This window comes from Megascapheus bottae, chromosome 14, assembly GCF_031878675.1.
Source record: "Megascapheus bottae isolate mThoBot1 chromosome 14, mThoBot2.hap1, whole genome shotgun sequence".
In the NCBI taxonomy this organism is placed as follows: domain Eukaryota; kingdom Metazoa; phylum Chordata; class Mammalia; order Rodentia; family Geomyidae; genus Megascapheus; species Megascapheus bottae.
In genome coordinates this window covers 25,777,370-25,916,530 of record NC_143522.1, presented here as the reverse complement: position 1 = coordinate 25,916,530, position 139,161 = coordinate 25,777,370, and the positions used below count along the sequence as shown (strand labels likewise).

General features: G+C 49.7%; 7 protein-coding genes and 2 long non-coding RNA genes across 10 annotated transcripts; 4 read left to right on the top strand and 5 right to left on the bottom strand.

The window, feature by feature from the left end:
* The first annotated feature begins 1,832 nt into the window (after nt 1-1,832).
* Nucleotides 1,833-3,622, top strand: Gsc (goosecoid homeobox). Its single transcript, XM_090345417.1, has 3 exons — nt 1,833-2,187; nt 2,550-2,809; nt 3,154-3,622. Exons 1-3 carry the CDS (start codon nt 1,833-1,835, stop codon nt 3,307-3,309), a joined length of 771 nt encoding a protein of 256 aa, XP_090201543.1. The 3' UTR covers nt 3,310-3,622.
* Nucleotides 3,623-32,147: 28,525 nt separating this feature from the next.
* Nucleotides 32,148-33,860, bottom strand: LOC150054868 (uncharacterized). Its single transcript, XR_016537667.1, has 3 exons — nt 33,791-33,860; nt 33,447-33,586; nt 32,148-32,273 (listed from the first exon to the last, which is right to left on the bottom strand). It is a non-coding gene; the product is annotated as an uncharacterized LOC150054868 (long non-coding RNA).
* Nucleotides 33,861-43,768: 9,908 nt separating this feature from the next.
* Nucleotides 43,769-51,876, bottom strand: Serpina3 (serpin family A member 3). The gene is made up of 5 exons (XM_090344766.1): nt 51,804-51,876; nt 49,496-50,121; nt 47,695-47,968; nt 45,107-45,257; nt 43,769-44,147 (listed from the first exon to the last, which is right to left on the bottom strand). The coding sequence occupies exons 1-5, from the start codon at nt 51,848-51,850 to the stop codon at nt 43,944-43,946; spliced, it is 1,302 nt and encodes a 433-aa protein (XP_090200892.1). The 5' UTR covers nt 51,851-51,876; the 3' UTR covers nt 43,769-43,943.
* A 7,825-nt stretch (nt 51,877-59,701) lies between these two features.
* Serpina5 (serpin family A member 5) lies at nt 59,702-68,291 on the bottom strand. Of its 2 annotated transcripts, none has more exons than XM_090344767.1 (5): nt 68,181-68,291; nt 63,778-64,400; nt 62,504-62,774; nt 61,318-61,465; nt 59,702-60,734 (listed from the first exon to the last, which is right to left on the bottom strand). In XM_090344767.1, exons 2-5 carry the CDS (start codon nt 64,388-64,390, stop codon nt 60,549-60,551), a joined length of 1,218 nt encoding a protein of 405 aa, XP_090200893.1. In that variant the 5' UTR covers nt 64,391-64,400; nt 68,181-68,291; the 3' UTR covers nt 59,702-60,548. The 2 variants fall into 2 exon arrangements, with proteins under 2 accessions (XP_090200893.1, XP_090200894.1); XM_090344768.1 differs by lacking the exon at nt 68,181-68,291 and adding an exon at nt 67,188-67,198.
* LOC150054865 (uncharacterized) lies at nt 61,461-69,973 on the top strand. The gene is made up of 3 exons (XR_016537600.1): nt 61,461-61,911; nt 63,490-64,525; nt 69,834-69,973. It is a non-coding gene; the product is annotated as an uncharacterized LOC150054865 (long non-coding RNA).
* Nucleotides 69,974-72,181: 2,208 nt separating this feature from the next.
* On the bottom strand, nt 72,182-78,250 carry LOC150054864 (kallistatin-like). The gene is made up of 5 exons (XM_090345415.1): nt 78,174-78,250; nt 75,265-75,925; nt 73,845-74,115; nt 72,888-73,047; nt 72,182-72,577 (listed from the first exon to the last, which is right to left on the bottom strand). Exons 2-5 carry the CDS (start codon nt 75,908-75,910, stop codon nt 72,380-72,382), a joined length of 1,275 nt encoding a protein of 424 aa, XP_090201541.1. The 5' UTR covers nt 75,911-75,925; nt 78,174-78,250; the 3' UTR covers nt 72,182-72,379.
* A 3,995-nt stretch (nt 78,251-82,245) lies between these two features.
* LOC150054863 (alpha-1-antitrypsin-like protein GS55-MS) lies at nt 82,246-85,735 on the bottom strand. The gene is made up of 4 exons (XM_090344148.1): nt 85,000-85,735; nt 84,460-84,632; nt 83,217-83,364; nt 82,246-82,434 (listed from the first exon to the last, which is right to left on the bottom strand). The coding sequence occupies exons 1-4, from the start codon at nt 85,708-85,710 to the stop codon at nt 82,246-82,248; spliced, it is 1,221 nt and encodes a 406-aa protein (XP_090200274.1). The 5' UTR covers nt 85,711-85,735.
* Nucleotides 85,736-114,207: 28,472 nt separating this feature from the next.
* Nucleotides 114,208-120,794, top strand: Serpina12 (serpin family A member 12). Its single transcript, XM_090345414.1, has 4 exons — nt 114,208-114,841; nt 116,481-116,751; nt 119,625-119,772; nt 120,606-120,794. Exons 1-4 carry the CDS (start codon nt 114,208-114,210, stop codon nt 120,792-120,794), a joined length of 1,242 nt encoding a protein of 413 aa, XP_090201540.1.
* Nucleotides 120,795-126,304: 5,510 nt separating this feature from the next.
* On the top strand, nt 126,305-134,275 carry Serpina11 (serpin family A member 11). The gene is made up of 5 exons (XM_090345413.1): nt 126,305-126,380; nt 129,516-130,161; nt 131,460-131,724; nt 132,400-132,547; nt 133,938-134,275. The coding sequence occupies exons 2-5, from the start codon at nt 129,519-129,521 to the stop codon at nt 134,139-134,141; spliced, it is 1,260 nt and encodes a 419-aa protein (XP_090201539.1). The 5' UTR covers nt 126,305-126,380; nt 129,516-129,518; the 3' UTR covers nt 134,142-134,275.
* Nucleotides 134,276-139,161: the final 4,886 nt, after the last annotated feature.

Sequence of the window (139,161 nt, the reverse complement as noted above, 5' to 3'; positions counted from 1 at the left end):
CCGATCCCTGCCCGCCGTCGTCGCCTACCTGCTCTGGCGGGCGCCCGGCCGCGGGCGCGCAGTGGTGGCGGAGCCTCCGGCGGGCTGGCCCGGAATCCCGCGTCTCCGCGGCCGCCTGCAGCTAGCAGAGCCCGGCTTGGTCCAGGCCCCTGGGGCCCGGGAAGCGCAGGCCCGGCCAGGCCGAAGAAAAAAAGCAAGCTGGTGGAAGACGGGGGGGGGGGGGGGGGGGAGGGAGGGAGAGAGGGAGAGAGAAGGAGACAGAGAGAGAGAGAGACAGAGAGAGAGACAGAGAGAGAGACAGAGAGAGACAGAGAGAGACAGAGAGAGAGACAGAGAGAGACGAGACAGAGAGAGACAGAGAGAGACAGAGAGAGAGACAGAGAGAGAGACAGAGAGAGAGACAGAGAGAGAGAGAGACAGAGAGAGAGAGAGAGAGAGAGAGAGAGAGAGAGAGAGAGAGAGAGAGAGAGAGAGAGAGAGAGAGAGAGAGAAAGAGAGAATCAACTTCAACTCATTTGGAAAAGCTAAGAGTAGAGTTCCACAAATATCCACCTGGATCGGAAACAACGCAAAAAGGGTCGGGGCGATGGCACCCCATTGCCAGACAATAATCTAAAAGAAGCGCCGAGCCTACCGCCCCCAGGTCGCCGCGCTCCTCCGCCCCAGAGCCCTCAGCACCCGGGCCAGGGCTAAATAGAGGCGGAATTTACTCTTTCGCTGCTGTGTTAAGGATCCAAGGCTGCCACGGATATTTTCAGACCTAAAGTGGCAGGGCGTGGAGTGGGGAGAGAAAGAAAAGAGAAAAAGAAATACACACACACACACACACACACACACACACACAGAAATCCGATGCACCCCTTCTTTCGCTGCTTTTTGCCTTTGCAGAATTAAACTTTTCGCAAAACCCAGAGTTTGTTGGGAGGGGTAGCGAGCTCCACTGGAGGGGAGAGTCTCAACATTTGGGGTGGGGAGGGAGGAAGGAGAAATTAGGCGGTGAGTACGCAGGGGTGGGAGCAGCGAGGGGAATTTTCGATTCCCCTGAAAGGGAGGACGCAACCACCCACATTTTCTGAAACAAAACCAATTCCAAAAGGAGACACAAAACAAAACAAAAGTAGCCCCAAAGTAAAACGGGTCACCATGCATTTGAGTCTCCGGCGAGGAAATCGCACCCAATAATGGGACCCAATGTGAGAAAGCCAGGGTGGGGGGCGGCGAGGTCGGGTTCTGGAGTTGTTAACTGCGCCCGCACAAAGGAATTAATGAGATTAACCAGGGCAATTAGGCCGCCCGCCCAGCTCGTTGGGCCTCGCGGCGGGGTTGCCGAATGGAAAAGATTAGGTTAATTTCATTAATTCTGAATCCACAATCTCTTTGCAGGCCTTGTAACCCCGCTTTTCCTTTGGCACCTCTTCCCCCTCCCCTCCAGGGCCTCCCCCCCACCCCTCCCGAGGAAAAGAAAGGACCAAATCTGGTTCTGTTTGTCATCTGCATATTACCCAGGAACTAAATCCAGGATGACGTCGACTCGGTATAAAACCAACAAGAGGTTCAGCTGGCCGGAGCTCCGTCCTACCCGCGACTGGAGAGGAGCGCGCGGCGCAGCGCGGGCGGGGAGGGGCGGGCGGGCGGAGGGCGCGCGGACGCAGAGGGCGGGCGGGCGGGGAGGGGCGCGGGGCTGCGCGCTCGCCGCGCTCGCTTTCGCTTTGCTCGGCGGCTGGGCAGCGGCGGACGGACCCCCGCCCCCGTGCCGCCGCACACACTTTCCGGCTTTCTCCTCGGCGCGTCCCCGCCGCCCCCCCCCCCCGGTCCAGGCGCGGGGCTCGGGGATGCCCGCCGGCATGTTCACCATCGACAACATCCTGGCCGCCCGGCCGCGCTGCAAGGACTCAGTGCTGCCGGTGGCACCCAGTGCCACGGCTCCGGTCGTCTTCCCGGCCCTGCACGGGGACTCGCTCTACGCCGCCGGCGGCGGTGCCTCCTCGGACTACGGCGCCTTCTACCCGCGTCCCGTGGCCCCCGGCGGCGCGGGCCTCCCCGCTGCGGTCGGCGGCTCCCGCCTGGGCTACAACAACTACTTCTACGGGCAGCTCCACGTGCAGGCGGCGCCGGTGGGCCCGGCCTGCTGCGGGGCTGTGCCGCCGCTGGGCTCCCAGCAGTGCGCCTGCGTCCCCGCGGCTCCAGGTAAGGGCCGATCGCGCCCGCGCGAGGCCCGGGGACCTGGGTGGGCCACGAACTTTCTCCCTCGGCATTCTTCCCCTTCCCCCGTCCTCTGGGGAGGATTTGGTGCGCTGGTGTGCCGGGAGCCTTAGAGGAGAGTTAGCGAACTTCTGCCCCACGGCCAAGTGCAGCCCCTCGCCAGGCTGTAATAAAATGCCTGCCAGGGGACACTAGGGTTTTAGAATGCGCAAACTTTGGATGTGTGCGAGTGGATGCTTCCCCTCCCCCCCCGCACCTCAAATTCCCAGCACCCCCTTTGCGGATGGGTTTTAAGTGGGAACCGGGGCCAGGAAGCGATCTGACGGCGCGCGCCTCTGTCGTCGCAGGCTACGAGGGCCCGGGGTCCGTGCTGGTGTCCCCCGTGCCGCACCAGATGCTGCCCTACATGAACGTGGGCACGCTGTCCCGCACCGAGCTGCAGCTCCTCAATCAGCTGCACTGCCGGCGGAAGCGGCGGCACCGCACCATCTTCACCGATGAGCAGCTCGAAGCGCTGGAGAGCCTCTTCCAGGAGACCAAGTACCCGGACGTGGGCACGCGCGAGCAGCTGGCACGGAAGGTGCACCTTCGCGAGGAGAAGGTGGAGGTAGGCGCCGGGCCCGGCCCGAGGGTGGAGGTGCGCCCGGCGAGCTGGGCCGCGGCGGGCCTGGGCTCCCCCGGGCCTCGCTACCCTTGAACCAGCCTCCCCGCGGCGGCCCGGGCAGCGGGACGGCGGCGCGCGTTAGGCCCAGGAAGTGGAGCGAAATGCGGAAGAGGCTCTCCCTCTTTTGCGGGGGTGGGTGGTCGTGCCAGGATACTGGGCTACGATTCCACCGCGTCCTGGCCATCTCGGGGCCTCCGGGCGCTCCGGGGGGCCCCCCCGGCCCTGCGGCCTGGGGGAGAGGCCGCTCCCCTGACGGCCCCGTTGTTTTGTGTTTTCTTGCGTCACAGGTCTGGTTTAAAAACCGCAGAGCCAAATGGAGACGGCAGAAGCGATCCTCTTCGGAGGAGTCGGAAAACGCGGAGAAGTGGAACAAGGCGTCCTCGAAAACCTCGCCCGAGAAGAGGGAAGAAGAAGGTAAAAGCGATTTGGACTCGGACAGCTGACGGCCGCGGGCCGGCCCGGGCGCTTAGCGTCGCCCGACTCACGGACTTGCACAGACAGACGATGCTTCTTGCACACGCGCTGCCTTGCGGGAGGGGGTCGAGGAAGGATCGAGGAGCTGTAAATTCTGTACATAGCCCAGAGGGTCGGCGTCCTGGCCGCCGGCGCCCGATCCCGCCGTCCGGGGCGCCCAAGCCTCGCTCCCCAGCGTAGTATTTATAGTTAAGTTAACGGTGACACTCTAATAAAATGATGGCAACGTGGACGGCCACGTTCTGGACTTCCTACCCTCCTCCCCCACATTAGATCCTCACTCCCCTCACAATCTTCTATTTATTTGTAGACGTGGAAGATAATTAAAAAGTAGCAACTCTGGTCTGTCGTAGAAAAAAATATATATAACAAGCGTAAAGAAAGTCTGAGTGTAAATCGAATCGATCGAGGATGGGCGTTCCTGGGTCTCCAAGGGGCGCAGAGTGGCACTACGGGTGCCAGGGGCAGGCGGTGCGCCTGCCTGCCCGCTGATCTCGCTGGGGAAGGGAAGCGCGGGACAGGAAGCCCCCGAGCTTCTAGAATCGCCCTACACCAGGCTGCGCTTTTGCGAGCCGCCCCAGTTCTAAGGGCGATGGAGCCGGCCGCGGGAACCTCTCCAGAGATTGGTCCTTCGGGGCTGTTTCTGCTGCCCATTTTCTGGGGGCGCTAACCACTGTCTTGGGGAGCCATTACATCCCTTGTCTGGCACCATATGGGATCCCCCCCCACCCCGCACAGAACTGCTCTGTCCCGGGGTGCCTGATTTATGTGGGAAGAAGGCTCTTCTCCCAGGTGTGAAGTGGTCAAGAAACTCACTGCCAGAGGGGTCCCACTCCCTAAGCCGACCAGCTCCCTACCGCACCTCTCAGCATGGGGCAGTGGCCAAGGCCCTCTCGGATGGATGGTTTTGTTTGCTGGTTTGTTGGTACTGGCGTTTGAAATAGGCCTCTTAGCTGGCGAGGCTAGCCCTTTACTGCTTGAGCCGCATCTCCAGCCTAGGTTTTGTATTTGTATTTGTTTTGTTTTATTTTCTGGTCATTTTGGAGATGAAATTTAGTGAATTTTTTTTCTGTGGGAGCTGGCTTTGAATTTCAATACCTGGATCAGAGTCTATTGAATGGCCAGTTGCTCAGCTAGGACTGGTATTCTTTTTTTTTTTTCATGTAGTAAGAACAAAACAAATGCTTTTATTTTCATATACAGAATCTTCCAATTCCAGTCTGTTACCATTGTGCCACTGCCTATAATAAGGAATTAGATAGGTTTCCTCCATGTTTGTCTCTTGGCTTATTGCTCTTTCACGGAATTCTAGTTCTATATTGACGAAGAGTGGAGAGAGCGGGCATCCTTGCCTTGTTCTTGATTTTAGAGGAAATGCTTTCAACTTTTCACCAGTAAGTAGAATGCTGGCTGTGGGTTCATCATATTCAGCCTTTTATACATTGAGGAATGTTCCATGGATTCCAGGTAGGACTGGTTTTCATATGTTAAACTTGATTGGTTTTTGCTCTAAGTCACTTACTGATGAGGAAAGTAGAGGTTCCAAAAACTGGGCTGGCCTGGCAGAGTCCAGATGGATGCTGTGGGAGCTGGCTGGAGGCTCTTCCCGGCTTTGTTTTGAGTGTTTGGGGAAGGGAGAAGAGTGTGATGCCGCTCTGACCAGGAGTCAGAAGAGAAAACAAATCGAGGTTTACAGGAAGCCCAGGGTTTTCCATACTTTTTAGGCTTGCAAGGCAAAATACCAAATGTGGATGAATCCCTAGTCCTGCTTTTTATTTTTGTTTTTAAGGAGACAGATTTTCTGGAGCAGCCTAGGGTTGACTTCCTCTCCTCCTGCCTCAGCCCAAGTGCTGGGATTACAGGTGTGTGTGTCACCACAGCGCCTGCCAACGCTTTGTTGTTGCCACAGTGGCCTGGAGGCCAGGTATATGTCAGGATTGTCTGAGTTCATACCCAGGCTCCATCAATCTGTGATTCTGCAAGTTTCTTAATAGGTCTGATGTTCTTCTGTCACTGGAAAATGGATACAGTGGTAAAACCTGATGCCCTGGGGTTTGGTGGACATTGAGGACTCCAAACTTGTGCCATTGGCATTAAGGACTCCTTTGACACAGCAGCTGTGTGTGTGTGTGTGTGTGTGTGTGTGTGTGTGTGTGTGTGTGTGCGCGCGCGCGCGCGCGCGCGCGCGCGCGCTCATGGACTTGGCTTTCAATTCAGGTCCTCAGTCAGGCTTAACTTTTTCACTGACCTGGCACTTTACCACTCCAGCCAATTCTGCCTGTGTACTGCTTCATTGGAGGAGATAGTTTCTCAGATTGCTCTGCCCAGGTTAGCTTTGAATGAGGATCCTCAGATCTCAGTCTTCTGAGTAGCCGACATGAGGCACTAGCAAAGCTGCTTAATTTTGAAAGTTAGTAGAATCATTCTAATACTGTAGAAGTCACTCACTTTATCTCATTTTACCTTTCAAGACCTCTCAGATGGGGGAAATGGTCACCACATTCTGGGTGAGGAGGTAAAGGTTTAACAGCTTGCAGCTCCGGAGACATCAAGGGCTCAGAGTGGTCTTTGCCCAAATGTGCCTTTCATTGTAATTGGAGATATTTCAGTAATAACAGTTCTCATCAAAATGTTCAAGGAGGCTGTCTTATGTATTTATTTATCTGTTTATTTTGTTGCTCCAGGCCAGTGTTTTTGTTACAGTTCCACTTCTAGCTATTTTGATGGTTACTTGGAGATAGGAATTTAAAGGACATTCTGCCTGCGCTGCCTTCCATCTGGGACCATCAGATCTGAGCCTCCTGAGTAGCTGGGATTACAGGCATGAGCCACCAGTGTCTGGTGGTTGTCATTTTCTTGACATGCCCTCCTCAGATGCAGGACTCCCAGCGTGAGCAGTACTGTTGGCTGTGCCTCCTGCCTTCTCTCCAGGAATAGCAGCTCTTCCTGCACTGGAGGCCTTGGCACCACTGGAGAGGGATGAGCTTGCAGGGGCATCTGGAACAGTCTAACGTAAGGATGGAAGTGGGCAGTGTCATTCTTCCCTGAGAGACTGACCACTGCAGGTCTATTTATAAACCCCTATGTATTTGCTCCCATGTAACTCAATCTCTAGTTCACCAGAAAAGGGAATCTTTCATTTTTAAGGCAAATCTCTGTACCTACCTGGGGCCACCTGGGAGGTAAGAGCTGCCCCCCTCTCAGGAAATCAGCATAATAAATGTCTGGATTGTGAAGGAAATGTCATCATGGCCTGTCTAATTATAGTCCACCCCCCTCTTGTGTGCCCCAGGCCTTGTGGGGTACAAGCCTCTTTCTTAGCTGCTCTAAGTGTCAGGCAGGGCCAGAGCGAGTCACACAGCAGGAGGCATGTGGGTGGGCCTGGTAATTATCTTTCAGGGAGTGGTTTAGAATACTATGCTGGCTGTTGGAATGGGAGTGTGCATGTGTATATATGTGGACAAAGTGTAAGCCAGGTGACTTTGAGTGGTTTCTAGTTCTTATGTCCCTTGCTTCTGGCCTCTGCAAATGTTCTGTTCATTTCACAGTTAAATAAACAGAGCCACAAATCAAACAAGGGCCAGCACAGGAACTGTGATGTGCTAGGCACCAAGTCCAGTGAGTGCCATGATGCCTTAGAGAATCCAAATGAGCCAGTCCCAGCCCCTGGTGGTTCCTGCCTGCTATCCCAGCTACTCAGGGGACTGAGATCTGAGGATTTGGGGTTGAAGTCTGCAAAACACTTTCCCTCTCCCTCAGGCATGGACTTTCTTGCCCCTGCTGGCTTTACCATGAGATCCTCAGCTCTCAGCCTTCTGAGTAGCTAGGATTACGGGAGTGAGCCACCAGTACCTGCTCTAATATCAGTGTATAATGAAGAAGTAGGCAGATACTTCTGCCTTTTCTGGTTTGGTTGTTGTGGGCAGCACTTGAAGATGAGTTAGGGCTCTTATCTGTAGTTGTAACGGGTTTACAGTCACTCAGAATAGTTTAACTGTTAGTCAGGCACTGGTGGCTTACACCTATAATCCCAGCTACTTAGGGGGCTGAAATCTGAGGACTGAAGTTCAAAGCCAACCTGGGCAAAAAAGTCTGAGATTCTTTTCTATAATTAACCAGTAAAAAAGCTGGAAGCGGTGGTGTGGCTCTAGTGATTGAGTGCATGCTTTGAGCAGAAAAAGCTAAGGGACAAGCACCTAGGCCTCGAGTTCAAACTCTAGTCCTGTCCCACTCCAATTCAGATATTAGCCCACTCCATTACCACCCAAGGAGCCTTTCCTGGATAGCTTGTGACCCTGAGGTTTTGACTTAGGTCTTTCAAGTTCACTCAGCTTTGTTCAGTGCATACTTAAGCAAAACAAAGGCTGGAAAATGCTAACTTCCACTTTCCTGAATTTCAGATGAGATTCTACCCAGGGCTAAGAAAGACAGGGCGATAGATTATGGGTGGTGGGCACTGGTTGGTGGGTCTTTAACACCACACTACTCTAAGCTTGGGGATAAGGGGTCTTTGGGCCACAGCCTCACCTTCAGGAACCCGTGACAGGTTTAGCTCTCTAGGTGTCTGTCAGGTTCTTCCTCACTTGCAAGTGGGCAGGGCTGGAGGATTAGAGATGCTGGGAGGAACCCAGCAGAGTGTCTGACACGTTTATTGTCTGAGCTTTGAAAACAAGCCCCATTAGCTGGCTATCACTGCCCTGAATATGTAAATTGGAATGCAGGGTTAAGGTTGCTCCTAGTTTTTCTGTTTGGTGCCTGTCCTGGGGTTTGAACTTAGGGCCTGGCTGCTATCCTTTGGCTTTTGTTGATAAAGGCTGGTACTCTATCACCTGAGCCACAGCTCCACTTCTGGCACTTCACTCATTAAGCAGAGGTAAGAGTCTCTTGAAGTGATCTGTCTCCTGGATGGCTAGGATTACAGATGAGAGCCATGACGCGCTGCTCATTTCCGATTGTTTCTGGGCTAAGAACCTCGAGTATGAAGTCTGCAGTACAATTAAATGTGCCTCGGAGTGCATTCCTGAGCACCACCCGAGACAGCTACCTTCCCCCATCCCCAGACCCAAGGACAGTGGGGTTTAGAACAGAACAGGGAGAATGATGTGGTTTTGAACTCCAAAATTTGAGAAACAACCTTGAACCTTTTCACAAGTAAAATCAAAACACACCAAGCCGGCCCAGCCCCTTGAAATTCCTGGCAGAAATGAAACTGCCTGGTGTTCTGGCAGTGAGGACTCTATTTTCCTGAGGCCACAGGCCATGTCCAGGGGTCATGTGCAATATACTGACCTGCACATCACTCAAGGCCCCACTCCCTGACCGAAGCTGGTTAGCCAGGCATTGGTGGCTCACGCCTGTAATCGTCCCTGCTCAGGAGGCTAAGAACTGAGATCTTAGTTCAAAGTCAGACAGGGTAGAAAAGCTGGTGAAATTCTCCAATTAACCAGCAAAAAGCCAGAAGTGGGGCTGTGGCTGCAGTGGTAGAATAACCTAAGAGACAATGCCTGGGCCCGGAGTTCAACTGGCTGTATCTGCATGTGTGCATATGCACACACACACACATTGTGATTGGTGAAGTCACTTTAGCCATGATTTAGTTTCAGGGTGTATGTGTCACTTTGTTTTTATTGTGGTGGCCTAGGATTGCTTTAAAGCTTAAAGTATTGTCAGTGAAAACTTGTGTCACAGTGCGGCCACACACAGCAGAGGGGTCGTGCAACCAGGAATGGGCCTATTCCGCGGGTCAGAATCTCAGAGCTGAGCCGTACTGGCCTGGCGGTGACAATAATGTCCCTTTTAATCCTGTTTCAAACAAGGTATTGTCATCACCCCATAAGGCCAAGAGAAGAAACATTTCCTTCCACATGGAGTAGGGTGAAAACTCTTTTGAAAGTTCTCAACTTGGGAACTATGGGACCAAGCAGGGAGGCCACGTCCCCCTCCCCTGCCCCATGAAGCTGGAATTCCAGCTGTTGCTTTCATCCAAAGATGTGTCCCCAAGACCAGATGGCTGGGACAAAAGGAGACATGACACGCATGTTCAACATTGTTTTGTGTTTGAGGAATAAATATTTAATCCTGAAACCCCGTGAATCACTTTCGACTAGAGTGGGCAGGGCTGGAAAGTTGTGTGGGGTGTTGATTCCTCCTGCCCTGTCCTTAGGCAAAGCCAGCCTGCTCCAATTCTGTTGTACTCAGAGCCATCAAAGCCCCTCCCCCCCATTCCCTTCTTCCCCCAACCATGGGTGCAAGGAATTAGGACTTTGGTGATGACACATCTATTTTAGGGTTGCCTCTTGGATTTCCAGTTACCTTTTTCATATTTATTCCCCCCAGTGCCGAGCATAGAACCTAGAGATGGTGCATGGTAGGCGAGCATGCTACCATGAAGCCATCCCCAGCCCTCCAGCCTGCCTCCATCCCATCTGGCTGGAACAGACCTCCGTATTTCCTCATCTTTGTCCAAGGAGTACCCGACTGCAGTCACATGTGTGAATACAAAAAACCTCGCTGTCTTCTGGATTTTTGTGAAAGTCTTGGAAAGATCTTAGGTCTTCATGGTTTATTTTGGTCCAAGTGTAATTTTTCTTTTGAACTAATCTCACTATGTAGCTCAGGTGGACTTTGAACTTGTGATCTTCAATTATTATTATTTTTTTGTCAGTCATGGGCCTGGGCTCTGTCCCTGAACTCATCAGCTCAAGGCTAGTCCTCTACTGCTTTGAGCCACAGTACCACTTCCGGTTTTCTGATGGTTAATTGGAAATAAGAGTCTTATGATCTTTAGTACCCAAGCTGGCTTTGAAACATGACCCTCAGATCTCAGCCTCCTGAGCTGATAGGATTATACGTATGAGCCACTGATGCCCATTTTTGTTTTGTTTTGTTTTTTGATACCCCTAATGGTACTTGAACTCAGGGCTTTGCGCTTTCACTTGGGTCTTTTGCTCAAGCTGATGCTCTACTGCCTGGCATGGTTCCACATTTTGCTTTTTACTGGTTGATTGGAGATACTCTTGTGGACTTTTCCACCTGGGTTGACTTTGGACTGAGATCTTCAGATCTCAGCCTCTTCAGTAGAGTATAGGTGTGAGCCATGAGTGCTGTCGGATCCTGGAACTTGTGACCCTACTGCTTCCACCTCCCATGTGCTGGGATTATACACAGTCACTAAACTGGTAGCCGGGCTGTAAGCAAGCTAAAAGGTGAGACTGTGTGAGATAAAAAGCAAGAAACACTCTGATCTACTTCTCCCCATTGTTTTCATGCAAAGTCTCACTATGTAGCTCAGGCTAGCTGCAAATTCTCAATCTTCCTGTCTCAGTATCCTGAGTCCTGAGATCACAGGTGTGAATACATCTACATGGTCGTTGCTGATGGTTGCAAAGTTTTGTTATTTCCCTCTAGAAAACCTAGAGGTGGACTGAGAACATGCATGAAGCCCTAGTTCAATTCCTCAGTATACAGAAAAAGCCAGCAGTGGCACTGTGGCTCAAGAGGTAGAGTACTAAACTTTGAGCAAAGAGAAGCTAAGGGACAGTGCCCAGACCCTGAGTTCATCAAGCCCCAGGACTGGAGGAGGAGGAGAAGGGAGATGAAGATGACAATGGCGAAGACCTAGAGGCAGCAAATGACAGACAGGACACCAGACTCCTCATATATCAGTCTTGTTGCAACTATTGCCTGGGTGGCCTAAACAGCAGAAATATATTTTCTGTTGCAGTTCTGCAGGCTAGAGATGTGAGTTCAAGGTGCCAGTGGGTTTGCTGTCTTGGCTTGCATGCAGGTGGTCACTTCGTTGCCTGTCCCTTTATGACCTCAACTCTGCGTAGCATTTTGAGGTCTCTTGTTCTGGTTATGAGGACATCAGTCCTTGATGAGTATGTGGCTTCATCTAGTTCCAGAATTTATGGAAATGGACATGGGAGGATCGTGAGTTCAAGGCCAACTTGTCTCAAAACAATAAGAGGGGCAGGCTGGATGCTAGTGACTCATGTCTGCAATCCTAGCTAGCTTCAGGAGGCTGAGAGCTGAGGCTTGTAGTTCCAGCCCTGGGCAGGAAAAGTCACTGAAGTCACTGAAACTCTTATCTCTTATCTTCATTGGAGATAAGAAGAAAACCAGAAGTTGAACTGTGGCTCAAAGTGGAAGAGTGCTAGCCTTGAGCTGAAGAGTGCAGGGACAGTGCCCAGGCTGTGAATTCAAGTTCCATGACTGACAAAAATACATACATACATACATACATACATACATACATACATACATACCAGGGGCTAGGGATAGAGCTCAGTAGTTAGAAGAGGGCTTGCCTGGCATGCACAAGGCCCGAGTTCCATCCCCAGGGGGGGAAAAAATCTTAATTTCCCTTTATAGCTTCCATTTCCAAACATAGCCACATAAGAACTTAAGGCTTTCACATGTGCATTTGGGTAGTGGGCCAGAATCCAGTCTTCAACACCCCTTTGATTAGCTTTGCCAATAGAGCTGGCATTTTTTGCATATTTGCCCCACTAGGTGACAGATTTCCTGCCACATTGGATTTTTTCCAGTATTATTAATCAACTCTGCCCACTAGAGCTAGAGCCTGCCAACTCACTGCACACTGGAAGTTTTCTGTCTCAGAGACAGATACTCTATGCATGATGTGTCTGAGCTTTACCAGACCCTTGTTTTTTTTTTGTTGTTGTTGTTTTGTTGTTGTTTTTTAGCTTAAGGCTGTTGCTTTCCCACTCGAGCCACAGCTCCACTTCTGACATACATACATTTATTTATTTATTTATTTATTTATTTATTTATTTATTTATTTTTGGTTAGAAGTAGTGCTTACATTTGGGATCTGGGTGCTGTCCTTAAGCTTTGTGCTCAAGCTGGCATTCTACCACTGTGAGCCAGGACACCACTTCTGGTTTTCTGGTAGTTAGTTGGAGGTAAGAGTCTCATGGTCTTTTCTGCCTGGGCTGGCTTTGAACCACAATCCTCAGATCCCAGTCTCCTGGGTAGCTAGGATTGTAGTCATGAATCATCAGTGCCTGGCTCCCTTCTTACTTTTTGGAGCTGGGCTTGGGGAAGAACTTTTTTTTTTTTTTTGCCAGTCGTGGGCTTGAGCTCAGGGCCTGAGCACTGTCCTTGGACTTTCTCAAGGCTAGAACTCTACCACTTGAGCCTCAACACCACTTCCAGCTTTTTGCTATGTATGTGGGGTACTGAGGAATCGAACCCGGGTCTTCGTGCATGCTAGGCAAGCACTCTACCACTAGGCCAAACTCCCAGCCCCGGGGGGGGGGGGGAGAACTCTTATTGCTGTCATTACTCCAGCAAGCCCTTAGGAGCTCCTTTTAGGAAAATTGACAGGTAAGTGGGTCTGGCATGTCACGGCCGCTGGTACATGCTTTCTCCCATGTGTGCTCCAACGATGGACTGCTCTGGGCTGGCTTCTATGCTGGTTTGGCTCCTCATCGGAAATCAGCAAGCTTCAGTCATTCCCACCCTGTCAGTTAAATCAGGGAGGCTGTCTCTATTCGCTGTCCTGAGGGGTTGCTCTGCATTTGGTCCGAGTTAAGTGGCTGTCAACAGACCACGTACTTTTGCAGCAGCATGGGGTGATAGGAAGAGTTGGTGTCAGGAGACAGACGGCTTGCCTCCACTTCCCAGACTGCTCCAGCCGGGATGTGGGTAAGCCATTTAATCTCTTTGAGACATGGAGTATAAAACAGAGATAATCATTCATGCTCCTTTGTTCTCTCTAGAGCAAATCACAGCGGAAGGCTGATAGTGACTTGTTCCCTCAGAGTGAGAGGAATGAGCAGGGCCCGGGATGAAGGGTAGAATGTGATGTCCGTAGCAGTTCATATTTTTGCCTGTGGAATACTGCACTGAAGAGTGTGTGTGTGTGTGTGTGTGTGTGTGTGTGTGTGTGCGTGTACACACACAAGCGTGCCAGTCCTAGGACTTGAGCTTTTGTGCTCAAGATTAGCACTATTTGAACCATAGCTTCACTACTTAAGGCTTTTTAATAGTTCATTGGAGATAAGAGGCTCAAGGATTTTCCTGCTGAAGCTGAATTTGAACCACAGTTTTCAGATCTCAGCCTTCTGAGTAGCTAGGGTTACAGGCGTGAGCCACCAATTTGCCCTATCAGAATTCTTTTTTATAGAGCCATGATGGAATACCTGAAGGACAAAGGCAAGCTATATGAAAATGGCCTGCATTCCTGGAACAAAGGACCAAACAAAAGCAAAGCAGCCGCTGGGGCTCGGTGCTCCTGACTTTTCCCTGTCAGCTGAGACAGTGGGAGCAGGATTGTTCCAGAGACCCTGGGAGGAGGAAGGACGGGTTCTGGTCCAGGTCCAGAGGTGGAATCCGTGTGCTGTGGACAGTGGGTGAGGGCTCCTGGGGGATACGGAGGTGGCTGAGGGGATCCCCTCCCAGGGCAGGAGGGTGAGGAGGGCTGGGGCGGGGACCAGTGCCTCCATGCAGGCCCACATTGCAGGGAGAGCAGTAGAGGTGGGGTGTGGGAAGTGTCAGGACTGGCTAGGGACACTGTGAGCCTGGTGAGGGGGTCAGGAGCCTGGACTGACTTCCCAGCAACCAGTCAGCCGTCAAGGGAGAGACACTCTCCCGATAGAAGGTTCTGGAACCAGGGGGCACTTGGCAGCCACGTGGGGTACCTGTACTGGCTTTCTGACTCCAGTGCTTGATGCGGTGTGGACAGAGGCCCAGGGGAACAATGCCACGTTTAGCCAACACTGAGAAATGTTAACCCTTGGTTTCTGCTGTCCGCAAGGGCACCTTTCCCTGTCTGCCTTCCAGATCATTCTCAGAACCGCCTCAGTTTCTGCATCTGGGTACAGGTCCTCTGAGGCCAGCTGCTCTGAGGAGCACCTCAGGGTGACATGGATGGGGCATTGTACGTGGGCTCTGCACCGCCAGGGTTACCACCCTGCCTGCGGATGAGACAATGGAGGTCAGAGTGGATTTCAGAGCTAAAGAAGGTGGTGAAGGGGTTTTCTGGGCGGTGTATTAAAAGTTTGGGGGGAAGCTGTGATGTGTGCAGTATTGGGGCTGAGTCCCAGGGCTGGCTCAGCCGGGCTTCTGATGCCTGGCTTTTCTTCCCGTACATAAGGAGACAAAGATGTCACCAGACTGGGTAAGGAAGTACTGTCCCCTTCAAGTGGTGATGTCATCCCATTCACTCAGATCTCATCTCCATCCCAGGCAGTTTTTGGGTATGTGCTGGTTCTGGGCTTGAACTCATTGAACTCAGGGCATGAGCACTGCCTCTGAGCTTTTTTTTTTTTTTTGCCAGTCCTGGGCTTGAGCTCAGGGCCTGAGCACTGTCCTTGGACTTTCTCAAGGCTAGAGCTCTACCACTTGAGCCTCAGCACCACTTCCCACTTTTTCCTATGTATGTGGTACCGAGGAATCGAACCCGGGTCTTCATGCATGCTAGGCAGGCACTCTACCACTAGGCCAAACTCCCAGCCCCTATCTCTGATCTTTTTCTCAAGGCTATCCTTTGACCACTTGAGTTATAGCTCCTAGCTCCTCTTCCAGGTTTTTTGTTGTTGTCGTTTGTTTGTTTTATAGTAAATTAGAGATAAGTGTCTCATCTACTTTCCTGCCAGGCCTGATTTCAAACTGTGGTCCTCAGATCTAAGCCTCCTAAGTGGTTAGGGTTACAGGCGTGAGCCACTGGTATCTGGCTGTGGAGAGGGGTAGCCCCAGACGATGATTTTTACAACGAAAGGGGGCCCTAGTGGTTCATGCCTACATCCTAGTTACTCGGGAGGATGACGTCTGAAGCTCATGGGTCAAAGTCAGCATGGACAGCAAAGTCTCAAAAGCTATGGGAGGATGCACAGGCCCTGAGTTCAGGCCACACTGCTGGCGCGCACACACACACACACACACACACACACACACACACACACACAGAAATGAGTGACTTGAGGGGTTAAAATATTTTTCTATTTATAGCTCTGCCCACATCTCTTCTATACTAAACACAGGACTTGACTCAAGTCTATGTTTATTTTCCTTTCTGATTTTAGGCTTACATAAGTTGCACAGGCCTACGTAAGATTTTTCAGGCCCTCCAGAAGTGTGGAGGGAGAGGTGACAATGTGTCTTCGTCCACCAGCGTCATTTCCGGGGTGGCCGCTGGTGGGAGCGAGGAGCCCCGGGCCTCCTCCCTCTTGTTCTCTGGGTGGGGTGTCATCAGGAAATAATCCATCACAAACAATGGCTGTAAGAGTCCCTGCCTGTCAGCAGCTGTCCATCAGTCCCTGTTCTGGGACTTGCAGAACATCTGGAGCATGGTGCATGATGGGAAAGACCTAGATGCCTCTCGCTGGCTGACCGTGGCACAGCCCTCGAGTGATGTCACAACCATCCCAGAGGTCCCCTACCTTGCTGTGGGCCCTCAGGATTCTGTGGTACAGGTGAACAGCAGCTTATGTAACTGCTTGCATGCCCTGATTCTGGGCCCTGAGTCCAGGTCCTGAGCTCTGTCCTTCAGTCCTTTATGGGCAAGGCTGGCATTCTGCCTCTTGATTGACAGCTCCACTTCTTGCTTTGTGCTAGTTAATTGGAGATAAATCTCATGACTTTCCTGCCTGGGCTGGCTTTGAACCAAGATCCTCAGCTCTTAGCTTCCAGAGTAGCTAGGATTATAGGCTTTATAGGCCTGAGCTCCAGTGCTCAGACTGTGTGTATTTGTGATTTGCTCATTTGACATATCTTGGCTCTTGTGTGTTTCTCTTCCGGGTTCCTGTGAGACAGATGGTCCTTTTCCTTCTGTAACAGCATTGAGCAAGGCAGGCTAATGAATGCTTGGGGCCTTGGTGTGTCACACCTGTGTTCTCTGAACTGTCATTGGCTCTTTAACTTCGCTAACAGATTTTTCCTATAGAGTGCACTTTTTATCTGTAGCAAAAAATGTGTGTGTGTGTGTGTGTGTGTGTGTGTGTGTGTCTCATTCAGTGTGTCTCTATCATCTATCTCTATTTTATCTATCTATCGATCTATCGATCTATCTCTATCTACCTTTCGGTCTGTCTATCTATCTATCTATCTTATCTGTCTGTCTGTCTGTCTATCTTTCGGTCTGTCTGTCTGTCTGTCTTTCAGTCTATCTGTCTACCTACCTACCTAGCTATCTAATCTATCTGCCTACTTACCTACATACCTATGTCTTTCAGCCAATCTATATTTACCATCTAGAGCTATCATGTATTAATATCTATTCTCTATCATGTCTGTCTGTCCTCTCTCCATGTATCCATACTCACCTGGAGCACTGAGCTGAGTGCCGATTGCTGGTGTTTACTCATGTAGGCAAGCAGTACTGGTGTGTGGGCTGCACCCACGGTGCCAGCCATGCCAGGGAGTTAAGCAGGGTGAGCAGGGCAGGAGGGGCAGGAGCACATTGCTGCATATAGAAAGCATTTTCCAACATGTATGGCGAATCCATACATTATTACTTTTTTTTTCTCTCTGAGACTGGGGCTTAGAAAAAGCCCTAGAAGAGAGGCTTTCCAGACACTTGCCAAATGGTTTTCAGTTTAACAGTGGGGGGCACCAGGCAACAGCTGTACCCTGGGCCCTGGGCCTGGGTGGGGAGAGCCCTGCTGACTTCTCCAGGCCTCTCCCCATGTGATGTGCCCTGTCATCTGCCCTAGAGATCAGCTTTCCATGGCTGCCCTGGGGTTAGGTTTGCAGGTTTGACTCTGCATTGCTCAGGAACCTGGGAAGCTCATGAGCACAGCAAGTCAGTCCCCCAGCCCCCGCCCCAATTCCATCCTGCTGTCTAGAAAACCAGTCAGAAGGCCAAAAGCTGCCAGAATCAATTATGAAGCCAGGGCACCACTGCTTGAAAACCTAGAAAACAAAAACCAAAAAAACAAGACAAACAAAAAAAAAAACGAGCTAGGTACCGGTGGCTCATACCTATAATCCTAACTACTCAGGAGGCTGAGATCTGAGGATCACGGTTCTAAGCCAGCTTGGGCAGGAAGGTTTGTGAGACTGTTATCCCCACTTAACCAGTAAAAATCCAGAAGTGGAGTGTGGCTAAAATGGTAGCGCGCTAGCCTCAAGCACAGAAGCTCAGGACCTGAGTGCAAAATTCAGAACTGGCAAAATAAGATAATAACCCACCGAAAATGTAGATGTAAAGGTATTCTGCTGTTGTCTCAAGGTGCACACTTACATCGCTGGGCTGCAGTCAATGCTTGTGATGCTACCTGTGCTTCGGCCAAGGACTCTCCTTGGCTAGAGAAGAGGCTTGCTGGTCAGTCCATGCTACACCTCTGTCATGCCCCGTGGGCAGCAGCTGCACCCAGGCTGGTCCCCTGTCTGGATGGCATGGAGAGGTCTTGTCTGGTGACTGACCTGGACCAACATCTGCTAGACATTCTCACAGCAACATATTGCTCTGAAAAGATCTCGTTAAATGGCATATGATTGCATCTGTGTGATCATGTGTGCATAACACACATGTACAAATCTACACACATGCAACACGTGCACACAACACCCACCTATATACATGCCCACATGCACATACAGGGACACAGAGATGCACACATGTGCTCACACCTGCTCACACACATGCACATATGGGTGTGTGCATACATGAGCACCTGTTCACACAGAAACACACACATGTACACCCCCAGAGATGCACATAGACACATACATGTGCACACACAGAAATGCACATGCATGCAAGCAAATATACAGGTATGCACACACTTACACGTGCAACACTTATCACACAATGCACACTCTTACACAGATCATGCACACGCGAGTACACTGACAACACACTATACAGTCACACAGAGATGTGCGCTCCGTTCACACATGCATGCACATGCACACACAATATACACATGTACACCATAGATCCTGTTCATGTAGAGACCCTTGATGAACAGCTCCAACGCTCTGTGACCCCAGGCCTCTCAACAGAATCAACCTTGAACCAGAGCAGGACGTGTGGGCGTCCAGCCTCAGTGGTCCCAGACTGTTTCACAAGGCACAGCTCCGTTTCCTGCTAATGAGAAGCTGACCGGGCGGCAGGCGGCCTCGTGGGCGCCCCACATTGAGTAATGAGGTGTCGCCCGCCGCCTGCACAGCTGCCTAGGAGTGAAGTGGTGTTCCGTGCTCCACCCACCATTTGGAGAAGTGGGAAAGGCACTTGGGTTTTATGGACGCTCATCGACTGCTTGCCTGTGCTAAAGCCCTGCTAAACGCCCCCATTACATCCAGGCCGGCCCCCCGTGCCCCACTGGGCTCAGCCCTGCTTCCAGCCCTCACGGTCTGGAGCATTCCTCGGCAGCCCCATAGACCTTTTACATTTTTACTTTTATTTTTTTTTTTGGCCAGTATCGGAATATGATTTTAGGGCCTCATGCGTGCTAAGGCTTGTGCGCTACCATTCGCACCATGCCACCAGCCTTTCATGTTGCTAGTTATTCTGGAGATGGGATCTTGTGAGCATTTCTGCCCGGGTTTGGTCTCAAATCGTGTTTCTCCAGATCTCAGCCTCCTGAGAAGCGAGGGTTGCCGGTGAGAGCTGCAGGCACGACTCCTACAGACCTTCTAAGGGAGCTTGTCCTGTGTGCTCTATGTCTGTCCTGGAAGGTACTACCTCAGCCCTGGGATAGTTCATGGGCCGCCCAGAAGTATTTTCATTTACCTTCATACTCAGAAGTTAAAAGAAAAAGAATATAATTAGGAGTCTTTCATAATGATTCAGCCGAGGTGGTGTTTTCCTTCACAGCAATTCAGACTTGAATGTTCATTTTCTTTCGTTCCCTTTTCATGGAGGATGGAGTTCACACAAGAACACGGAAGCCTCATGGAAGTTGTATTCATGTCCTGTCCTTCCCAGTAGATGCCAACTATGAAGAGGTAAAACACCTTCGGCCATGGGAGGGTGTGGCCCGGAATGAGCATTTGATCTGCTGGTTGAGAACCATTGCTTTATATCCATGAGAAAGATGATCACGATTCAGACAACCACTGTTCACGAGGCATCTCTGGGGCTGGCTTGTTTAAGTGGATGATGAGAAAAAGGAAATAGAATGTTGTTTCCCCTGTGCTTGGGATTTGGGGAGGTGGGAAAGGGACCAGATGAGGGCAAAGCAAGGCCAAGGATGTGCTAGAACACATCTGATCCTGGCCACTAAGAAGACCCTGGTACTTGATTCTGGGACCTGGGCAGATTCTCTGAAGAAGGTTTTGTAGGTAAATGGGAGTTTTTAAGGTTGAGATGTTAGAATGGGATCCGTGGTCTGCAAATAAACCCTTTGGACGGGTAAGGGGGTCCTTTGGGATCTGTCTTTGTGGTTTCTGGAACGCTCTGAGGGCAGGACAGAGGCCCCCTTTGTAGTGAGTAAGATAGGCAGGTATTCAGTTCCCCGGATATATGGAAATACTCACTTGTCTTGAACCTCTTGAAAGATTCATTTCTTCTGTGGGCACCAACAATAACACAACACACGACGTGAAACGCCACCGGCTCTGGAACCATGTCCTGCCCGTGAAGACCAATTAGGAGCGAGCGTTGATTTCAGATTTATCAGATTCGAGTTTTGACTCGTGTCCAGCGGAGAACAGGGGCACAGTGTTCCTGCGGGCTTGGGTTTCAGTGTCTCCAGGTCGGGCAGGAAAGACACCATGGTGTTGACGGAATCCAGAGCCTGGCCCAGAGCGAGGCGCTGTATTTCATCACCGAGCCCAGCCGTCTTGTGCAGCCCTGCCCTATTGGGTGCTGGTTAGACTCGGGGTCCGTCGTGCCTGGAATGGGAAGTAAAATGGTGTGTCATTCTGAGATGGAGGAGCTGAGGAGTGTTGGCCTGGGGTGTGTTTCTTCACCTGCCCCCCAGGGCTGGAAGGAAACTCTGAGATCACCCCCAGTTTGCTCTGTGACCTGGAGAGGCGCAGGGCAGCCGGGGGGGGAGCAGGCACGGGTGTTCTCCCCTCTGCCCCTTCCCTTCCTCAGCTGCTCCCCCTCCAACCGCCACCACAGTGCCCTGGAAAGGAGGGCCCCTGCCTGGAGACGGGGTCTCGCCACCACCCTGTCACTTCTGAGGGTCTGCGAGGGCACTTGGTGACCAGTTCAGTGGCTGTCGGGGCTGGATGCTCAGCCATTCTGTAGCCTGGACCGAGAAGGAGGAAGTGATTTTGGTCATTTTTTAAAAAATAGATATTGGACAATGACCTGGGTCACTGTCAAAGGGTTGGGGGGGGGTCCGTGAAGGTACCAGGAATCCAGCCTCAAGGAAGTGGAGTGAGTCTGAGCAGGCCTGTGACACCCCAAGGTCACACGGCTGGCTCCCCCTGTGGACTTGATGATTCAGTGAACCAGTGCTTCTGTTTTAGGGCTCAGTGGCAGTGATCTTAGGGAGTAATTTAAGTAAGAAACAAAGATGCAGAGAATAGCAAGAGTGGGTGCTGTCTTCAGTTGTTGGAGGATGAGATCACGAAGGGCTGCCACCCCAATACCCAGTAAAATATACCTGGTACTTCAAACCTTGCCGTCTACGTTTAGTGCCTTGGATTGAAATCCAAGTTTGAAAAAAAACTCCAAAAGCAAGAAACACCACACACAACAGCAACATGAGACATTCAATTTTTATAAAGTGTTTATAATACATGTATTTATGTATTTCTTTGGTAGGCATAGATGGGTCTGGAAGCACATGTCAGAATTGTTTACAGTTTTATCTCTGTAAGATCAGTATATGGAGAATGCGATGCATAAAAATACGAAAAAAACTTTTCAAAATGTAGCTCAGAGCAAAAGGCATTACAGGATTACAGGTTGGAAAAAATGACACCCAACAACAATAAAACCGAACGGCTCAGGACCAGAATAGCCACAGCACAGCAAATGGTGCATAGTAGGTGTTCAGGAAATGGGGCTCTGCTCTTAGGGCTTTGTAACCACTTATCTGAACACCTGTCTGGTCCTGGAAGACCACAGGTTCAGGTCAGCATGGAAAGGGGGAGAAAAGGCAAGAAATGTGACCAGACCTATGTGTGAAATCCACCTTCTAGCCTTTGAGGCTGGAGGTCGTGAATGGGAGGTGTGAGGCCGTCCTGGATTGACCCAATCTGTTTTTCACACACTGACCTGGCAATGGACAGTCTTCTGAGGCCCTGGGGGATGAAGGTAAGTGGGCATGCGACCCCGGGGAGGGGTGGGCGTCTGCCTGCTACCCTCACACTGTTGGGTGGACTTGTAGCCGCTTCCTACAAGGCAAAGACGTTAAAAACAAACTCACCCAGCACCGACCTTTCTCCAGTCCCACAAGGCAAATGTCAAACAGATGTCCTCAAAGAGTGGAAAAATGGAATGAAAGGCGCATTTAGGATTTATAGAGCTGAAAACCAAAAACCAGTGGAAATTAGTACTCTGATGAGCACAGAGCCTGCCGTTAATGCAGTTTTTTTTTTTTCCACCACATCACTTGCAAATTGGCAGATCCCTAAGGAGCCATCCAGAGAGCTTCAGGGGCAGGAGAGGAGAGAGCTGGGAGTCTGATAAAGACTGCTGGGTGAGGGTGGCTCACGCCTGTAATCCTAGCTACTGAGGAGGCTGAGATCAGAGGATCACAGTTCAAAGCCAGTTTGGGTAGGAAAGTCTGTGAGGCTTTTATCTCCAATTAACCACTAAAAAACTGGAAGTAGAGCTGTGGCTCAAGTGACAAAGCATCAGTGTTGAGTAAAGAAGCTAAAGGACAGAGTCCAAGTCCTGAGTTCAAGCCCTAGCAGCAACAACTCCCCCCCCCCACACGAGACAGACAGACTGAGATAGAGAGATAGAAGGGCATCTTAGATACTTTGCAGATCCAGCAGAATGATGGATGCCAGTCTCTGGGTACCAGTCTGAATTCTGCGACCCCCAGTGTTCTAATATTCTCATCCACACCACCCCAGCATTATTTAGGGCCATGCATGGTGCTTCTACACAGGCAGCCTTCTATACCTGGAGCTTTACTGCCTTAACTATGCCACCACAAACCAAGGCTGTGGTCTGGATGATTCCTCCCTCCCCTCCCTCGTCAATGGGCAGCATCCGTGCTGTGGTCAGTCAATACTGCGTGTGAGTGGATAGGGTTCCGTTTCTGGAGTGCTGGTTGTGCAGCCTGCTGGGTGTCTGAGGAATTACAGAGGAGGCGACAGGAGCCCTGGTTGCTCAATCCTGTGGATCTGTGCGTCTCAGGGCATGATGGAATTCAGGTGAGCCCTGACCTTGCTGCCTGTCCCTAGCTGGGTCCCAATGTCCACTTGTGTCCCTGTCACAGGGTGGGGGGAGCACACAGTTGTTGTGACCTTTCAGAGAAGGTCATGAGATCTGTGGTGTTCTCTGGATGATGCGCTCTGTCCAGCATTGTCTCATGGTGTCAGGCGATCTGGGTCTTCTGTAGGCTGGCTTGGTGGTCTGCAGGAACTTGATCCATATGCTTTTCTTTTCTCTCCCCACACTGGAATTTAAGAGACTTTCTACCCAGCTCTGCCATCCTGGGAGCTGAGGGTCCAGTGGGCAGAGGGAAGAGCACTGGAGGGCGCCGTGCCCCAGCGGTGCCAGCCTACCCATGTCACAGAACCTGAACACACACAGAAGCTGCCTCTGCTTTATCCCTATCTACCAGTGAGGAAACTGACGTTAAAAACCTGCCTGAGGTCACACAGCTCAATAACATAGCCAAGGGACTGCTGGTTGCTTTTTTCCCCCCCAGTACCAAGAATGTGACCCAGGGGAGGCCTCTGGCACGTACTGCACCTCAAACCTCACTGAATTCTTTTCATACATCAGTTACAAGCTTATCCATTTCCGAGCCTTACATCACTTCCATCCTCCCCAGGCTTGAGGGAGGTTGTGTCTATTGGGTGTTATTATACAATGTGGACCAGGAGGCCGAACAGGCTGGTGTTGGTCCCACAGCTGGTGAGCAGCGAGGCCCTGAGCCCCGTCTTTAATCCATCAGCTGTGCAGAAATATGGCACCTCCTAGCACCTGCTGTTGTAGGGTGAGGATCCCCCACCCCCATCCCGGTCAGACCCGTAGCAGTGAGTGGCTCAGCTAATAATACCAAGGCCATGGACTCTGCCCCCCCATCAATGCCCTCTGCGGGCCTACGTCAGAGCCAAGGCTGAACAGGTGCTTAGAGATGTGTAGAGAAATGCAACGAGGGGTGCACTCCAGTAACGAAGCCCAAAGCATGTGGTCACAGTCCCTGGGGCTTGATTAGCTGAGACTTACACCTTGCTACAGAACTGAATGGAGGAAGGGCGCCTGCAGCCCAGGCAGACGCAGCTGCAATGCTCCGGATGACGTGGCTAGAAATAGCAAGCCTGTACCCACTGGGCCATGGCCCCGCTGGAGTCTGGGGAAGTAGGGGTCATGGAATAGGGGGAGATGAAGATGGAGGTTCCAGTTTTGCCTGCATGATGCTTCACTACGACTCTTGGACTGTGCATGATTCCTCGTTTCATTTTCAAGGGGGGAGATGTCTCTGGTTCTGTCTCCCAAAGGAATAAAGGAACTTCTTGTTATGCCTTGTGTCTGGGTAACTAGATCCTTTATGAAGAACTGAGGTTGGGCCAAGCCCTTGTGGCTCAAGCCTGTTATCCTAGCTACTTAGGAGGTTGAGATCCACACGATTGTAGTTTGAAACCAGCCTGGGCAGGAAAGTTTGTGAGACCCCATTTCCCAAATAACCAGCAAAAATAAAAGCCAAGCCAGAGGCATAGCTCAAGTGGTAGAACAGTAGTTAAACATACATGTATGTGATGTTGGCTCTGCAGATCAGGTAGGCCCAGGAGACTTCAACACGTGGAGGCTGTGTGTCTGCTGCCTCCTTGCGGCTAGTTCTGCCTAGATGAGAGAGCCGAGATGCATTCTGCAGGGCCATAGACCTCAGCAGTCTGCAGGCTGGGCCCTGGAAGTTCCAGGGACACAGGTTTGTACTCAGCCTTCATCTATCTATCTATCTATCTATCTATCTATCTATCTATCTATCTATCTATCTCTATGGAATCTTTCATTTATCTATCTGTTCATCTACCTACTGTCTATCTATCTGTCTTCTATCTATCCCCCTGGACATGAAAGTAAAGTAAAGTACATCGTAAAAGGATGTAAAAGGAAGCTAAGGCTCATTACTCTCCCTGGACCCCGTGGAAGGATTTAGACCCTGCGATGCCCTTCTCTCAGTTGAAAACCAGGGAGGTGTCAGACCACGAGCATCGAGCTGAGCCTTCTTCCCCTCACCAGGACCAGCAAGATCTCAAGTGACCTTGTGAAGACAAATTCCCTAGGAGTGACACTGCCCTTGAAGTGGTGGCAGTCCCCCAGGCCGGCTGGCACCATTCATTTGCAGAAAGACCAGTTTCACAGAAGACTGGGTGCCCTCCGTATCAGTGAACTGGTTCTGGCCCAGGCTGGCTCTAGTCTCTGACTTCAGCTCTTCTTCCTGACAAGCCTCCGGGCCCCTCCTGGCTCAGCAGCAGTTGGAGGCCCAGATTTAGACTGAGAGATCTGACCTGATCCCTGCCCTATTTCTCACGGGCTACGCGTCTCTGTCAACTTGAGTCAAACTCTTTGGACCTCATTTTTTCAAGTGGAAGTAACCACAGCTATTCCAGAACCGTTTGTGGGATCCAGTGGGATCCATTACCTTGGCCCTGAACACCCAGAAGACAAGTAGTAAATGCATGTCAAGGTCAGGCACTGTGTCTTTGTATGGCACCATTCTGCTTCTGGTATTGCAGGGCACTGTACGTGGTTTCTGGATTTTATGGCCCAGGCCTTGTATTTTCCTTTGCAGCCTATGGGGAAACCTTGGGCTTTCCTCTGCCTTAGGAGCCTTAATTACCGCATAAACTGGAGAAGAACGGAGGCTTTGAATGGGGTACATAAAACACACAGGCCTGGGGCTGGGAATGTGGTTTAGTGGTAGAGTGCTTGCCTAGCATGCAAGAAGCCTTGGGTTCAATTCCTCACTACCCATAAATTTGGCACTGTAGCTAAAGTGGTAGAGCTGTAGCCTTGAGACAAAAGAAACTCAGGGACAGTGCCCAGGCTCAAGCTCTGAGTAGAAGATTGGCAAACACACACACACACACACACACACACACACACACACACACACACACACACACACACACACACACAGCAGCCCAGCTTTGATTCAGCTCCTGATCAGGGCATGAATACTAACTAACCCTGAACCCTTTGAACTTCAAGGGGTCCAGGGGCCCTCATAGAGCCCTGCTCACCTTGCCGGGCTCAGCCCCAGTGGGGCCATTCCTGCTTACTTTGAGGCCTGAAGTACCAACTGAAGAGGGAGTTGAAGGCCTCAGGCACAAAACAGTGCAGAAATGCCCGAGCATGGAAGGGACGGTCTGTCTCTCATTTGTCAGCTGACAGCTGCTCCCACTTTATGCGAGACAGCAAAGAAACCCACAGCCTAGTAGTAGCACCATCCTGTGCAGTGGGCTGTACCTGTGCACAGGAGGAGCTGGGGACACAGAGCTCAGCTAGGACAACTTCCATGGCCCAGACTGCAGAGGGGAGAGGGAACTAGTGAGTGAGCTTTCTCCTAGAGGATTCCCGAGGCTCACTCTTCCTGGCCCTCCCTCAGGGGTGTAGGAAATGTGTGTGGATGCTACAGCTCACGTGAGTGTGCCATGATGAGCCTATTAGATAGCACCGGAAGGTGTGGAGGGGAGGCACAGGTAACACCTACAGTTTAAACTGGTTTGGTTGTTATTTAGTAGCCTTTTTTGGACCTCATAGTTAGACATTTGTGGGAATGGCTGGGAGGGAGAAAAGGGAAGAATATCTATTCTGGAACTCTACTAGTAGAAAATCACTTCAGATCTGTTATCCATGCATCCATGCATTATGCATGCATCCATCTGTCCATCCATATCCACTCATCTACCATCTACCTATCCAGCCAATAAAACATCATCCATCTATCCATCCAAGTATCCATCATCCATCCACTCAACTATCTGCCATTTTTCTATCCTTTGTCTACGTATCTAGTTAACCAAACATACACCTATTCATCTATCATCCATCATCTGCTCATCTACCATCTACCTATCCAGTCAACAAAACATCATCCATCCATCCATCCATCCATCCATCCATCTGTCCATCCAACAACACATCATCTATCCATTCAACTACCCATGATCTGTAATCATATCCATTTATCATCCATCAATTCATCCATCTAACTACCCATCCATCCAACCAAGTATCTATGTCTCTATTAATCCCTCCATCCCACTAACCATCCACCCCACCATTCACCTATCCAGCCAACCAAACATCATCCATCCATCCAATTGTCCATCTTCTCTCTATCCATCATCTACCCATCTGGCCAACCAAATATCTAGCCATCTCTCCATTTATCCATCTAATCACCATTTATCCAGCCAACGAATCATCCAACCATCATCCACCCATGTGTCCATCCATCACCCATCCATCCATCCATCCATCCACCCAACTAACCATCTAATCATCCACCCATCATTTATCTATCCAACCATCTAGCTGTTCTATACCCATGCATCTAACCAACGGTTCAACCAACCACCTATTATGAAAGTCCTTCCTTGTCTGCGATGGCAGAAGCCCCAGGGCCTTGGCAAGTCATGGGGCTGTGACCCCACCCCGCCCCCTTATGAGGAAATGTGTCCAAAAAGGGCAGGGAATCATTGTGGCAAATTTGGGGTTCAGAGGCCCCATAAATGTTACTTTGTGCCAAAGGTGTAAGAGTTCAAAGTCACAGCCTCCCTTTATGACATGGAGTGAACCAGCCCTGGCCCACCCAGGAAGCAGCATGGCCTTGCGAACAGGTGGGTCAGGCATCTGTGGCCGGTGAGGTGAGCACCCCCTTCCTTGGTCTTCCCACCCTCCTGTGCTCTCTCCCAGACCCACGGCTCAGCAGGCTCAAATACCAGCAAGCCCATGCAGGTCTACCCTGTGGGGTTTCCAAGCGCCCCAGCAGACGTGAACGTCGGTGCTGCTGTGATGTAAAAAGAAGCAGAGCCTTCTGGCTTGTTTGGTTTCCCTGTGTCCTCTGTTAAAGCAGGCTTTTAAGCCCTGGCCTTGGGCGCGCCATCACCCTTCCTGTTCTACATGCTAATTAACAGTCTATGAATTTTAACTCCCACCCAGGGCCCGCTGGCATAGGCCTGTGTTTGCTATCGGGAGTCTGGGGCGTGTTTTCTCGTTCCTTCTCACCCACAGGCACAGGGGGGACCTTGGGGGATGTGTAGGGGCTCAAGCACACAGAACCCAAGGCCAGAAGACCAGGCACTGGTTGCTCCACTCCAATCCACCTGGCCACTCTGGACCCCTGCAGAATCCACACACAGAGTCAAAGAGGCATCACGCTGAAGCTTCCCTGAGGGGTCCTACAGAGCGAGGGGGGCCAGGGGAGCCGATGCCCTGCTCTGAACCAGGTGGGTCTGCCAAGCCCCTGGTGCCAGATCTGTCCTCTGCAGCAGCGAGTGACAGTGAATACGCCTGTGACCCCATCGGAGACCAGGTCCAGCCTCTCATGGGGCCTACATGTCAAGGAGTGTCCACTGCTATCCTGTGGTAAAGTCCTGGGGGCCCTGGGCAGGCCTCATAGGAGAGGGGGTGGCCTCCCGGGAGGGGTAAGACCCCTCTTTTGGTCTTAATGGAGGACCAGGAAGGGGGTGCAGTGGGCGTCTGGGCTCTGCTGCTCCTCTACCCGGCTCCCCAAGAGACAGACAGACAGACTGGAAGGCTGTGTGAGCCTCTAGGCCTCCCCAAGCTCCCTGCAAAGGCGGGGAGCGGGGACAGGGCCAGGGCTGGGTCTGCAGCAGTCCCTGCCTCACTCCCCGGATCTCCGCAGAGGCCTGGTGTGTCTCCAGATCCCACTCTGCAGCTGCAGGCCGGCGGGCGGCCCGCGGTGTCGTGGCCCGGGCTCTGGCACCGCCTCGTGGCGGACAGCGGGAGAGCGCCTGGATCACTGCACCCGCGGAGCTCGTGCGTCCTTCCTTCTTCCTTCCTTCCTTCCTTCCTTCCTTCCTTCCTTCCTTCCTTCCTTCCTTTCCTTCCTTCCTTCTTTCCTGCTGATCCTGGGGATTGAATTCCATGCCTGGGCACTGTTCCTGAGCTTGTTTGTTTGTTTGTTTGCTTATTTTCAAGGCTAACACTCTACCACTTGAGCCACACAGATCCACTTCTGGACTTTTGGTGGTTAATTGGAGATAAAGAGTCTCATGGGCTTTCCTGCCTAGGCCCAGAAACAAACAAAAATACATGCAGAAGAAATAAATACTTTCAAGTTGCAATCAGAGTCATGCAGAGAGAAGCTTCCCTTTCTGTCTCTAGCTCGTGTGCTTTCTGGTGTTCTTTGGCTTTTAAATTCCTTGTGAGCATGGCTGCTGGTGGCTCGTGCCTGCAGTCCTAGCTACTCAAGAGGCTGAGATCTGAGGATTACAGTTCTAAGCCAGCCCCCACAGAAAAGTCCGTGGGACTCTTATCTCCAGTTAACCACCAGAAAGCCAGAAGTAGAGCCGTGGCTCAAAGTGGTAGAACATTAGCCTTGTGCAAAAGAGCTCAAAGACAGCACCAGGCCCTGAGTTCAAGCCTCAGGACTGGCACACAGACACACAGATACACACACAGACACACACACACAATTCCTTGTGAGGACAGGGTAAGGAGACTCTTTTCAAGTTTTTCCCTTGGTTAGGGCCTCTGCACAGTAGTGACACAGTGGGTCCACTCAGGTTCAAGACAAGGCATGTCTGAGTGTGTAATGGAGGCCTGGAGAGTGCATCAAGGGGCTGCCTGGCCTTCTGTCTACTGAAGCCTGTCTGGTGCTCGAGAGCCACACGGTGGAATGGCTTCGGCAGGCCACGACCCCAGTGGAGCACAGAGGTCTGTAGGCCATGTCCCCAGCATCTCAGCCTTGACCTAAGCACACAGCCACCACCACTTCTGATAGCCAGTGAGCTCAGGGAGTAAGGGGTTCTGAAGGAGAAAGACACTGGGGGGCGGAAGAGGTATACTTCTCCATCAGCAGAGCCCCAGCAGAGCTGGGAGCCAGGAGCTGCAAGGTGGCCGCTGGTTGCAGTGTACTGTGAGCAGCAGTGGTGGTGATGATGCTGATGGTGATGATGATGCCACCGCCTCCCAGCATTCCTTGCTGTATGGTCACACATCTGCACTGATTGTGGACAGGGCCCTTAGACAGGTATGGCTCAGCCAGGGCACCAAACATCCGAGGCCAGGTCCCTCTCTGATCTGAGTGTTCTGAGCCCCTGTCCCATCCCACTTCTCTTGGCATCCTAGCTCCTAACTCCACTGGGGTCCCCAGCCAGAGTGTGACAGAGCCAGCTCCTCCTCCAAGGTGTCCACTCAGCAGAACTTTCGAGAACTTTCTCTCAAAATGCAACTTCTGCAGCGTCAGGCCTCAGGGACATTTCTATGAGAGGCAGTCTATAGTCTGTGAAGGGTGACTGCTTTAGGCCTTTGGGGGGTTGACTAACTCAGACACTGCAGGGTAAAACCACATACCTATCTACCTCCCACCCCAACATACAGGAAGAGACCTGGCTGTTCACCTAAAATCTTGACTTGAAAATGACCAGGGCTGGCTGCCCCCAGCCCCTGGACCTGAGCGTGTGCTCTGCTGTCCTCCCGCCCCTCTCCTGGTGACCGGGTCAGGAGTGGGGACCTGACCCAGTGGGTGCAAGAAGAGTTGAGAGCCTCGCCCAGCACTCTGGGTCAGAGATCCTCTGGAACTCTCAATTCCAGAGGGGGTGATGCCCTTGGACTTCTTGAAGGGGCAAGCCTGGAGCTGCCTGTGGGCCACTGCCTGGAGCCTGAGGCAAAGGCTGAGAAAAGACAACAATCAAGCCTCTGGGTCAAGCCTCACCTGAAGACTGAACAATCTTTGCACAGTTCACTTAAGTGAACCAATACATTCCCATTATGGCTTAACCAAGTGACATATCTCCCTTTACTGGGGTTGGGGCAGAGCTTCACAGAGGGGCTTTTGTAGGGTGGAATACACTCTGGACGGGTGTTCTCCACTTTTCAGGGCAGCCTGAAGCAGGCTGTCTGGACTCCAGGACCACAAGCCAAAGCTCTGGCTTTTGCCTCCAGCCAGGGCTGGGCTTTGCCGTAAGTGCCGGGAAGTGCAGCCTGTCCAGGCTCTAAACTCAGCAATGCTGTAACGGAAACATCTGGACCTTCTTCTGGCCTGGTATGCACCCGGCGCAGTCTGCCCTGAGTCATGACAGCACAGCGAGGGTTTTATTGCAGTTATGAATTATGGAGATGGCCCAGGCTGTGCACTTCTCATTATTTTTTTTTCCTGCTGCAATTAAGCCACAAATCATGCTTGAGAAATGGGAGGGTGACTGAATTAGCCAGGATTCATTCTTAATATGCTGACCCTGGAGAAGCCATCCAGGAGGGGTGAGATGTTGGCCAGGTCCCCGGAGCCACTTCACCCAGGGATCCGGGATAATAGGCTCTGTGCATCCCAGATGCCCCCTCTGCCTGTCCATGCTTAACCCACTTGATGCCTGCTCCAGCCTCAGCCAACGACTGGGTGAGGATGGAGGCTGGATTGGTCCCTGCCTCATTGACTGACAGCTGTCAGTCATCACTTGTTGATCTCATGAGCAAAGGGGGTTGAAGAGTATAAGTGGGAAGCCATTCATTCGTACATCTTTCAGGCTCTGGGATTTGAGGGGTTTTTATCTTCTGGTAGCATCGGTCTCTTCTCATCCCAAGATTCAGTTTCCATGGTGTCAATTACCCATAATCACCTTCATTCTGAAAGCACTACATGGAAAATTCCAGGAACGAGAGAGAGACAGAGATAGAGACAGAGAGACAGGGACAGGGACAGAGACAGGAAGACACAGAGAGGCAGAGAGAGAGAGAGACTATATCCCATTGCTTTTGAGATTATGGTATATTGTTACAATTGTTCTATTTGATTAGCAGGCATTGATAATCTCACTGTCTCATTGACAAATTAGGTATCATAAGTTTTTCTAAGAATAAAGTAGACTACATAGGCAGAGTTGGATTCTATCTGAGGTTTTGGAATGTGTCCCCTTCGGATACTGGGGGAACATAATACACTAGTATAAGAGGGTGTCCTATTACTATAGAAAGGCCAGGACCCCGGGGAATCGCAGTCAGCCAGAGAAAAGGAGATCTTAAAAGGACATTAGAATCACTTAGCACTTGGTGAGACCCAAGGCGCAGGTTAGAGGTGGGTGAGCTGATGCAATGGCTGCCTTCTGCCCCAGTGGTAGGTCCAGTGCCAACACCAGTGTGCATGCAGTAAGCCCTCCTGGCCATGTGGGATGCTGTCACCACCGGGATTACAGGATGGCTTCTGTAGGGTGAGCCTACAAGCGACTGCGGTGTCTGATTGGTAGATTTGGTAGCTGCAAGGGAGGCTGAGAACAGAGAAGTGCTGGTGTCTAGGTGGGAAGGCTAGCATTTCCAAAGGAAATTCTAAAATAAAGGTGTTCACAAGGGCTCTGGGGAATTAACAAGCATCATACATCAAGATGGCTCTGAGTCCCTTTCCAGTCCTGTGACATTTCTAATGGTTCTGCATTGCCCCAGCTCCTTCTCATGGCTGCTGCCTGTCCTTTCCCCTCTAGTCAAGTCCCCTCCTCAGAGCTCTTCCTGCCCTTCCTTTTGCCCCTCTGCTGGGCCATGGGGTAGAAACTCACATGCATGGCAGCAAGCTGGCTCAGATGTAAGCAGGGTTGAAGCCTGGCATCTGTTTCCTGAAAGTCCTGCTGGGTTTGGGGAGTTCTCTTGGTCTAGGATCTGAGGCTTGTCAATCATCTCTCATTCACGATGCTGAGTTTCTCCCTAGTCCCCAAAGAAAACACTATTCAAGGAGGGCTTTCCACCCAGAGTAATTCCCAAGGAAGTAACCTAGCAGGAAATAGGAGATGAAGGCTGGTTCTTGTTCAACAGTGGCCTCTTGGAGGAGGCTGGCCACGCTCCTCCATGTCCCCCAGGGTCACCGTGACCTTGCCTGGGGTGGGCCATGAGATTGCTGGACTATGTGGAAGTCAGGAGCTCAGTGGATAATTAAAAGTGAGACCTTGGATATTTTCATAACGAGCTGAGAGCACTTTTGGTGAAGCTGTTGTGCTGTTTCTCTAATCAATATCATCTTTACACTTAATGGCAAATGACAGTGTTTATAGAAAAGAAGGGAGCAGAAGGAAACACCTGCCTCTCACCCACCTAAATTGCCCCATTCAACTCCCCCTGTTCCCAGCATCCTCCTCATATCTACTGTGGAGGTGGACAGTGGCAGGACAGAATTGGACCAGTGGTGGCTAATTGGTGCGTGCGGAGGCCAGTGACACCTGTCTGTGGGGGTTAGGGTCTGTGAAAGAAGGCTGATAGTAAAGGAGGAATGTGTTATATGTGTGTGTATACATATGTGCAGGGGTATGCATGCATGCATGTATATGCACAGGTGCATGTATATGCACAAGTACATATGTTCATTTATATATTTGCATGTATTTATGTACTTTGTGTTTGTGTGTGCATTTATATGCATGCATGCATTGTGCATCTGTGTATATGTGTGTACATGCATGTATGGGTGTAAATGTAGCTGTAGCCTATTTTGTTATTGCCCAAGTGATACTTTACACATACACTTCAAAAGCTGTGCCCCAATACAAGGGCATGGCTAACAAAAGCTTTAGTGACCTCGTGTCCCCTGTTGCCATTCCCTGGGGGCTGCTTGGGACATGATTGCTGGACAAGTCCTGCAAGTGTGAACTTTGTACATGTCTCCATGCTACCTAGAGCAGCTCTGACTCCTGATGCTTCTCTTCTAATGTCTCTGGTCTCTCATCACCTGCTCTGTCCTGTGCCTTGAGTAGGGCGATTGGAGGGCTAGGATGGTTCAACCCCACACAACATTCAATTCAGTGGCTTCTCACTGGAAGAGCCTGGGCCACACCTCTGGTCTCTGTGAGAAGACAGTGGTGGCATCACTACAGTGACAGTGCTTACCAGCAGACAGCCACAGGATGCCTTCTCCAGCTCTGGGTGGACACACACACATTCTTCTGCCTTCTGGGGCTAGAGCTGACCAGTTGCATCCTTTTCATGTCTCTCCTCCCTCAAATGGGCTCCTTGTTCCTTCCTTTCAACTACAATGTTGGAGTTGTGAAAACATGAGGGACCAAACTGATTTTTATAGTGAATCAAGGTACCCAGGAGACAAATCTTTCTGGTGGTCTCAGTGGGGCTCCTTTAGGCCATCCCATCCCTGAGGGGTATTCCCTTCATAAAGTTTTTCTGATGTCACCCTGCCCTGCCCATGTCGCTAGGAATCTAGAGATCACATGTCTCACCTAATCCAGCCCTAGCACTGCAGTTCTATCAATGAAAACAGAAGTACTGCCAGAATGTGGCATCTGCCCCATTTCTCTGGGAAAGTCATAGAGAACTCCATTTGTCATGGAGTTCATTGTCTGGTGATGTTACATGCATAAGATCACAGAACTGGAGAATTCAGGAACATGTACACTTTGATGACCCTCAGTAAAGTGGTTATGGTTGTGGTTGTTATGCCAGGCCTGGGGCTTGAACTCAGTCTCAGCACTGTCCCTGAACTTTTTTGCTCAAGGTTGTCATTCTCCACTTGAGCCATAACTCTCTTTCTGGCTTTTTGCTGTTCAACTGGAGATGAGAGTCTCAAAGATGTTCCTATTCCAGTTGGATTTGAACCACAGGCCTCAGAACTCAGCCTCTGGAGTAGCTGAGATTATAGGTGTGATCCACCACTGCCAACTTCAGTAAAGTTTTATATTTTATTTACATTTTAAATTTAATTAGCTTTTGAACTTTAAAAGGTTGTACAAAGGAAAGTTTTGTGCTTTAATTTGTAAGGATTGTTCCATTTTCTTTTCTTAGACATCCTTAGAGATAGTATGTGTTTATTAGCATAAGTAAGGAAACTCTTTTTTCCCCGCCTCCTAGAACTTATCTGTTTTTGTTAATATGCTAGAAAATAACAATGAAATATTGGCATTGGTAGAATTAGCACTGTATCTGTTCTACTACTGGACTCACAGTGTTTTGAATTACACAGTACTCTCTGGTGACTTTCTGACCAATCATATTGTCTGATAGTACTACACTACCCTCTCTCCTCCCAGAAATTATTGACTGCTGTCTTTGCTATTTATGGAATTGTGTTAGACAAGAATTCAAACACAATGGGGTGAACACAGTCCCTAGTACTCCTTTCTTGCCTTAATTTAAAGATAGTATCAGTGACACATCCCCACGAAGTGTGAAATGAAGCTTGATGATTTGTTTTTCCTAGTTTTCAAAAAAAAAATTGGAAATCTAAATTCAGAGTAAATACCAACCGCCTTTGTGATATTTGTTGAGACCATTTGTGTATTAGGTTAACAAATTAGCTACTATTAAAGTATTCACCTACTTGATCTTGGTGAATGCAGCCATAAGAAAATTTGAGTCCTAATATTTGTTTGTTTTCCCATTCATATTATGCAGTGAATGAAGCTATAAACAGAGGCCCTGGGAGACAAATGTAGGTAGAAGTCCATGTTTCATGGGCCTAAATATTGAAAGCTGTTAGCCAAATAAATGAACCACACATTATATGTGTGTGCATGTCTTCATCCTGCCTTCATAAGTATACTCGTCCAGTGACAAATGGAATCATTCATAAACGTACGATATTTTTAAATGGCAAAGTTGGAAGAATTAGAAATATTGGAATGTTGTCATTGCAGAGGACACCTGGCTGGCCTGATGATAGTGGGTCGACATTCTGGCGCATAACACAGTCGCTATATATTTAGAAAAGGCCCTTCATTCCAGTAAAACCTCTAATCACCTCTAGTCACATTGCCTTAATCAATACCATCACACATTTTCTCCTGATAGTAATGAGCTAAAGGATTAAAAATAAGATATGAGCTGGGTGCATCACAAATAATGATGAACCTTAAAGTCAGAATTGCTAATGGGAAGCCAAGCTTCGTTATGCATGAGTTTTGATCATGATGTGTCAGCTGCAATGGCAGCTCATGTGAGAGAAAAATCACCTTCTCCTTCCCATGTGGATTACACAAATTAAGGCTTGAGGTGAATGGTTAGCTCAGAGCTTCAGAGGAGAGGGTGCTCATTTGTGAATTCCTTCAGAGCACTCAGAGCAGGTGGAACAAAGCAGGAGAGGGGTTGGTGTCTGCCGAGGGTGCCATTGTGCCAGATCTGTCTTCTGCTATCTGAGGGCAGGCTTTGGCCAGCCAGTTCATTTGCAATTGTCTTTTCCCTTAGGAAAGCCCTCAGCTTTTCCTAGACATGGAAGCAGAGTCTGGCTTCAAACCCAGCAGAACTACAGCCTGATTCTCTCCCAGCACCTGGACTCGCATTTCTTTTGCTCCAGTGGCATGGACAGGATGCCCACATGGTTGTAACAGGATGCTCCTTGGGGTCCAGCTGGCTCTCTGCTGCCTGTTTCCATGCTGTGGGGAGGTACTCTCACCCTACCCTCGCTTTTGTAAATCCATGCCTCTCATCACTCACGTGCTCTTTTGCTCGGTTCTTTGTTCATGACATCAAGACTGGAACAACACCTAGCTGAGGATGGAGGAGACATGTCTGCTCAGGCTCCAGTGGGAGACTAGAGCACGGGGCTACCAACACAGAAGATGTGGTTGGAGGATGTGATAGCCAGTCCTCACAGAGGGTCATTGGACTGTTTTCACTGATTGATCAGTGATGACAAAACTCTAGAGGACAGCCATGAGAAAAGGTGATCCTGTGGAGTTAGAAGCTCCATTGCTAAGTAGCAGGTGCTCCAGCGCATTGGGTGAAGATGCCACAGCTGTCATTAGCAGTTGAATGTGGAAACATTTTTCCCCTAGCCAAAGACAGGTCCTTTTCCCCATCTAAGCCTCAGTTTCCCCATTTGTAAAACAGAGCTCCCAGCCTCACCCCCAAAGTGTCATGGGAGCAATATCAAGTGTGGTGTGTGGTACACGGCAAAGCCACACTGAATAGAACCTGAAACTGCCGGTGTGGCAGTCTCATAGAATTCTAATATTGTATTTCATTGGTCCCAAGAATGGTCATGGATTATATTTCCAATGCAATATCATTTAATATGCAGAGCTGTATAATTTCCTAATCTGGGGGCTATAAAACATGTTTATTCAGACTTCGCAGGCCTTGCCAGTTGACAGACATTGCTTTCAGCAGAGCTTCTGCTCAGGGTTGGGGGCACAAATGGATGTCTCTGTTTGGAAGTAGGCTAGCCTCAGGGTTGGGCCCCCTAAGGCCAAGACCAGGGTGATTTTAAAGGTGGGGGGGGCCAAGAGCTGGGTGGGGGCCTGTGGGGCAGAAACTTCCGAGGGTTGGCAGAGGCCTAGAGGGTGGTGTCTGGTTGGGCTGAAGGTTCTGAGTCCTGGGAACCTCTGAGCAAGGATGTATCTGACTGTGCTAGAGAATGTCTTTCAAAATGGGACTGAGGTCGGCCTAAGATGTTTTGTCCTTGGCTTGGCAACTTTTTATTTCTTGTTCTACTTTCAGTTGGATTTCTGTCAAGACTCAGTATCAAAGAAAAATCTAGAAAGGAGATTTTGAGCTCACATAGAGGCACTGACCCACCATGCAGGCCTGGAGGAGAAATGTGGTGACTTTGGATTTTGTGTGCGCGCGTGCGCGTGCGTGCATGCGTGTGTGTGTGTGTGTGTGTGTGTGTGTGTGTGTGTGTGTGTGTGTGTGTGTGAATCCTGGAACCTGAGCTCAGGGCCTTGGCACTGTACTTGAGCATTTTCACTCAAGGCTAGCACTCTACCACTTGGCCACAGCTAAATTTCTGGCTTTGTGTGGGCAGGGGGCGGTGGCTAATTGGAAAGAGTCTCACAGACTTTTTGCCTATGCTGGCTTCAAACCTTGATCCTTAGATCCTGAATAGCTAGGATTACAGGCATGAGCTCTGGTGTCTGTCTATCTTGATTCTTAAAACATTGTCTGTCTGAGTAAGGGCACAACTTTGCTGCAATGGGCAACTCTCAACCCTCTACAAACATCACAAGATCCCGTGTGTAGCTTCTCTCCTTCCCAAGTCAGTGTTTATCACCATGAAACAAATGGCCTAGGAGCATAGAAAATCCCCTGTTTGGGCAAACTATTTTTGACTTTCTTCGTTAAGAAATTGTTGGGAGAGCAATTTCCATGGCCGCTAAGAGGACGTAAATATGTATGCCCTTTCAAGGCAATTGGATGGCTTTAGTCAAACAACAAATGAAACAAAACCTCTCAGCTGAAATGGAATCAGAGTTGACCTTCTTTAAAAAATTATGGTCTTAATCTTTTCTGAAGAAATGTCTTTCATTTCAGAACTACACTAAACTCAATGCAGCGGGAAATTCTGGTCAATTACCTTGAACTTCGTGGTATGTGATTTCAGAGCGTGTAGGGTTACATAATTGTTTCCAATACTTAGAAACACAAACACTTAATTTCATTGTTTAATGGGCCCTAACTGTGGTCTTAGGCTGGGGCTAGTTATAATCTGAGTTTCTGGTTCTTTTCTTTATTTAAAGTTACTTTTTGAACAGATAAAATCTTTTCCCCAATCTTCTCCCAAGCACCATATGGTCCTATTTCCAAGGAAAACACATTTTAAGTAGCTTGAATATTTTTCTGTATGTATTTTATTCATATACAGAAGCATGATGTTATTCACACTGATATATGATTATTCTTTATAGCTTTATATATTTTTTGCTCTTTCCATATTAATTCAAAAGAGTCACAACAAATTCATCCTTCTATTTGTGTCTTTTTCTGTTTGTAAATAGCTGCCTATTTGATAAGGATTTGGTTTCTCAGTTTGCTGGTTTCATGGCTTTCTTGCTCATGTCTGCTGCTCTACCACTTGAGCCACACCTCTAGATCAGCTTTTTGCTGATTAATTGGAGATAATGTCTCCCAGACTTTTCTTCCCAGTCTTGAACTTCAGTCTTCCAGATCTCTGCCTCTTGAACAGTTAAGATTACCAAGGTGAAGTGAGAAACCTGTGTCCAGCAATGAAATTTACATTTATATATATAATTTCTATATTTTATATATTTATATATATATATGATCATAGGGGGCTATGATTTCTACTTATAAAGAACACTACAGGATAATCCTTGGAAGTAGAATTGCTGGATCAAAGGATATGGGCATTCTAATATTCTCAGATATCCATTTATCATGGCTGTTTCAGTTTATATTTGTTGTAGGATAATATGAAAGTTATAGTCCATGAAAATGTTTCCCACACTCTTCTCAACTTCTTTTCCTATTTCTGTAAATCAGACAGCTGAACTAGGGCTTTTATTTTTATGTGACTTTGCATTTCTCTTAACCTGAGGGAACATGAATGCATTTTCAAGTAATGAAAAGCCAAGCTAATTTGCTTTATTATGAACACAATTTGTGTGTGTGTGTGTGTGTGTGTGTGTGTGTGTGTGTGTGTGTGTGTGTGTGTGTGTTACTAGGGCTTGACCTCAGGCTTTTGCACTTACTACGTAGGTACCTGCTACTTGAATAATGCCCCAGCTCTTTTTGTTCTGATTCTGAGATAGCATTGCACTGTATTCCTGGACCGTACTGGCCACCATCTTACCCTTTATACTTCCTTCCGTAGTTGACTTGACAGGCTTGGGCCAAGTTATTGACTGAGATGAGGTCTCACAAACTTTGCTGCTGAGTTATTGGATTTTCTTACATATTTCCTTTCTTTATTCCTTCCTTCCTTCCTTCTTTCTTCCTTCCCTTTTCTTGTTATCTTTTTGCCAGTCCCGGGATTTGAACTCAGGGCCCAGGCACTGTCCCTGAGCCTCTCTGTGCTAGCACTCTACCACTTGAGTCACAGCACTGCTTCCAGCTTTTTCTGTGTATGTGGTACTAAAGAATCGAACCCATGGCTTCATGCATACTAGGCAAGCACTCTACCCCTAAGCCACATTCCTAGCCACATATTTTCTTACAGTTGCTCTATGTCAGATAATTTGGCATATACATATTTTCTCCCATTCTGTAGTTTGCCTTTTACTTCTATTCCTCGTCTGCCTAAAACAGGAGGAAATCCTGAAATTGACAAAGCTACAGGGGTGATTCATACAACAATAAATGAGATAGACTGGCCACCAAAGGGGAAATCCTGTGGCGTCTCTGTGTGTGACGTTTCTAATATAGTCAACCTCTGAAGCACAGAGAAAGGTGGCTGCAGGGGGAGAGCTAGGGAGGAGAGGGGGCAGGGAGTGGAAGGGAGGGGAAGAGAGGTACAGGGGAGGGGGATGGGATGGAGGAATAATTCAGCCCTTTCCCAGCAGCAGTGGGGCCTTTCACATCCAGGGCCCCAGGGCTACACCTCAGGCTTCTCTGGTTACCACTCCCCCCACCCCCCCAAGAAGCGGGCGGAATCTCGACGTCCATGTGCCAAACATATTGGACCACTTTGCTGGCCGCATTCCCCACTCAGGGCAATCAAGTTGGATGCCAAGGCTGGTTTGGCTAGATGGTCTCCAGCGAGCCCTGCAGCCCCCATGCCCCTGCCCCCTTCGCCCTTTAGGGAGACCTCTAGACCCCAACGTGACAGGGGTAGGGGCAGGGGCCTGCTCTACACGGCCTCTGGAAGGAATTTCTCCTGCTCTGCTTCGGGCCTGTGAAGTTGTCTCTCCTGCCTCCATCTGCCGCATCCCCCAGCTTTTGCTTTCCTTCTAGTCCTGGCCTGCTGCTGCATGTATATCTGTGTCCACATGTGCGTGCACGAGTGTGCTGGTATGCATGTGTCTGTGCACAGTATGTGTACACACACGTGTAATTGTATGCATGCACATGTGTGTGTACATGTGTGTGTCTATGTGGAGGACAGGGAAGGCCTTCCTCTTGCCATTCTTCCATTAGCTCTGGGCTCTACTGTAAATGTTGGCAAGCCCAGAGCTGCTAGAGTTCTAGTGGCCAGACTTGGACTGACCACAGATCCGGAAGTGGTCTTCACGTGGGTCTACCTGCTGCAGACCTGAGAGGTGGGTGGTCAACCTGAAATTCAGCGAGGAGAGGGCTCAGGTGCAGGAGAGGAGTGCTGCTGCGACTTGGGAGCAGACATGTCCCCGCTCAGGACAGGGAGAGGTCACCACCTACCTTCTGTGTTTTCTCAGCGGGGCTATGTGAGGGGCCCAGCTGAGAAAGGTCATGGGGGCTGTATATTTACCACGTGCAGGTGGATTCTGAAGCCACCCTGGTAGTAGGAGTCAATATGGGCTCCGTTTCAGAGGCTCAACTTGATCAAGGCACTTCCAACCACACAGCTAGTGCCTGCCTGGCACCAGGATTTTCCTGCGGGGTCACCAGAATCTCTTTTGCCCTGCTAAGACTCAAATCAGTCCCCTACCTGCCCCTCTGTCACAACCTTCACATGACCTTCGCTGTCTTGTAGTCTGTCACAGTCGTCACATGACCTTCTTTGTCTTGTACTCTGTCATAACCTTCACATGACCTTCGCTGTCTTACTCTGGCCAGTTGCTCCCAGCACAACCCTCCCTCTGTTGTGAGTTCCTTGCTCCCTTCCCCCTCCCCTCCCCCTTCCACTCTTCCTTTCTCTCCCTCCTTTCTTCTCTCTCTCTCTCTCTCATTTCTTTTTTTTTATGTTATAAAACCCCTTTATTTATTTATTTATTATTTTTTTGCGTTTTTTAATTGTAATTAGTAAAAGGGTTACATGATATTTGCCAGATAGAAGGTGCATTAATTCACGTACATTGATACCCTTTCATATGTCTTGGTACCCATTTCCCTCCCCCCCCACACCCCACACCCGTCTTGGTTTTCCCCCCTTCCCTATCAAATTTCAAATAACCAAATACAAATAAATTCAATATATCAGATAACAAAGTGTCTCTCTCTCATTTCTTTTTCTTTCTTTTTTCTTTTTTTGCCAGTCCTAGGGCTTGAACTCTGGGCCTGGGTACTGTCCATGAGCTCTTCAGCTCAAGGCTACCGCTCTACCCCTGGGCCTGGGCATTGCCCCTGAGCTACTAAGGAATTGAAACCAGGGCTTCATGCATGTTAGGCAAGCATTCTACCATTAAGCCACATTCCCAGCCCCTCCTCCACCCTTCCTTTTCTCTTTTTCTTTTTGTTGTTGTTGGTCGTGGGGCTTGAACTCTGGACCTGGATGCTGTCCCTGAACTCTTCAACTCAAGGCTACCACACTACCCCTTGAGCCACAGCGCCACTTCCAGTTTTCTAGTGGTTAATTGGAGATAAGAGTCTCATGGTCTTTAGTGCCCCGGCTGGCTTTGAACCTCAGTCCTCAGATATTAGCCACCTGAGTAGCTAGGATTATAGACAGGCATGAGCCACCCAGCCCTTTTTTCTTTCTTTCTCTCCAGCTCAACACCTGATGTTTTTATTCATTGGCTAATGTTCTGCCAACTGAACCACAGCTCCGACCTCAATAGGTCAGTTACTACTTTTCTTTTCTTTCTTTCTTTTTTTTTTTTTAGGTATAAGACCAGGACACAAACTTGGTATTTGATACTTTCACTCATTGGCCAGCACTGTACCAATTGGGCCACATCTCCAACTCCCGTTGTAAGCTTCTTGAGGGCTGGAGCAAGGACTGGCTCACCAGAGGTTCCTTGCAGCAGGAAGTTGGGGCTCACAGGACAGAAAGCACAATGTCAGATGACCACAGGGGGTCCACCTACTCTTCTTATTGTGAGTGTCTGAGCTCACAGTAGATTAAGGGGGATCCATTTCCAGAGTTAGGGCAGGGGTGCAGGTCTCGCCAGAACAGAGATACACAGGAGACACACAGGAGAACAAGTTCTTCTAGTGGGGAAAGGAGCAATGAGTCAATGAGTTATTGTAGTCCTCACAGAAGCCCAGGTCACTGGAAAATCTTGAGTCATAAGAATAGGTTGGAGTGGCCCCAAACCTGGAGCCATACCCCGAGTCCCCAGTGGAGTGTAGGGATGGATGTCGTGAACAAGGAGAGAGAGCCTTGTGGGTGAATCACCACTGTCAGCCTGGGGCAGCCTTGAACATCCCCCCAAATGGTCAGAATTCAGTGTGTCCTGTGGAATGCAGTGCCAACACCTCACCTTGTGTGGAGAGCTCAGAAGATGGGCACTGCTGAGCCCCAGGTGAGGGGATGAAAGCCACACCCACTAGATGACCAGGCCCCGTGCTCCACAGCAGCATCTGTGAGCCAGGATAAGTGTGGAGCATACCTCATGGAAAACGCTTAACACTCTCTACCCTTCTGCACATTTAAACTATGTGACTGTTAATTTGGTCGTCAGCTTGGCTGCATTGAGGAAGGAAAAAAAGCTCATCTTCGGGTATATCTATGATGGTGTTTCCAGAGAGGAGTTGAGGGGGCCTGCTCTAAAGGCGGAGACACCATGCCACAGGCTGGGGGGGACTGGATGGAATGCAACAGAGACAGGAAGACACCTCTCTTTCTGTTTTTCCTGGCCACCATGAGCTAAGCAGCTCTGCTACACTGTACTCTTCAGCAACAGACTCTGTGTGGCCCCGACTTGTTCTTCTCACCTCCCTCGGGGTGGGATAACACCTCACTGGTTGCATCGACTAACTCCATGACCTTGGGGAAATGACAAGTTTCTCTACCTGCGGATTCTCATCTGTGACTGGATTAATAATAATATCTAGGTTCTAGGCCATTGCAGGGTCTCAGTGAGTCATCTCAAGTTGGCTGGAAAAAGAGTTCTAGTCATTCTCCATGGTGAGTGACTGTCCCCTTTGTGGTCACTAGAGGGCGCACCTGCCAACCCGCAGTGGTGTGCTTACTGCACGGGTGTTCTGGTCAGATGAAGCCATTCTGTGAACTCAGAAATAGCTACTCCCAACTAGCTGGAGGTACTGGGTGGGGCAGGGGACTGAAGTGGGGTCCCAAAAAGGCTGTCCCAGCAGGAATGAAAGATCCAGAGGTTTGTGCCAGGTAGGAACAGGATCCAGAGTCCCAGCGAGAAGCAGTGGGGAACACAGTGACCCGGGGAACTTGGGAGGGAGAGACTGAACTCAGATCAAGGAACCAGGTGGCCCCAGAGTGAAGAAGTGGCTAGAGCAACAGAATCCCATCACAGTCCTGGACTGGTCCAGGTGGATTTGACTTTGAGCTACCAGGCTATTGAAACGGAAGGCGTAAGGGACCAGAGCTTGGGTTGGGGCTGAGTTGCTGAGGTGTTTGGGAGAGTGGCTTTGAGGGAGAGACAGTCAGTCAAAGAGAAACAAGGGGATCCAGAGGCAGGGGCTCAGGGACAGTGTCCAGGCACAGGGGGGTAGTTTATTGCTGCCAGAGCCCCAGGAGGAACCATGTAGTTGTCACAGAGACAGTCACTGTCACCTCCCCAGCGCATAACTCTGACCACTGGGCTCATGGAGAGGAAGCTGCATGTTGTATGTCTAGCCTTGAGCCTTGGTGAAAGCCCCACAGCTCAGTTAGGAGCTCTTGGCCTGCTTGGGGTTGGTTATTTTGCCCATAAAGAGGATCGTGCCTTCGTTAAAGATGTTCATCAGAAAGGGCCTGTTTAACTTCAGAATTACTGGATACAGCTTTGCAGACGTGAGGATGATTTTGCTTCCTGTGGCGGCGGCAGCTTCTGTGCCCGCTTCTGCCACATCAAGCAGAGCATTGTGCATCACCTGTGGGGAGGCCAGAGCGTTACTGATGACTGCCAGGGGCTCAGGAGGAAGCAGCCAGACTGAGGGCCACTAGGGGACACCCCTGTGTCACCCACTGGCCTGTCTGTACCATTCCTGCCACTAACCAGCCAGCTGCTTTTGCAGTCTGAGATGCAGAGGCAGACGAGATTCCCTCAGAGGCACAGGGGTGAAGATGAGGCACCCTGACGTAGGTCTTCTTTGTCTGAGCCCAGAAACCGCATTGCCTCTAGAGGTTGCTTCTGGGGCAGTACATGTGTATTTCTGTCAGCAGCTTCCTCTCAGCTGCCACCCTGAAGCTGCTACTCCCGGCTGGCCAGGGGCATCGCTGCTGATCCAGACAATTTTGCATGGCATAAGACTTTGCATTCTGGGACCACCATGCACACTCCTTTTGACAGGAGCTCAGGGCCCAGGATGTTGGGGGGGGCAGGGACGTGTTGCTGGGTTTCCCCTCTGTTCTGACGACTGTGCGTCTAGAAATAAAGTCGGAGGGACCCATATTTACTCTATCATCCTGGTCACCACTCCCTCTGAGTGTTACTACTCCATTGGGTACTGCAAACTAGCCAAGGATTCTTGCCCAAAGCAAGAGGAGGGGGGAAGGCCTATGACACCATGGTAGAGTGTGCCTGGTACCTGCATCTGTTCAAGCCCCAGGCCAGACTCCTGCCCATGCTGGGCTTGAGGGGAGGCGAGGGGCATCAAGTTGCAAGGTGGGGTGAGGTGGGACAGGGCAGGAACCAGTTGACATTGCATTGTGACAGGAGGAGGAGCTGGGCAGTCGCCTGGCTCTCTTGGGGGTGGGGGAGCCCAGGGCGGGTAGCTGGATGTTGGGAAATGGAGGTGCTGGTACACATTCATGAGCCCTCTCCCTGAACGTTCACGGGTCCATTCAAGCCCAGGCATGGAGCATGAACAGCTGGATACTGACAGCTCACCTGGGAGACCTGTAGTTGGTGACGCGTTGTGATTCCCGACAGGTTAGCATGTCTGGAGAAGGCTTCCCTGATGCCCAGCTGGGAAAGAATGTTCTCCAGTTTATAGCTGCCCGAGATGGAAAACTTGGGCAGGTAGAGTTCATCTATGTCCCTGGAGAAGAAGAAATAAACACAAGTGAACACCACATGTCTTAGCCCCCCATCTCTCAGTACAGGCTGTGTGGGTCCCTCCAAGATCTCATCTCTTCCCTTGCTTGCATTGCTCTTCTTAGCTCTGTAACTGTCTGGCAACACCTGCAAGTATCCAGATATGCCACCAAGTGTGCCAGGGTGGGGCTGGAACCCTGTCTAAGTCTGCTCAAGGCCTTCCTGAGACTTAGCTCGGTGAAGGGGCCTTTACCCACAGCACCTCACAAGGGCAGGCACACAGCTACCTTCTTCACAGACAACAGAAAGTGTTTCTGGAGGAGGAGGCATTGGAGAGAGGGCTTGGGGCTCTGAAACCATCCATGATAGTTTCTATGAGCCGTCCCCTCTCTAAGGGCTGGGGTGAGCTAGACAGCAAATTCTCAGGGCACAAGGTGGCATCTTCCAGTGTGAAGTAACTCTCTGTTTTATTTTTCTTCCCACCCCTCTCCAATTAAGTGCTCTGGTCACCACCTGCCTGGCCTCAGGGCTGCTGAAGGAGCTTATATCTCCTAGGTGGGTGGGGGCTGTACCTCCTTGCACTCATCGATTGACACAATGAACAGCATTTATTGAGTGCCACTGTGGGCTGGGCACCTGCAGACCAGTGATTTGTACATGGAAGACATTGGGTGACTTCACTTCACTTCTCCACCCTGAGCAAAATTTCCTTGAGCCCTGTTCCGTAGTGCTATGAGGAGATGAAGGGAGGAGAGAGGCTAGAGGGAGTAAATGAAGGAGTGGGGTGGAACCACAGGTCCTGGGGTCTCCTGGGAATCGGGAGCCTCAGGAGATGCCCCGATTTCTTAGCAGTGGCTGGAGCCTTAGGTTAATACAGAAGCAGGTCCCTACCTTTTTGGTTTATGAAGAGCCCTTCACATCTGTCACCTCACAGAATTCCAATCATTGCCTTTTAAGGACCAGGATAGCCGGGCCATGATCTCCTCTCTTTTCAGCAGGAAACTGGGCCGTAGAGAAGGGTAGTAGCCATGTTTCCCCGTGTCCTGCTGCAGGGCCTAGGCCCAGAATGACTTCTCTGTCCTGCTTTCCTTCAATATTAGTTTGGCTCTATGGCCTGGACTTAGATTTATCCAGGATTCGACCCCTACTCATACACTAGGGGTCCCTCGTGAAATGCTGCCCTCACGGGCTCTGCCTGAGCTCCTGGCTCACCCCTGGCTGGCCTCTCCAATCTCTCCTGCAATCTGGTCTCCACCAGGTACCCAGGCATCCAGGTCCATCACTCCCAGAAAACCTCAGAGGAAAAAGGTCAGGGATTTCCAGGGTTCTCCATGGCTCGGTACGGTCCTGACCTCTTTCTCACTCCTCACTTCCTAGACTGCAGCTTTCCAGCAGAGGGTTAAAAACCCATATGCTAGGCTAAGAGGCTCTGTGCTGGCTGTTCCTTGATTTGGTCACTTTCCTAACTCCCACATGACTCGGTCACTGCCTGTCACCTCTGACCTGTGGACTCTTGCACCTCATGTTGCAGCCATGCTATTTAACAATTACAAATCCCTCTAGCTTCAGCTCCAGCTTCCTGGACCCTTGGACCTTCCCACTTCTCACTTTCTAATTCACCAAATGCTTTATTGATTTATGTTTCTTTCTTTCTCTCCCTCCCCAACCCCCCTTCTCTCCACTACAAGATAAGTTTCCCAGGACAGGAAATTCGAAAATTGTGCTTTTGTGTCTAATATAATCTTAGGATCTAAATCTATGCCTGGCAACTAGTAAGCATTTATTTTTTTTTGGTATGTGCGAGTCCTGGCCGTCAACCCAGGGCCTGGGCCCTGTCCCTGAGATCAAGGTAACGGCTCTATCACTTGAGCCACAGTTCCACTTTCAACCTTTTGGGAGTTAAATGGAAATAAGACTCTCATAGATTTTCTTGCCTGGGCTGATTTTGAACCTTGATCCTGAGGTCTCAGCCTCCCTCGCTGTCAGGATGACAGGCATGAGCCACCAGTGCCCAGCTTAGTCGGTCTTAAAGTAATCACTCAGCTAGAGCAGACTTGGAACGAATGGGTCCTCGACCAACATAGCAGCGCACCTGTGCACAGCTAATTCTTGGAGCCTGATTCTCTTTGCCCTCAACAGACCCAAGTATTCCATCTCTTTCTACCTTTATCCACACACTCGAGTTGGGATCGACTTGAAAATTGCTCATGGATTTAGAATATGCCAGAGGCCATGGAGCCTCATCTCCTTGTTCTGATGTCATCCACTAAGGAAGATAAACCAGCAGGCCAGGCAGCAGGGGCAAAATAACCCCAGATTCCTCTGGTCCCTATATGACTTTCTTACCCCTGAGCATCAGACACATCTAGGGCCCTGAGACCAGAGACACAGAGTCTGGGTGAGCCAGGCATTTGGGGAGTCATCCTGTGAGGCAAACACACCTTGGCTTCAGGTTCTCCCTCCACCTGCCCAGCGTCTCTGGGAGCAGCTTAGCCTCCACCTCCTGCATTTTGCCCTGGTCGGGGAGGATGAAGAGTGCAGTGGCATTGCCTGTGTATTTCAGCTCCACCACGGTGCAGGACAGCTCTTCGTCCCGGAAGTAGGGTACGGTCAGGTCCTCAGCCATCATCATGGGCACCTGCACTGATTGACTCTTGCTCAAGTAGAACTTGGACTTGAAGGTCTCATGGGGGTCAAAGGGTTTCTTCCACTTGGCTAAAGGCAAGCAATCAATCACAGATTAGGAGCACACTGTCTCAGCCAGGCTTCGGAACAGTGACTGCCAGAGGCTGTCCACAGCTACCCATCGCCCCTCCTAGCGGGGGGCCCCTGAATGGGTTTGGAGAAATACTTTGGCAAATGAAAAAGTCCTTGGGGTTAGGGAGAGCTCCATACATCTGGAATGGGAAGGGGATTATGGAAGCAAGACACGGTTATTGTGTTAAATGAGAAGTCAGTTGGGGTCCACAAAAGACATGAGGGTTAGAGGAAGTGGGGGGTGGGGGGAAGGCAGGACAACAGAAGGTGCTAGAGATTGGGGGACGCAGGGAAGCACTGGTTCTAGAAAATGAGCAATGTCTAGAGAGTAATTATGAGTCACAGACATTGTAGGATGTATACCTACAACAACCCCCACACCCTGCACCCTAAATCTCTTGTCTCCCTGCCAATGGTTTGTGGGACTTAATAGAAAGACAGAGACTGAGGCCTACCTGCAAATTGGTGAGGGGCCAGTAAAGGGACCCCTGGCGATCACTTCAGTCTTTCTGGCCATTCTTCACCATGGTGGCTGTGGGCCCAGGCAGGACCCCGTCCTCTCTCCTAACTCTAGCCTCCTCCCTCTGTGCTTGTCTCTTGATGACTTAATTGGCTTCTTGTCTGTACTCTAAGCACCTCCCAGTTTTCTGCTCTGGGCTATCCCAGGTCCACCTCAGACCCAACCCCAGCCATGTCACAGTGGGATTGGGTTTCCCATTTCAACTTCTGGGCTCTTAAGGTGGCTCCCTGATCTGTGGGAAATCAGGTGAGTATTGTTCCTGTGGGCAAGAATGGGCTCCTGTCATAGCCACCTGTGACCCACAGCATGGTGGTGTCAGCCATGCTTTCTCCCTCCTCCCCTGTCAGTCATCCTGGTCCAGGCTGGGTCACAGGTACTGTCCTTCAGGCCAAAGTTGTCCCTACATGCCCAGTTGATTGAGGCTGGCATTGCCAGGTTCCTATCAATGGGATCAGAATCCAGGGACCCCAGACTGTGGGCCTGGTCCTCCCAGAGGCTCTTCCCCCATGGGGACTGTGCCAGAGAAGAGCAAAGTTCTACAACTTCAGGGGGCCAGTCTCCTTAGAGACCTCCATGTCTTTCCCCATGCAGATGGCCCTCTGCCCCCATCTGGATCCCCACCACAGACAGAGCCCTGTTCCCAGCAGAGACAGAACCCCTCCTACATGTGCAGGGCAGAGGTGTCAGGCTTGCCTGGGCTGGTGGCCTTCCCACTGTGTCTTGTAGTGACTCTTTAGGATGGGGTGTGGATCTCTCCCACTCTGGAGGGATTTCCAAGGAGGGCTGGTGCCTTGTCCACTGGGCAAGTTTAGATTAGTGTGGTTCACGAGGCACCCCAACCCCCATGAAGACGTGTATGGGATGGATGGAGCCTGGGGCCTGTGTGGCACTTCCTCTCCAGGGTACATAGGTGACCCTGAAAGCTCAGAACTCTGCCTCTTCCCAACCCCAAGCCAGGTGCTCACCTTTAAAGAAGATGTAATTCACCAGGATCATCGCTGTCTGGGGGTCCAGGTTCCGGACCAGGTCTACGATCTTCCCCTGGGTCTCGTTCCTGATGAAGTCGTTGATGAGCTTCTCAGCAGCTGCAGGCTGCTGGAAGTTGGTGGTGATCACCTGGGCCGAGTACAGAGCGCGAGCGTCTTCCAGGAAGGCAGCCAGCACCTCCTGCTGCTCTTGGATGAACATGGCGTTGCCCACACGGAGCTGCAGCTGATCCCCGGGCTGGCGGAGCAACTGAAGGAGGTGTTGGAAGCCTTGGTGGATGTCAGCCACGGGAGTCTCCGTGAGGTTGAACTGAAGGCCTTCCAGGATCTCTGCCAGGGTGGTTCCCCGGGCCCCCAGACCCAGGAAGGCCAAGTTAATGAAGATACTCGTGGGGGAGAAGATGACATTTTTACCAGGGCTCTTTGAGACCAACAGCTTGTAGAGGTGGAAGGCGAATTTGTCGTTGCTAGAGGCAACAGTGTTGAGCATCTGCACCTGTGTACCCTCGTCCTGGACCGGGCTCTCCCCATCCAGTGTGCCATCCGGGTGGCAGAGCACGGCTACCAAGAGGCCCAGAACCAGGACCAGTGAAATTTGCTTCATCCTGAAAAGCAAGAGTCCTTTAAGCCTGAGAGAATCACCTCCCGCTCTGCCTGCATCCTGTCCCTGCACCCCCAGTTGGCTGTGTGATCTCCTGTGGAAGGTTCTAGAAGGTGTTGTACCGGTTGTTCAACACATCCTGTATTTCTTTCTACTCCAAGAGGAAAGTATTGCTACTTTGTGTGTGTGTGTGTGTGTAGTGGGTGTGAGTGTGGGTGTGTGCACTTGGCACAGAGAGGGGAAGGGGCTTGCCCAAGGTCACACAGCAAGGGAATGGAGTTGCTGGAGATGAGTAAAAACCTGTCTCATCACAATGGCTTTTCCTTCCTCCTGCAGCATGGCAGGCAGAGCCAGGGGAAAAAAAATAGAAAGGAGGAAGTTGTTTTTCTTTGTATCCTACTTCTCCCCAGATGATCCAAGAGTACCCCTTCCCAGGGGAGGGGTCGGGGCTAAGCCAGGCCAGGCCAGTGCCTCCATGTTGTGCAGATTCATTGAGAACAACACATAAACCTGCTTGGCTGGGCCTGGAGTCCTCATAGCTCCAGCCATGTTTGTCAATTTGCAGTTGGCAAGAAGACCCAGGGGCCATGGAACATTCTTTCCAGCCCTGCCAGATTTGTGCATGGTCAGTTATTTCCACCTTCAGCCTGGAAAGGCCTTCTGGTGAGGAGAACGCAGCTTTCAGAAAACCCCCGTGGGCCTCAGATCCCACCTCACTGCAGCATGTCCTGTGCTGGCCCCCCGAGGTGTCCTCCACAGTCTTCTCCTCCACATAAGCCTGGATCTGTGCACAAGTGACCCAAGTCCAAAGCAAACACAATTCCTCACTGCCAACCTCTGCCAGCTCTGTCCTGGCATTCAGAGAAGGGAGGAGGGGAGAGGAAGGACAGACAGAAATGAAGGAGGGAGAGAGCGGGAAGTGGGAGAGATGGGGAAGGGAAGACAAGGGAGAAGCCATTAGAGGGGAGATGTGGAAAGGAAAGGGGTGGGGGAGGAGAGAGGAGAGGAGAGAGGAGGGAGACAAAGGGAGAGGGAGGGAGGGAAAGAGGAAGAAGGAGAGAGGAAGAGGAGTAGAGGCAAGGGGCCCATCCTCAGGAGGTCCTTCGGACAAGCCTGGGGACAGTGGTGGCTTGGTTGCCTCTAGTGTTTGTTTCCTCTCACTCTGGTACAACCACTGCTTTGGGCAAATGTTCAACAATAAGGTTTTCCTCTAAGTTAATTTCAGCTCTCCACACTGGAGGTCTGGCTCTGTGGCTGAGCTATCTGTCTCTTCATGGCTGAGCAGGGAACCTGACTGAGAATTGGAGACCTCAGCCCACTGAGTCACTACCGTGGAATCCCCCAAATCACTGTGGGGCTTTTGACCTCTGCCCGAGGAGGCCTACTTCCACAATCCCCCTTCTGACAGACCCTTGACGTCTGTGCCAGGCCTGGGCTTGGAGCTCCTCTCTCCTGCCACTCAGACACACAGAATCCACAGGCATCATTATCTTGCCATCCTGCCACCTGCACTCTTTGCAGGTGTAGACACACATATCCAAGTGAATCCTCTTCCTGCCAGTCCCAGAATTATCCCCTGAGTCCCACCCTAAGGCCCTGGGCACAGTGCCCTCCGCACTTCCCAGGTTCCGGACCACAACCCGTGCTATCTACCAGCAAATGGTTCCTTCACTCCCAGTGACAAACCTCGGGGTTACCTGCCCAGAGCCGCTGTCCAGGGCTGAGACGATCATCCACCTGGAGTGCTGGGTTTTCCGGAGTGAACCCTGACGGCTATTTATGTCTGTGAACAGCTCCACCCTCCAGCTTAGGAAATGCTGGCAGGGACAATCAATGCTCTGTGGTCCGACGAGAAATGGTCAGATGGTCATTTCTTGTAACCTGGATTTAGGAAATCTACCGGGATAATCCAGTCAAAGGAACCTCCCTTCTGCCCCCTATGTCCTGTTCTTTAAAAACAACCATCACAGGGCTGGGAGTTTGGCCTAGTGGTAGAGTGTTTGCCTAGCATGCACGAAGGCCCGGGTTTGATTCCTCAGTACCACATACATAGAAAAAGAGCCAGAAGTGGCACTGTGACTCAAGTGGTAGAGTTCTAGTCTTGAGAAAGTCCAAGGACAGTGCTCAGGCCCTGAGCTCAAGCCCAGGACTGGCAAAAAAAAAAAAAAAAAAACAACCATCACAGCCCCCCCCCAACCAGTGTCTCCTTAATACGCTTTCTGTTTATGATGTGTTCATGGAGGCACATGGGTAAACCTTGCCCCTATGAAGAAAGACAGGAGAGATAGGCAACTCACGTTTTGGTTAATTTCTAAGTCACTTTTTAAAAGTAACTGTGTTTGGGAGAATGATGGGAGGGTGACATAGATCAAGATAAACTACTCGTAAACTGATGTGTTGAATTGAGACCTCTTTGTACAACTACTTAAATATATTTTTTTTCAAAAAGTAACAACAGAAACATCTGCGACTGTGTATGTGTGTGTGTGTGTGTGTGTGTGTGTGTGTGTGTGTGTGTGTGTGTGCTATGTCTCTCCATGTGCATTCAGAGACATCAGGGCACCCTCCCCAGGGGTGGTAGGCCTCAGGGCTCTGCCCTTCCCCCAACGTGCACCTCCAGAGCTGGAAGGCAATGTGTCCAGAGAGCTCTTGCTAGGCTCTGGGGCCTCTTTTGCCTTGGCCTTCATCCTCTCCTGCTGCTTTACTCTGAGTAACTTTGAATTTCAGGTCATCTTTATCTTGGGACTGTCTTGGGCTTCCGCCTATGACAGCTCCTGAGAAACCTCGGTAGAACCACAGGCTCCACAATGTCAGGTGTGGAAACCTCTGGATTAGTAGAAAGTTGATAGCTTAGGCCCAAGGGGGCTTGTGTGACCCCCCGACAAATGACCTGAAGTCCTTGCTTGGCCCTCTTTATGTCAAAGATGGAAGGTAGAACCAGCATAGGGAGGAATGTGCTGTTTTGTGGCACGAGCACTGAGATAGACGAGCACTGAGATAGACGAGGCTTTGAACCAGAGGCTCAGGTCTGTAATCCTCATTGTTAAGAGTGTGAAATCTGAGGATTGTGGTTTGGAGCTCACCCAGGAAAGAAAGTCTGTGAGACCCTTATCTAAATTAACCAGCAAACAGCCAAAGGTGAAGCTGTGCTCAAGTGGTAGAATCCCAAGTGAAAAAGCTAACTAAGCAACAGTGCCCAGATCTTGAATTCAATACACACTACCAGCTCTCCCTCCTTCTCTCTCTCTCTCTCTCTCTCTCTCTCTCTCTCTCTCTCTCTCTCTCTCTCTCTCTCTCTCTCTCTCTCCACACACACATCATAAACACAGTTTTGGCTCCATCCCTCTGTGAATAACTTTATGTTCTTTAGATCTTCAAATATTGTCATGGTTGAATACATATTTTTTGAGATTATTTCGCTGCTTTATTTTTTAAAGATTTTAGTAACATTGATTTTTACATCCTATTTCAAATGTCACGTTTAACAAACAAGTATTCAAGAAGGGGGTTGAATACATATTTAATGATGTTCTTTAGTTGAATGGAAGCCAGAGACTTGCTAAAGTGGATTGCTATTGTGGATCCTTTGTCATGAAGCCAGGCTTCTTCTGTCTCATTCCTCTGCCTTCCCTAGACACTGCCTTCCTGTGGATTCTGCAGGCACCAAGTATACAGGATGCTGTCGAGCACTGTGCTCATGGACTGTGAAAACGAAGGGAATTTACTAAAAAGTGAAACAAAGCTCATCTAAGATAGCACCTCCTAGAGCCCTGTAGATCCAGCTCCTCCACTTAGAACAAGGGATGTAAGGCCCCAGGCTCAAATTTCTTATTTCCTTAGGTCAGGTCCAGCCACTCCCCTACACATCAAATAACAAACTGTATAATAGTGAAGGGCAGAGGAAGAGGAGAGCAACCATCTCTGCAGGGGTTCTCTTCATTTGGATTTCCTCTTCCTACCACTCATCCAATCTCTCCAGAAGCCTCCATTTTCAACAGTTTAAATCAATGAGTCCATCTATTCTTATTTTTTCCTTTTTTTTTTTGCCAGTCCAGGGGCTTAGGCTCAGGGCCTGGGTACTGTCTTTGGACACATTTTGCTCAAGGTTTTCTACCACTTTGAGCCACAGTGCCACTTCCAGCTTTTTCTGTGTATGTGGTTCTGGGAAATTGAAGCCAGGGCTTCATGCATGCTAGGTGAGCACTTTACCACTAGGCCACACTCTCCGCCTCCTTAGAAAACTTTTTAACCAAATTTCCTCTCTATTTTTTAAAAATAATTTTTTTTTGTGAGTCATAGGGCTTGAACTCCGCCTGGGCACCGTCCCTGAGCTCTTCAGCTCAAGGCTACTGCCTTACCCACTTCACATTTTCTAGAGGTTAATTGGAGATAAGAGTTTCAGGTCCTTTTGTGGCTGGGCTGGCTTTGAACCTTGATCCTCTCAGCCTCCTGAGTAGCTTACAGACATGAGCTACTGTGCATGACCCAAATTTCCTCTTTAAAATAGTGCAACAATCCCATAAGACTTTTGATAACACCCAAATCAGGATTTTTTTTAAAAACTTAAGCTTAAACTAATTTTTTTACAGTATGCTAATAGTTTTATCTTAAATATGTTTATATACATTCTTGTGTACAAAATCCTTGAGTCCCCCAGTCACACATTTCCAACCGTCCCATGCAATCTGGGCATCCCAGGTCCCTTCTGCAGGCCATCCGCATTGAATTTAAGTTCACAGAAGCTTGTTGATTTGCCCAGAGAGCAAGCGAGCAGGTCACTGTAACTGATGCTCACCTCAAATCAATTCCTGAAATTTGGGGATCTTTGGGGAACTGGAACTGGTACCCATGAATTAAAAAAAATTTTTTGCCAGTTCTGGGTCTTGAACTCAGGGCCTGAGTCCTGTCCTTGGGCTTTCTCAAGGCTAGAGCTCTACCACTTGAGCTACAGCACCACTTCCAGCTTTTTTTCTATATTTGTGGTACCAAGGAATAGAACCAGGTCTTCACGGAAGCTAGGCAAGCATTTTACCATTAGACCAAACTTCTGGTCCATGAATTTTTTTTTTTAAAGACAGAAATACACAAAACCAAACAGAAAGACAGACAGACAAACTCAACTCCAGACAAAATGTAGGTGGCCACCATGCATTCACACAACTCTGCTGAGGAAATAGGGTGATGTCTCCCTCTCTATCCTGGCACGAGATCTACGGTCATGTCCAACCTGGCCGTATTGTGCTCTACAGACAGATACTTTATCAGAAAGCAGGGTTGTAATGCTCAGCAAGAATTTGGACTGTCCACAGGTCTCACACCAGTGTCAGGACCCACTCCACTAAGGAGCCACCAGCTCCTCCAGGATCCTTCCTGATTCTCATATCTGGCCTCTGAATCTGGTCTGAGATCCCTAGGGATCTCACTGAGGACTCCAAATGTAAATGAGTCAAGGATCTCTAGGGAACAGACTGCAGACTCAATATCCATCTTTTTTTTTTTTTTTCCTTGGACTTTCTCAAGGCTAGAGCTCTACCACTTGAGCCTCAGCACCACTTCCGGCTTTTTTCTATGTATGTGGTACCCAGGAATCGAACCCGGGTCTTCATGCATGCTAGGCAAGCACTCTACCACTAGGCCAAACTCCCAGCCCCTCAATATCCATCTTAATTATGAAGTAATTTGTTAGTAGCAAAAACGAATAGCCAATTATAACCAATTGGGACTACTTCTGGGTATCAGGAACCCAGAAAAATCTCTGAGCAACTACAAGCTGGGGATTTTATGTCCCCCCAAACAGGGGAGAAGGGGTAGAATTTTTTAGCTTCCCAACACTATGTAAGTCAAGCTGAGTACAGAAGTGAAATAACAGATTATTAGCAAAATGTGTGTGAGTGTTAAATTCATTTTCCAGGGTTAGCAGCCCACAAGCTACATCCTCTGCTTTTTCTTTTCCTTTTCTTTTCTTTTTTAAACTGGGGGTTTTACAAGTTTACCCTAGCAATTGCTAGCATAGCTTCCCAGCTCTATCATGGCTCCTCTTAGGTGAAGTGCCTCATTTCACTAATGACCACCTTGGTTGATTTTAATTAGAAGTAGAGTGGCCTTTTTGTAAAGATTCATTGATCTGAAAACTAAGGCTTGAAGCCAGCCCCAGACAGAGAAAAGTTCCCGTGAGACTCTTGTCTCAATTGACCAACAGAGTGCTGGAAAGAGGAGGTGCTTGCTTGAAGGCTCAAAGTAGCAGAATTCTAGCCTTGAGCTGGAGAGATGAGGGACAGCACTCCAGCCCTGAGTTCAGGCCAAGCGACTGACCAAGGGAAGTGCCAACAGGGCATTTATTCCAGTGTGGAAAAGACACTCTTGGGACAAAGGCAACAGACATCCAGAGGAAGTTAACAGCCATCCAACTGCTCAGATGACAGAGATGGTGTTAGTTGTGCTTGGGCCTTCAAAAATTAATCAGAGCTGGGAGGTCATGGAAAATAGTTCATAAGCATGCTTTTCTAATGCCCATAGTTGTCTACTTACTAACTGGGCAGGAACTTGCCAGTCATCTGTGATAGTGGGCAATAAAAAGCTAAGGTTATCAGTCCTAGAGGGTGGCCTAGTGGTAGAGTGCTTGTCTAGCATCCATGAAGCCCTGGGTTTGATTCCTTAGAATGACATACACACAAGCTGGAAATGGTGCTGTGGCTCAAGTGGTAGAGCGCTAGCTTTGAAAAAGCTCAAGGACAGTGCCTAGGCTCTGAGTTCAAACCCCAGGACTGGCTAAATAAATAAATAAATAAGATAAGATTATCAAATGTGGGGGATAATTTAAAAAGAAACTCTCAACCCCCTGTATCTGCTCAAAGCCTTAACTGGCAGTAAATTTGTGACTGACACCAGTCACATAAACTCAGGAAAGGAAATTTGTCAACCTGAGGTTATGTCCCTAGTAATCTGTATGTAGGCCTCTCACGCTTTTGCCTCCTTCTCAGCAGGAAGTAGCGCCAGAAAAAAATGATCTTTGTCCATACTCCTGACCTGGTGCTCTCATTCAAAGAGGGGGGAATGTTAGCACAATATGCTCCTTTCCCATGGCTTAACATGCTCTTTTTTTAGGTAACACCTGGCCCATTCAGTAAAGGCAGTAAATAGCAGCCTCCTTCCCTTTTACCTTGAGATAGCAGTTACAACCATACAAGGCAACAAGATCCCTTTAGAGGGACCTTCAAGTTGGGGAAGCTGCAAGACTCCTTACCTGCCACTTGGGGAGCAGCTATAAATCCTAGCCTGTCAGATGGAGCCCCTGGCTCTCCCATCCACACCCAGGTTCCCACCTCCTAGCCCCTCCTAGCTCCAGTAGGTTATACAGGTTAATAGCTGGCATGTCTCTCTTATGAGAAGGGGTCTTGCTGGCCCCTTTGCCGGCAATAAACCTTCCTTTGTTCTTTGTGCCTGGATGTCTGTGGGGTTTTTTGGCATAGTGTAACATCTTCTTTTCTCATGGTGTGTTTATTTAAACCCAGACCTGAATATCAGTGCATCCTTGCCTCAAAAGATGAACTTTATGCATCTTTTTCCTTTTTTTTTGATAGGTCATAGGGCTTGAACTCTGACCTTGGGCACTGTCCTGAGCTCTTCAGCTCAAGACTAGGACTCTACTACTGAGCCACAGCACCACTTTCCATTTTTGGTTGGTAAGAGTCTCATGGACTCTTGTGCTGGGGCTGGCAGCGAATGGTGATTCTCAGACCTACTAGCACCTAGCTCTCATATCTTTTTTTTTCCCAGTCCTGGGGCTTGAACTCAGGGCCTGGGCACTGTTCTTGGGCTTTCTCAAGGCTAGTGCTCTACCACTTGAGTCACAGCAACACTTCTGGCTTTTTTTTTGCATATATGGTACCAAGAAATTGAACCCAGGGCTTCATGCATGCTAGGCAAGCACTCTACCACTAATCCATGCCCCTGATCCTGAATCTCTTATCTGGATAAGATAAAATTTGGATGCAGATACCCACAACAGAAAGACCATAGGAGGGTATGAGTGGTAGCAGCTATCCATAAGCTGAGGAGTGAGGCCTAAGGAAGAACCAGTCCTTACTTATTGGAAACTTGGTCTTGGCTGTGAGTCTGTTTCTTTGGCTTCTGGACCTTGGCTGTCGTGTTTTGCCATAGCAACCTTAGGAAACAGATTTAGTGCCTAAAGCACAAGATCCTAGTGATTAACGAGGTCCCTCCATGGATGAGATCAGGCCTGGGAATGTGATGGGACCTTGGAGAAGATGCTGAAAGCAGCCACTTAGAGGGATGAGTCTAGAGGTACTTGCTGAGGTGCAAATGAAGAAGTAACAGGAAAGGGTACAAGGCCCCTTGTCCCTGGTGTGGATGGCAAACCAAGGCCATAGTGATGAAGGATAGATAAAGTGATGGCCTCAGGTCCAGGTTCACTGTTGCTGCACCATCAGCACAACTCGTCTCCTATACCTTTGTTCTGCTTCATACTGGCTCCACTGGTGCAGAGTGTCTGAAATCCCCTTACCCCAGGCCTCACTCATCTCACGCTCTTTCCAGCTGGTTTCTTCTACCTCTTCCTCCACTTCCTGTCTATTCAGGTCTTCTTTAAAACAAGCTCAATCTCTCTCTTCTGCCGTACAGACATTGAGCTGATTATCCTGTAACAATGCACAGGACAGACCGATGTACAACATACAACAGAGAGCAAATGCACTGACCCCAGCTGTCCTGCACTACAGTAGTTGTTTTCTTCCTGTTTGTTGAGACCAATTTAGACACCACTGGAATTTGATCTTCTCTATAGGCAGGACATACCCCTGACCTTGGACTGGTTGAATAAACAGGAAGAGAACATTTGCCAAGAAAGACCAGCCATTATGCAAGGAAAAGGTACACCCATGTGGGGTGGCCTCACAGGAAGACTCAATCCTGGAGAGCCATCCTGGGCTCAAAGCACAAAGATAAACATGATGTGATTGCCAGCTGTCTTCTTCTAGGAAAGTCATCAGTAGATCTTGCTGAGGTTTCTGAGGGAGAAATGATCTCACAAATGCGAAGTGGCCATTGTACGATGGCCCACTCATGGTGCTTTGAACTTTGGAGGGCAATAAAAACCTGGGGTTCCGACCTTGTAACATCAAATGGGCTTCTTTCTTGAATGCAGTCCAGCCCCTGGGATGGAAAGCATGAGAGGAAGCATGAGGTGGATAGGTGGACGCTCTGCGGGCGCCTGATCAGGGGACTGTGAGTGAAGGAGGGGTCACTCATCCATCCATTCACCTCTTGACCTAGTAAGAGAACAGAGGGAACCGGTCTGCTTTAACCACAGGCTGCTATGTTCAAGACACACCTGAGCACCTCCCCATCCCAGCAGAGTCATCCGATGGTGGCTCTACCAAGTGTGAAGCCATGCAGCAGGGTCAGTTGCCTAATCATTCCACTCGTTGCCTTCCCCATGCACACAAAATAAATGTAGCAGTGACTTGCCTCGTGAGGGGTAAATGTGGGCACCCAGGTGGCAGCCTGCACCAACTCATGAATGTCACCATGCCTGCAGCTGCCTCCATAGGGACAACACGACCCAGTCTTTGCAAATGCTTTATTGTTTTTACAAAGTGAAATTCAGGAAGCGAATCACCAGTGTCTCTCATTGAGAGCCTACTGTCTACAAAAGACCTCTGAGCTGATAAGAGCCGATGCCTTCATTCTAGGGACATTGTGATCCTGCACTGACCTCAGCATGATGGGCTCAACAGACGATGCCCAGCTGCCATGCTTAATGGATGGATAGCTTATGAGTGGACTGGAGGCAGCCATGACTGCCGTGATGCAGCTCAGCCTTTAATGTTTCAAGGATCCTTGGATAGGATTCTTGTGTTGATCCTTCTCAGAATGTGGGGAAAGTCAGGATTGCACACGGATTGGGTTATACCAGCATCACACATCTGGACCAGGCTGGCACAACGACCCCATCTCAGACCTCCATTCCAGAGTTCCTCCCAAACCATGATGACTTGAGAGCTGTTGGCTGATAGGTGGGGGCTAGGCTTCCACAGGTGCATTCTGGTGGCCCCCATCTGCTAGGCCCACTCTCTGGAAGAACTCTGTGGCCCCGAGCATCAATGGCCCTGGATTCTGAGCCTGTCTGTGCCACTAAGGTCCAGTGTGAGCCTGGACCTCTCTAGGCCTCCATGCTAATCTTCACTGGCCAAAGGGAAAGGAAAGACCGATGTTGTCCTAATCACCCAGGTCTCCTTGCTGTATGTCAGAGGAAGCAATTATATTGACAGCATTACGATCTATGGCACCTCATTCTGCAACTAAACCTATGTGAATCACTGGCTACCAGCAGACAGATGGCCCGTAACATACTCCTGGGCTCTCCTATGAGCACTGTTATGGAGGCCTGGGGCATTCAGGAGCAGTGCCCTCTCAGGGGCGGACCACTTTCCCAAGGAAGAGGATGTTCTTGCTCTCCTGGATGAGTATCAAAAAGGGTCTGTCAAACATTATCCTTGGTGGACTCAGCTGGGCTGATCGGAAGGTGAAGATCATCCCTGCCGCTGCGGCTGCCTGCGTCCCGGCCTCGTCCACTTCCACCTTCGCTTTGTGCACCATCTGCAGGAGGAGCACAGAGGCTGGGGGAGTCTTTCCAAGAACTGACATAGACACGGAAATCAGGTCTGAAATCATGTGGGACTCCACACGAAAGCACCACCACCCTGAGCAATGAAATGGTAGGAGATGGAATCATTGAACAGGTGTCCTGCACCAGACACTGCCTGGAGGCAGCTAAGCATGTCAGCCATTGAGCTTTGTGACATCTGAGAATGACATATGACTCTGATTTTAGAGGCAAGAGAAAGGCTCAGAAACTCAAGGGTTCACTGGAGGTCACATATCTAGGGAAAAAATAAACATGCCCCAGATTTTGAGATCGGATCCCTTTCCTGTAGGGTAGACATGGCTTTCTACTGCAAAAAGGATAAGACTTAGAGGAACATTTTTGTTCTCTAGGGAAAGGAGGAAGAGATTGGCTGGGCTGGGCTGGGCTAGGGGTGGGATAGGATGGGCTAAGTTGGGGTAGGATAAGAGGGGTTGGTGTGGGATAGGATGGGAAGGGGTGAGATGGAATGTGATGGGTGGGATGGGATGGGATGGGATGGTCTGACAGCCAGTACTCAAGAGTCTCTGGACGCACCTCTGACACCTGGGTGTTGGGATAGTCAGTGATGCCTGACAGGTCCGCATGGGAGGAGAAGACGTCACTGATCCCCAGCCTGGGCAGAATTTTCTCTAGCTGGTATGATCCCTCAATGGAGAACCTGGGAAGGTAAAGCCGGAGTTCCCTGAGGAGAAAAACAAACAGCAAAAATCAAAACAAAACTTTTTTTTTGGAAGTATTAGTTTTAGTGTTCGGCAAGGCCTCATATTTGCTAGGCTTACTGGATGCCTCCAGCTCTGGATATTTTTTTCTCCCATTATTTTTAGGATAAAGTCTCGCTTCCCACCTGGGCACATGGCTGAGCTGAGAGCTTTTATCATTTCTTAGAGCACGGGCTCAAGTCACTATGTCAAGCTTCTTCTTGTGGAGATGGAGTCTCAGGGATTTTTTTTTTTCTACCTGAGCTGAAGTGGCACCATGATCCTTCCAATCTCAACCTCCCATGTATCCCAGGTAGCTGGGAATGGCAGGTGTGAGCCATTGCTCTCAGCTATGGATTCACGAAAGGTCTTGAGACCCTTTCTTAATCTCCCAAATAGTAGGCTTACAGTATGAGCCACTAATACCCAGGTAAGAAAATGCCTCCCCCTCCCCGCTCCTGGTTCTGGGGCTTGAACCAAGGACCTGGGTACTGTTCTTACGGCTAGCACTCTATCACTTGAACCGTAGCTCTTGTATGGGTTGTTTGTTTTTTATTTTCTGGGTGCTTCAATGGAATTAAGAGTCTTTTAGACTTTCCTGCCTAGATTGGCTTCAAACCATCATCCTTCGCGTTCAGCCTCCTGAGTAGCCTGGATTATAGGCATGAGCCTCAGAGCTTGGCAAGAAAAGGGCACACTTTTGGAGTGTTCATTGGCTCATGGAACAACTTCCAGTCAGCTCCTCTCAGATTCTTCTGCTGCTCTGGCCTGTTGTCTAAGATGGGCTTCCCTATGCTGTGGACATGGACTTGGTTTGACCTCAAAGGACACTGCCTGCCCGAGAGCCTCTTGGGAAAGCTAGCTTTCAGCTCTGGTTCCTCCAGCAGGGCCCATGGGCCCTTATGAAATGCCTGGATTTATGCTGCTTGAGCTCTTGGTAGGACCACAGTGGGGGCCCGGGGCCAGGCGTCTTCCTGGAGATGGGTAGCACTGGGCTGGCCCGGGAGTACCCTCGTAAGTACCTCTTGGTGAACATGCGAAGCCACTTCTTCAGTGTGTTGCCATTCAGCCCATTCTCCAGCTGCTCCATCTTGCCCGGGTTGGGGAGAACGAACAGTGCCGTGGCATTGCCTTGGTAGGGGACACCCACCACTTTGCAGGCCAGGTTCTGGTCCAGGAAGTAGTCAAACTGGTCCTCTCGGTTCATCATGGCCACCCGCACGGTCGTCTCTGGGGTCACGTAGAAGTCCTGCTCCTGAGTGTTTTTGATGCTGAAGCCTGTTTCCCACTTAGCTGAAGATAAACACAGAGGTGGAGATGGATGTGGGGCCTCTCTTCCACCCCCACCCCGGAAGAAGACTGGCCTTCCTGTATTCAAATAGCCAAGGGAAGAGGTCCAGACAAGAATTCATGGCTGACTGTGCACAGCCCAGCAGCTGCAAGAGTGGGCCTTCTGCTTCCCCTAGTGTTTGATTTGGTTTCCGTTTGGATGAGAGTTTGTGAAAGTAATGGACAAATACGAGATTTCCCTCCCTTAGGAAACTGTCATTATGCTTTCTCCTCTGGCTGCTTCTGATCAAAGCGCTACAAGCAACGGTTTACAAATTATCGCCGTGGCTCTTATTTTCGGTACTGGGGCTTGAACACAGAGCCTTTTGATTAGCACTTGAGTAATACTTTTCCCCTTTTTCCTTTATTTTTTGAACACCCCCCCCCTCTGTCTTCCCCCACTTTCTCTTTTGCCTCGGTTATCCTGAAGAGTGTTCATACTACTACTACCTGAATACCTGGGATCACAGGCAAGCATGACCACATCCAGATTAGTAATTGAAATGGGGTCTTACTAACTTAATTTGCCTGGGTGGCCTTGCACCCCCATCCTCTCAATTTCTGTCTCCCTAGTAACTGGGATTATAGGAGTGAGTTACCATGTCTGATTCTAACTTCTTAGTAGTTACAAAAGAGACTCCGCCAAACACCAGACTCACTTCACAACTGTCTTTTGCAGCCTGCTGTAGTAGGATCAGTGCCGAAGAAATCTGGACTTCATGTGTGCTATTTCTCTGCTCTCAAGTGATATTTGTGCACCACCATGAACGTTAGAGATGCCGCCTGTAAATCAGGGGATGAGGCCCCCCACACCCTGCCTCCACGGACACCATCTCACCTAGCAAGAAAGCCCCATCTTTCCTGGGTCCCAGCCCTGGGGGAGTTAAAGCCAGCCTCCTGGTCCTATTGTATGGCTAAAAGCTGGAGACAAGAAGAAGGAAGTGCAGAGTTCAGCCCGGATTCTCACCTTTAAAGAAAATGTAATTCACCATCACCAGGAAATGGGTACTATCCAGATTTTGGATCAGGTCCACAATCTTGCCATTGGTTTGCTTTGCCACATAGTCGTTGATCTGTTTCATGGCTGCCATGGGATCCCCGAAACTGACGGGGAAAGCATCTGCCAGGTACCACGTCTTCAGGGCCTTCAGGAAGGTGTCCTGGATGGCTATTGCAGGGTCAGTGAAGAGGGCATTGCCTAGGGTCAGCTGGAAGCCATCTCTGGGCTGGCTGAGCTCCCACAGGAGCCGCTGAAAGCCCTCATGGAGCTGGTCCTCGGACCTCTGGTGGTGGCGGATGCCCAGACCCTCCAGGATCTGTGCCTTGGTGTGGGCACGGGCCCCCAGGCAGAGCATGGTCAGGCTGGTGGTCACACTCACGGGGGAGAAGAAGATGTTCTGGCCAGGAGCAGCGGAAGCCAAGGTTCTGTAGAGGTCAAAGGTGAATTCCTTGGGACTGGAGGCCGCTGCGGCTCTGCCGGAGGGCTCCCTGCCCTTCTTCTTCATCTCCCGGGGGTGGTGGCGGCGCGTGGTGACCTGGGGGCTGAGGAGCATCAGGCACAGGAGGAGGACCAGCTTCATGGTGGCCGCCCTGAAAGGAAGAGCAAGAAGTTGTTCTTAGCCAAGGCTGCACTACTTCCTGAAGATGAGGAGAGAGACGATGGGAAGCCAGCAAGGCTGACATGCCAGCGGACGGAGCACGCCAGCAGCCAACAGGTAGGTGGCATCTGCAGGGTCTCCACAGCAGGCTGGGGCAGAGTTTGTAGCAGAGGGGGGTGGTGGCTTCAGGATAGACTTGGGGGTGTGGTGTCCAGCCATCAGGAGAGGAAGCAGAGGCAGAGGAAGTGCAGATACGAGACAGGCAACTGGCCTCCGGGTCCTGTCAGCATGGCTGAGGTTGTCAGGGAACTTCAGTTTGTCACAGACTTTCCTGAGGGCACCTCTACAAGCCTTGTGAATCTATCAGCTCAGCTCAGCTACTCCCGTGAACAGCAAGCATCTTATCTGTGCCAGGCAAAGGACCAGGGCATCCATTAAACTTCCTGAGGCTGCTTAAGGGGTAGAGCACCAGCCAGGCAGATGTGAGGTCCTGAGTTCAAATCCCAGTACTAGAAAATTTAAAGAGGGTAACAGGACTCAGCTACACACCCAGGGATGACTGTGAAGACAACGAGTCTGTAGCCACCATCAGCCAAAGAGAGGAGCGCTTCTGTCTCTCTGACTTCTCCATCCAGAGTTGTGAGAAAATAGATCCCCACTGTCTAAGCCCCCAGCCTGTGGGGTCTCGCCTTAAATCTTGCAGAGGAGGCTGAGTTCACGCTCACCTCTCACATGGACCCCTGGGGGCTTTCTATGCTCCTGCTGCCTCCTCTAGCTTTCAGTTCCTCTTCCTCATCTTCCCTCAAGTCTGTCTGTCCAGCACCCTCCTCTGGGGCTCCCATCTGTTGCCTGGGTCCAAACTTCAGCCCACTGTGTTCTCTTGGTGTGACCTGGCAAGTTGCTGGGGCCTTGAGGGTGTGACAGCCCATCCCTAGTGTGACAGCCCACCCCTAGTGTGACAGCCCTCTCCTAGTGTGACAGCCCTCTCCTAGTGTGACTTGCTGCCAGGGCTGTGGGACATGAGATGTGTCACATGGCAGGGTCCCAAAGCCCCAGCTGACACCCCAGTTCCTCAGGAGATACCGTGGGGTGCAAGCTTCTTATGCACACTATCATGTGATCCTGACACCAACTCGGCCATTTCATCTATGCACTGTCCTGGGGCTTCCCATGATGTCATGACCCTGAGTCTCTGGAACCCAAGCCAGGAGGGACAACCTGTCACAGTCATACGGTGGGAGAAAGACCCACACAGCAGAGTGGCCTCCTGGGAAAGACCCCTGGCTGGGAAGGCATGGGGGCCATAGACAGGACTGCAGGCCTATCTCTGTGAATGGAGCTGAGTTTTTCCTTACCCTCGCCACTCTCGTGTTGTACCCTGAGTTCAGAGGAGGTTCATTTAGAATGTGCTACCTGCAGAACCTCTGGGATTGGGCTGCAGCAGCCTCGGTATTCACCTGGGCACAGGAAGCACAGTGAAACACCCCTCTTCCACCAGGTGCCCTATCTTTGTTTAACATGTCCATCAAGAGGTGGCACAGGCTCCATTCCACAGCTAGGGAAGCGGCTCCAGGCACCACCCATTCAACTTCCCCAGACCCCTGGACTGGGCCTCAGAATCCTGCTTCTGTGGCCCCTGAGTCAGATGCCCTAATCGGCAGATAATTCAGCAACAATCTCAGCCTTCCGTCCTCACTCCCTCCCGGTTCCCACGGTGACAGTTCCCTTCAAGTCTTCAAGAACAGCGTGGGGGTGAAATCTCGTGTCCTTTTGCCTATCTTAAGGCACAGGCTGCTCCCTCCTGTATCCCTGAGAGAGCTGTCTGTGGCGGGCGGGGGGAGGGAGTAGGGGGAGGAGGGGGTGAAGTCCTTCTTCTGGACAACCCACAAAAGCTCAGAGCAAAGCCGAGAGGTTTCCTACAGGAAGCAGGGGCCCGTAGGAAACCCATGCAACGGACCAGGTCACCTTCACAAGCCCCTCCTGCTCTCTGGGCCTCAGTTTCTCCATTGGCAGTACCAGATCTATAATCAATACTTCGATGCAATAGCTGCATCACCACAGCCCCTCATCTTGACCAACAGCTCTCTAGGCCTCCTGGGATAGTGGGCAGGGGGCGGGGGCAGGGAGGAGGGGCTGTGCTGGGAGGACCCAGGTTCATGTCCAGTCCCATGCCTTGTCTTGTTCTGTCTGGACCCCCCTTCTTTAGGAAAGACACTATTTTGGAAGGACCTAGGAGACTCTCTGGAGGTATTATTATGTCTAAATTCACAGGCCTGGTCCCCAGCCTCATTTCACAGATGGATAAACTGAGGCTGAATAAAATGGAAGAGCTTATTCCAGCAGGGATGGCTGGAACCTGGGCTCACATCCGGGTGCTTCTGGCTGGTGTAATCGCTCATCTTTGCTGTCTTTTGTGGCTCTGGGGAATGACACCTCCTTCCCTGCTCCTGTCTCCTGGTTCCTGTGTGCCCACTTCTCTTGGGCTGCTCTCCTGCATTAGCTAACTTATCCCACACATGCCTGGGATTATATTTGTATCGCAGAAGGGGGGGGACCAGTGGGTCAGAAAGACTTCTCTAACAGCAAGGCGAGCCCACACGTGCTCCCTTTAGTTTGAGAAAAGTTATTAGAAAGCCTGAGCATTCTCACTGGAAATCTGTGCCAACTCAGGCCAACTCGGAGCCAGTGTAAGTCTGCACCAGGCCAACCGCCATCAAGGCACGGGAGACCCTGGCCTGACTGGGCCTTCCTAGGCAACATCAGTGAGCTGCAGTCTTACCTGGTTGATTCTTGACTCAGCTGAGGGAAGTGTGTGTGTGTGTGTGTGTGTGTGTGTGTGTGTGTGTGTGTGTGTGTGTGTGTGAGACAGAGAAAGAGAGGGAGAGAGAGGGAGAGAGGGAGAGAGGGAGAGAGAGAGAGAGAGAAAGAGAGAGAGAGAGAGAGAGAGAGAGAGAGAGAGAGAGAGAGAGAGAGAGAGAGAGAGAGAGAGGGAGAGACAGGGAGAGAATGATTTAATATCTACTCCATAACTAGGAATTTTCCTTAGTTTCTGTTCTCGAAGCCCCACCCTTAGAAAAACTGGGCATTGCTCTCATTTAATTTCCATTGTGTTCATTTTACACACTGCTCAGCAGCCCCTGGAGGGCAGGGCAGTGGCAGGAAGGGCCTAGGGTCAGCTTCCAGCATCTATCTGGAAGTGGGGGCTGTCGGGTCTCAGATGAGCAGATCACATTTGAGCTTTCCCTGATTGCTAAAGTCCAAGACAACAGGCACAGAGAACAGAAAAAAACTTCTGTGTCCCCATCTTGTTCCAGGGGCTCCCCACCTCTGCCTGCAGGATCCTTCCTGTGGTGGGGGGGAGTCTGTGCTGGCCATTGTGAGCTGACTGGCAACATCCCTGCCTCTGCCTCTCAGGTGTTGGTAGCGTCCCTTCTGGTTGTGACCATCTAGCCTGTCTGTGAAGGTAGCTCAGTACGCCTGTGTGACTCACTGCATCGTAGCTAAGCCTCAGTGACCCCCTGTAGCTGGCACAACCATTTCCATCCCCTTGTGAGGAAACTGAGGCTCAGTTTTGCTGAGATGGCTAAAGGACTCACCTCACTGACCCCATCCTAGAAAGGCCCAGCTTGAGCTGGACACCACAGAGGCCTTTCCTGCCTCTCCAGTACTCCACAAAGCTTTAGATCTCTCCACACCTGGTAGTTTGAGGCCTGTCTCCCCCCCACACACACACCCCAAGCCCACCCAGTCCCATCCCAAGGGCTGTACTCACTCTGTGCTGAGGCCAAGTGTATGCACTGCAGAGAAGTCAGTCCGTGGAGCTGGGGAAAGGGCAGAGGACAGGCTGGGCTGCAGCCTGTTATTGTCTCTGATCCCAGGGCTCTGTCCCCACCCTACCCCAGCCCCGCCCAGCCTGCTCAGTCCTGCCTGGCAAACTTCCGGCCAACAGACCTCTATAGAAGTGGCCTGAATCGGAGTCTCTCACCAGGCCGCCTGCTCATGGTCTCCCAAGGCTACTCTGGCCACCACCTGCCTGGCATGGCACAGGGCCTCCAGAGTATGGACATTCAGGCTACTAGCTGCTAGTGTTCCAGAGGCAAAGCAAAAGACGTAGTTGGCAGGATTCCTTTGTTTCTTGTAGCAAATTTCCTATAGACTCTGGGACCCTGGGCTGTTTCCCCACAAGCCTGTAGTCCATTTTCTGGGACCAGTGGAAGAGGCCCATAATGACTAATATGCAGAGGTCACTGTGCCTACCTCCATGCACCAGTAACCCCATTATACTCAGAGGGCCAAGGAAACATGCAATCCATCACATTACGGGCCTGCTTTCCAGAACTCCACGGCCAAGGCTCTTTGCTCAGAACAGGGCCACATTTGGGACTTCCACTGTGTGTCCAGTTTTCTCTCCTGAAACTGAGACTGTCTCATTCTGCCCTGCACTTGAAGGGAGTTTTAAGACCTCATGCCAGGGCTTTATGATGTTTCCAAGTTCCCAGGCCTATGGCTTCTTCTGAGCCCAATGCATGGTTGCATGGCCACAATCCAGGAAGGTCCTGTGGGTGCAAGGTAGGATGAACAGCCAACAGAATGAAACAGGCCTAGTAAACACCCGTGAGCAATCCTGCTCCTTCCAGGACATTCCCCAAGCTTCTCCACGCATGAGGCAAAGTCAGTGACAAAGCCTCGGGAGAGCCTAGGGAGGACAAGACCTAGCCGCCAGACTCTTCCCATCCTGGATGCTGCATGCACTGTTATCATCCAGTGTGGGGATACATCACTGGTCAAGCTGCAGCCCAGAATCCTCAGGAAAACCCTGGGAAGGTGGGATTAGATCAACTTCACTTTTAACCCCCCATGATCCTGTGATAGCACACCACGCCTTGCTGCACCTGTTACTTGCCTGCCTGCATTTGGGTCCACATATTTTCCCTCCCTCCCTCCTCCCTCCCTTTCTCTTTGTTTCCCTTTCCTCCCTTCCTTCTTTCCTCCCCCTCCCCCGTTTTCCTTCCTTCTCTTCAGTCCTTTCATTTCCCTTCTGACTTCCCCCTCCCCTCCCTCCTCCCCTCTTCCCCTCCTTCCCTCCTTCCCCCTTCCCTTCCTTCCTGGCATATGTGATTGGTCAAGATAAGGTCACTCTAGAGCAGGGCAGACTCTAATGTAACCTGAGTGGTGCTTGTTATGAAGGGGAATCTGGAAAGTTCTTGGACACCCAGCTCCTGGCAGGGGCTTATGGCCTGGGGCCACCTCATCTCAGAGAAGCTCCATATCCCCAGTTGGTCAGCACAAGGGCTTCCTCCCCGCCCCATGTCCACTACACTTAGTCAGCAGCCAGGGCCCCAGACCCACATCCTCAGGGACTCCATGTCCACCCTGCCGTTTCCAGGGCTGTGACTGGTGCAGGGCTCTATGCTTCCATTCACAGAGGAGGAAATTCAGATCCACGAAAGAAGCCATAGCCCCAGCACATCATCCTGCAAGCTGCCATCCTGTCTGCTTCCCTCCACACTGGAGAGGTTCTTCTCTCCACTGCCCAGCCACCAGCCATGATTCTATGACATAGTAAGCAATAAATAGTGGAGCTCTTCTCTCAAGCAACTGAGTCGGAGGTGCTTGCATCTTGTAGAGAGTGGTAGCAGAATCTTTTTCTTTCTGATCTTTTGTATTTGATCCCTAAAATCTTTGCAATTTCTTAAGTGAGATGGTGTCTGATCCAGAGCTCCTAAGTCTCTCCAAGCTTCCTGGGTCTCCATTGTCAGGAGCTTTACTGGGCCCAGCACAGTCTCAGGATGGCTTCGGGTTAACCTGTGGCAAGCAACCCCGTGATTGGAAGGATGGAGATTTTGTCCCACTCTCACCTCTGCCCTCTGCTGACGGGAGAGAGACAAGGTCTTGAGTTACCCACCAATAGCCAACATCACTAACTGTGCTATGTAATGGAGTTTCCAGAAACTGGAAAGAACGCGGTCTGGGGAGCTTTCAGAGCTGACCACTGTGGGGGAGCACCGAGGGGGAGGGGGAAGTATGGCCAAGGCCCTGGAGGCTCCCCCTTCACACAGGCCTTGGCCTGCGCATCTCTTTCATAAACTGGCAACATTCTGTCAACTCTCCTGGCTGACTACCAGACTCTCAGGGAAGGGTCATGGGCATTCAGTGTAGAGCCAGCTCACAGAAGTATAGGTGACAATCAGATGCTTGAATTAAGGGACAATCTGCTTCCGGCTCTAAGTAGACAGTAAGCTAACTGGACAGAATGGTCTTGTAGGGTTCAGTACTGAAATCTGCCACACAAGGACTTGTGGCCAGAGCGTGGGGCCAAATGTGAGAACTGGCCAATGGCTTGCTTTCTCCACTCACACATGCAGTGCCCCATTCTAAGTGAAGAGGGAAGGGACTAACCCCTGAGCCCATCTGGCCAATCTCTGCAAACCATTCCCAGACTCTATACCACTGTCACGCTCCAGTGATCCAGGTTCTTGTGGGACCAGAGTGTGTCACGGGCAGTCACACTGCCTCTCTCTGCCCTCCACCTCAGAGGCCCGAGCTGTTTTCCTGCTAGGAGATGGCCAGAGAATCAGACATGATGGCTCCTCTGCACCCTGGCCTTAGACAAGTGGCAGAACAAGACCTTCATGAACCCAAAGCCCCAAAGATAGTGACAAATGCAGGAGAGGCCTGGCCACCACCTTGGTGCTACATCATCTCGTGCCTGACATCTTTATTTTACTTTATTATTATTTTCTTTAATGCTCCCAAAGAGCATTCTGAAATCTGAAAAGCTGGAATACATATTTGCCTGATCAATTTTGGGCCAAGGCCTCTCAGGAGTGGTGATGCAGAACAAATAGCACTGCGACCTTGCACATATCTCAGTGTCCATCTTTTCTACCCATTCCCTTATTCACTCAGTCGTTTATTGGTTCATTCATTCAGCAAGTACTGCCTGGGGCACTAAACTGTATTCAGTTGTCCCAGGAGTCAGGGAACTCGAGGAAGTCAGAGCTCATAGCACTGGCTGAGATGTTTCATCTAACGGGCTGGGGAAGGTTAAGGAGAGGAAGTGATTTTCAGGCCAGTTGTTTTGGATAGCAGGGTGACATCCTATCCCTACGAGGAGGTATGGGCGGGCATTTGTGTGAAGCCATGTGTGGAGTCTCAGCTGGAAGCCTGCAGGTGGCCTGGAGAGACAGTAGCAGCATCCATGACTGAAATCGCCAGACCCAGGAGAACAGGAGGAACACCTGCAGCAGGAGAGGCCAACAGGGACCAGATCAAGGAGAACTTTGTCTTGTGGTCCATTCTTAGACATGACCAGCCCCCACTCCAAAAGAAGAAGAAAGCGTGAACCTGCCCCTGAGCCAGGTCCACCAATAAACCCATGGGGCACTGCCCAGAGGATGAGTTCGCCATAAGCCACTGAGCTCTGAGCTCACAAAGTTATTTTCTGGGGCCAGGAGTGTGGCTTAGTGGTAGAGTGCTTGCCTGGCATGCATGAAGCCCTGGGTTTGAGTCCTTGGTACCACATACACAGAAAAAGCCGGAAGTGGTGCTGTGGCTCAAGTGGTAGAGTGCTAGCCTTGAGAAAGTCCAAAGGACAGTGTCCAGTTCCTGAGCTCAAGCTTCAGGATTGGCAATAAATAAATAAATAAATAAAGCTATTTTCTGCAGGTCTTTCTACAGGATTGGTGCTCATTTTCCCACTCCCTGGTGGGGGGGGGGTGAGAGGTTTGGCCCATTATGTAAGTAATATAGCTTCAGAGACTCAGAGGCGTCACTTGGTTTAATCAGCATGGCCAGAGAGGATCCCCAATCCCACTCTTCAGCCATCTCACCCCTCCACCCACTCCCCTCCTTTTGCCAATATCTTCTGCCCTAGACTCAGAGCCCCTCCCCCGTGCCCAGCCACAGAGCTACTTCTGTGCAGCCTTCCCAGCCGAGTCCTCCAGCTGGAGACAGGGAGACCAGAGAGGGCTATGAAACTGTGGGTCTGACCACCTTGCCCAGAAAGAGGACACTCTGTGTGCTGGAGGAAAAGATGACCATGAAGAAGGGTCGGTTAAAGCGTACGACTGGATGAGTTTGCTTGGAAAAAAAAGCGGTGGAAAAGCCCGTGGCCGCCGCAGCCTCCGTGCCAAGTTCATTCACATCCAGGGTGGCTTTGTGGAAACTCTACAAGAGAAACCACAGGCATTGTTACCTCCACAGGCATTATGCAGGGAGCTATGCATGCATTTTCACACACACACACACACACACACACACACACACACACACACACACACACACACACACACACCCCCCTGGGCCCTCTCCCTGAGGGTCAGGGCTGTGTCAGTGTCTCCCTTGGCTCTGAGACAGCACCTGGCCGTGGCTGTCTCTTGGATATTGGGCCTGCAAGGACCGAGCCCACCCCAGCCGCTGCCTGGGGACACAAATCCCCCGCAGATGTCCCCAAACCTGCTGACCCTTAATAACTTACTTTGGATACATGCAGTTTCCCCTGATTGGTGATGCCAGAAAAGTTAGCCTGCTGGGAGAAGATGTCCTTGAAGCCCAGCTTGGGTAAAATCACTTCCAGCTCGTAGGAGCTCGAAATGGAGAACTTGGGGAGATACACCTCCACTTGTCTATAAAAATATCTGGAAAGAAGATTGGAGAACACGCTTGTATTCGTGGAGCAGCCAGGGTTCCAGTGATGCTCAGCAGTCCTCCTTACAGGGTACTATGACCACACACCTTTACTTCTTCTGAATTTACTCTAAAGGAGCACCTGAGGCTCGGGTGGTCTCTCAGAGAGTGCACACAGTCACAGCAGGCTGTGTTCTTCCACATCGCCAGGGCTCTGCTGCCTGGGAGTTCATCTTCTACAGGTGTTGAGTGTTGGGGCATCCAGGTGCTGGGAGAGCAGGGCACCCCCCCCCACATGGCCCTCTGCCTCTGCCTCTGCCTCAAGGGGCCCCATGCACCTGTTCTGTATTGGATTCCTTCGGCTACAAGAACGGAGTGAATGTTCCACCTCCACGGGGGACCTCAGGATGGATTGTTTTCTTTACTCTGATTAAAAACGTTGCCACTCAGAGGCCTCAGGTCGATGGGAAGCTGCCTTGTTACTCCCTTGTGGGGGTAGATTTAATTTTATTAATCCTCTCAGTCAGCCATGTGGCCAGAGCAAACCACATGTGTTGCACAGGGGGTGATAATGTCACTCGACCCAAAGCTTGTGCAGAAGAAGAGCGACATCCAGATTCCAGAACTCTCTATAATGGTTCTCTCCACTGATGAGAGTGAATGATATTATAAATACCAGAGAAGAATCCACTATCCAGGGGACTTCATGGAAAGGGAGGGCAGCCATCAAAATCTATGTGGGGACCCTGGCTTGTCAGTAAAGGGCCCATCAGCAGGGAGATCCCGTGCCAGGCAATATCCTGGTTACCTGTTCTGGAGCAAGCGGTTCCACCTCGTTATCGTCATTGGACTCAACCTCTGCTCCACCTGCTTCAGTTTTCCCGGGTCAGGAAGAATAAAGAAGGCGGCTATGGGGCCTTGGTAATCTAGCCGCAGCACGGAGCAGGTCCCATGTCTGTCGTGAACATACCAGTGCGGAGACAGACTCTTCATCATGGGCACCCTCACAGTTTTGACCTCATCCACGTGGAAGTTGTTGACAGTGGTACTGGAGACAGGGAAGGGTTTCTCCCACAGACCTGCAGGGAGATGTGGAGAAGGTAACAGAGCACTTGTGGTCAGAGAGCCAGCGCCGGAGTGGGGAGCATCACCTGCAGCCTTCAGCCAGGGCCCCCTTGACCTTGATCAGTGTGCACCACCGAGAGCACTGGGGGATGAGCCCTTAGGCTTCTTCCGATTTTGAAAGAAGACTAGCACAGAGCGTTCATAGACTGCCATGACACAGCCTTGACACACCAGGAGGAAGTGGGAAGGGGTTGGACTGCCGGGTAGGATCCCTGAGCAGAAGAGAGAAGGCAGAGCGGCGGCCAAGGGACTGGCTCTTCTGCCATTGCCTTGCATTGCTCTAAATGTAGGGAGGGGAGCAGATGTGGAGGCAAGAAGGTGGGAGACTTCCATCTGTTTTCTCCACAGACTACAAAGCAAGGCTATGAAGCACAAGAAGGAAGTGGATTCTCCTGGTTCTGGAGGGCAGAGAGGGGTGTGAGGACCATGGGTGTTGAAGACATGGCCAGTGCAGACCCACACTCACAAATACCAGGCGGGCCACTGTCCTCCACACAGCCAGCAGAGGTGGGGCAGAGGTGAGGACTGGCATTAAGCTGGTGCAGGTAAGGGCAAGGGAGAGCACATTTTAACAATAAAGGGATGGCATTGAGGGCCGTGTTCTCTGCCCTGTGTGCGGGGGGATTGGAGACACGAGGTGATAAGCAGGGAGTGGTGGACAGGAAGTAGTTGGACCAAGGAGAATGGAAAGTTAGGGCAGAACAACCTGGGACTCTAACCCATTCTGCCCAGCGTCTTCCTGACCACCAAGCTTGGACTACGGCTGTCCTTCAGCTACTTCAGATTAGGAAGTTCAATGATGCACAGGGATTTCACATGCCACACACATGTGGCTTGATGATTGTCTGGGAATGGGTCCCAGTATTTATTCCTTGTTGATTCTGGGCTGAAGCTGGTTACAGTCTGAGATTTGCAAGTAGGCTGAGTCCCATTTCGCTCCAAGGGCTTCACGGCACGTAGATATGATCAGAACGGACCCAGATGTGGCTGAGTGTGCCAGCCAGTCTCTGCCTGACTCCCTACTCCCCCCATGCCCACCCCTTTCGGGGCAGCACCCCCACCCTGTGCTCACTAGAGGGCTAGTTATCGTGGTCTGACCTCACCTTTGAAATAGATATAATTCACCAGTATCATCTTGGTGTCTGGGTTCAGCTCACTGACCAAATTTATGATCTTCCCACGAGTTTCCTTCTTTACATGCTCGTTGATGAGCTCGGCTGTGCCCTTAGGGTCTCCAAAATTGGAGTGGAAAAGCATGGGGTTGTAGAAGGCCATGGTGTCGTTGAGGAACCCAGGAAGAAGCTCCAGGTCCTGGCTCAGCAGCAGCACATTGCCTAGGCGCATTTCCAATCTGTGGTCCTGGAGGCTGAGGGCGCGCAGCAGCTGCTGGAAGCCCTGGTGGATATCAAGCATGGACAGCTCGGTCAAGTTGAAGCCAAGGCTGGTGAGAAGCTGGGGTTGGCTGTGTCCACGGGCCCCCAGTGACAGCATGGCCAAGGCCGCTGAGATGCTCAGTGGAGAAAGGAAGATATTCTCCTTGGAGCTTTCCGATGCAATCACGTGGAAGAGGCTGAGGGCAAAGTCCATATTGCCAGCAGTGATCTGGAGGCTGGAGGGGCCCTCCTCTGCCCGCTGAGCCTCCTGGTGGGAGCTGCTGGTGTAAGTTTCATTGTCACCCACATACACATGACCACAGGAAAGGGCCAGGAGTTCAACCAGGAGGAGGAGCAGGCAGGGAGCACGAGGCATGCTTGGATCTCAGATCTGCAGGGGGAAAAAGATACCAAGGGCCTTCCTGAACAGATGCCAAAGCTTGCTGAGATGGCAGCAGGCATGGCCCCAGGGTGCTGACATGGGAGCTCTCAGGAGTCAGCACTGTGCTTGTACGAATCCATAGTCCCTTTCACGGCTACTAAGATCCCTTCAAGTGTCTATAGTGTTTCGTTTTGTTTTTGTTTCAGATAAGGCCTTCCAGAGAAAGCCCACTTGGAACTGGTTCAAGCCAGATAGAACTGCGATTCAGCCCCTCTTCTACAGACCTGTAACACCCCTTGCTCATCCAGCACTAACTCTCCACCACCAAGGCTTCCTGCCTGCCATCTTGGACCCGAGAGTGCTGAAGTGTGTTCTCCTGCTGAGCCTGAATGGAGGGTGTGCTTTCTTTGAATGAGATGGCCAGCCTTTCCACTGAGAACAGCCTCAGTGTCGCCAGTAAGTTCCCAGTCTCCTGTGTTCAGAGAGACACTCCCTGGAGCATTTACCCTGCCACTCTTCCTGCTGCTTACTCCCTGTAGTCTTTTATCTCTTGGTCATGCTTGTTGGCTTTGCACTCACCAAGGGCAAACCCTTTGTGTTCCAATACAGGGGAACACCTGTGCTCCAGAGCTGATGAAGGCCAGGAAATATGCTAGTTGTACACCATATGCATTGTGCCTTTATTTGGTGGCAGTGCTTTAGATTCACAAAGCTGCTCCTATGTCCCCATGTCACATCTATTTATCACCCCCGTGAACATAATGAGGCTTCATCTCGTTTCAGAGAGGAAATGAGAAACCGAAGGTCCAAAAAAATGACTTGAGCAAGTCACCACCTAGCTGGTGTCCAAGCTGGAGCCCACCCCTGTTCTCCAGCAGGCCCTGCTTGCTCTCGCTGAACCCCCATGCTTCATGTCCAGGCCCAGTGACAGGACACAGGCTGGGCATCACCAAGGCCACCGGAGCACCTGCTCTGCCAGTCGTGCTGCACTTTCCTGACGTTTCCTGTGAACCCCCACAGGCAGAGGCCGGGAGGCCAGTTCTTATCCTAAGCCCTCCTGGAGGGGGAAGTGACGGTCAAGAGGAACTTGATAAAGGTGGCAGTGACAGGTACTGAGCTCCTTCACATAAGGAACTTGACCTGGCCAAGCCAGGCTGCGCCATTTTCACCACCAGATCTGCTCTTGCTTCAATCAAAGGCAGCCACTGTTATTGGACTCTGAGGCCAACAGGCCAGCAGCCAAGTCTAATATCTCTTGGGCCTTTTGCCCACTGTGCTCCCTTTCATTCATTCTCACACCCTGAAAATTCTGCCTTGGGCCTCCCTCCTCCCCTGCAGGACAGGATCCTAGTCCAGGTCTCCATGTATTTTCCTCAGACCAGGATTCTCCCTTTCCCTGGGGATGGTGACATTGTGTTCTGGCAGGGCCACGGCCTCTGTGGTCATGGCTCATTGGTAAACAGTACAGATTCTGTGTATACAAATACACAGAGCCCTGTTGTAACAAAACTCTATGGATCCTGAAATCACTTTCAAACAACATGAAGTAGTTGGTCTATGGATATTATTTTTAGCCACCTCTACATCTTACATTTACTTTTTATATTCACCACATAGACCTTCAATTTCATATTCATCGATTTGGTTTTGCCTCTTCTTGGCTTAGGGTTGGGGAGTGGAGACACATATTTGACCCAGAGTCATGCTTTTCTAATGTTGACTACTGCAGTAGCTCCTAGGTGGTCTCTCTCCTCTGTTTCCCCTCAGCAGCTGGATAGGACATTTGGAAACATATCTCAGATCTCTCCACTCACCTGCTCAGTCTTCTTCCCCCTTCCTCAGCCCCCCAGCATATCTTCCAGGATTCCCGCCTCAATTCTATGAATCTCTCTGTGGCTTTATGTGAGATCTCCCAGAATCCTCTCTGGCATGAACATACCAAAACCCTGGTCTGAGAGCTGGAAGACCTTGGCCCCCCGCCCGATCTACCTCGAGCTAGCTATGTCAGGGAGGCCTTTAGGGCTGGACATCTGCTGGGAAGTAGTGCTCAGGACCGCCCAGGCAACAAGCACCAGATGTGGGCTTGGCATTTCTCACTTCCAGGGAGCACAGGGCAGTGACCCGTGGTCCTAGGTGGCCTGGGACTTTTCTGGCTTTAGCACTGAACGGCTGGGACCCAAGAGCGCTCACAATCTTGTGCAAGTGTGACACCCTCCTGCGATAGTCTCCATGGGTCCATGTTCCCTGGGCTACTCACGGCACTGCCCGTCCTGTAGGGGCCTGGGTGGCTGTCGGAGCTGCGGCCTTGTGAAGTCCAGGAGGACCAGAAAACAGGGCCTTTGAGCAGGGTGCAATCCTTCCCACTCAGCTAATGATTAACACCCAGATGCACAGGAAGATGTGGTGTCCGCATAGAGTGCAAACTCCCTGCAGATGAGCCTGCCACTCTAGAGGACTACCCCTCTACACTTGGGGACCCCAGGGTGTCACGTTTGCTTAGTTCATGGAGGCTCCGGCCACCACTAGCCCCACCATGTTCTGGGCATTAGCCTATACAGCCCCCTGTCTGGGCTTCAGCTAGCTCCTTCCCATGTCACAAGGAGGGACTGTGCCAGAGGAGAGGCAGCAAAGTCCAGTAGCCCTGTGAAGTAGGTGTGGGAGCTTCCAGGTGCCAGGCAGGGCCAGCAGCCATGCGGAGAGTCTGCTCTCACAGCCACACTCCCCAGCCATAGAGCTGGGCTGGTCCAGGGCCTTCTGCTTACGACCGTGGACTATAGCATTTCAGAATGTTGAAGCCTTGGACCTCAGTGGTTCAACCCCAAGGAAAGTGCATCTGGGGTAAGGTAGACCCCTTCTCTGGCCAAGCATGCTTGCTCCCTAATCCTACACCTGAAACCTGCTCTGTCTAGGAACCATGGAGCCTCTGCCCGTGGGGGAAGCATACCTCAGGCATTTTGAGGAAGACTGTGGAGATAGGGTAGAGGGCATAGCCGGAGGTGTCCTGCAGGAGGTCACCTTAATGACTCAGTTTTCCTTTAGGAGACTTTTGTTTTTGTGGGGGTTTTTCTACTTCTGGGCTTGAACTCAGGGCCTAGGCACTGTCTCTGAACTTTTTTGCACAAGGATAGCACTCTACTTTGAAGCACAGCTTCATTTATGGCTTTTGTTGGGTAGTTAATTGGATATGAGAGTGTCAAGAACTTGTCTGTCTTGGCTGGCTTTGAACTGCAATCCTCAGATCTCAGCCTCCTGAGTAGCTAGGATTACAGGTGTGAGCCACCAGTGTTTCTTGAAATTGTTTCTAGGTGCCTGGGCCTTAACTGAAATGAATCTGTTCATGTATCTTCAGGACAGGGCTGCGTCCCTGATCAGGCAGAACCTGGGATGGCAAAGCACGCCAAGTGAAGCCCTGAGGTTGTCCGTGAACCAACATTGGGACAAGAGAGGACTGGATGAGTTAGGCTATGAGATATGTGCCTTCACTGTAGTCTCTCCCATTTTTTATCTTCCTGTCCCTGTCACTCTAGCCTCCATTGATACATGGTACACCAAAGCCTAGGAAGCCATCAACCCGGATCAGAGTCAAGACCTACTACTGACCATGAGATGGGACCTTGATGCCAGGGTTAGCCCCTCCTGTGCCATGAGATGGGATCTGAGCTTACTTTTGGCACTTGAGGCATCTCTCCTGGGACCCGCCTCACATCCACTGGAATGGCTGCCCCAGTTTCGTCCCCTGTGGCATCACAAGGGCAGGACAGGGTGGCCGTACATGCTGAGTCCTGGGGTTTGGTCTCAGGAAAGTGAAAATACAATACCCTCTTCAGCACAGTCCACCTCTGGGTATGCTCCCTCCCTCAGCGCCTGCAGCAAGTGAGGGACTGATGTAACAGAACCCAGGGGTCAGCCTGTGCTTGCCTGCCATCACAGGGACAGCAGCTCGTCCCTGCAGTGGGCACCCTGCCGCTGACCTTTGGTGCATGGCACCTGTGATGCTCTGAACAGAAGCCAGGTATTGGAGTCAGACTGATTCTGCCATCTCTGAGCTGGAACTTGGGACGAGTCAGCTCTCTGTGTCTCAGGTTCCACATCTGTCAAGTTAGGGGCAGTCAGCACATTGGAGAGGCTGGCAGGAAGGCAGGAGTGTGTTGAGTCCTCCAGGCTCATGGCACATCCCCCCTCCCTCCAGGGACCAGCGGGAGGGCAGAGGAGGAAGACAGGCTGTTGGGCTGTACCTGGTACCCAGTGGTGAAATCACAGCCTCGGCCTTGGTTTCTCGTCTGTAAACTGCTGACAACGGTGGCTGAGCAGCAGGGTAATCAGGACGATCAGGAAGTTGACGCCTTCAGGGGCTTAGAGTGTTTTATAGTAAGTTCCAGAAGAGTGTGAGTCAGACATTTTTTATTCCACACAGGGCCCACTCCCCCCACCCGGAGTGTGTGCACAGTTCAAGGCAGTGGTCAGACTCCAGAGTGGTGGCATCATGGAGAGTCTCATGGGAGCTTGGGCTGCCCTCAATTAGGCCAGGATCCCACAGTGAGGGACATTCTCGAGACTCACAATGGCCGGTGGTCTGGCAGTCACTTGCTTCATAAGAATGGACAGTCTAGGGAAGTGACCTTCAGATCTGGTATGTAGCTACAGGTCATAATGAAGAGGAGAAGCAACAAAGCAGAACTGGAAGAGAAGGAGGCGGAGGAGGAGGAGGAAGAGGAAGAGAAGTAGGTAGGAAGAGGAGCTGGCCATGTTCCTGGATGATAGGCTTGAGCTTGGAGTTCTGTGGGGCTTGGCACTGCCCACAGCCGGGCTGCTCTTCATCCTGAGGTCTCCAGGCACACTGGCAATGCAGATGGCTTTCCTGCCATCACCCTGGGTTCCCAGGGGATGAGGAGTGCTGTCACCACCAGCCCCTCCTCACATGTGAGGGCAGCCTGGCTTGGAGAAGGCACCCAGCAGAAGCTGGCAGGGATGGCTGGTGAGGAGACCCCAGGCTCTGCTCCAGGTGGCAGCATGTGCTCTGAACGCAGCAGGAGTGCAGCAGTCAGGCTGGCAGGGGCAGCGGGGCACCACCACTTGCCAGGCCCGGCTGCTGAATGATGAGTGATGTCCCCAGATGTTACTGCTGCCAACTCCAAGCTGCCCCACGGCTGTGCCACACCAAGCACCCAGTAGAGAGTGGCACCATGAGCTCTCAGAGGTGCTGAGACACGAGAATGTACCTGCTTTTAGCCAGAAACCAGTGTTCCTCCAGTGTGGCCATGGAGTCCCCCGGAAGAGGGGACTTTGGGAGGAGGGGAGAATCACAGGCTTTCCGGATCATTGTCCTGATCCAGAACCATGAGCGGGGTGGGATGGGTGGTCCAGGAGCCTGTCCTTGAAGGAGCAAACCCCATGACATACAAAGCCTGCAGTTTGGTTCTCAACCACCAGAGGGGGCACCGCATCTTACCCTCAGAGCTTCTCCTGAGCCTTCAGGGGAACCTCAGCTCCTGTCCTGAGGCTTTGGGTGGCAAGGGTGGTTTGGGTTGTGGGAAAGCTCTCCTGGCTCTCTGGTCTTCTCACAGAGGGACAGAAGTTTCCCCAAGCAGCCAGACACAGCTCTGCCCACCACCCAGAGGCTCCTTCCTCTCAGAGCTCACTCCTGGCAGAGGGGCAGGCAGGAAGGAAAATGGAAATGCCCAGTGGTGAGGCCAGGCTCTGTTCAGCATGGAGCTTCCACTCTGCCCTTTTGTCTTCCCTTCTTCCCACCAATGACTTAGCACCTAGCTCCCCCCGGTGGACACAGGCAGAGGGGGCAAGTTCAGCCCTGCACCATGTTCTGTGCCCTCTGAGGAAGGGCAAGAGGCAGTGACAGGGATCCTGCTGCAGGGTGGGTGGAGATGGGGAAGGGATGGTGGTGTGGGGGTTGTTTCTCAGGGGTCTGCTTAGTGTGTGTTGGACATGCTGACCTCTGCCCCCACAGGCTCATTAGAGATGGAGGCCCCGCATGGCCCAAAGACAAGGGCTGCTTCAGGAAAGCCTGCTGTGAGGACAAAACCTAGGTTGTCCTGAAGACCATGAGGAGGGCACAGGAAAAGTCTGGCAAGGGCAGCCCAGGGTGGCTCTGCCCAGGGAAGGACCTCAGCTGCTGGCCTTCCTCTCCTGTAGTCCTTGGACTGACCTTCCAGAAGCATCTAGGATACCACCATGTTCCCAAAGCAAGGAAGAGAAGGACACACATGGTAAATATCCTTGAGTTTGGGGAGGAGATAGGGGCTGAGATCCAGTCTTCCTGCTCAGTGGGAGTGACCTGTGTTTAATGTTGTCAGGGGGAGATCTGCCTAGAACGATCACTGCTGTGTGGGGTTTGCCAATTTGCCTATGAAGAGGGGAATCTTAGACTTTTTATTATAGATTGTGATGAAAGACAAGGCAAATGTCATCTGGGGTGGAAGAGCCATGGGAATGTCTTCTGAAAATGTGGCTGCTGTGGCCTTAATTCCTTTCTCATCCATGGTCAGCACAGCTTTGTGCACAGCCTGCAGGACAGATGTAGAGATGGGTTCTGACTGTGCTCTCACCCTCTGCACACCACTTAGCCCAGACCCAGGCTGCAGACCGCTCCAGGGCGGCCTTGCTGCGCCCTCTCCCCAGGAAATTTCTGCGGCCACCTGCTCTCCACACAGGCCACACAGGCTTCTGTCTCTCCAACCCTAGCCTGACCCGGCTGCCTCCCTCCGTCTCTCCCCCCAGAGCTGAGTGGCGATGCCCTGCTCTCCACGTCTCCTGAACACAGCTCCCCTTTCAGTGTGTGCCTGGGAGCTCCTTGGACAGGACTCTGAAGGTGACCTTCACAGGGCCCTGTCCCCACCGTGTGCAGTCGTGCTACACGATGTCCTTGGACATTTTCATTTTCATGAGCAAATGGCTTTGGGAGGGGCTGAGGATCCTCACGTAGACTTGACAGTACCACCGCCCTTCAAGGGGCACCTGTGGAAAATTCTAGAGCCTTCTCTGAGGTCAGTAATTCTAAGCTTCTGGGTGGAGAAATGAGCCCCGAGGGCTCCTGGGCTCTGGATAAGGAAGAGAGCGAGGGTCTGAGAGACACCTCAGAGGAGTTCCGCAGCAAAGGATCCAGATGGGATCCACCTTTCTCACTGCGTCTCCTGTGCCCGTCCTCTCTGTGTGCCCTCAGATGGAGCTCAGCCTGGACCTTGGTGGGGATGTGGCTCCTTCCTCGGCCCCATGTCCAAGCTGTGGACCCCGGATCCACTCAATGACCCAAAGACACCTGGGAAAACGTCCTCACAGGTGACCTCACCTTGGAGAGCTTCAGTGGGGCATCCTCTGTGACCTTGGAAAGGTCAGCACCATTGTTGAAGACGGTGGTGATGCCCAGAGCACTCAGAATTGGCTTCAGGTCGGAGATTCTAGAGATGGACACTTTGGGCAAGCGTATTGTTGCCATTCTGCCAAGAGGAAAAGACCACAAAGGAGATTCAGAAGTTCTTCTGCTGCCAGGAGTGCCATGTGAGACGGACTTCTTCTCTGGCTCTTCCTCCCACACTGCTTGGACTCCACCACAGTGAGATGGCTGCTCCTTGGTGAGTTCTAATCTTGTTCCTTCTGTGCCCAGTGCCCATGAACTTTAATATCCATGGAAACCACATGACCTGGGAAAGGCAGAACTGCTCCCACCTCTCAGAAGCCCTGAAGGAAGATGCAGAGCACTCCCGCAGTCAGGGGTCATCCCGCCTTCTCTGGCTGCTCATCTGTCCTCTGCCAGTTCTCTGCACTTCATACCCAGGGGACCTGTGCTCAACAGTACAGTGCCATCCATCTCTCATCAAGGAGAGAAAACGACCCTGATGCTGAAGGCTGGACCTCGATTAGCCACTGGCCCTCCAGGCCTGTGACCAGGTCTGTCCCAGCCTGGAATTGTGCCCTGTACCCAGCCTGGCTTCAGGGTCTCAAAAGGGGCCATCTGGGCTATGACGCTGACACCTCTGCCCACAGGTTGGTGTCATGTCTGCTGTGTTTCTGTGTCTTATAATGTCCACCACTCCCTGTGCGGCAGGCCTTGCTTACTGCTGCTGCAGCAGGCTTCCTTGACACCTGGAGGTCACAGAAATCACTGGGCTGGGGACAGAGAAATCGAGCCTCCTGCCTGACTTTCCAGGACTCTCTGGTGCTGATGCTTCCCTGTTTGAGTCTCTAAAGCCAGATGCTCCCATGGCCATCCTGGAATCTGCCTAGTCTACACTCCAGGGTGCCAGACCCTGACCCATCTCGGTTTTTGGCTGCTGTGGCATGTCTGCTGCGGTGCATCTGTGCTGAGCACTGGGTAGGAGATAGGCCTGCCCTTTGGGGAGGACATCTCCCAACACTCTGAGCAGTGTCTCTTCCAGGTCTCTCTGTTGCTTCCCTGAACTGAGCACTGGCTATGTCTTTCGGCACAAGGCCACACCCTTCGCTAAGGCCAAGGGCTTCCCCCACCTCCCTTTCCTGTCCTGATGGTTTGGCCCTGACATGGCTATAGGAGCCAGCCCTGGATGAGGGGTCACCTTCCTTTTGTGTTGTGCAGGCACTTGTCAATCATGTCCCCGCTGAGTATGGCCTCCAGCCACTTCATGTTGGTCCCCTGAAGCATGATGACGATGGTGGCGGCCTCGCCCATGGAGCCCATCAGCAGCACCCAGCTGGACAGCATGCTGCAATCATGGACTCGCATTGTGTCCTGCATCAGTGGCATGTTCAGCTCAACGGGGTGATCCTTCTCCAAATCCTTCACTCGGAGTTCCTTCCCATGGAATGATTTCCTTTCTCCCACTTGCCTGGATTGGAGGTGGACACAGGTGTCTGGGCTTAGGTGTAGGGAGGGCAGGGGATCCCAGAGACCTCGATGTCTCAGAGCTCAGCTGCTTCCAGCACAGAAGACCTGGGCTCAGCCGTCCAGACTAGCCTGGGGACTCAGTGATGAGAGAAGACACAGAATTGCCACAGCCCACGGGAGGCTGCCCTCCTGGCTGAGCACTGGGCATCTGCATCTGCGTATGTGACTATTCAGAGGGCATTCCAAATGACAATTTGCATTACCAGCCCTATTTCCATGCCTGCTCACTTGGGACACCTCTACTCTGAAAATCAGCCTCTCCGTTAACCCTTTGGGGTGTAGACTGGTGCGTTTCCATGGCAACCAGCTCGGCTGGCTGTACATCCTTACCTTTAAAGAGAATGTAATTCACCAGGACCAACACGGTGTCTTTGTCCAGTGCGCTCACCAAATCCATAATTTTTCCCTGGGTTCCCTTCTCCACGTATTTGTTGATCTGCTTCTTGGCCTCCTCAGGGTCAGTGAAGTCAGTGGCGAAGGCCTCCGACTGGTACAGGTCCTTCACATCCTTTGAAAACGGCTCCAGGAGTTTCAGCCTCTTGTCGACAAACAGTCCACCACCAGTGGTCAGCTGGAGCTGACTGCTGGGCCTGTTGAGGGTGTGGAGCAGGTTCTGGAAGGCTGCGTGGATGTCGGCCTCTGATATCTCTGTGCTGCCCTTGGTCCCCAGGGAGAGCATGGCCAAGGCCAGGGCGATGTTCACGGGGGAGAAGAAGATGTTGCTGGTGTTGGATTGGCGGGAAAGTTCCCCGTACAGGTTGAAGGCAAAGTCAGCCAGCTCTGGGGTGACCTTGTGATAGGCCGGGTGTTCCTGCTCCTGCTGGGGGGCACCTGTCTCCGGAGCATCTTCAGCCAGGCTGCCGGGGAGCCAGCAGCCCAGGCCAGCCAGCAGCAGGAGGCCCCATGAGAGAGAGGACGCCATTGTCCTGCAGGACAGAGAAAGGACACAGCTCCAGGCAGGGCCACAATCCCCCCTTGGCTCCTTGACACTATGTGAGGGCTACTCTGTTCATTAGACATTGGACGGGGCCTGCCTGGGTCTCACACTTCACTCTGTTACCATCATTGAGCAAAGATGAGGCAACCTTCAGACAAGGTGCCATGCTGCCCATTGCCCAACCTCAGCCCCCTCACAAAGGGACTCTTGGTGCTGGTCACAGCCCTGTGGGGAGCCTGCCACTGACCTATGCTTACACAGGAGGAAGCAGGTCCTCCATCTGCCTCTGTGCACAGCAGGCTGGCTGGGAGGCCACTCAGGGGGTCTTTACAGGAGTCCTGCTGTGGACACCCTCAGGGAATGGTGGGGGGATGTGGTGAACACCCACCTGCAGGTGTGGTCAGGTAAAGGAAATGTATTTTATGACTGAACAAGAGGCATTAAAGAGCAGCGTGGCCTTTGGCTAAGTCTATGAGAGCAAATCCCCATCTTGGTCTTAATACTAAATATTGCTCAGGGTCCTGGTATTAGGAAGGTGAGAGCTGGTGAAGAAAACATTGGCAAGAGGAGTTCAGATCTCTGCATCGGGACAGAGTAGAAGTTTCTTTTCAGGAAACCTACAAAGCAAAGACCAGAGCTGCTTCTTTCACCCTACCACTTTTCATTTTCTTCTTCTTCTTCTTTTTTGGCTTTGAAGTCTCTGAATAATCCCCAAAGAGATGACCACATATTACATAACACATTTTGATATTTCTCTTAAACCAGCCAGCTGAGATGGTGCCAAATTTAGTTCTGTGTTTTTCCACCTCTCTTAGATTTCTGTTACCGCCCATCTGCATGTGGTGTGGCTCTCTGGAAAGTTCCTCCCTTCCCAGGGCTCAGCGATCACAGAGAAATGGAAGACCCCAGGGTGGGGACAATATCCTTTGAGTAGCTCTGGCTTCTAACCTGGACCAGGTCACTGCTGTCCACCGGCTCTGAGCTAGCACTGTCCTTGGTCTTTCCTGTCCTCAGCTGAGTGATGTGGATCCTGGAGACGTCTAAATGCCCCAGGTCGTTCTCTACAAAGTTGGGATATCTGGTTTGGTGGAGTGGAATGCTTTAAGGATCTGAGATGTGGTGCCCCTTGCTGGAGCTGCTGGGCTGTAAGGAGACATGGCCGACCTGAGGGGGGGACAGTAGAGAAGGGTCCCAGCTGGGGTGACCACCCCCTGTTCACCTTTCCAGGATCTGGTCTCATCCCATCTGCTGCCCTCTATTTTCAGTGAGGGGTCTGCAGCCTAGAGAGGGCCAGGGTCTGGCCAAGGCCACCCAGAGGGCAGGGATAAAGGTGGACCTAGCCTTATCTGTTCTATCCTTAACCACAGCCTGGGCAGCAGGGTTGCGCTCTGATGCTGAAATCAGGCCCCAGCTGATGTCATATTCACCCTGGCACTCAACAAGTGCTGCAGTGGACCAGCCCTGCATCTCACAGCTGGGCCCTGGGCAGTGCCTCCCTGACCTCACGCCCTGACCTCACTGTGGGAGGAGAACCTCCGAGGAGAGAGCTGCAGATCCTGACCAGGCGGGCACAGACAGGCGCAGAGGCCCCTGGAGCATGGACACTCCCTGGAGAACTGGCCAATTGCTTCCTGGACACCTGTGCTGTTCCCTGTGGTGATAAACCAGCTCCTGCTGAGCAGTGGACCACTGCAGAGCCTGACGTCTTCCCACCCTTTCTCCATGTTCCTGTGCATTTCCTGCCCACCTCCTGACCCGTGCTAAGCACACACAGGGCCACCACCACTGTCCCGCCTCTGAACACCTGTGTCCTCTCTCGTAGTTCACCCTGGGATATCCAAGTTCCCATCTTGCCATCTTCTAGGAGGAAACACCGAGACCCAAGCAGGGTCACTCCTGGCACAGTGAGTTGTAAGTATGCCCAGAGCTAGTGGCTTAGAGAGCTAGGACTTTATCCTAGAAACTTAATTCCAGAATGTGGCATTTCACCTTATCTATATGCAAAGGTGAAGTCAGAGGATGTGGACAGCAAAGCTTGGGGGTGGCCTGGTTACATGAAGAACCATAGAGTTGCTGTGGCAGAAATGAGAGTTCATGGAGGCCTACAGGCAGAGTCCCTGTGAGGGTCTTTCTGATGAGATGGGGGTGAGTCAGAACCCCTGTTCACCCCTCTCCTCCACTAGTCTTACTCTAGTGTACATGGAGGAAAGGACGCTCCCACACCAGAAGTGTGTGTGTGTGTGTGTGTGTGTGTGTGTGTGTGTGTGTGTAGGGACAGTGGCAAGAGGCACCTTTAGTCCATGACAGAATTGTGTACACAGCACTGCTGTGGCTCAGTTTTGGCTCCCCAGGCCTGGAGACCGGGCACCCTCTGCCATTTCTGTGACTCACCAGGAGCCTGCCCATGAACTGAGAGGCCTGGGAACAGGGCAGGACCACAGGTTCTATGTTACCATGACAACAGAGCCTGGCTACAGCCAGCCCCATGCCCTCTGCCTACCTGGGCCCCCAGGCCTGCTGCCTGCCAGGTGGTACAGGGACCCAAAAACCCTATCACTTCTTCCCAAGGGTAGGCATACTTACAACTCACTGTGCCAGGAGTGTCGTGGGGACAGAGGATGAGGAGTCACAGCTCTGACCTCATCTGTATTTAAGTAGAGGATGAAGAGGGGACCTGGAAAGGCTGCTAGTGAACATTAACTCAGGTCATCCCACACAGCTGAGGAGCAAACAGAGTAAGGAACTAAGTCCACTGGCTCCCTGCTGAACCACCTGCCTGCCCATGCTGCTGTTGTCCCATGGGCAGTGCCTGGCCCTGGGCCACAGGGAATTATGGGACCCTGGTCATTGTCCAAAGCTTCCATGGCCCAAGGCCTGGCTCTGTGGTTCAGGCTGAGCTCCAAAGGCACTGAGAACCAAGGAAGAAGGAATTTGAGGCTGAGTCCATGCTGGGGAAGAGAAGGGGCAGGCCAGGTCCTGGTAGCCACCTCAGCCTCTGCACAGAGAGATCAGTTCCACACTGGAGAGCATGAATTAACCCAGGCCTGGGAGAAAAAGACAAGGAGTAGCAGATCAGCCCTACTCAGTGCTCACTCTGAGGGCCTACTGTGTGCTGGGAGTGTAGGGGAAGGCTCTTCTTCCAGGTTCTGTCTAGAATAGCAGTCCAGCCAAGGCTCACGTGCCTGGTTCAGTTTTCTGACTTTGCCCACGAGAGCAGCATCAAGGTGTTTCTCTTCCCCTGTGTGGAGTTGGGCTGCTGAGCTCTCAGCATCTACCTTGACAGCTCAACAAGAGGCAGATGGAGAAGGCCTTCCTCAGACCAGTTACCTGGTCACCGAGGAGCTCATAGGCTGGATGTGTAGCATTGACCTCTCACATTTTTGACCTGGGAATTTGGAGATGGTAGGATGGATTTGGGGGCACCAGTGCCTAGGGGACTGGGGGCCTTATGTCAGAAGTGTGCCTGGGGAGCCTCCTGAAGCTGACTGTGTATGCAGCGTGCTACTTCCACCTGAGGCCCAACGTCCCTTCCCCAACTGTCTTGTGCCAGAGGATATGGCTGATTCTAGGCCATCTGGAAGGGGGTTGGTATGGGCACCCTGGGGTCAGCCAGTACCATATCAGACAGCTGTGAGAAGAGGTGATGGATTCACTTATGTAAAGGGCCTGTCCTCGTACACACCCCAAGGTGGCTTCCGATGAATGTCACCTGCTGAGGTCAATGAGAGTGTCATGAGACATAGAGAAGCCACATTTTGGGAGGTTGAATTAGGAGTCTTTATTAAAAAGCTGGTGATTATAAGTGGTCTCATTTTCCTCCAAAACTTGCATTCCTGAATATAGCCAGCACAAAGCTGATAAAGGCAAAACCCACATGATTGGGGTAGGAAACTTTTGTTCCATATAACAAAAGCATTATATATAAATGAAGCAAACTATTTGGGGGAACAAGGGCAACAGCAAGCATTCTCTGCATAAAACTTTCCTGGGGCTAAACAACATGATCCATCTGCAATTCAAAGAATGACCTATATCACCTTCCTCATTATTTATTAAGATACCAAGATGGCGGTGATTACAAGATGGTGGCATTTAGACCCAGTGCCATATTTCATTCCCGACTGGTTTTATGTACATGGAGTCAAATAATAGATTCTTCAGTGAGAGGGCCCTAGGGCCATGAGCTTAACTGAGTTAATGTAATTTTGAACCAAGTTTATAAAAAAATTGATGAGACATGGACCTAGAGTTCTAGAAGTAGAATCGAGGGACCCTTGACTGTAGATACCAGAGTTATTAGCCATGGGAGCAAGTCAACAAACTTGGGGACCATTTCTGGGAATTTGCGAATCTTTGCTTTCTTGTTTCTGCTTTCTTTCTTGTCTCTGCATAGAGAAGCTATCCTGTATTTGACCAGTTTGATTAGCCTAAAATCAAAGGATTTCTCCTGAGGCTGCAGAGTTCTCCCATTGGGTTTTGCCTGGACTGATCCCAACCTCAGCCTGAAGAAGTGTGCAGCAGCTAAAGTTGGCTTGGTATGACTCATACCCACATAGTCAGGAGGCTTTGAACTCAAGCATAACCAGCAGTCTTCACCTAGATCTGCTGGGTAAGGTTTACCAGTCTCTGTACCACAGAAAGAGTGTCACACAAAGAAGGTTCCAAGAGAGGAAGAAATAGAAAGGAGGAAGGGCCAGTGTAATGCATAAGTCTTCGCTTCAGCAGATCTGAAGTGTCATGTGTGCCTTCCACCCTAAATATATCTTCTCGGGCTACAGTGAGGACGTCTAAAGATGTCCTGTTTTGAAGGACAACTTGTCTAATCATTTTTCCAAAGAGATCCCAGTGGCTGTCTTCTCCCTGCTGAGATAATGTCCCAGTTTGTAAAGGACCTGATATAGGGTGAGCGCTCTCAGGAGGCATGTATTCAGATCATTGATGAGACAAGGTCATTAGTATTCCCACTTTTCACATAAGTCAACTGATGCTTAGTTTAAATAACTCACCTAGTGAATAGTGGAGCTGAGATTAAGGATAGATAGACAGACAGACAGACAGACAGACAGACAGACAGACAGACAGAGAGAGATTTCTGCTGTTTTCAATTGATAGACTTAGTGATACATGTTCTTATTAGAAAGAAAAGTTGGGGGATATTGGGGGGCATAGAGGGTCCTGTCTCAGGCTGATGAGTGTTTGACAGTCAACGTTCCAGAGATGGCAGAATGGCTCACAGGCACACCTGACCTCTGATAACAGCTTCTGTAGGATTCAAACTCCAGTCAGAGCTCTGTCCCAAATCATTGCTGGACTCTGCAAGTCACAAGGTGAAAAATGAGAAGCTGAAGCAATGTGCTGCCCAGAAATCTTAGTGGCTCTGAGTGACTTCCAACTACTTCCCAAATTATTAGAACTGAAGGAAAAGCCATTAGAAGTTTCAGTCTTTATATAATTCTCATAATTCATGAGGTGTTTTTCTTTTACTTGTTTTTTAAATTGTAGGATATGGGAAGGAACCCTTTCCTCTATGAAGGACCCTCCTGAGCCCCTTCTGAGAGCACTGACCATAAAACACGAGATGAAGTGGGTAAAATGTCCTGCTGTGGAGCTGGCAACCTTTGGGCAGGGTGTGTGCTCTGCGGTAGAGGGTACCTTAACATGCATGGAGTCTTGGGCTTGATTCCCCAGAACCACATAGCTGGCTTGACTTCTCATTTCTCTTGGCATTGTCTGTCACACACAGCATAAGATTTTAGTGTTTTTTTTTTTTTGCCAGTCTCGGGGCTTGGACTCAGGGCTAAACACTGTCCTTGGGTTTTCCTCAAGGCTGGAGCTCTACCACTTGAGCCACAACACCAGTTTTGACTTTTTCTGTGTAGATGGTACTAAGGAATCAAACCCAGGGCTTCATGCATGCTAGACAGGAACTCTACCACTAGTCCATGCTCCTGGCTCAAGATTTTAGTTTTAATGAAGTTCACGATTTGTGTCTTTTAAAAAGTCACTGGTGACATTTTAAATATGTAAACATTCAGCTGACTTTCTCAAGTCACTTTCGAGCAAGGATGGGAGTCGAATTCTGCTGTTCCTAGGAGGTTCCATTAACATGACTGTTAACCTTTTAAATTTGTACTTTATTTTATTTTATTGTGACTGGATCTCATGATAAAGCCCGTGCTGGCCTCAAACTCTCCACAGCCCCTCTAGTTCTGGGATTATAGATGTTTGCCACCATGTCCAGTTTAATATTAAACTCTTTCATACCCTCTGACCATCAATTTGGATCATCAGTGCAAACTTCATTTGGGAGTGAGGTCTACCCTGCCTCTGTGTATCAGCTAAGTTCTCTAGAACGTGACCCTGGCACACTGGGCAGATATTAACACTTGTGGTTGTGGAGAACAGGAAGGAGAGCCTTAGACTTCTGCAGCCAGTCTGGGGCTGTCTTCCCTGTGGTCCAGTGGCTCCATGCTCTACCTTTTTTTTTTTTTAATTCATTTGTTGAAGCAATCCAAAAATGACGCCATGATGCTTTGTAAAAACAAGGACTTTAACTAGCACAGCAGCTTCTGTTAGTATATATGCTAAATAATGGAATGATGTGCTCTCGATTGGGCTAAGTTCTTTCTCAATTTTGCCCTTAGTATTTGTTTGCCCAGCATACCTATTCTTCATAGCTCAACCCATCCTTGGGCATAGGTTTGCTCAAATTAATTCTAATCCTTAAATTAGTGGCAGTGGGTGAGGAGACCCATCACATGCCTGGGTCTTTCCAGAGAGGACTGGGAAGAAATTGGTCCCCCAAGCGTATGAAATATAAATGACAGCCTCTCCCCTAGAAGGTAGAACCTCTTTCCTCTTCTTTTTTTTTTTTTGCCAGTCCTGGGCTTGAGCTCAGGGCTTGAGCACTGTCCTTGGACTTTCTCAAGGCTAGAGCTCTACCATTTGAGCCACAGCACCACTTCCGGCTTTTTTCTATGTATGTGGTACCAAGGAATCGAACCCGGGTCTTCATGCATGCTAGGCAGGCACTTTAACCACTAGGCCAAACTCCTGGCCTCTTTCCTCTTCTTTTGACATGTCATCCTGTGCAGGGTGGCAGGGAGGCCGTATGAACTTCCAAGACTGAGCCCTGGGCACAGAGTGACAGTGGAAGTCTGAGACCCGCAGCGGCTATGGAGAAAGCCCTTGATGAGCACATGGGACAAAGAGGACACGTGGAAGAGCACAGCTCCCACGAGTGAAGTCCATGTGTGGGATGCTGGACCCAGCCTGGCCTGATGTGAAGGTAGTCGAATGTGTAACTCCAGTTAGCCTCGGGTGGAGCAGAGCATGCACTGGGCCAAGCCCTGTCTGCCTCCCTGAGCCATTAAATCCTGAGCAAATGAGACTGGGGCCTCAGCCCCAGAGGTTTGGCATCATTTTCTCCATAACTACGGGATCTGCAAGCCATCTCACACTTCAGAGCTTTTCCTATGGCTGTCCTGTTTTGCTTTTCCTTCTAAAAAAAAAAACTCCAAAGAAAGTTCACCGAGAGACACGAAGTAGTCCGATGTGACCCCGATGGGGTTCTCGTGAATGGAAGAGGAAGCTAAAGCTTGGCCAAGCATGCACACAACCATTTACTTAGTCATTAGTCACTGATTGCCACCTAGCATGTGACAGGTACCATGCAAGGCTCTGAACACTGAGTCCTGAGCACAGCCAAATCTCCACCTTCATGGAACTCATGTTCTCAACAGGGTGATGAGCAACAAAATAATTTTGGCTTGTGGAAATAGCAAGAAAGGAGTTAGAGTGATGGAGGTCAGCCAAGTCCATACAGAGTGGCATCTGAGGCAAAACCAGCAGGATGGCAACGTCGAGCCATTCAAACCCAAGTGGCTGAGTGCTCCAGGCCAGACGACAGGAGTTGCTCAAGTGTCACTGGAAGTCAGCAGCAGGAGCATCTAAGGAGCGACAGGGAGACTGCAGAAAAGGCAGCCACTGCTTCTCAGGAAGCCATGGCTTCCATTGTCATAGAAACCTTCTAACAAAGAAAGCAGTGGTCCCTCTTCCTCACTCTGGAGGGCAGTGGAAGTGAATGATGGGAGGAGGCAGGTGGGGAGGAGAGAAGCGGGGAGGTTCCTGGCCTCCCACAGGTGTGTTGGTGGGATGACCGGGAGAAGCTGAGTTGGTCGTCATGACTAAGGTGGAAGGACAAGGGTCACCACAGAGATGGCAGTCAGCTGTGCCTGCAGATAGTGTGGATAATGTGATTGAATTAGGATTTTTTTTTAAAAAAAGCAAACACACAAGGTACAGTAAGTAGTCTTATGTGCAGATGGCTGCTTCCAGGGCAGGGACTGAAGCTGAAGCTGCTCTTCGCATGCATTCCTCACTGAAGTTATGGACTCTCTTGAGCTGGGGCAGAGAGGGATGTTTCTTACAGGCTGGACGGCCTGGTCAGGTCAGGTCAGGTCAGCTCACTTGAGAGAGGCTTCAGAGAGAGGGAAAACCCATGGAGAAGGGACTCAAAGTAGGGCACAATTGTGGTGGGGAGGAAGGGTTAACAGTCTTCAGGGCAAGGGAGCTGGCTCAGACCAATGTCATGGGACTGAGTCAAGAAGCTGAGTTTCTGGTTCATGTTCACCCTGTGTCACTGAGTGGTAATTTGCGAGTTACTCCCCTTTTGGGCCTTAGGTGAGCCATTTATGAGTCCAGGTGGTTGGAATGTTTGTAACTGATCACCTCAAGACCAGGTTGTTATAGCAACAACCAAGTAGGCCACAGAAGTATGCGCAAAACCTGTCAGCTCCCCCAGGCCTGAATTCTGACTGTGTCTCTGTCATGTGTACCGAGAATGTTGGATCTATTCAGCATATGCTTGGTAAAGATCCATGAGAGCCAGAGCTGAACCAGGTTAGTCTGCATTGCAGCCACTCCAAACTTCCTCATCTTCAAGGAAGTCACAAATTTAGACTTGAAAAACATACGAGCTATTTCTGTTTCTAAATATGGGCTTCTAACTCCAGTAAGTATAGAAATGGCACGTGTTCAACAGCGCTGATCTACTTACCTTTGCCTAGGAGAACTTCAAAGTCTTCCTCAGTCTTCAGTACTGGCCGAGGAACCAAGGTGTTCATGGTTGCATGAAAGATATGGAGCAGAATCGGGAGCTTCCTCCAATTTCAATTAAAAAAATTCAGACTTTGAAGATCAGAGCCAAGCAACCGGGAAACAGAAATTAAACTGTAATGTGAATGGAAGCCATTATGAAGGTTGATTTCAAGACACACTACCAAGTCCTGGTCAAGTAAACAGCTCAGGAAGCCACACTGGAAGGCATTGTACACAGTGCATGTTCAAGCTTCTTGTTCTCTCACTTCCTGGAGAAGAAAGTTAAAGGATCTTTCTCACTTATCACAAAGGAAATCGATGTTGGGTTCCTGGGGGTCAGAACTGCCATCCCTCAACACCCCTGCAGGTTAGGAGAGGAAGGCTTTGGGTTGCTCCCAGTGAGGCTTCCCGAGGCTTCTGTGGATTCTACCTTGTCTGACTTACCCACTTCCTCATTTACTCCTGAGCCAGGTAATACTGGGCTGAGAAGGGGCTTACAGCCCCTGTTCTCAACCAAGGAGAAATGTCTGGATTCCGCAGCTAGGGCTAGGTGCTCCTGGCATCCAGTAGAGTCCCCAACGTTGCCATTCACCAGCCTAGGACATGTCAGACCCCTCTGTAGGTTGGGAAAGGAGTTTAAAGGGAGTTTGAGACAAACAAAAACAGGTGTCAACTATACCTTCATTATTTGTGTGTTCACTGGTCCTGGGGCTTGAACTCAGGGCCTTTTTTGCTTCAGGTTAGCACTTTACTACTTGAGCCACAGATATACTCTGGCTCTTACGAACCTTTTCTACCCAGGCTGGTTTTGAAGGGGAGACCTCAGATCTCAGCCTCTTGAGTAATTAGGGTTATAAGGGTGAGCTATCTGCTCCTGGCTCCAAGCAACAATTTTATAAAGCTCTAAGTTTCTGTGGTGCCCAGCAGTGAGCAGAAGCAAACCAGAGGTAGAGAGGAGCTGTGGGTTCGGGTGCACACTGTCCTCGTCACTCTCCGCAGTTTTAAAGACTTCAGTAGCTTATGGTCAGACCACAAGAAGGAAGGCTGCATTCTGCTCTTACCGGTATCACCACCTCTGTGCATAGAACACCTGCATGCCTGATACCACAGGCCTTACTTTGTCTGAGGCCCAGTGGTGACTCTTACTTTGAAGGGAATGAGGAATTTGAGCAAATATGCTAGTGTATTAGACAACTATTGCTGTGTAACAACCGCCTTACTCTTTCACTGGCTTACACACATAGCATGTATTGTTCAAGCACAGGCCCGTGGGTTGGCTGAGGGTTGAATGGTTTAGGTGGACTGAGTTACAGTTTGGGTCCACGTCTGCTCCAGGTCTCTCTCATCCTCCTGGAGCAATGGGGTCCTGGAGACACGCTCTCTCCACAGCCAAGCTCACACACAAGCTACACTGCACGTAATGTGTTCCACCTCTGCCAACCTCATGCTCTCCCTAGGTATTTTTCCCCCTTTGTGGCCGGTGAGCTACTATTTCAGCCATCTTTCTTCCAGAATTTTCCTGGTCCATTGGAGACAAGGATCTCTTAGGATGTGTTTACCGAGGCTGGCTCTGAATTGTGATTCTCAGATCTCAGCATCCTGAGCAGCTAGGATGACAGGCATGAGCCACTGTGCCTGGGTCTATAGTTTCTTTTAAATGTAACAAAGTTGTAGCATTTTATTCCCTGACAGCTTCTCATAAAGTGTCAGTCGTATACATTATTCAGTTTCTTAGCAGATTTACCTGTATTGCCTCATAAAACAAAAGCGGAAAAATACAAACTACAGAAGTTGTGTGTTGACTGGGGTTGTTGCTCAAGTGATAGAATACTTGCCGAACATATGAGAAGCTCTAAGAGCACCTCTCAAAGCTGAAATAAATGAATAAATAAGCCATGAAACAAAGCCTAAACTGTGTCTATATTTTTTGCTATTAAAACCCCCAATTTTCTCATTTCCCTTCAAAAAATATGTAGGCTAAATGGCTGTCGCAGTCATAGAAATATCCTTTTGCCTAAGACTCTGGATTGAATGTCCCCTCTGTGATTTTATGTTGAAAGTCAATGGCCATGGTAATATTGAGAAGTGGGGCCTTTAAGGGGTGACTCTGTTTCCCAGTCATGAGCCAGTTGAGGCTGTTGTTGTGGACAGGGTACATTATCAGGAGATTGTGTTGACGTTGAGCACCCTCTTTCAGCCACTTTGTCATGACACCCCCACTACGAACTATGCACCAGGTTATAAAACTGTACAAGGTCAGATGCCAGGACCTGTCCTGTACTTCCCGTTTATAGAACTATGGGAAAATTCACTTCTCCTATTTATAAATGACATTATCTGTTGTTCCATGACATCCACAAAAGACAGAGATACCTGTGCTATTCAGATAACATGGTCTCCTGACAGTGACCTTCTGTATTTTCCCAACCTCCATGAATATACCAAAAACCATTACATCATGGACTTTGTAAAGAGAATGAGAATTTTTTTCTCCATAAAGCTGTTAAAGTGTGGGGATGTGACACCCAGTTACCCTCAGACTGAGAGCCCTGGGGGCAGGGTGCGGCCCTCAGCTCCTAGAGCCCAGAAAGCCATTGCTGTACTTGTGAGCATGTGGCATTATCTTTATTCTGCTTTACTTCCCTGCATGAATCCTGCTTTCTTATGTGTGTGTATAATAACCAAGATGACATTATTTCATCCCTCCTGTCCTTAAGAAACGATGAGTCCTTAGTTACCCGTAGAAACGGCCCTTTTACCATCTTCTTGCCCTGCCCCTGTCCTCAGAGGTGGGTGATCCAGGAAGTGCTCCCAGATCTAGTAAGGACAAATCCAGGTGTAGGATTAAGGACTTTGGTCTGGAAGACCAAAGGCACAAGTCTTGATGGCAGAAACTACGATGTAAGACTATGTAGTGAAATTTCCAGGCAAGTGTGTCAGTTTAGCTAAGCCCAGAAGTAAGTACACTCCTCCGATTTCTCTACCCAGCATGATTCCGGTCAGTGACGGCTGAGTAATGTGTGTTCGAGCTACATTTGCCTCAATATATCTGAGCCAGTCACAAGCCTTGTATTACACCAATCACAAGTTTTATGCTGAGGCCCTGGAGAGATGCTCCTACTCCATTCCTGAAGACTGAGCAGGGTCAGTGTTCATGCTGCAGTTCAGCCAGCCTGTCTTGCCCAGGGTGGAAACTTCTTTTACTTATTAATTTTTTCCCTGTTTTTATTTACTTCTTGCGTGAGCACTGTCCTTGGGATTTCTCAAGGCTAGCATTCTACCACTTGAGCCATAGCACCACTTCTGGCTTTTTTCTATGGATGTGGTACCAAGGCATCAAACCCAGGTCTTCGTACATGTTAGGCGAGCACTCTACCACTGCTGGCTCCCAGGGTGGAATCTTCTGAAGGTGGTGCCAGTTGCCTGATATAGTCATGACTTTCTGAAGTGGTTGTCCTGGAATTCACCCACTGCTGTGCTCCCTGTGCTTCTGGTAACTAGAGTGGAAGGGCAGCGAAGCGGCTATTTGCAGACTGCACTCACTCATGGCAGCCAAGCATGAGAGGAAGGTCTGCCAGCTGTCATCCAAAGACGAAACACAGTCCTGATGACTCTGCCCATCGCAGAGGGGAAGAAGAAAGCACCAAGCACGCATCTACTACAGACCTGTGGCAGAGTTGGCCTTTTCAACAGTACTTATCAGTGATCAGCCTTTCAGCTAAATGTCCTTAAGGACGGTTGGGTCCCTCTGTCTGTCTCAGAGCCTGGCCTCTTTCTTGCCAAGGCCGTAGTGCTGTCTTGACAACTGCTCTAACTCCTGTTTGCCTTCGCAGCCTCGCTCCTGTTTGGCCAGTAGTCACAAAGCCTTGACCCAAATATACCCAAAGCTACCTCAGCTTCCCGTCTCTAGTAGCCAACTGCCATCACTCATGCCTAGCTCAAGCCTGAGTTTCCTATCAGCCCCCAGAGAAAAGTGGTGGCCCAGACAAAGCCCCTGGGAATAGAACTGCTGGCTTGGGGAACATCTTTTCTCCATGCCCTGTTTCTGGACACCTGTCAGGATACAAATCCCATGGACCTCACCCTCAACACGGAAATGAATCTCAGATCTCCAAGTACCTGCTGGGTTCCCAGCCTCTCCTGGTTTTCCAGTACTGGGTTCTGAGTATCGTTCTCTCACCTCTGCTGGGCATAGCAAGGGCGTGAGTCATGGATACCAGGGCCAGGCTGAGGCTGGTGCCTGGCATTCAGGCATGTGCCTCTCTCATCTAGCCCAGTATGCCAAAGGCTGCCACAGCATGCCAGGCCACTGCCAGCCATGGCTAAGAGGTGGGGAGGGTGATGTGGTCACAGCTATGGAAATATACTGCTTACTGTGGCTATCTGATTTGGAGTTGCTCCTTGAGACAATCAATCCATTATCCATGTCATCATAAAACAATAATTAAAAGCACCTGTGACAGTATAACGTGCTACAACAATGAAGCCACTAAGAGTGCTTTGTGTGCTGGGAAATTGTGGGGCTTGGCAAGGATAATGCCCCCCCCGCCCTCCGCTTAGCCTCTCAATGTGAAGAGATAATCATGGTGGACTCCAGTTTATAGCAAAGAGAGGCCCAGAAAAGTGCCTAGGGGTCAGGCCTGGCCCCATGCTGCCATCTTCAAACTCATATCCCCCCTGGATCCACTAGAACAATCTACAGACTTCCCAGTAGCTGAAAGGCTGAAGGGAAAACTTTTCTGATCTGGAGCTGCTTCAGAGGGAAGCTGTTTGGACACATTTTTTTAAATAAGGAAAATCCCCATCCCATGAGATTCCCTTAGTAAATTCCATACTCTTTCTCCTCTGCACTCTTCACCCTTGGAACAGTTTCTGCTCACCTCTGCAGTTAAGCATGTCAAGAAGTTGAAATAAAAGTTTTGTCCAAGACTATAATATAGTCTGTCCATATAGAATCACAACACTTACGCATGGTTAACATTTGCTAGGCATGATGCCTCATATCCGCAATCTCAGCAACTTAGGAGGTAGCTGCAGGAAAATCACAGGTTTGAGACCAGCTCGAGTTACAGAGAGATTCTATATGAACCTTTCAAGCCACCTTCACACAGCTGAGCCATGCAGTTTTCGCTTCCCACCTCTGAAGAGTAAGTATAACAGCTCTGATGAGCTACAGTGTTGGCATCTCTGTCTTTACATTAGGTCTGTCCCGTTTGTTGACTTAACCCTTGAGTCAGAGTCCATGTAGACATGTTGAATATTTGTAATAGTTTTCTCCGAGACTGTATAATACAGGATTGGCTAGAGTTCCTGCTCATTAGAACTGCTAGGGATTTATTCTTCTCTATCCTTGTGCTTTCTTGGCCTAACGTTTTTTTAGCATTAGACCCAATCAAACCATGAATCTAGGATGTTTATGCAAAATAATGATGTATCAGTCAGATGTTGGTAGGGAGGGAACTGAGCTCTTCCTGGGTTGTTGACCTCTTAGCGTGCAAGCCTCAAGGTCAGAATACTTGTGCACAGAAAGAAATATCTTCTTGAGGCAAAGGCAGGGGGAACTGAGGAGACTCTAGAAGCCCACTACCACAAGTAAATAAAATCCCTCTCTCTTTGTTCAGAGAATAGACCAGTCATACTTCTGATCGGTGCTGTTTCCCTTCTGTCCCGATGGAAAAGCATGGCCTCCATTTTTCATTGCACTGGGCTTGATCTTCACTTTCTCTTCCAAGAGATTCCATTTCTGATATCAGCACTGGTGTCTGGAATCCAATCTTTAAGCTACATCTCACAGATTTCAGAATGAGTACCCACAGAAACATCCATCCCAAAGGAGGAGAAAGGAAAAGAACTGTTTCAGCCCCGTGAGGACCCTCGAAGGCTCCCTGGACACAGTGGCCTGCGTCACATGGTTTTCACAATTGCTGGTCATCAAGTGATCTGGGGATTTCTCCAACATTTCCCTAATTTTCAAGGTGAGGAGTTCCGGTCAGGAGGAACGGAGCCATTCAACGGGAGCTGTAGATCTGGGAAGAGGCAGATACAAAGCCCAGTTTCATTTTCTGACTTTAGATGAAATTCTCCAGTCCTCTCACCCCCAAGTCTGCCATCTTTCTCCTGCCCTGCTTCAGATGGGTAACTTCTGCTTCTTTCCTGATATGATCATTTACATTTCAGTGTGAGGAACCTTCTATACATATAGTCCCTCAAATATCAAAATCCATCGTTCTTCTCTCAAAATCAACTTTTCTCCATTTCCTTGGATTCTCAAGGAAGTTCCTGTAAAGTGATGTTCAGATATCAACAAACAAGCCATGGCAGCTCGGACTACACCTCTGCAGATAAAGGTGACCTACTTACAAACACAGGCATGGTTTGTTCCTGCTTCTGCTGGCAGGAGCCTTGGACGTATGGGGAGATGACAGAAATCCTCTCTCTTACAGCCACAGTGTGAGCTATGTGGCAATCATGAGTCCTTCTGCTGGTGGCACTTACACTTCTTTGCCAACACCATTCAGTGTCCTGGCCTGGGAATGACCTTCCTTCTGATGTGAGGTCAATAGTTGCTGTGTCTTCCTGAATTTCTAAAAGCTTACACATACATGTTTCCTATCTTTAACCTGCCTTGTAGCATAGCAAATGGGAGTTGCAGTTATGGACATCTGCTGTGTCAACTGAAGTATTTACAGAGCCTGGCTTTCCTTAAATCCAGTCCTTATCCAATTCATTATTTCTTGTACATTTGATGGGACGAAAGAGCCCTTCCGGGGCCTGCAACAGTGTTAAAGTACACACTTGGGCACAGTACCAGAGGATGGCATCAGGCGAAGGAGGTGACCTGGATAATGCATTCAGCCTTGGGTCTTTACCTCATTGTCATTATTATCATCATTATTGATAATTGTCATTAGTGCTGTTACTGTGATTACTAATTGTTTTTAATTCAGTTCCTTTGGCTCGACCAAAGGTGATGTGAGCAGTGCGGGTTATCTCTGTCATTGCATTAAACGAATGGGAAGAATAAGGAGCAGCAAATGCACGACCACCATAGGGGCAAAACCCACTGCAAGATTTGTGCTCTGGCTCACTGGCACACACTTCTGTGAGAATGGATCTGGGTGGACAGGACCTGAGTGGGCAGAGCCCAGTGGGCCGGCCTTGGGGAGCAGGGAACAAGGGCATGGGAGCCTTGGCTCTATTAATTGTGCAGCTCTGCTGGGCACTCATTCTGCCCTGGATCCTTGCTCTCTTCTCAGCCCTCCTTCACTTCTGACATTTCCTGTCCCAGTTTCCAGGTGGGTAGATTTGGCCAAAGACTTCCCTCAGGCTCAGGGAGGAAGGATGGGTTGGAATCAGTCCTGCACCTGGAGTGCTCATACTGAGACTCCACCCTGGCTCATCCCGAGGCTCTTGGAGAGGGAGGACTCCCAAGATGTGTGCATGCGTGCACACAAATGCGTGTCCACCTGTGTGTGTGTGTGCACATTAAATTGGGGACACTCTTCCTTTTCCTCCTCCTTCGTTGTCCTCCTCCTCCTCCTCTTCTTTCTTTCTACAGTTTATGGTTTAACTTCTTCCTGCTACATTTTCTGTAGTGTTCAGTTCTTATGCCTCCTGCTGGAGTGACACTTAACACAGACTTGTCTGGGTAATATTTTAAGTGAAATGGATTGGCCATGATTTCCAAGAAGTCACACCCCTCCCAACACCAATCATAGACCCAATGCTACCCACTGAAATGTGAATAAACAGGGAACCAGAGCAAAGGATGGTTTCTCCAGTCACATGATGCATTATGGGTCTCCTTTGCCTGCATCCTAGAACCCAGACTCAGACCTGAAACCTCCTAGAGTTTGGGGGCAGGTGGAGTAGTGCTGTCTGTTCCCTGCATGTCCCTGGGAGTTGGGTCTGGGGCCAGATAAACAACAATGCTGGGTGTCTCCTATATCACAGCTACAACTCCCTTGTCCTCAGGAAGGAATCTGAGGTGGTTGACTCTGCTCAAAGACATCTTGAGAAGGGCCATGAAATAAATGGGCTGGAACGGCAAATGCTGACATGGTGTCTGAGCAGCATGCATCACCTTTTTTTTCCTGAGGTCTGCTAGGTGCCAAAATTTGGGATCCTACAAACCAGGTCCCCTTTGATGAAATCTGCGGAGCATATGTATGTGCCTAGCACAGAGAATACAGCACACCAAGGAGATGGCAGAGAAAGACCAGCTCCAGCTTTCTGGAGGGGCAAGGATGGGAACTCCCAGACTTGTTGCTATCTGGGCGTGCCACCCCATCGAACCAATCAAAGAGGAGGGGTTGAGGCAGCAGAGGCAAGCTCAGCAAGTCAGGAGAAGCCCACCCAGTTAGCTGAGGAGGCTCATGGGGGAGGGGAGGAGGGTACTGAGACATACTAGACGCCTGAGGTTGCCTGGCAAAGGCAGAAAGCAGTCTGCCAGGAAAGGAGCATCTAGCCCTGGGGAAAAAAGGGCATGTGGGTAAATCAAGGTGAGTGTATGAGTGTGTGTGTGTGTGTGTGTGTGTGTGTGTGTGTGTGTGTGTGAGAGAGAGAGAGAGAGAGAGAGAGAGAGAGAGAGAGAGAGAGAGAAAGCGAGAGTTAGAGAGAGAGATGGAAAGAGACAGAGACAGAGAGAGACACATAGTGAGAACACATGCCTGTCTATCTGTCTATGGGTCTTAGAAAAGGGAACAAATGGCTAAGGCAACCACTCAAACAACCAGGCATCAGGTCCTTTCCACACCTGGCTAAGGTAGGGTGTAGCCTTGGCAGGAGTCTGAGGCGTGTGTGTCAGTGATGGTTGACAGATACTATGGGCCCAGCTAGTCTTTGGAGTTGTTCAGTGCTGAGACAGAATGAAGTCAGAGCCAGAAGACCTTATCTTTGAGTCCTGAACTTGCCGATTTCTTGGTTCTTGGGAACTCAGGGATTTTTTCTTTTTGGTTGATGTTTTTTTTTTCCCAAGCTAAAAATAGATCTAGCAGCTCAGACTTGCAGTCAAGGTGAAAAAAATTCTCTCTTTCCTATCAGTGACCAGATCTACTAGGAATGAGAACAGGATGGAGGATGAAAGGGCCAAGAAGAAAAGGAGGAGGCTGAGATCAGAAAAAACGCAAGGCTCCCAGCCAGAACATTCTAGGGCATTTCTTACACTCTTGCTGTTGCCTGCTGAGGGCAGATATGTGGCTACAGTCTATTGAGAAAAATACCGGTGTTCCAGTACATGTGCCCCAAGTGGTAATCTGCCCTTCTTTTGGATATGCTATAGTTTTAAGACATCATATGAGAACATTTCATCCACCCGACCTTCTAGGGTTTCTGGCTTGTATATCATACTTAAAAACTTCTTTACAACTCTAACGTTATAGACAGATTTCCTTCCCTGAGCCTTTTCAGCTCAAGATTAATGCTCTATCATTTGAGCCACAGCTCTGATTCTGTGTGTGTATGTGATTAATTGGAGGTAAGTGTCTCTCAGACTTTTCTGCCCAAACTGGATTTGAATTGAGACCCTCAGATCTCAGCCTCTCTAGTAGCTAGGGTCACACGTGTGAACCACCGGCTCTTCCATTCTTTTTTATCTTAATTTTAGTTCTCAATTTGATGTTTGGAAATATTTTCTTTCCTAGAAACATTTGAAGAGTTGCTCACGTTTTCATCATTGTTTTAAAATTATCTTGTGTTATATTATCCTTAATTTTTCATGACATACTTACGTTTTTCTCCTTTTTCTTTTGCCCATTTTTGGTAGGTCTGAGGTTTGAATTAAGAGCCTCATGCTTGACGAATACCAAGCATCTGAATAGGTGGTCAGTTAACTGAGTCCCTGCCCTTTTTTTTTTTTGCCAATCCTGGGGCTTGAACTCAGGGCCTGAGCACTGTCCTTGGGCTTTCTCAAGGTTAGAGCTCTACCACTTGAGCCACAGCACCACTTCCAGCCTTTTCTATATATGTGGCACTGTGGAATTGAACCCGGGTCTTCATGCACGTCAGGCAAACACTCTGCCACTAGGCCAAACTTCCGGCCCAAGTCCCTGCCTTTTAAAACCTAAAAAAACCTTACATTTCTGTTTCAACATTTTTAGATTAAAATCTCTGTAAGGAAAATGGGGGGAAAGGAAAAGGGAAAGGCTGTACTCCATTCTTAACAGGTGAGGACTCTTTATTGAGGCACAATGAGGAGCATAGCTTTCCCACAGGAATGGAGGTTGCACAGGGAGATGGGAGGTAGGCTTTGGTGGGGTCTTTGCAAGGAGACAGAGGTGTTACCTGAGTTCAGCACAAGGGAGCTGACTATAGGTGCAAGCAGAGAATAGGGTAAGTATAGAGATTCGTGACTCTTTTATCCAAGGTCTCAAGCTTTTCAGTGCTCAGACTTCTCTGCGTCTGTCTTACCTTGATGGTTGGACCTTCTCAGGGTCCAGTCTTCCAACCTGGGTGCTCCACGGCAGTTGAAATTGTTCCCTGAGACTTGGGCACTGTGGTGTGTTCCCAGTTTCCCTGGTGCCTGGCTGAGGCATCATCCACGCCCTGCTGACAAGACACCAGGGCTGTGTCTGTTTTGGGGCGTCATCTACAAAGCTTCCGCGGGCATTGCTTGTACATCTTTGGGGGCCTACAAGCACTTGTTCCTATTGAGCAAATGCCCTAGAGTACAATTCATGGGTCAAAGGGCAAGCAAAGGTTTGGCTTGAATTGTCCCCAAGAAGCAATAGCTTTCATGGCAGGTGATGCCCCACCCCCAGTCTGAGAGAGTTCCACTTGCTCCATACCCAGCTTTTGTCAGTCACTTTAATTTCAGTTGTTTTCCTGGGTGTGTTGTGACATCTTGTTGTGGCTTTATTTTGTGTGTGCTTGGTGACTGATGATGATAAGTACCTTTTCAGTGGCATGGTGGATGCACTGATACTTTCTTTTGTGATATATTTATTCAAGTCTTAGCTCTTTTTCAAAGTGCAACTGGTTATCTAATGTCAAATTATGACTCTTTCATTTGACATAGTATCAGTGCTCTCTCCCAGCCTCAGGCTTACATTTGACCTTCCTTAGATGGTTCTTTTTGATGAACAAAGTTCTTAGTAGCTGTGAAGTTTCGTTTAGGTTCTTCTCTGTGCCCAGCGCAAGGTCATGAAAATAGTCCACTATATTTCCTTCAAGAAACTTTGCTTACTCTTTTTGGTATAGTAAAAAGGTCATTTAAATTAAAGGTCTATCGTGAACATAAACATATATTTTCCTAACTTGTAAGTACAAAATAACTGAGATTCTTCAAATATAATTTTCACCTTCCAACAATATTTGTATATATGTTTTTAAAATGCTGATAGTCCAGTAATAAAATCAGGGAGAAAAACCTTAGGAATTTCAAATTATTTTGAATAAAATTTAGTATTGTATTGCAAATAAAGTACAGATACGACACATCTCCTTTGTTGTGCTATACACCGACTGCCTTGTTTATAGCAGAAGACTTCAAATGGCTCAATGTGATCTTCTATTCATTGAAAAAATTGATAAGAGGAGCTTTTAGAGTAAAATATCAAATAGACTTGCAAGTATGTCAGTGTTTCAAGATTTAGGAAACTATTGCTTTGATATTCATTTGTTTCCTCAAAGAACTGATTGCCACTATGTTGTGTGACTCAGGCTTTATATACACAGAATAAAAGTGGGGCTGAGGTCCATTCTTCCCACATAGCTACCAGTGTCCCCAGCCCCACGCTGGCTGATGGGACCATCCCTTCCCCTTCAATCCTGGCTATGCTTTGGCCTGCTATCAGGGGGCACCTCACTCTTGGGCCGTCCTGGCGAGTCTGGTCTGTTCCCAGGGTGCTGTATCTTCCCCATGTACCGTATTTTATCTTTGCTCTCCCATGCTGTGAGGTTTTAAAGACAACCCACATGGTCACCACAAGCACCAGACAGGACTTACTTGTGGAGAAGTCACTCTTTAGGGAAGTTCTTCAGAACTCCACCAGCCAGGGGTCGGGAGCATGGCCTATGTGCTTGCCTAGCATGCATGAAGCCCTGGGTTTGATTCTTTGGTACCACATCCACAGAAAAAGCCAGAAGTGCTGTGGCTCAAGTGGTAGAGCTCTAGCCTTGAGAAAGCTCAAGAACAGTGCCCAGGTCCTGAGTTCAAGCCCCAGGACTGGCCAAAAAAAAAAAAAGAGAACTCTGCCATCAGCCTTCTTCTACTAACCCACTCAACTCAGATCTCTATAGCAGCTTGGAGAATGTGTTTGCCTGAAGTTCCCAGGCGACTCTCAGGAACAGACAACCCAAATCTCTAGAGAGGGTTGTTGGGAACAGTCAAGTCGAGGCCAAGGATCCCTGATGGGGGCTGGGAGGGGTTGGTCCCCCAGACATCTCCTTCATTGCTCCACAGGGCTGCCAACCTGCAAGGCTCCCTTGGCAGGATGGACAGCTCCTCACCCAGACAGAGAGCCCAGCCTGGCCTGGGGCCCATCTCTAGCTGTCCCCACCTATGTCCAATTAGCCTGCCTAACTTCAGGCATCCCCATGCAGCCCGTGCCACTGAGTGAACCTGCCCACCGAGAATACCCCCCCATCTCCTGTGGGAGTTCAAGCAGAGCATAGACAATGTGGGGGGCAGGTGGGTGTGGCCATAGGACTCACTTGAACCTCACCCTATCATTAATGGGCAGGGTTCTTTCCTTCCAATCCATGGGCACAGAGCTGGATTCTGGGTCAGTGTCCACCTCTTAGCCTCTGCCACAGTGGGATCACCATCCCTTGGCTTCATTGGGACACAGTTACTTCCAGAGCAGAGGGCTCTTGTCTAGTCATGGGTGATTCCAACCAACATACATACACACAGTCCCCCAGGGAGGCCTGGTTCCAAGGAAAGGAAGAAGAAGGGAAGAGAGGGAATGGCTCAAGGCAAATCAGGTCAAACAGGGTGTGGCCACAAGTCAGGATTGTGTCTCTCCAAGAAGGCTTCACTGGGCCATGTGTCCATACAACTTTGGGAATGAGAGTCACATCTTCACTTAAGGGCAGCACCCTTTTTCCGGGCCTCTCTGGTGCCATAGAATGGCTATTATAAAGCAGCAGTATTTGGGACAGGAGTGTGGGACTGGAGTTCATTAAGAGAAAAGAGGATTGAAAATCTGTCCAAGGAGCTCATTGCTCTTCCATTCCAGGTCCACAGGGATTGGAAGATTTCCACGTCACTCACATCTCTCTCTCTGGCTTGTAATTTCAACATTTAAAACTTAACTTTAAAATAATATTTGTTCCTTCAAGACAGATTAGAAAAATGTACAAAAGCAAGGAGAGGGAGACAAGGAACAGAACTCATTCAGGCACACATGGACTCTGCACAACAAACCCAGAGGTGAAACAGAGCACTGAGTCACTCAGGTCTCAAAGGAGAGCAAGTTTCAATGTGAATGTCACACCAACAGACGTTACGTATGCAGCGAGCTATTCATCTCTCCTCATCTCCAGGCCTCCACATGGGCTCAGGTGAAAGAGTTGACAGTGTGCAGGGACAAAGAGACTAGGTGTCCCCGCCCCCCAACACCAGTTCTCAGCCTCGTGCACTGATTTGCTCTCTGAGTACTTCTTTAGCACCTGTACACTGGATGTTCTTGGTGCCTTTGAATTCACCTGCAAGTTTTAGACAGGTGACAGGTAATTTGGGGTTGATTCTTCAAGGTCAGGACAACAGGCTGATCCAGTGGCAGAATATTCCGTCTACAGACAGCAATTGGGAAACGAAGTGGTTGCAAAAGATATGAGGTGGACGTCATTAAGGTAGATCCTGCCCAGCAGGTGTGGTCCACATATATCACGCTGTGGCCAGCCTCCAGTGTTAGAAGCCCCTGGGGAAGTGGTGTGGCCACTACTCTGGAAACCCCCATCACCTGACCTCCCAGGCCAGCTAATTCTATTGGCCATACCCTGCCTCTCCAGCAGGCCATGGAGGTATAAATAAAAACAAAGGAAGGGCAGGTCCATTTGGCTGGCCTCGTGGATTCAGCGGATACAGGGTGAGTATGCAATCCCCCTTCTGGAAAGATCCAGTGCTTCTACTCTATTCCCCATAAAGTGGGATGCATATGAAATGGAGGATATGGTACTCTTTAAGGTGTGCCTATTGGAAAAAAATTCCAGAACATTTCCAGTATGTACAAAACTCCCCTGGCGGGACTTCACTGGGACTTCTGGGGGAGTTGATTCATCTCCATGGCCATTGACTTGTGGTACTAGAGGGAAAATCCTGCTGGGGGTAAGGGTGGGGTGGGCTCCAAAGACAGGCAGTTCTACCTGGAGCTTACTCTGTGCTCTGATTGGCCCGTCAGCTTTGAGTGGGCCTCAAATAAGGTTGCATCCATCCATCAACGCACAGTTAGTGGAGAAAGTGAAGCCGGGCCCTCGCCGCCTGCTTGGTGCGTTTTTGCAGGGCAGCCTAAGCTGATGAGATTCCTGTTCTGCTCGATCATCAGTGCACATTACAGCCTGGTTTCCTTTAGCCAGTCTGGCTGTGGTTTCTCCCTCATCAGCATGAGGCCACTCAGCTTTCCAGTCCCTGTTTCCTCACTCTACAGTGAAGCCTGGGGAAGGGCAGGAAGAGCAGGTCAAGTAAAGGGATGGAAGTCCCCGAGGGTTCTGGGTCTTGCTGCTGACATTCCCCTTGTTGTCTGACAGAGTGAGAGCTCCATGTCTGCTTCTTCGGCAGCAGCCATGTGGGCCCTCTCCAGGCATGGCTCTAGTGTTTTACAGTGCCTGGCTCCGAGTGAGGACGCAACGGGACTTCTATTTTTCTTTACTCTTTCCTTTCCCTCATCCTTTCTTTCCTTTTTCCATTTTTCTTTTCCTATTTTTTTCTCTTTTTTTATCCAAAGCCCCACCCCCTTTCATGTTTTGAGACACTCTGCATAGCCTAGGCTAGCCTCCACTCAGGAAACCTCCTGCTCTTCTCAGCCTCAGGGGTGTTGGGATTGCAGGCATACATCTTCATACTTTGTGCTCAAAAATTAAAAAGTGGATGCATTTCATCTGGTATTTTCCAGGAAGGAGGAGAAGGTACATTGCAATAGGGACTTCGGTTCTTCCAGGTGATTCTCTCACCTCAGCCATGGGAAGGCATTAGGTTTTCCCTCCATTTCGTTCCAGACTTGTTTAGGATTAACCTTTAACACTTCTAGAGTAATTTCCTTGACAAGCAAAAACAATAATATCAGTTCCCAATGCAGGAGGAGCACAGAGTATATAGGCTGGCTCTAAACCAGGGTTTTTGAGGCTGTACCCACTGTGTATGAGAGAATCAAAGGGCATATATATACATACATATATATATATATGTATGTATATATATGCCAGTCCTGAGGTTTGAACTCAGGGCCTGAATTCTGGCCTTGAGTTTTCTCAGGGCTAGCACTCTACCACATGACCCACTGCACCACTTCCAGATTTTTTTCTATGTATGTGGTACCAAAAAATGGGACTCAGGTCTTCGTGCAGGCTAGGCAAGCACTCTACCACTAGGCTAACCTCCTGGCCCCAAAGGGCATATCTCTCAGTTCAGGGGAGAGCTTTGAGTTTATGTAGGTGTTCTGCACTCTACAAGGAGCTCTGAGAAGGAGCTAAGGGAACCTGGGGTTCCAAGGGCTTGGGGTCCCCAGACAGGAAAGGATGAGTTTGTAGCCAGCCTGTGTAGTACGTCCTCACTGAGAAGGGAGCTCAGGCTGCCTGAAGCTCATCCTTGTTAGGCTCAGTATTGGGGCTGGCGTATGGCCATGGCATCCTAAATGCTTTGATCTTGTTGACACTGGTGATTGTCACACTTCTTAGGACAGTCATCCTCCGGGTGAGGTGAGAGGTGGGCAGAGAAAACATGGAGAGAGAACTGGTGGGGAGGGGGAAGCTGCTCCCACCCCATGCATGGTAGATCTGCCGTTGTCTGCGTGCTCATTTCTCTGCATCTTGCTTTCTCTACCTTCTGGGGGAAGCACTCTATAAAATTATAAATCCCATCTACTCTCAGTCCACAGGTTCCACATTCACAGATTCCAATAACCTGGACTGGAAAATATTTGGGAAAAAGTTACATCTGCACTGAACATGTACAGGTGGCATTTCTTGTCACATTCTCTTGTCACAGTACAACTCTTTCCAAAGCATCTGGATTGTATCAGGTGCCATATGTAATGTAGACATGATTTAAAGGGCTCAGCAGGACATGTAGATTTCATGTAGATGCTGTGCCATTTTATATAGGAGAATGACCATCTATGAGTTTTGGCATCTATGTGTTGGGAAATCCTGGGGAAAAAAGTCACCTGGGGACAAGATATGAAATGATTATTGTTTATTTGTTTTTTGGGGGGACAGAGTTTTAAATATCTCAGGCTTGCTTCCAAGTCATGATCCTCTTACCTCTTTTTTCCAAGTGCTTGGATTACAGGCATGTGGTATCATGCTTGGACAAACAAAGAATTATTAAATCTGCTGTCATATCTCGTTGTCACTTTGCTCTATGTGAGAGGGGGAAGTTGTGGCCACTTTTTGGCCTGAGAGCACTCCTATGCGTACCCCCTCAGTGTGGGGAACCCCTCCACATGTGGACTTGAATCCACTTGTGCCATTTGTCCAGACGGCCTTAAAGTCATCTGGTTGGGAAATCTGGTTCTGAGATGGTTGCATCCTGGATCCGTGAGGTATTATTTTTGCTTCTTTTCTGGAGAGGGAAATTATTTTTCCAAATTAATGGAGACTGTGAGATGGGAATGGTAAGGGTATTCAAATATTTATTTCTTGTTTTATCTTCCCTGTGGATATACCAGACTTATATCTTGCTCTTTTGTGTGTGTGTGCTTTTTTCTTTTAATTTAATCTATTAATTTGTTTTGAGTAACAACCAAATTCTTCTCTCTCTCTCTCTCTCTCTCTCTCTCTCTCTCTCTCTCTCTCTCTCTCTATCTATCTATCTATCTATCTCTTTCTCCTGCAAAGGATTACTCAATGAATTGCAATCTACAGATGTATTGGGAAATAAACAGTGGCTCAGCTATTTTAATTATAGAATAAAAAAATGGAGCCTACTCAGGCATCAGGCATCTTACCCATCTGACAAATACGGGTCAGTTCGGAGCCTGTGATAACAGATGGAAAGACTCAGAATGTGCAGGTTGTTGAGAGAGAAAGGTCTAGGATGGTGACACATAGGGTGACCTGAAATGATCACGGTGGCCCAGGCTTGTAAAGGTGGGCAGAGATGGAGATCCCAGCATGGTATGGATGTGTCCTTGTTCTGAGGGTGGGGCAGAATGGAATGGAAGAAACCTTCCATCAGTACATGGGCACATTGGCAGTTAGGAGGTGAGAAAAACCTTGCCTCCCATCAGCTGCATAGGAAACTGACACCCAACCTTATGTGCCCGTCAGTTCTTATGGCTGCAACTGTGCAGTGGAAAGACCTGGTGAGTCTGCAGCTCAGCCTCTTGGCACAGAGCCTTGGGTGAGGGTGCCCATGTGCCAGGAAGCTTTTCTAGGGTGGAGCATCAGCAGTCACCCTGCCTGCTGGCTTGGGGCTGGGACCTAGCTGCCCTGACTCACAGGCACAGCCCCTGGCAGCTAGCTTACTGCTTTGCATCTTGGCATGCTGGCAAACCATCTACTGTACAATTCTGCTTGAGTGGCGTGTCCTAACTTTTCCACTCCTTAATATTGGGTAACAGTGCATGCCTGGGTGGCAATCTCCACAGCAACAGACACTTCTATTTTGGTCCAGCCCAAGAGCTTCTAAGATTCAGCCTCTTTCATGCCCTAATTTTTTTTTGTTGTGCTTGCTTTTGTTTATCTGAAGCATTCTCCAAAGCCTACTTTCACACATCGCACAGAGCCCCTTCCTCGTTCACCACAAACTAAGTTTTATCAGAGTAAGTCCTGGGGGTGGAAGATTCTTAGGTTAAAAAGAGAATCTCTGGACTCAGAGAGGGGAACTCTTTCTTGGATGTCATCCAGCTGTGAAGGCATGAAGAGAGGAACTCATGACTGCTTGAGAACCCTGGGATTATGTGTATGTGTGTTCACATATGTATATATATATATGTAATATGTATGTATATATATGCTACACAACATAACATATATATATATATATATACATATCAGTCCCATCCATTTTCCTATGTAACCTGGTATGTGTCCACTTGTGCCCTGGCTTTGCCTTTAGTTTGCTCAATGGGATACCACTGAGTTTTAGTCCCCAGATGCAAATGCCCCTGTTCAGGACATCTGGGAAATTAAGAAACTAATAATCTAATATGGCAATAAACAGCTCTGGAGTTTATCCTCATTAGACCACTGAAGTTACCACTTCCCTGAGCCTGACTTGTTTGGGTCAGGTCTATCTTCTGAACCAATCCTAAGTAGAGGAGTTTTGATTGAATTAATCAAAACTAGAGAAGTTGTGATTGCCCTGTGCAAATCAGATCCCGTTTTTGAGCTGAGAATGGAGACTCTGGAGAGAACAGGTTCAGAGACCAGTTGACCAAAAATTTAAGAGTTTGGCAGTATTTGCTAGAATTCTCCAATAGCATACAATAAATTTCTTGGATACCCACGACTGCTGGGTGGAAGACTGTATCCCCAGTACCTTCCAAACAGGAAGGACTTGGGAAATAGGAGGCCTCTAGAGACAGGCCAGGCATTAGTGCTTGATGATTCAGTCAGTCAGCCGGGAGTGCCTACTCAATACCAGACACTTGGATTTGACTGTGGTGGACCCTGGTGATGTCTACCAGGACCAAGAGACACGGCTACTAACAAATCATAGCTACCCTTCCCAGGCCACAAGGCTGTGGTGAGTTGATGGGAGCCACCCAGGGTACATCAAGTCCTACATCCTAGGGTGAGCAAATAGTCACCCACTCTCTGATTCCATCCAGCAGCTCCTCAGAGCTGCCCAGGTGCTCTGGGAGCTGACCAAGGTTGGATCGGATCTAGGACAGCATGCTTATTCTGCTCCTTACCTTTGTGGCATCCCTATAAGCTCTCTTGGGACAGCTATCAGTACACAGCATGGACTGAGTCCTGTCAGAACAGATGTAAGGTCACTCAAAGGAATTGAGACATGTCACCCCAAGATGAGGGAGGAGGGTACAAAAGCAAGAATGAACTTCCACACTCGGTCCTCTCACTTGCAACCCGGGGTTCCTTATTTCCTGTTGCTGTGGTGACAAGGGAGCCTGAATGGGGTTGTGTATGGCAAAGCACTCAGCAGCCATCATGTGCAATGCACTCATCTACTCTCGCTCGTGGATAAGGGAGAGGTGATGAAGTTCTTTTGGTCCCTGCTAACCTCAGACCTACTGCTCCACAGGACAGTCTCCAAGGACCATGAAGCTTATGCCGGGCTTCAGCCTGTTTCTGGCTGGCCTCCTCACTGCACCAAGTCTTCAGCAGCCCGACCTCTCCCCAAACAGCTATGGAGCCCAGGGTCAAGATCGAGAGTTAAAGGCAAAGAGAAATGCCCGGGAACTGGCCTGGCGCAATATGGAGTTCGGCTTCAATTTACTCAAGAAGCTGGCTTTCAAAAACCCGAGGCAGAACATCTTCTTCTCCCCGCTAAGCATTTCCACTGCCTTCTCCATGCTGTCTCTGGGGGCCCAGGACTCCACGCTGACCGAGATAAAGCGGGGCCTGAGCTTCTGGGGAATGTCAGACAGGGACCTACACCAAGGCTTCCACTATCTCCTCAAAAGGCTACACCAGCAGAAGCAGAATGTCAAGATGGACCTTGGCAACACCCTGTTCATGGACAGGAGGCTGAAGCCCCAGAGAAGTTTCCTGAGAGCAGCCAAGGGTATGTACGATGCAGAACTGGTATCCACCAACTTCCAGAACTTGGAAGAAACTCAGAAGCAGATCAATGGCTTTATCAGTCAGAAAACTCATGGGGAAATCCACAACCTGGTCAGGAGTATAGATCCTGGAACAGTCATGCTTCTTACAAACTACATTTTCTTTCAAGGTAAGGCTGGGGGCATGCGGGCATGGGGAGGGTAGGTTGGGCACACTCACATGGAAAGCCCAGTTTAGCCCCACTGGCTTTGCTCTGTTGGACTTGAACCCTTGCACCCACAATCTCTCACAATCTCTCAGGTGCTTGCTTTCCTCATCTGTGAAGTAAACATGGCAATACATCATCCATCACATAGTTTGGGGCGGGGGGTTCAAGGTGAAAGTGCAGAGACGAGCTCTTTGTGCGTCTTGAAGAGAGAGAGAGAGAGAGAGAGAGAGAGAGAGAGAGAGAGAGAGAGAGAGAGAGAGAGAGAGAGAGAGAGAGAGAGAGAGAGAATTCAATTAATTCCAATCCCAAGGCCTGCTGATGAGTAGCAAAGCATTTCTCACAGGCCTAGGGCTGTGCACTTCCTTCACCCCAAGTGGACCCCAGAGTGGTGATGCTGATGAGGTGCCACCATTTTGGTGGGTGACCAGTCTCCCTCTCAGATTTTGTAGATTGGCCAAGGTGAATGGGGAGACTGAAAAAAGAAAATAGAAGCATGTTGCCCAAATTATCGCCCCCCCCCCACATACCTCACAACCATCCATAGTCTACGTGTCACACATGCATACACAGGGACTGGCCGGAAAGGAAAGTCAAAGACTGACACAGCTCAGTCCAGGCCACATCACCACTGCACCGCAAGTAGCATGGTCCTGAGTGTGCAAGTCCTAGACTCCAGAACTCCTTGGGGATGTGGGTGACTCTTACAGGAAGGGGAGAATGGCCTTTCCAACCTGAGAAGAGACACTGGGACTGCTCAGCATCCCCGCTAGGTGTCCCTTTAGCAACAGGTATGACAATGGTTCTGATGGTGAGCAGCATGTACTCCACACTTACTAGACAGTCGAGAGCTACCCCGCCTTCTTCCTTCTCCTGCTGTCTCCAAGTAGTCCTAACTGATGCTTAGAACTATCATGATTAATTCCATGAATTAAGGACACCAAAGCCCAGGGGGATTCACACACTTGTCCAAGGCCCTCCCTATATAACCGTGAGGCCAAGAAGAAAGACGGGTTTTAAGGGCCTATGCTGGGGGCTGTGAGAGTCACAGGTTTGAAAAGAGAGAGACTTGAGTTTATGCACAGAGGAGTCAAAGCATCCTCAGCATCAAAAGGAAGAGTCCAAACATACACTTGGTGTGTTTGCTGCTTTCCAGCCAGCTCCACCATTGGTGTGTTCTATTAGTTTTCGCAGCTCCATATAAGAGGGGCTCCTTTAAAGATGACCTGGGATCCAGTGAAACAGCTTCACTGGAATCACAGTCAGAGAGCCACCACTAATTGCAATTAACTCTCTCCATGGCTATATCAACTCAGAGCCCCAGAGACACCCAGGCTCTAGGAAGTCTTCTGTGCTTAACGCTTACAGCCCTGGTCCTAGTTTCTTTGAAAAAGGATCCCAGGGCCTCATCCCATCCCTCCAGAAATCTTCAGAACATGGAAGGAGAATGGGAATGTCTAGAGTCTGTAAAACCCAAACCCTCATCTCCCAGAAGAACCGCAAGTCCTTCCCCAGAATCACTGTGTAGACAGTGAGCAGCAATTCCTTGGGTCTGCTCACTTCCTTTCCTTCCAGGGACTCATGTTTGTCTTTCAACCTAAAGCCAGGTGGAAATATGAATTTGACCCCAAACAAACGAAAGAGGAGGATTTCTTTGTGGATGGAAGGAAGAAGGTGAAAGTACCCATGATGTACCGGTCGGGCTTGTACGACGTCGCCTATGACGACCAGCTGGCCTGCACCATCCTGGAGATGCCGTACCACGGAAACATCACAGTGGCCTTTGTTCTCCCAGACGAGGGCAAGATGGAGAGCCTGGAAGAGGGCTTGAAGGTGGACATCTTCAGCAAATGGAAGCATTTGCTTGCCAAAAGGTAAAGCGGGGAACCTAGCGAAAGTGGATTCTTGTGCTTCCTCGATTCCCCCCATTCTTTCTGAAGCCTCGTCCTGTGGCCCAAGCCCTCTCTGGGGCTCTGTGATGTACTTCTTAGATGGTAGCCGCAGTCTAGAAATGCAATGAGATGCAGAATCTTTGATGGTAGTGTGGTGGGGTTGTGGGAGCACAGAGAATAGAGTCTTCACAGAGGGTGGTCGTTAGGGAAGGCGTCACAGAGGAGGTGGAACTGAAAAGACGGCAGGGATATTTGGGAAGAAAGAGGAGTGGTGGAATCCCAGGCCACGGCCGCTGTGAGTGGAGACCCCAAGGTGTTGAAAGGAGCTGAGAGTTATTCCATGTACACAGAATGATGTGTTCAAACTTGGTGTCCTGACAAAGCCAGTGAAGGGAAGGACCAAAGCGACTGAGTATTTTGCTTCTAAAACTGCACCCTAGAGTCCACGTCTGCTAAGCCTGTGGAATCTGTCTCAGCCACTAGGCTGTGGGTGGATTTTCTTGGGAAGGTGAAGGGCTAGTGTTGTTATAGTTACATCGGAGTCTGGGTGTCCATAGCCAAAATGCCAGGTACATTTAGGGGGAGTCAGTCAGGGCTTGGCATGGGGTGGGAGGGATGAGAGATTGGCAGTGTCTGCCCAGGGAGGAGCCATGTCAGGATCCCTGCCCCCCAGGATTCCTCCCCCTTGGACTTGCCATCATCTATCAGGTCTCACAAAAGTCTTGACTTCAGTGCAGCGTATCAGTGAGAGAGCGAGAGGTGAGGCCAGGCCTGGGCTCATGTGTGGCTGACGGAATGGATGTTGACCTCTTAGGACCATTGCAAGAAATGAATATAGATTAGTCTGGCATTAGCTAAAGAGGATTTGCATAGGCTTGACTTCTGATCTCCCTTTCCTGATTTGCTGGAGAGGTGGGACCCCAAGATCTGCCCCAGAAAAGCAGCCCAGCAGTGCTTTCTCTCCAGGAAAAGGTGTGGTGCAGAATCCCTTCACACCAGCCACAAGCAACCGGCTCTTTTCAGCTGATGCTCTACAGAGCTGCAGAGTTGACAAAGCCTGCGAGGCCTCCCTAAGAGACTGAGAGGTGCAGAAATGAAGAGAAGCTGGAAAATGGGGAGAATCTCAGCTTCTACCCTTGTTTCATGCAAAAGCCCTGACTGCTGGAGGTTGGGCCTAAGATCACAACTTTCGGAACAGATTGCAATGGCTTAAGACCCTATAGTTGGCTCTTGCCAGGTGCCCCAGCTGCCTCACCGTGTTCTTTCTGATCATTTCTTGCCAGGTTTGGTTCTGGTGCTGGCAATGGTACTCTATGATCCCTTCTCCACGGCCTTCTACAGCCTTGTGCTGCAACACTGACCACACACAAGGGCCTGAGATCTGCCATCATAAAGGGCATTAAACTTCCCCTGAAAGAGGGAATCATCTCCCCTAAATGTAGATGAAGAGGAAAACAAAAACATTCTTTTCTTTCTCAAGAGAAGTAACCAAGAGAAGCACCTAAAAGTACTTGTCTAAACCACTAGTGCATAGGACATGTCAGAATTTAGGCTTCTGGAACAGAGCCTGGCCTTTCACAGAAGGCAGAGGCCTACAAGCAGTCTGGCACGGCCCTGCTGTTTGCTGGTCCCCTCTGTTGTCTTCCCACCTCAGAGGAGAGAGTTACAGACTCAGTCCTTGGGCTCTTTGCTCCTGGGCTCCAAGTTTTCAACGACATGCGAGGTCTGAATTTCTGACCTGCTCTCAGTCTGTCTCCTAAGCCCAGAGTCCTGCTTCTATTCACGCACAGTCTCCTTAGGTGTAGACTGCAACCTCTGTCTCTATGGGTCAGGATTGGCACCTTGGCCTCCCTGGGAAGCCTCCTATGGCTGACAACTCTGTCCTTCCTTTGCTTAGACTACACACTTCAACATCATACTGGATCATGACCCCCCCCCCAAACCCCTTCAGTGTGCCAGGAAAGCCACGGACCTAACTGTAGACCAGACGTCTTCCAATTCTCTGTGCTCTTGCCTCTGACTCTCGCACAAACTTCCACATGACCTTCAGGACCAATGCTTGTGTGATTGGCAGAGCAGGCAGAATGAGCCCGTCCATCCTCAACAAGAGGATCGTTCCTCTGGGCAAAAGTCTGCTGGGGCTCCCTGTCTTCTTCAGAGCGAAAGATGGTATTTTCTTGACCCCTTTGCCTCCCGCAAGGGTTTTTCCAATTTCTATGTGACTCTCAGCCTTCCTCATTCCAGCAAGTTTGCCTGTACTTCCTCTCTGTCCCTAGCTTGTATTCCTTCCTGGCACCCTGGCTGAGTTTGCCAATGTGCCACATCAGGCCTTTTCTGGTAGTGATTTTCTTGTCTGCCTTTCCTGCTGGAACACAGGCAGGAGCAGGGAGTTCTGCCAACTCTGTTTGTCAATTCACCTTGGCACCTAGGGCAACATGTGGTATACAGAAGATGCTTCCTAATTGTTTGTTAGATGAACAAATGAACAAATGAGTGGGTAGAAAGGTAAACCTGGGAGTTGGTGGGCCTGTCAAGGGTAATTCAACTCACCAGAGTGAGTGAGGCCCTGAGCAATGAGTAAAGAGAGAGAAGCCACAAGCCCTGCCATGCTGTGACCAATCTCCTCCTTTTGCACACATGTCCCAGAGCCTTAGATCCTTTGAGTGTGGGCTCAACTGGAATGACCATGGAGAAGTTGTCATGATCATGGGGTGTCTTTCTTCTGGGGTCTCAGGAGCACCTCTCATTCTGAGCATTTTGGCTGTGATAGGACAAAGCTTACCTGGCAATCTCTCCTGCCCCACCCCCTGGAGGAAGGCAACCCTTCTGCTCACTCTCCCTGCTCTTCTTTCCAGGGTGGTGGATGTGTTCGTGCCAAGGCTCCACATCTCTGGGACATACAACTTGAAGAAGACTCTGTCCCAACTGGGTATCAGCAAAGTCTTCGAGGAGCACGGAGACCTCACTAGAATCTCTCCCTACCGCAGCCTGAAGGTGGGCGAGGTAAGCCTGCTCCCTGACCACCCTTCCCACACTAGAGCCCTCACAGCCAGGCTCACGGTCACTGCCCGCACACCAGCCAGAGCCCTGCCCACCAGATAGGTAGGAATCATGGTTTGCCCACGATTACATAACTGATCCAGAGAAGGAGTGGGCTCAAGCCTGGTCTGTCTGTGGTGGCAGAAAGAGAGGACTAGCTATGTAGGGTTATCAGATTTAGAAGATAGACTATAAGATATTCCATTGCATTTAGAATTTAGATAAATAATCAATACCATTTTAGCATAATTGTGTCCCAAGTATTGCACAAAATATTTCCTATTAAGATCTATTCATCATGAATCTTGAATTAACTTTTTTCTGCCAATCCTGGGGCTTTAGAGTGCTCTGAGTTTTTATTTGTTTGCTTGTTTTCTGCTCAAGGTTAGTGCTCTACTACCCAAGCACAGCTCTATCCCAGGCTTTTTTTGTGTGATTAATTGGAGATAAGAGTCTCTTGGATTTTCCTTATCAGACTGGCTTTGAGCTATGATCCTTAGATGTCAGCCTTCTGAATAACTAGGATTACAAACGTAAGCCACTGGGATAGCAAGTCCACATCTGTCCCCTTGTTGTCACCAGTCCCCACCATCATCTTCTCCACACTGTGTCTGTTCATTAAATATCATCAAGGTGGTAGCAGGAGAGCCAGTGTCCCAGGATGGCTGGCACCTGAGATGGGTTACATGGAGACTGGGCAACTTTGGCTGAGTTGTGTCCATGTCTGGGCCTCTTTCCTCTGGACTACAGCCTCTGAGTGGATCAGCAGGCACTGACTTTTCCTTTGCTTCCTACAGGCAGTGCACAAGGCTGAGCTGAAGATGGACGAGAAGGGCACAAAGGGGGCTGCAGGCTCTGGAGCACAGACACTGCCTATGGAGACCCCTGAAAAAGTCATGCTAAACAAACCTTACATGATACTGCTCTATGAGAATATCACCCCCTCCATGATCTTCCTGGCAAAGATTGTGGACCCCAGAGGGTAATAAAGAGGAATCAGCCCTCAGCGTGGCTGAACACATTATATCTGCTAGGGATGACCCTTCAGAAGCATTCTGACCAAATCCTGCTCCCTCCCCATCTCCCACACAGCTGATGAACCACACAGCTGCTTCTTGGGGTTTCTGCACTCCACAGCTGTGTCCCCCTATCCACCCATCAGGATTTCCATATGAGGTGCCACATTCTACCCACTTGGCAGTATCTCCCACTCCTCTGTGTCCTGCCTGCCAATTCTGCTGGTCGTGGTGGGTAATCTGGGGAAGGTACAAGCGACAGCAAGAACCTCAGGTTTGGAGTCATGGAGACCTGGAGACCTGGGAATTCTAGAATGAGAAGGTCATATGCCTCTCTTAGCCTGTTTCCTTATTCTGAAAGGAGGATCCCAATCTACCACTGTGGGTCTAAAGAAGCCAACACCATTGCCTTAGCAAAGTTAGCTCCCTACTCTGAGTCTTTGGCCTTGAGTCAGTGGCACTGTCTGTGCTTAGTGGCTAGCCCAGCCTCCAGAGGGACAGAAGAAAACGTGTAGAACCAGTCCAGTCCATCAGCATGCATCAGGAGGCCATCTTGGGGCAGGGGGAGGGCAGCTGGGACTCAATGGAAGTTTTATTCCTTGAAGCACAAGAGGGTTTGGGGGTTCCCTCAGCTGGTCACCAAAGGTGGGTCCTACTATATGAACAGTTAGCAAATGGCATCCTACTATAGCAAATGGTGTCCTTGCAGCCCACCCCAGAAAATGGTTTTGTAGTGTCTGTGTATGAGCACTAGAGGGCACTAGGGACTCCCAGAGCCACTTTTGCCACTAATGTGGGATAGTAGCTCCTTTTCCTCTGTTAGTGAGTTGTCTGACTTCTCTGGTTCTTTAGGAAGGAAGGCATCCTGATGTGGCTCCAAGAAGCCCAAGCTAGCCGCACTTACCATTCCTGGGTGTGCCCAGTGATTTTTGGTTCTTTGTAACTTTGTGTTCTGGTCACAACCTACCTTTTGGCAATGATAGAGTTTATGTGACAGATGTGAGGCTCAAAAGTGAGTGTCTCTCTCATGGTCACAGAGGAGCTGCAGGCAGCACAGCCTGCATTCAACACTGACCCTGAGCTCAACTGCTCTCTGTGTTCCTTGAGCATGTAAGGCCCCCCACAGCAGCCTCCTCCTGCATCCTGGGCTCCACAGGGTTCTGAAGGCCCAGTCCACTGGCTAGTGGACAAAGTGACCTGGAGAGGACTTCCCAGAGGAAGTCCTGATCACTTCCTCTCAGGAGGTCTGTGGTCCCATTCCCCGCATCTGTTTGTGCCATCACGACTTGCCCCGGTGCTCTCTCCACAACCTCCATCCCACCACTCCCTTCCACAGCATCACTCAGCCTTACAGGAAGGAGTTGTCCTTCTAGAAGTTGTCCCAAGCCACCTGCTTGGGGACTGGCTGATCTCATGAATTAATGAGCAAATGAATCAGTGAGTTTTTCCCATTGGCTGAAATCAATGTGTCCCAGTGAAGCCTACACTGATGAGAGCTCTCAGTAAATCTTCAATCCCCCAGCCCTTCCTGGAGAGACCATCCCATGTTACTGATGATGAAGAGAACCACGAGACCTACCCACATGCGTACAGTTAATAAAAATGAAAGAAAGAACAAGGGGGTGGAGAATGGAGCAAGTCCCTGAGCATTCTTAGCTCCCGTTTACCCATCCATCCATCCACTCACCTATTGAGACACACATACATGCATCATACATGCATCCAGGGTCCCTTCTGTGCCAGGGATGGTTCTAGGAGTTTGATATGTAGCAATACACAGAATCTATAAAGATCTTTGCCCTCTGAGGTTTTAGAGAGGCAGGTGAAGAAACGAAAACATTGAGTTGCTCAGGTGGAGGCTAATGGAGGTGCTAATGGGGACTCAGGCTGATCATTCTGAGAAGGTGACACTCATCATCAAAACTGCCAACTATTTGACATCCAGTCATCAAAATCACAGAGCCACACAGGGTGTCCAAAGGCCCTCAGATAGAAAAGATGCAGAGCTAAGAGCAAAAGCTGGTCCCTTGGGCAAGTCTGTACATCAGTGAACTCAAGCAGAGCTGTGTGTTCTGATCTGGGGAGAGAGGAGCACTGACTGTGAGTGTGCCCTGCTGATGTCAGGGAGAGGCCTCCTTAATACAGTCCTGTAGCTCTACCACAAGCTGCAGAAAGCATTCACTCAGCCCTGAGTGGGATTCTGATGGGCTCTTGGAGTACACGGTTGAAGAGGTGTAGTTTCCTGTCTGCTCTGGGTCAGTCTATTGCAGCCGGACCCGAGTCCCACATAAGAAGCTCTGGGGAGCACTGCTCATGCTGAATGTCCATGTGAGGACTGCGACCCCACCTGAGGAGGATTCTGGTTACGATGGCACTCAGTTTCAGCTTTGATGTACTTGGTCTGCCGTCAAGAGAAAGGAGTAGGCTGGTGGAGGGCTCCTGTATTAGAGGCCTTGTCTAGAGAAGCACAGAGCCCTGGGTTCCATCCCAGTGTTGGAAAATGGGGGAAGGGGAAAGTAAAATGTAAAAAGAAATACTAAAACATCAACGCATAAAAGTGTAGCCATATTTTAAAAAAGAGGTAGACCTGAAACCAGAAATTGAGCAAAAGCATAAAGATGTATGTGGTTAGCAAGAGAATCTTCAGAACAGAAGGTTCTGGAAAGTGTATGACCTGGATGTGGCAGAAGAGACTCCATGGAGGGGAGACTGAGGACAAGTTTCATTGTGCTGAGCCTTGCACGATCCCAGAGTGTCTTGCTCCTTATTTTGCTGCCCAGCAGGACTGGGTTTATGATGTTAGGAAGAGCGTGGCCTTTGCTTTGCAGCCAGCTCTGAGAGACAGGAGTGGAAGTCAGGGAGCTAGAGGTGAACTTGAAAGGATCCTCACCAGGCCTAGGACAGAGGCCAGGGTAGGGGTCGTGACTGGAGGAGCATCCAGCCCCCTACAATCTCAAGCCTTCTTATGGCTCCCCGGAAGCTCTGAGTCCGTAGTTCTGCATCACAACAGAGATCAATGAACCACACTTGGAAAGTGCCCCACCTCCTCCAGCTGCCTCCCTGGGGCTCACTGTCAGACTTGAGGATCGACCTCTGGTCAGACCAGCAGGACAGAGTTCCCAACACCTCTCCCCCTGCCACCTCAGGTACTCCTCAATCTCCACTTCCCCTGGGTCCTCCTCCTCCTCTCCATCTTCTCCTCAGTGGGGTCATTGTTATTCCTAACCTAAGGAAGCCAAGGATAGATAGTCTAACCAACGAGACAGAGACAGAGGAGGTAAAATGGCAGTGGCTAACTCCAGCTATTTATAAAGGGAATGGGGAATCTAGGGTAAGGGGTTTGAGTTGAAACTCGTAGGATGGAAAGAAGGCTGGAGGATGGAGAAAGATGGTCCAGGCAGACTGAGAACCACCATGCCCAATCATTCAGAACAGAAAAATAAATCACAGTGTTACCTTTATTTTATTTTACTCATTCATTCAGTGTTTTCTGTTTAGCTATAGTTTATATGAAGCACACATAGTCTTCCTACTCATTTCTTTCTTTTTGTCTTTCTTCATACCACTATCCACCACCCATTCAACAACTCACTCGCTTTTTAATCTAGAACTCCAATTACACATATGCTAGACCACTTAATAGTTTTCTGTGGGTCACTGGGTTCTTTTATTTCTGCCTTTCTTTGTTTCTCTCTCTTGTTTTTCCAGTGGCACTGGGGTTTGAACTCAGGGCTTAATGCTTGTTAGGCATGCTTAACAAGCTACTTGAACCATGCCTCCAAGCCCTGCGATTTTATTCCTACTGATTTACTTTCAAGACCATTCGCTTTTTCTTCTACAATATTAGGCTTGATCTTGACTCAAGCCAGTGAAGTTTAAGTTGCAGACCTCAAATGTCTCCTCCCTAGAATGGCAATGGGAGAAACAGAACCTTTTCTACATTCCCCCGTGGGGCTTCTCTCCAGTGTGAATTTTTCATGTATTCCAAGGGTGTTGAGACAAAGGAAAGATTTTCCACCTTGCTTACATTTGAACGATTTCTCCCCACAGTGGTTTCTTTCATGCCTTTGGAGGTCACTGAACCTGGGGAAGGCTTTCCCACACTGCTTATATTCACAGGCTTGCTCACCAGTGTGAAGTGTTTCGTGTCCTCCGTGGCACTGGATCTAGAAAAGGCTTTCTCACAATTCTCACCTCGGTACGGTTTCTCTCCAGTGAGTTCTTTCAGGTTTTTGAAGGTTACGAGGATGAGTGAATGTTTTCCCACATTGCTTACATCTGTATGGTCTCTTGACAGCATGAGTTCTCTCACGCCTGTGAAGATGGCTGGGGCAAGGGGAATCTTTCTTACCTTGCTTATATCCAAGGTGTTTCTCTCCAGTGCAAAAGACTTCATGTTTATGAAGGGCCCTGGAAGCACTGAAGGCTTTCTCACATTGCTAACAGCCACAGGGTCTTTCTCCATTGTGAGTTTTCTCAGGGCTTTGAAGGGCATTGGAAAAAGTGAAGACTTTCTCCAAAGCTTACATCCATGGGGTTCCTCTTCAGTATGAATTTTTTCAAGTCTGTGAAAGGAAATGGTACAGAACTTGAGGGAAAGGGGGTGAAAACGTGCAGCAATGGCGTCACTGGAAAAGAATGAACGTGAACCACACAACTCATGGATGGAGATGGACGTGAGGAACTGAGAGTGAGTGAGGGAAGGGAAGACACTGTATGAAAGGACATGTGCTCATTACCTGACTCATGGAGTTGGAATCCCTCTGTACATCTCTAAAATAACAATAAATAAAGTAACTTTTTTGAAAAAAGAAAGGGAATGAGATGGCTGGTCTCCTTCCCAGTTTCTGCGTGTAAATGGTTTCTCTCCATCGTGAATTATTGTCTGTTTTTACTACAAACAAGATGCATGCTTTTACTAAGAAGTTTAAAGACCACAAAAATCTGCAAAGAAGAATGGAAGTCCCCTTCATGCCATTACTGAGCCATTCTCTCATAAAAAGTATGACTTTAGTTCCCGACTTCCTCCTAGACACTTCAAAGACCTGGGTTGAGAGCATGGAGAGTGCCATTCACTTTCATTGCAGCTTGCTCTATGCATTCCATTTCCCTCTGATCCCTCCCACTCTGTGGATTACATTATTAGTTATAATAAGTAATATGCAAATAATACATAATATATGAATGATATATATATGTTACAAATGTATTATGAATACCAATCCAGGATGACTGGATTCTAAAATGCCCCAGGACAAGGTCAACAGTGATCTTCCCCTCACCTTCATCACCTTCACCATCACTATCAAGAGCCCCAGACCCTACAGGACCCTGAAGAACAGGTCATGCTTTTTTGAGAGACAGGGAACCAGATCAGCCCTTTGGGAGAAAAAAAGCAACCAACAGGCTTCTCATTTGGTAGCCTCACTTTCACCCTGGTTCCAGGAACCTGCCTGACAAATATTGACCAGGCTTCAGAGGTCCTCAAACACCATCGCCCAGTGTCAGGAAGCCATCCAGGCAGAGGACCCAGACCCAGCTCAGTGACTTCGCTCTGTGAGTACACACTGGTGCCCGGAATGAAGCTGGCTGCTGCCTCTTCTCCTCTCCCTCCTTCTGTCTCTGTCTCTGCCTCTGTCTCTATCTCTGTCTCGGTATCTCTCTGTCTGTAGAGGCAGGGATGGGAACCACGAGCCCTTGAGCAAGGTACTAAACACTGCCACTATGAGTTTTGCAATTGAACTTCAGGTTTTCAAAAACCTTTTATGGAAAACCTGACCTTAAAGAACTTGGAAAGAGGAAGTCAGCGCAATGTGTAAGCATAGTTGGGCAGGTCTGCTCTTCACTGAATGTGACTTTTCTAGGCATGTCAAGAACTTTCATGTTGGAGCATCACCTGGGAGGTGACAGCAATGCCCAGCCATCAGAATGACCCCAAACACCACTCCACCACCTCTCCCACCCCTCCCCATGGACACATCTGCAGAGCACAGATGCAACCTCCGCCACACCCATATCCACAGCACTAACACAAACAACAAAGAGAAATAGCATTGTTCACAAACATTGCTCTTGATTTTCTTCATGGAACCCTTCTGGAAAGGGAGCTGAGATGGTCACTGCATGCAGCCTTGGTAGGAGGGGAAGAAAACTTGCAACTTTTCCATGTGCCAATGTGTGAAATGTTACCTGTAACATAATCGTTACAGGCCCACCCCTTTTCCCTTGCATTTTGCAAAAGGAGACAATGTTTCTGACTTACTGGAGGCCCCACCTCAGCTCCCAACCAATTAGAGTTTTCTTTGGGAAGCAAACCTTTCTGCAAGTTTGGGGTCCTTGGGGTGCATGGGTGGTGACTGCAACAGGTCAGGCCAGCCTTTTAAATAGTCCTGCATTGGCTACATTTTCTATTTGGGGAAATCTCTGTGTGAGGAGCTGTCGTGCAGCCCCACACTGCGCTGTGCTGGGGCGAGGATGTGGCCTTGGTGAGGCACTCACTGCACTTTGTCCCACAGGCATGTTTCAACACAGCAGATAAGGGAATGACATTCATCTCTCATCGCAGAGGGCCTTTGCAGATTGGCTGTGTGTTGCCACCACCAGGGCCATAAGCCAACCTCCTGCAGTAGGCTCTCCCACTGGCACAGTGTTGGAAACTAACCCAGAGGTCAGGACAAAAATCAGTAATCAGGACAAAAGGCACTAGAGGGGTTGATTCTGATGTTGAAGTTTTCAGGAAGACAAAGTAATGACAAGGGCCTGGGGTCACCAGCAGGTAGCCATTGTGCCTCGAAACTAAGGGAAGGGAGCAGAAAGCAGCAGAGTTTGGAAGGATTCAGGCTACAGGGTGGCAGCTTGTCTCCTGACATAGACAGTAGCCTGTCCCACGGGGTAGAGACCAGTTTGTCCACATTGCAGATTTTCCTTGCGTTCACTGCCTCTGCTCATGTGCCTTTGTAACTTTATTGAGAGTGGAAGGGATATGACATTGGTTTGAAAGGGAAGCCTTAGCAATTGCCCCACTCTGGGCACAGTTCAACTCACAGTGCTGCAAGCTGGATATCCACAGTCAAGGTGACCACAGAACTGGGCTCTGCTGACACTGGGGGAAAGAATCTACTCTAGGACTGTCCCCTGGCTTCAGAGGGTGGCTTAGTTTGATCTCTGGCATTCCTTGATTTGTAGAAACATGATCTGTTCTTTCTCTTTATGTCTGTATTAAACCACAGGCCTACCCGAATAACCTCATCTTAACTAATTATACGTGCAATGGCCTTATTTCCAAGCAAGATCACATTTTCAGGTCCTCGAGGTTGGGAGTTCAATTTATTAACTTGGAACACCCAATTCAACCCATACATACGTGATCTCCAACCTTCTGTCACTACCTGCCATGGGGGATAGTACCAGTATAGTAGTACATACCTGTGATCCCAGCTCATGGGATGCTGTAAACTCCAGGGAAACCTCACTCTCCACTCAGAGTCCATCAGCCCTGTTACTTTGCCCACTGGACTCTCAAGTTGTCCTCTTATTTTTTTGTCAGTCATGGGACTTGATTCCAGGCTTAGGAATTGTCCCTGAGCTCTTCAGCTGAAGGCTTCTGTCCTACCCATTGAGCCACTGCACCACTTCCAGTTTTCTGGTCATTAATGGAAGATAAGAGTCTCATGGACTTTTTAGTGCCCAGACTGGCTTTGAACCATGATCCTTAGATCGCAGCCTCCTGAATAGCTAGGATTACAGGCGTGAGCCATCATGCCCAGCTTCAAGTTGTCCTCTTCCATACAGTCTTTAAGGCCAATCATTGCCCATACTCCAACTAATGAGAGACCAAAAAAACAGAGCACACACTTTTGTTTAGGAAATAACTGACTTTTTTATATCGTCCTCTTTCTTCTTCTGTCTTACCATCTTCCCTCCCTCCCTCCTTTCTTTCTTTCTCTTCCTTCCTTCCTTCCTTCCTTCTTCCCTTCCTGCTTTCCCCCTTCTTGTGTGGTGCTGAGGCTGGACTCCAAGAACTCACACATGGTATGCAAGTGTGCAAATGTTCTACCACTGACCCGCCCCCCTCTTCAGCCCTCCCCTCCTCCATTGTCCATGGCCGTGGCCGGGGAGCTCAGCGTCACGTCACATAGCATCCAGAAGGTTTGTTACACAGCATTGCAGTCCTATGTATGCTTTTCCATTCAGCTATTACATGGGGCCCCAGCCTGTTCTTAAACTCTGCAGTCAGGGATTATGTTTACTTCTTTTCCCTGTTGAATGCTCGGTGCCCAGTTCACGTCTTGTGCCAGACAGATCCTTGAATATTATGCACAAGTGAGAGAATGCCTGGAAAGAAGGAATAACAAGAAAACAGAAGGATGATGACAAGCAGGGAGTGGAGGGAGAGAAGGAAGACAAGAGAGAGGGGAAGGGAGAGAAGATTGACTGGGTTTTCCACATAGCTCAGAGTCCTTTACTCAACACATTCTATGACCATGCGGGGCAGAAGAGAGGCTGCTGCTCTGACTAAAGCCTCAGAGGAAGGTTTCCAGAGTCCTTGCCACCCACGTTACACCTTGTTGTCTGTGGCCCTCCCGCAGTCCTGTTGTGGAATTTAGTTTGAATGGAGGGGTTGGCTGTGTGAGCGGTCGGGAGGGTTGAAGTTATTTAAGAAGGTCAATGAGCTTTCCATCTTGTTTTCAGAGAATGAGTCCAGCGTGGCTGTGGCTCCTGGGAGCCCAGATCCTGGCCTCTGTCCATTGTCAGTCTTTCTCTGCCCATGGAGATAAGAAGCTGGGGCACCCCCCAGCTCCCCACCACCAGGCCTCAGAGCTACCCGCCACCTACCACAAAGTCACACCCACCATTACCAACTTTGGGTTGCGTTTGTACAAGCAGCTGGCCGCTGGCACCCCAGGAAACATCCTCTTCTCCCCCGTGAGCCTCACCAGCAGCTTGGCCTTGCTTTCTCTTGGGGCCCAAGCAGATATCCCAAATCAGATCCTGGAAGGCCTGGGCTTCAACCTCACCGAGACCCCAGTGGCCGACATCCACCGAGGCTTCCAGAGCCTCTTGCACACCCTGAAACTGCCCCGCTCCAAACTGGAACTGAAAATGGGAAACTCCCTATTCCTAGACAAGCAGCTCAAGCCCCAGAGGGGCTTTCTGGACAGCATCAAGTTGCTGTATGGGGCTTTTGCCTTTTCTACCAACTTCACGGGGTCCGCCAACACAGGGAGGCAGATCAACGACTCCGTGAGGAAGCAGACGTATGGGCGGATCACAGACTGCCTCCAAGAGTTTGGCCAAGACACGCTCATGGTCCTTCTGAACTTCTTCTTCTTCAAAGGTGAGTGAGGGCCTCAGATGGAAGAGTCTCATGGCACAAAGCGCCGATAGGTCTTGGCCAGCCTCCTGGGACTTTGCTAGCATGTGGTGGTGTGACTCACATCCCTTGGGGGCAGTGTGGCTCTCATCCCATGAGGACTGGGAGTCAGTAAAGCAGCCATACAGCCCAGCAACACGGGGTGCTCTGATATGCAGCTATGGGTACCACAGAGCTCTCAAGGAAGAACCCCGCCCAGGGCTGGGGAGCAAAGGAAAGGCCTTTTGTTAAAGGAGACCTAGACAGGATAAATAAGTCAGGCAATCTCGGGCAAAGAGGCTGTAGAAGTGATGAGAAAGGAGGGCTGAGGATGGGTCCATGGGAAAGAGACACCCTTGCATAGTTACAGAAGTGATGCTTTATTCATTCGATGGAACTCAGAACACACTAAAGGGTTAACTAGAGAGAATGTCCAAAGTCAAAATATGTACATACATAGGGGCTTTGTTAAAGGTACCAGCCTTTGTCAACAGACCCAAAGAACTTACCTAGAGACTATAAACATAGAATGACAGCATCCCATCAACTTTAGAATGATCATCATGGAAGGGCAAGGTTGTGCATGCCTATAATCTCAGCTACTCATCTCAGCCACTCAAGAGGATGCATCCGGGAGTTTTAAATAAACAATACAATGTAGTGAAACCCTGGGGGGAGAGGGGGAGGAAAAGAGAGGGAGGGAGAAAACAAAGAAGGGAAGGAGGAGGGGAGGAAGGAAGGAAGGATGGTAGAGAAGGAAGGAAAAGAGAAATCACTCTCTTCACCATGTGGTTTGGAGGGGAGTGAAGGGGAGATGAGGAGATACATTACAATTTGCTCAAAGCAGGGCAAAGGAAGTACAATAGTAGCCAGGAGTGAACCCAAGGCCTTTGGCTTCTCTGCTTAGAAACAGGTTGTCTAGAGGTGTCTGAGCAAAGAGAGTCCATTAAGTGAAGCTAAATTGGAAGACTTGAGCACAGGCACGAAGTCTCTGTTTCCTCATCTCTGGTAAGGAGATGAAAAGAAATGGTGCTTATTAATTTCTGAGATGAGTTAAAGACACGTGGATAGTTTAGTAGATGGAAATCCTTTCTGTGGTCTCTAGTATACATTAGTTCTTCCAAAATAGAACCAATCCGTAGGTTCTCAGAGTTCTTTGCCAGTCCCTCCTGGCTCTGTCCATGGTGCTTCTTTCCCTCTTCCCCAAGCCCCCTCCCCAGTGAGGCTGTCCCTTGCTGCCCTCAGCAAGGGTGCTCACAGGCCTGTGGCCTCTGCATCCTCAGCCAAGTGGAAGCACCCTTTTGATCGCTACCAGACCCGGAAGGATCTGGTGGATGAGAAGACACCAGTCCGTGCGCCCATGATGCAGCAGAAGGAGATGCACAGGTTCCTCTACGACCCAGAGGTGGCATGCACTGTCCTCCAGATCGAGTACAGTGGCAATGCCCTGCTGCTGCTGGTTCTCCCTGACCCCGGGAAAATACGGCAGGTGGAGGCCGCCCTGCAGCCCGAGACTCTGAGGAGGTGGAGCCGGCTGTCACTGCCCAGGTAGGGGCGCAGTGCCAAGATGTCTGTCATCTTTGCTCATGTGCTGGAGCATATTTTTGAGCCTCCCCCATTTCAAGAGCTCAACTGGTAGACTGGCTCATTGTCCTGCCATTCACCAACTCTGAGGCTGAGCAGTGTTTAAGGTCTTTAAGAGTGTGGAAATAAGGACAGAATACTTGCCTTGTGACATCGGCTAACACACACATTGCATTCTTCCCTCACATCTGCCTTCCCATGCCCCTCATGTACTCTCCTCCTGACTGCCATTGTCTTCTCAGGAATCCCCCTTCACTAGACAAGTTATCACTGGGAAGCGGAATTCACTGATGAATCAGACGTGGAGGTGGAAAAGGGCAACAGCATTTACTCCACATGACATCATGTGTATTCATCCAGTTAAACCTTGTCAAAACCTAGCTGCTATCTGGCACTAGAAAGCCTGCCACCAAGGCAGCCAAGATGATGCAGACAGATGACCATGGCAGATCCAGCCACGGAGCATGCCATGAAGTCTGAATGGAGGGAGAGTTGTGTGTTGCAGTGTGATGTTCTGTTGTGGGAAGGCTGTGGGTGTCCCACGCTGTGACTTCCCCAGGGCTCTGGCTGCCAACAGACAGGGCACCTGTGGCACATGTAACCACACTGAACCTTGCCTGTGTTTGATTTTCTCTCCAGCCTCTTGGATTTGCACTTGCCAAAGTTTTCAATTTCTGGAACATATAACCTAGAAGAGATCCTTCCTCAGATTGGCCTCACCAACATGTTCAATGCAGAAACCAACTTGTCAGGAATCATGGGGCATCTCAACAAGACCATCTCCAGGGTACGGCTATGAGTGTGGACGGGGAACAAAGGGCCTTCCCTCTTCTCACAGGATGCCCCTGAAAACCACATCCCCATTCCTTCCCTGACACCTCCACACCCCAGGAAAGGGTTTGGAGTAAGTAGGTGCTCATTCTAGATCATTCGTGGGGATGGAATTTTTCCAGGTATAGGGTAAATTTATTTTTATTCCTAAAACTTTCTCCTGGGGCAGCTGTGAAGCACCGCTTTCCTTACAGCTGTAGATAGTTGTTGGGTGTGAGTGGCAAGTGTATTAGTAAGTTTTCCTGCAGTAACAAACATCCCTGAATCTCAGCATATGAGACTATATCCATCTTGTATTGCATGTCAGAAATAGCTCACTACCATCAGCCATAGATTAGCTTCCATGACTGCTTCCTGCCTGGATGGAATTAAGGAAAATGCCACTGTTCTGCACATACCATTCCCAGATTGGGGGGGGGGGAGCTAGAGGCTCTTAACTTTTCTATGGCCTCTGTAATACTACTGGCTAACGTAAGTCCCGCTTTCAAGACAATTACCAATGGGTGTACACAGGTCAGGTGGAATGACTAAGGATTGATAACCCTCTAACAAGAAGAGAATTGATGGTTGGGATTAGTTGAATTATTATTCGATCTTTTACAAGAAGGAAGGCAGCAAAGGTTTGATTATCTTTCTCATATTAGGATAGACTTGTCCACTGCCATTGGACTGTTCGCTAGGAACTTTATTCTGTTTTCTATTTGGGAACACCTGCTAGTGGAGTGTCCAGTCAAGGCCAGTGTGTGAAAAAAGATAGGTAATCTTTTTAAAGACCTTTTGTCATAGTGACCTTGGCTGCTACAATTAACTTTTCACAGAGCCTTTTAGAAATAACAGGGAGTGTCAAGGCTCTGACAACCTCTTTCAAAGCCTCCGAATCTCTTTTTTTCTCAGGAAGTTGGATGGAAGTACAGTTAGAAAAACACCACAGCTCCTATCCTGGAGGCCAAGAGAAGGCCTGTCTGGTTTCACCAAGCTCATGTAGAACAATTACTTTTGATTGATGAGTCATTTTAAAGACAACAAAACTGGGTCATGGTGAGATTAAATGCAGCTCCTAGGAAAACAAAGTCACACAAGTATTTAAAAATATTCCTGTAGGTAGCTGCTGGGTTTGCAGCCTGAGGAAGACTCAGTATACCCAGATTGGTCAGGCTCGATTGTCATGGGAGGGAGAGAAAACAGAGAGATGGAAGAGGAGAATGAAGGAAGGGCTGGGTTGTGCCCAGGCAAGCAGGATCTGTCCCCAAGATGTGGTTCTCCCCACCTCTCCAGTGTAGCACAGATGTACCCTTTGCCATGGAAACCCCTGGCTTCACAGCATCACTATCTGACTTCTCTCCTAGGTGTCCCACAAGGCAATAATTGACATGAATGAGAAAGGAACAGAGGCAGCGGTGGCCTCCGGCCTCCTGTCCCAGCCCTGGCCTATGAATGTGACACAGATACCACATGCCCAGTTCAACAGGCCTTTCTTGCTGCTTCTTTGGGAGGTGACCACCCAGACTCTTCTCTTTCTGGGGAAAGTGGTCAATCCTGCTGCAGAGTGACTGTGATGAGAGGCCAGGGCTGTCTTTTCTACGCAACAAAACAGAGAAGCCAGTCCCTGCCAGTATGGTGGGAATACTTGCAGGCCAGGAAATATGTGTACAGTTTCTAATAAAGCTGCCAATGGGACTGTGAACACTGAGGATCTGTGCTTATGAGGCAGGGCTCACGCCAGAGCTGCTTCTATCCACTCACCTACATCACCACCTCGTACGTGGAACTTGATGAGATTAGAAAACCTTCTTCATGTTCTGGCCCCCGTCACCATGCACACCTCTTGTAGATACCTGCTGAGTGTTCTTTGGGTAAGGGGCACTGTAAAGACACCAGGGACACAGGAGGAATGGGCGAGTACATTCCTTCACTGTGATGGCCTGAACCACAGCCAAGTGAAGTCTTCCTATGGTGTCATCACCAAGATGTTGAGAACTAGACCACTGTGCTGGGAAGGTTGGACCTGGGTCAGACTAGTGCAGACATAGGTCAGTTAAAAAGAGAACATCAGAGCCAAGAGTCACTCCAAAACCAAGGAAATTACCAGGCCAGGAGGTTCACAAACGTAGGACAGAACGTGATTGGTGTGGGGGGAAATCTGGGGCTGTGTCCCATGGAGATGGAGCATCCTTCAGAAACCAGAACTTCAACATCCTCATGTATGCATTGTAATGAGTCAGGGATACAGGGTGCCAACTTAGTCATGTCCTAAATGCAGGCACCTGACGTCTGATATACTCCTGAAATCTCCACTGAATGAATGACCCCAGGGAGCAGAGGGTTGCTAGCTGTACGCTGGCTTGTTCAACATGGAGAAGAGGTGATTTCATTCAACGAGTGTTCAAAAGTAGTATGCTCTTCAGATTATCACAGAGCAGAAATCCGGAAGTAGACATGAGCTCCTCCAGCTCAGATCCTCCATCTCTCGACCAGCTCTCCAGGGGTAATGCATGGGGACTTTGTGCTAAAAAAATCATAAACGACCAAGATTGGTGATTGTTAGCTGTGACTTTGAACCAAGATCCTTCATGAAACCCTGTTCAGTTGAATAGGGCTCCTTCACAGAAACCAGTGACCCAAGCGTCCTATTTCTCTAAACCGACACATTAGGTCTTAACACTAAGATGTAATCCAACATAGAAAGCCAGTGTCTGGTAGGAGGTGAAGAGAGGTGAGGAGGGGGAGATGTGGGAGAAAGCGAATATGATTACCCCATGCCTACACTGCATGAGTTATGGCCCAGGCGAGAAAGGAAGCTCTCCCCAAGATAAGGACAGTGATGAAGCTGGCTTCCAGAGCTCTAACCAGGCATACCTACTACTGCAGCCATATGAAATGCCAGGAAACAATTAGCCAACTGACCTTCCACCAGGGATGAGGGCAGAGACTCTTGCACTGACATTTTAACCCTCCAGCTCTGAAAAGTTCCCAAAGCTGAGTTCCCAGCATAGCTGTGGGCCAACAGTGTGACAGTCTATAAATGATGAAATAACGCCAGGGTAGCCTGGGCTTGGAAGTACCTTGTCTTCTACATGCCCATCTATAGTGTTATTTTTTTTTGCCAGTCCTGGGGCTTGAACTCAGGGCCAAAGCACTATCCTTGGGCTTTCTCAAGGCTAGAGCTCTACCACCTGAGCCACAGGACCACTTCCAGCTTTTTTCTATGTATGTGGCACCAAGGAATCGAACCCGGGTTTTGTGCATGGTAGGCAACACACTTACCACTAGGCCAAACTCCTGGCCCCATCTACAGTGTTATTAAAGAAGCCACATTGAGTCCAGGACTCTGCCACCTGCCTGCCCAGGCTCATATCCAAGAGGAAGGATGCTTCTCACAGCCCTTGAATCCCTCAGGTAACAGGAAACCTCAGCTACCTTTTACCACACACCTTTCACCTGGAGAAGAGCCTTGAGAGGAAAGATGCTGCCAATTCTCCAAGGCAGGAGCTCCCTGCTGGGTGCAAAAGAGCATCCACATATCTCACTCCTCTTGGACTACATTTTTAAAAGGCTAGAATAGCCAGATAAACACAAGGTGTTTGTAACCCTAGTGGCTACTCAGGAGGCTGAGATCTGAGGATCATAGTGTAAAACCAGCCCAGGAAGAAAGGTCCATGAGACTCTTACCTCCAATAAACTACTCAGAAAAAGCTGGAAATGGTGCTGTGGTTCAAGTGATAGAGTTCTAGCTTTGAGCAAGAAGAGGCTCAGGCCCTGAGTTTAAGCCACAGGACCAGCACACACACACACACACACGCACACACACACACACACACACACACACACACACACGCGCGCGCGCGCGCGCGCGCACGCGCATGCGCGCGCGCATATATGCACACACAGGTTTTTGGTTTTTATTTTATACTAAAAGTATGAGAACTTCTTGCCCCATTTACTTAATATTTAGACTAACAGGGCTATTTTGTATTTTTATGTACTACATCTTCAGCCCAGGGGAGTACATTTTTTTTTTTCATAGATAAGAAGAACGTTCCATGCTGCTGAAGAACAGGCCAGCCAGCCAGATAAACGGAGGAAATGAGTGCTTCCCATACCCCAGCTGATCACAGAGGCAGAGTGGGCCCAGTGAGGCTGGGCCAGAAATGCTCAGCGGGCTGTCTCTTGTTTGTAACCACTCACAGGGGAGGAAGGTGCTTTGCACTGTAGGTCACTGATAAGATGGTGAGAGGGCCTCGGGAACTCTGGACTGAGAGTGCATGACATACTGCTGCCGTGTCCTGCCAGGTCCACCCTCAAGACAGCAAGTGGTGTGGCACCTACTCATGTTCCCTTCTCAGGGCACATACAGGCCTACAGGGCTCAGAACTAGGCTAAAAGAATTAGATACAAGCTGAATGCTGGTGGGCCACACCTATAATCCTAACTATTCAGAAGGCTGAGATCTGAGGACCATGGTTTGAAGTTAGCCCAGGAAGGAAAATCCATGAGGCTCTAATCTCTGACTGACCACCAAAAATTGGGAGGTGGAGTTGTGGCTCAAGTGGTAGAGCACTAGCTGTGAACAAAAACACTCATGGACAGTGCTCGGGCCCTCAGTTCAAGCTCTAGGACAGCACACACACACACACACACACACACACACACACACACAATTTGGTATGGATCTTGGTGAAGATAATCTACACATATTCTGACCACCCTGGAAGAGAAGAGAAGAATCAGGTCTCTGGTTCAGTGGCTTCTAAGAGCCCAAAGTTCCTCAGGCTGGTTCAGTTATGGAGGGTGTGCTGACAGGGCAGGGCTATCTGAAAGAGGGCAGCTTTTCAATCCACTCTACAAAAGCTGCTCCTTTGATGTTTAAATAACAATAAAGCGTAATGAAAACTTGTAAGAATGGACAGCAGAACACTAACCACAGCAAACATAGGCAAGGATGTGAGTAAAGTTACCATTTCCAGTGGGATACAAACAGGTACAGGCACCTTAGAAACAGTTTGGCCATCAGCAGGGTTCCCGAGAGATCAGGCAGATATAAGGTATGTAGTTCTGGAGAATGAAGCCCAGAGCTCCACATATGCAAAGATTCCCTCTACCACTGAGCTGCATACCCTGCCTGGGGGTTGCCAGCTCCACAGCAGGGCATTTTATTTATTTTACCTTCTGTTTTATGTTCCAAAACTCTCCTATCAGGTGAGAAGAGTCTTTCACAGAGGAAATTATTACTTCCAATAGCCTAGAATTGAAAACACAATCAGAAAAAAAATAAAAGAAAAATGTACTGTGTGTTGTGAAAATTATATGAAGAGTGAGAATTCCAGTGGTGTTTCCTCCAATTCTAATAATTTGGGAAGTAGTTGAAAGTAATTCAGAGCCACTAAGATTTCTGGGCAGCACATTGCTTCAACTTCACAATTTCTGCCTTGTGCCTTGCAGAGCCCAACAATGATTTGAATTTATTGTTCATTCATTTGCATCCCACAGAAGCTTTTACCACAGGTCAGGTGTGTCTGTGGGCCATTCTGCCATCTCTGGAAAACTGTCACACAGTCATCATCCTGAAACAGGCCCTTCTATGCCTCCCAACATCCTCCAACTTTTCATTCTAACAGGAACCTACATCACTAAATCTATGAGTTAGAAACAGAAATCTGCCTGTCTGTCTATCTGTCTGTTAGATACCATCTCTACTACTCACCAAGTGACGTAAGTGAAGTATTTAAACTAAGCGTCAGTTGCTTTATGTGTACATGGGAATATGACTGCCCCTGTTTCCTCAGTGATCTGAATACCTGTCTCCTGAGCATGCTCCCTGTGTGCCAAGTGCTTCTCAAACACTTTGCACACACCAACATTGAGCCACACCATAATCTTTGACCACATTTGCAATCAGCACCTTTCTTTTACACATAAAAGAACAGAAGTCCAGAGGCGTTCAAGAACCTGTTGCTGAGGTTTAAGTTTTTGAAAGCCCCACTCTGAGGTTTTCATGTAAACAGGCTCTACAAGCAGCAAACAAACCAGGCTTGAACAAATAAGGAATCTCAGTGCAAACTACAATGGCTGAATGCCAGGCCCTGCAAGGAAGTTCAGGAAAATGGAAGTCACTAGATAAGTCTGTTTATTCTTTCCCTGCCAAGTCACTGTGATTTCATTATTACACTGCCTATCTTTAGAATACATTTAAAAGGTACAACGAAGGGGTGGTGACTTTTCTTAAGTCAACATTTCATAATCAGAAACCCACTGAATCTTCACCATAGCCCCAGAGGGTGGGGGTCCCCCCTCCAGACCACAGGAAAGGATGTACTTCTGGCCCGGGGTCTCAGTGGTCATGGCAAATCCTATGTCTATCTGCCTCTGTCTCCACTGTAGTCATGGAAACAGGAGAGGAAAGGCCCAGAGGAAAGAGAGCCTCTCCTTTTCTAACAGATCATACTTCACCATATCAATTCTCACACCAAGATAAAAGAAAACATATTCATTCATGCAAAGCCTTGCATGCTAAATGTACAAATACCCTTGGGAGCTTCATTCAGAACAGTCAAATGAGAAGCAACCCAGCCG

What these genes read in the sequence shown, in the direction of transcription:
- Gsc (XM_090345417.1), top strand. Translation starts at nt 1,833, where the DNA reads ATGCCCGCCGGCATGTTCACCATCGACAACATCCTGGCCGCCCGGCCG. An exon ending in CTGCGTCCCCGCGGCTCCAG is followed by an intron (nt 2,188 to 2,549) that starts GTAAGGGCCGAT and finishes CTGTCGTCGCAG; the next exon opens with GCTACGAGGGCCCGGGGTCC. An exon ending in TTCGCGAGGAGAAGGTGGAG is followed by an intron (nt 2,810 to 3,153) that starts GTAGGCGCCGGG and finishes CTTGCGTCACAG; the next exon opens with GTCTGGTTTAAAAACCGCAG.
- Serpina3 (XM_090344766.1), bottom strand. Translation starts at nt 51,850, where the DNA reads ATGATCGTCTCAGCCCTGGACAGCGGCTCTGGGCAGGTAACCCCGAG. An exon ending in TCTGGGCAGGTAACCCCGAG is followed by an intron (nt 50,122 to 51,803) that starts GTTTGTCACTGG and finishes CTTGCTTTTCAG; the next exon opens with GATGAAGCAAATTTCACTGG. An exon ending in ACCAACTACAGGTCTCCCAG is followed by an intron (nt 44,148 to 45,106) that starts GTGAGCTGTCAG and finishes GCCTCCCCACAG; the next exon opens with GTGATGCACAATGCTCTGCT.
- Serpina5 (XM_090344767.1), bottom strand. Translation starts at nt 64,390, where the DNA reads ATGAAGCTGGTCCTCCTCCTGTGCCTGATGCTCCTCAGCCCCCAGGTC. An exon ending in CTTCGCATGTTCACCAAGAG is followed by an intron (nt 61,466 to 62,503) that starts GTACTTACGAGG and finishes TTTTCTCCTCAG; the next exon opens with GGAACTCCGGCTTTACCTTC. An exon ending in CCAACACCCAGGTGTCAGAG is followed by an intron (nt 60,735 to 61,317) that starts GTGCGTCCAGAG and finishes CTCCTCCTGCAG; the next exon opens with ATGGTGCACAAAGCGAAGGT.
- LOC150054864 (XM_090345415.1), bottom strand. Translation starts at nt 75,910, where the DNA reads ATGCCTCGTGCTCCCTGCCTGCTCCTCCTCCTGGTTGAACTCCTGGCC. An exon ending in GAATTATATCTATTTCAAAG is followed by an intron (nt 74,116 to 75,264) that starts GTGAGGTCAGAC and finishes ATCTCCCTGCAG; the next exon opens with GTCTGTGGGAGAAACCCTTC. An exon ending in AACCGCTTGCTCCAGAACAG is followed by an intron (nt 73,048 to 73,844) that starts GTAACCAGGATA and finishes TCTTCTTTCCAG; the next exon opens with ATATTTTTATAGACAAGTGG.
- LOC150054863 (XM_090344148.1), bottom strand. Translation starts at nt 85,710, where the DNA reads ATGGCGTCCTCTCTCTCATGGGGCCTCCTGCTGCTGGCTGGCCTGGGC. An exon ending in CAAGTGAGCAGGCATGGAAA is followed by an intron (nt 84,633 to 84,999) that starts TAGGGCTGGTAA and finishes CCACTGATGCAG; the next exon opens with GACACAATGCGAGTCCATGA. An exon ending in CTGCACAACACAAAAGGAAG is followed by an intron (nt 83,365 to 84,459) that starts GTGACCCCTCAT and finishes TCCTCTTGGCAG; the next exon opens with AATGGCAACAATACGCTTGC.
- Serpina12 (XM_090345414.1), top strand. Translation starts at nt 114,208, where the DNA reads ATGAAGCTTATGCCGGGCTTCAGCCTGTTTCTGGCTGGCCTCCTCACT. An exon ending in AAACTACATTTTCTTTCAAG is followed by an intron (nt 114,842 to 116,480) that starts GTAAGGCTGGGG and finishes TTCAACCTAAAG; the next exon opens with CCAGGTGGAAATATGAATTT. An exon ending in AAGCATTTGCTTGCCAAAAG is followed by an intron (nt 116,752 to 119,624) that starts GTAAAGCGGGGA and finishes TCTTCTTTCCAG; the next exon opens with GGTGGTGGATGTGTTCGTGC.
- Serpina11 (XM_090345413.1), top strand. Translation starts at nt 129,519, where the DNA reads ATGAGTCCAGCGTGGCTGTGGCTCCTGGGAGCCCAGATCCTGGCCTCT. An exon ending in AGCCGGCTGTCACTGCCCAG is followed by an intron (nt 131,725 to 132,399) that starts GTAGGGGCGCAG and finishes TTTTCTCTCCAG; the next exon opens with CCTCTTGGATTTGCACTTGC. An exon ending in TCAACAAGACCATCTCCAGG is followed by an intron (nt 132,548 to 133,937) that starts GTACGGCTATGA and finishes CTTCTCTCCTAG; the next exon opens with GTGTCCCACAAGGCAATAAT.